This window comes from Acanthopagrus latus, chromosome 17 (genome assembly GCF_904848185.1).
Source record: "Acanthopagrus latus isolate v.2019 chromosome 17, fAcaLat1.1, whole genome shotgun sequence".
NCBI lineage: Eukaryota > Metazoa > Chordata > Actinopteri > Spariformes > Sparidae > Acanthopagrus > Acanthopagrus latus.
Genome location: NC_051055.1, coordinates 2,390,818 through 2,534,996, shown reverse-complemented (window position 1 = coordinate 2,534,996; position 144,179 = coordinate 2,390,818). Strand labels below are relative to the sequence as shown.

The following is a 144,179-nucleotide window of genomic DNA, read 5'->3' as shown; positions in this document are numbered from 1 at the left end:
GTAGCTGTTCTTATTCTACAGGTGTGTGAAGACCGAGTGATATTAGGGTAACTGTATAGTTAAGTAATGATGACTGTAGTGAAGATCGTGTTTCAACTTGTGGGTCTGATTCCAATGAATGTATTCCCTGAAGGTTTGCCATCACATCAAAGGAAAGAGAATGACACATTCATGCCAGTCAAAGCAACCTTAATCAGACTCTTTGTTAAGCTGCCAAACTTTGGCAGGGCTGTTGGTAGTCGGCTACTGAACAAGACTGACTTTACGCACCTGTCACAGGTGACTGCTGATAGGTCTTCTTCACTGATGTGATATGATTTGATGCAGGACATGAGTCCTTTGCACTGATGGGAAAAGTATTCAGCCCCTTTTCTTGAAGCAAGAATAGACACATTTTCAAATTCCCCCCTGTGTTTCCCTGTGGTATTACTGTTGTCATTGCTGTCACGAGGACAGCGTTAGCGGAATGGTTGCTGCTTACGATCTGGCAACTGACCAAAGCAAAAAACCTGATCTCCCGATCTCAGCGCTATGTAAAGACAAAGTGAATACCTGGTTGTATTAATTCATAAGCAGGCAGCCTTTGTTACTTAAAGATCTAGTAGAAAGAATGCCGGATGTGAACCATCTTGAGCATCAGTGGTATGAGGAAACACATATCAATGGGATAACAGACTTTGACACAACACCGGAGCACTCTTCATCAAGTGAATGCCCATCTGTCCACATTTGTTTTACCTGTGTTCTCCATACAGGGCAGCCTCCTCACTCTGATATCTCTCCGATAAAACATGTGTATAGGCCCTGGTTGTGCATGTGTGTGCATTCCAGGTCTGTGAATATGAAGAGAAAACAATAACAGTGTGGTGAAAACTGAACTTCCTTGTCAAGGGATTCATGATGTCACGGTGTACCAGAACCATTTTTTCCTGCTCTTGTTCCGTGTTGGGGTTCAATAAGACCTATTTCCATGAAAATGAGTTGTTTCTTCCTTCTTCTTCTTCTTCTTCTTCTTCTTCTTCTTCTTCTTCTTCTTCTTCTTCTTCTTCTTCTTCTTCTTTGTGATTAGCTGGATATAAACCAGGTATGAAAAGCTTTTGGTCTTGAGATATTTGTATGAACAGTATTTAAGCAAAAAGGATTTCAACCAGACATTAAGAAGAGATTAAATGCTGCTGCCCCCTATTTGTTTCAAGCAAGTGGTTAGGAATTACAAACAGAGAGGAGAAAGAATGTCATTCTGAGTAGTTTTTCCTCCAGCCAGTGCCTTGGTATTTGATCTATTTCCAGGTGAATATGTTAATCGCAGACTTATGAGTCAGACTTTTCTGCCCCAGAGTCAGACACTGGTTGTGCTGTGTTTTTATCTTCAGAAAAATACGTGGGCTTGTTGAGTTTTCCGAGGAGCTTGGTTGAACTCCAGTCACTCTAACGATGTAAGAATGAAACCAGGTTCTAATGATCTGCCCTGGAGCTGGCTCTTACAAACTGTCGTCCAGGTTAATGAATTTGGAGTAAGCTTGTGTGGGCTGCTGGTTTCCAGGGTAGCATGATGATGTCAAGGCTAGGTGGAATATTACGTTGCCCTTAAATTACTGTGTAGTAAGTTGATTAAACACACATTAATGTGGGATGGTACTGCAAGTAAGAGCTGGCAGTGGATGTTATGCATCCAAATATGCATGTGTGTTTCTAAATAAAGTAGCAATGAACTCAGTTATAACAAACTAAACTGATTCCCAACCAAAAACATATAGTCTATGTCATTGGCTGTTTATTAAATACAGTATGTTTCCCCACATGTGTTTTTTGTTTTTTTAAACTTATGTAATAGAAAGTTGCTGCATGTCTTTAATGCATTTTGGTATAAGTCGTTTGTTTTGACAATAAAAAAAAACATTGCAGGTGAGGATGAACTTCAGTATTGAATCCAGTGTCTACCTGCTGACACTGTCACACAGAGAAATCAGGAGCTTGGGTGTGGCTGCTTATTTGCATGAAAACTGGTGTGAACTACCTCCGGCAGGAGCAGTCACAGTCATTGGTTGCACTGATAAAGCTGATGCAACAAACTGACATCAGGTCACTGTCTGTCTATCTATCTATCTATCTATCTATCTATCTATCTATCTATCTATCTATCTATCTATCTATCTATCTATCTATCTGTCTATCTATCTATCTATCTGTCTATCTATCTATCTATCTATCTATCTATCTATCTATCTATCTATCTATCTATCTATCTATCTATCTATCTATCTATCTATCTGTCTATCTATCTAGATTTTATGCAACCACCTGACGTAATGTTGTGTTGGTATGGTTAACTTACTGTTATGCAAGGAGTGGTTATAGTGTTTGTTAGGTTATTAATGTAATGTCCTCCATAGTGAGAGGATTAGTGTTAGATGAATGATGACTGTGTGTGTGATGGTGTGTGTTTGTGTGAGTGATCCGACCTAAAGTGTCGGTGGATTTGTAATGTGAGTTCACTGAATAAGGACACCGTGCACTCGGTGACACTCTATCAGCGTGCTCCAAAGAGGCGGAGGAGTCTATGTTTAACCTCCTAGCTTAATATAGCTGTGAGTATGCCCTCACCTGGAGCTGCCAAGGAGCAGCAGTCACAAGACCTCACAGGTTCCTGCCCTCAAGCCTCAGCCGTGGCTCTAGTACAACACGGCTTGAGTCAGGTGACCAGCTCTTTAAATAGTGAAACTGCAAAGGTTCAGTACAGTGTAATTACTTATCTACACGTACAAGACAAAGACAGAAAAGTAACACTATTAAATTGACACACTATGAAGCACACTTTTGACAAAGAACAATAACTGCAGTGGTGTAAAAAAGGGGATTTGTGGATTTGAAGGTTGACAGTTCAAGTGTGTGTGTGTACTGTGAGTGGAAAAAAGATAGTAATAATAATAGTAATAGTAATAATAATGATAATAATAGTAATAATGATAGTATTCTTTTTTTAAAAAAGTCTTCTATGGGGTAGTCTGCTGGAGCAGCAGCAGGCAAGAGCTTGATAAACTTATCAAGAAGGCCAGCTCCATCTCTTGACCCAGTCTTCCAGTGCAGGTGGTGGGAGAGAGCAGGATAACGGATCAGCTGTCATCGCTGCTGGTGAATGATTCCCACCCCCTGCAGGTCAGCTCCTTCAGCGATAGACTGATACATCCCATGTGTGTGAAGGAGAGGTATCACAGGTCCAAGTGTGTGAAGGAGAGGTATCACAGGTCCAAGTGTGTGAAGGAGAGGTATCACAGGTCCAAGTGTGTGAAGGAGAGGTATCACAGGTCCAAGTGTGTGAAGGAGAGGTATCACAGGTCCAAGTGTGTGAAGGAGAGGTATCACAGGTCCTTCCTTGCTGCTGCTGTCAGACTTTACATCCAGCACTGCTCATAAGAGACCTCATGTGCGCTGTGCAATACAACTATACACAACTCATTTCTTATTTTTGGTTTGCACTATCTGGTCATTTTTTTAAATACCCATATGTATTATTTGTAAATACAAATTATTAATACAAACACACTGTTAACAATTATAATTTTATTTTTTTAATGTTGTACAATATCATGTTTATATTCAAGTCTATTGTATTTCTTACTTTTAATTATATTGTTTATGTTTTACTATTGTTATTATTTTTTCAACATTTCAACACATTTCCCTGTATGTGGGACAATAACGGAATATGGATACTGACTCTGATTCTGAAGTACTAATGCCACACTGTACTGAATGAAAAGTATGTAAGTATTATCAGTAGAGAGACTTTCCCCGTCCCCTGATGTTTGTGGAATAATGTTCCTAATGCATTCAAGTTTGTGTGTAAAGATGTTTAAGGTTGACAGCCATGCATCATGTTCTAAAAGATCATATTGGAAGGATAGACTGGCATGCTCTATAATCATATCTTTGATTCTCCTCCTCTATCTCTTCTCACCTCCTATCCAGTCTTCCTCCTCTCCATCCTCTCCACCTCTCCATATGGTTAAGCCTCTCGGCCACTGACCCTAATTTGCCCAGTGGCCACTTATAGTATTGCAGCTTAAAATTCCCCTGCTGCTCAAAAAGCATTTTCATCTCAGAACACCATTCTAAAGACGTGTCTTTATGCCTGTTGAAAGGACACCTCGAACAGCTAACAAAGTCAGATATGACTCTGTCATGTATTTTTGATCCATGGAGCTTTCATATTTCTTCAGCGTTCCTTGAGCCCAGAAATGCAAAATTTTAAAATATGTGACATCATCTCAATGTAAAGTATAAATGACGGATGGAGGTGGGCCACATAACCAGGAGGCTTTTGGTCTGTACGCCAGGAGAGGTATTCCCATTGGATGAATCGACACCATCTTGCATTTGGTATCAAGTTCAGTATAAATCTGGAGGTTTTCCACAGCAGTTTTATCTAAGAACAGCGTGGGCAGGTGTAAAAATAAGTGAGCAACCCCCTCTGTTGGTCAAAACAAGCACAACATGAATAAGGTTTTTACTTACTTAGTTTTAATTTGTAGTGTAGCCATTACATTGGTACCACTGAGAAGACGACTAATCAGTGAAAAGCAGGAGTACCTGCTTGGACACTTGCAGAAAAGCTCACAACTCAAACTGGCAGTAGAAAAGTTTTCTGCTTCAATGTACAGTTGAAACCAGAAGCTTACATACACTATATAAAATGACACATATGCTTTTTATTCTCACTGTTTGACATGAAATTAGACAATCACTAGTCCTGTTTTGGGTCCGTTAGGATTACCAAAATTATTTCTATTTGCTAAATGCCAGAATAATGAAAGAAGGATTTTTTTTTTAGACAATTTTTTTTATTACTTTCTTCAAAGTCAGAAGTTTACATACACTAAGATTACTGTGCCTTTAAACAATTTGGGAAAGCCCAGATGATGATGTCTTTGGAAGCTTCTGATAGGTTTATTGACAACATCTGAGTTAATTACAGACACACCTGTGGATTTTAAGGCACAACTGAAACACACTGCTTCTTGGTGTAACATCATGGGAAAGTCAAAAGAAATCAGCCAAGATATCAGGAAGAGAATTGTGGACTTGCACAAGTCTGGTTCATCCTTGGGTGCAATTTCCAGATGCCTGAAGGTGCCATGTTCATCTGTTCAAACACTTATATGCAAGTATAAACACCATGGGAATGTCCAGCCGTCATACCGCTCAGGAAGGAGACGGGTTCCGTGTCCTAGAGATGAATGTGCTTTGGTCAGAAATGTGCATATAAACCCAACAACAAAAGCAAGAGACCTTGTGAAGATGTTGGCTGAAGCTGGTAAGAGTGTGTCATTATCCACAGTGAAACGAGTACTGTAGCGACATGGGCTGAAAGGCCATTCTGCCAGGAAGAAGCCATTACTCCAAAAGAAACCTAAAAAAGCCAGATTACAGTTTGCAAATGCACACAGGGACAAAGACCTTCATTTTTGGAAACATGTCCTGTGGTCTGACGAAACTAAAATCAAACTGTTTGGCCATAATGACCATTTGGAGTTTGGAGGAAAAAAGGGGAAGCTTGCAAGCCTGAGAACACCATCCCAACTGTGAAATACGGGGGTGGCAGCATCATGTTGTGGGGTTGTTGTTTGCTTTGGAAGTGATTGGTGCAATTCACAAAATAGATGGCATCATGAGGAAAGAACATTCTGTGAAAATACTGAAGCAACATCTCAAGACATAAGCCAGGAAGTTAAAGCTTGGATGCAAATGGGTCCTCCAAATGGACAATGACCCGAAGCATACAGCCAAACTGGCTACAAAGTGGCCTAAGGATAACAAAGTCAATGTTTTGCAGTGGCCATCACAAAGCCCTGATCTCAGTCCTATTGAAAATTTATGGGCAGAACTGAAAAGGCATGTGCAAGCAAGGCAGCCTACAGACTTGGCTCAGTTACACCAGTTCTGTCAGGAGGAATCTCTTTTTGTAAACTTCTGGTTTCAACTGCATATATAAAATACATGCTGATTTCACAATGTAATGGACATAGAATACTGAAACCATGTTACATTGGACCCCTATAAACCTCGATATCCTTGTACAGTTTCGTCCACCACCAGGCACGCAGCCATCAGGGAAAAGGACGGGTCCATTTCTGTTATAGGCTACATGATTGAATTAGCTCACATTCAGTTCTGTGCTGTTGTTATTTGCAATAGTGAGAAAGAAAAACTCAGACTTAGATCTGATGAGGCATATAATATCCAAGGAGTACAGCAGTAAAATCAGCAGTCATTATTAAACAAACATTGAGTACAAAAAACACCCAAAAAAGTTGACGAGATACGTGAATCGACCTGGAAGCAGCAGGAGCAGCCTGTTGTTTAATCTCATACATGTATTAATATTTCTGAAAATGAGCCAGTGTTAGACCACCATATTTCAACTGCATACCTTTGGCAAGATGCTCAAAAACAGTGTATGAACTTGTTAATTATTTAAATTAGTAGCAAGAGGAGGCAAAATATGGAAACATAATCCTGCCTCCTCTAATCAGGAGATCTAAAGCAGCAAGCAAAGGAGGAAGTCAGGTGACATTTTTATAAAGCAACAGTCCATGAAAGGAAAAGAGGTGTCTGTTTCCCATTTCCAATGGACAGTCAGCAAGCACATGATCCTTCCATAACCTCAGCCTCATGGCTATTATTGTAATTGTGATGGTAAACTGCTTATTTTAACCCAAACCATCATCTCTAACTAATGCTTACCAAGTCTTATTGTTGTCCAAACCTGAACTACATTGGTGTTTATTTTTGGGTTTTAACAGTTTAACGGGAAGACAAACAAATGATGATGTCCTGCTGATAGACATCCCAAATCAGTTGAATCACCTACTGACAGGGAGAAGACACACAGGAGTCATGCCGCTCTCTCCTTACTCAGATCCTCAGTAGTTGTGCAGATCATGAATAAAACAAATCAGTGGGATCACTCTCACACTGACTGTTAGTGTTCTTGGCATGAGCGCTATTATCACATGGCTAGACTGCAAGTGGCTACATCAACAGAAATGGTTTACACAGATTATGAGTATAGATTGTGTTTCATGTTTAGAGAGACAGATGCTTTCATTCCTACATGCATGAGGCAGTTTGTGCGATACATCATGTACAGCCAGTGTTATGTCACAATCCAGCATAAGTTATGTGGGGTCAGGTACTGTGCTTTTAGAAATGTAAAGAATATAGTGTGTTGAATAGGAATGTGCATGGACGGGTTTAAAAAGAGCATTGTGCAAGGGATCATTATGGAAATCCCCTACCTCAATGATAATGCTCAGTATGAGACAAAAACACTACCACATGTTAACATGCACACCATAAACAAGAACTGTCCAATTTACTCAAATGTGGATGTCTGATGTTTGACTAGAAAGTTATTCAGTACACATTGTTCGGGATTGAGGAATGTGGGGGGAGGTGGTGGTGTTTTGTGTGTGTGTGTGTGTGTGTGTGTGTGTGTGTGTGTGTGTGCATACTGTGTTAGGAGCCTGGAACGTGCTATTATAGTGACTTTAAACTTTTACATCACTACAGGCTGGACACACTGGCTGTGTGAGCAGTGTGTGAGTGGCGTTATGTCTTACTTTTCATTTAAACGGTTAGAGCAGCCAAACTGCCGCCATGAGTCGAGCTTCTCACCCACCTGTCGAGCGAGGCTCCAGTATGAAATTGAGTTGTCCTTTAAAGTGTTAAGAACTAGCCTCTGTTTTGTGTCTCTGCTTGGCAGAGTGTATCTCTGCAACTGCAAGGTCTATTTGAATAATCAAGGTTGCATGATAAGGGAACACTTGAAATATTGTTTAGATGTGTAAGTATATTTGTAACTGAGTCTGAGAAAATTAAGTTGGCACACAGCATAATCGAAAGTTTTTTTCATGGTAAAAATAGAATGAATATCCCTGATGAATGATGTATCTGCAGCTCCAGATCTCTAGCAAACCATAGCAAAGCATCTGAACATCACATCTGACAACTTTAATGCTAATAAAGTGAATCAGGACAAAATTAGGGAAGTCTCAGTACAGAGCACTGAGCCAGAATCTCCAGAATGTGCCACAAACATTTTGGTACCATCAGTGCCACTTAAAATTTCTCATGAACTAAACTATATATTTCACTTGTTAACATACTGTGGGTGCTCAAAAAATAGCCCAGCTGGGCTCCACTTGGGCTTAACAGGTTAAGGTCAGTTCGTTTATTCAGTCATGAAAACACAGAGAGTTTATTTAGTTTGTTTAGGCAGAGAAAAACAGAGTGCTCCTTTAGAGAAATGACTATTATTAAAGTGAAAGTTTCTGCAAGGAGAGCTAAAAGCAGCATATCTAGCTACACAATATGTGACACAGTACATGTCACAGACTCAGGGATACATAATGAAATTGCTTGTAATTATTTATTTACAAAGACATTCTTGGGTAATTCCTTATTTAGTAGTCCCCCTTTTTCATCTTGAAAAGTGGAAATCACAATCTTCATTTCCGGTGTAAGTTTAATCCATGTTCTAACACACCGTGACACTGCGTAGGAGCCCCCCTTCAAGAGATAAAATTTGTGGATCGCTAGCTAACATTGTTTTAGCATCCTCAGAAACAACTGCATGACAACAATACACTGCAGTAAATGGTTCCAAGTATAAATTGCCATCAAAAAGCCACAAATAATGCTCAGAACAGCACCAAACTTCAGCAACATTACAAACAGGGTCCCAGCACATATTTCAAGGCATCAAATATTTGATATCATTGCCGGATTTGTCGGAAAAAATAAACCCTGTGAGTCGATTACTGAGTGCAGTAGAGTTCCGCAGCTCACTGATGATCATCACTGCGGGACTCGACTCGCAGGGCTTCCCCACAACAAGGAGGTTTCTCAGGTGGTGAGTTTTGTTTATCTTTTCTGACAAATCCAGCAACGATATCAAATGTTTGATGCCTTGAAATATGTGCTGGGACCCTGTTGTGAGCTTTATTTGTAGCTTTTTGATGGCGATTTATACTTGGACCCATTTACTGCAATGTATTATTGTTGTGCAGTTGTTTCTGAGGATGCTAAAACAATGTTAGCTAGCGGTCCGCAAACTTTATCTCACCGGGGAGTCCTACTCGGTGTCGAGATGTGTTAGAACATGGATTAAACTTACTTACAAACTAACGTTTTGCGATGTGTTGTTCAGTATGTCTGAACTGAATCTTGAAAGTAAACGTTTCGGTTTCAGCACCCACTGCGTGGAACAATCTTCAGACTGAATTTAATTTTCTGGACATTGTACCACTGAAACACAGATAGAAAGAGATAAAATCATTGTCCTCTTCTCACAGTGCCAATAATACACACAGAAACACTATGAACAGCATAAAGCTATTAGAAAGATATTTTACTCATTCCTAGCTTAAATGTTTCGGTCTTACTATTCCAAATAGCAGAAGCAAGACTTCTGATCTGGATGTGATATGAAGTGAGAATAAACCAAAAACATGTTGTACAGTAAGAGTTGAACATTCAAAAAAAAGTCTACATATGCTGCATATGATATACTGTAACACAGCGGGATTGTTGTTACACATACACACACATCCCGGTGCCAGTGCATAGTGGCAGTGTGGTCCACCCTTGGGTGACCTCCTGGGGATGTTTATGGACCGAGGCCTGGGTCATATTCTCAGTGCAGCGTGGGAATCACACGCTCTGTGAGGTCACCATCCAGCTGACCATGGAAAACATCTCTGACGTCTGCAAACAAATTCAGGAGGGGGCATGGAAGGGTTGTTTCTCCCCTGACTCTACAACACTGGCTCATTATCACGCATCCTAAAGGGCACCACAATACATTTGAAGTTTGAGCTTGGCCTCACTAAATAAATGTATCATTCTGATTCATTCTGATGATTGATCATTCATTTATAGCGCTCTCACAATTTCTCATATTTCTCTCCACTATTTTGAAAATGTCACAGTGCATTATTGTCCTTATACCATGCTCCCTCACCAGTGAAAAACATGTGGCAATATCTAATTGATTCATTGTTTTGAAGAAATTGCACTTGGAAGAGTGTGACCGATGAGGAATGGAGCATGAAGTATCATATTTATTCTGTTCCTTGCAGTCACATGACAACTAACCGGACAAGAGTGTTTTCTGTCACCATGGAACAAACTGCTGTAACACGTCAGTTTAGGGACAGGAATCATCAACACTCACTCATGTGACTCAGAATCTATAGTTATATACTAAATATGGGCCACAAGTAGTGCTGCAGATCAATTAACAAATGTTGCAGGATGGATTTGTGATGTAATGAGAATGTTATGATTAAGGGGGACATTAAATGTACTATATATATATATATATATATATATATATATATATATATATATATCTATATATATATATATATATATATATATATATATATATATATATATATATATATATATGTTTTTTTTTTTGGTTTTTTTTGGCCTTTGGCTTTATTGGCAGGACAGTTGAAGACATGACAGGAAACAGGTTGTGGAAGTGAGGGCAAAGCCTCTGTACATGGGACGCTGCTCTACCCACTGAGCTAAATAGCGTCCCTTAAGGGAGAAATTATAGGAGGACCGAAATGCAGATACATGGCAGGAAATAGGGGAACAAAAAGCGAGCTTTGTCAACAAAGCTGAACAATGACAACAACAACAAGAGGGTAAGAAAACCAAAGCCACTGTCACTAGGGACACTGGAGAAAAGTAGCAACTAAGAGCTAAAACAAAGCAAAGTTCAAATCCAAAGAGAGACAAGAAACCAAAACCAGAAACATACCAAAACGGGAGACAGGAGCAGAATGCTTGGTGGCAACATGGGAAAGGCAGACCAAAAAGGAGTAACAGGGAAACATCACTAAGACATGAGGGAGAACAAAGGCCATATACACAGGGATGCTAATGAGGGGATTAATCAACATTTGCAAAACTTCAGATGTTAACCTGGCTACATGTTTTCCTTTTGAGGCTTATTTTAGCTTTGCAAACACAGGATATAAATAGCAATAATTAACTGGGGGGGGGTCAACCGTTTTACAGAATGTCTCTTTAATAATAGTTTTACTGGCTAAATGATTCTTTTGCAGCAACATGATTGGCTATGAGGGCAAACTGACAGGAGGTTCAGTAAATCAAGCTCTCTGTATGCATCCGTGACCCAAACTCATTTGCCTAATTAGACTCACATGCTGATGATACTATAGCATACAGCCATCTGTAGTAGTGTGCAAATACTACTAGTGTAGTATCTCTTCGGGCCTCGACACATCAGGCTGATGTTTGGCTGTCAGTGAGCATCACAAGCTGTAGCTAGTAGGGCTAAACGATTAATTGCATTTGTGATAATATCGCGATATGATAAAATGCATTTTTCTAACCGCAACTCGCGCGATTACAAGGTGGTCACGTGACGCAAGCGAAAGCGTGGAGAACTCGGCTGCATCAACTTTTCATGCTGCCACCTGTTGCGCAATGGCCTCTGGCTCAATGGAACAGTCACCACAGAGCTTAAAAAGGTGGAGTTTTTTACTATTGATATGTGGTCAAGCTGCACAGCTGAGCCTACCAGAGTCTTAGAGTCCATTTTATTGATGAAGATTTCAACCTCAGAGCTCACTGCCTGCAAACTACCTACTTCCCAGACGACCACGCAAGGGAAAATATTGCAGCCGGCCTGAGAGAGGGGCTTGTCAGCTGGGATCTCCACAAGGAGAAACACATCTGCATCATGACGGACGGACACACAAATTGTGTGTAATACACTACTTTTTATTTCTTTCAGAAAACACACTCAAAGATGACAGTGTGTCAAGGGCAACAGCACTGTGAGGAAAGCTGGTGAGGCAATTTTCCTACAGTTGGATAAAGAAGGCAGCACTGACGGAGGCACAGAGGGAGCTCAAGCTCCCTGAGCACAACCTCATAACTGAGTGCCCAACAAGATGAGGATCTAAAGAAATGATGATCGCCAGGCCAAAGCTATTTCTCAGGTATTGTCTGGTGATCGATATGCAAGCTCCCTCATCCCAACCTGGCAGGATATTGACGTGTTGGAGTGAATTCACAAGGCACTGCATCCTCCACTGGAATTTACTCATGCTCTTTCTGGAGAGGAGTATGTGAGCATCTCCTACCTCAAGCCAGTACTCCACCTTTTAGCCACATCAGTCCTGGCTGAAGATGCTGACCTGAATAAATCAATAAAAACCAAAGCCCTAGCATACCTCAATAACAAATTTGGAGACCCAAACGTCCAGGAGCTTTTGGATGTTGCCTGTTCTCTGGACCCTAGGTTCAAAATACAGCACATCAGTACTGACAACATCCCTGCTATCAAGACCCGACTGAAGACAGAGATGGTAAACTTAGCACAATGTACATATCATCGGGTAAATGATGATTATGTATTTGACAAAAACACAATTTTTCTGTAAAATCTAACAGGAAAAATAATGGCTGTCTTTTTTTTTATCTAATAGGAGAAGAGGTCTCATACTGAAACTGTTCAGATGCCTCAAAGTGCACAGCCTCTCCTTATTTGCCTGTAAAACTTGAAGATGTCGCAGAGGCAGAGGTAAACAATTAGCTGATGACTCCTGCCACTGATGGAGAAGATGATCCCTTGGCCTGGTGGAGGGTGCACAAGATCAGCTACCCACAGTGGTGCACCATGGCCTGCAAGTATCTTTGTGTACCTGCCACAAGCGCTCGCTCCAGAGCATCTTTTAGCAGAGAGGGAATATTGTGATTTGCACTCGCTAATCCTTGAAGCCAGCAAAAGTCAATTTGCTGGTTCTCTTAGCAAAAAACCTGTGAGGCACTGAGAACAAAACTGTTGGATCATTACGGCTGGCAGTGCCATACTCAGCCAACTTTAGTCTGTGTGGGGCGTTATTGTTGTGTACTTTTGTTTATAACTTTATTTACTTTGATTTAACAAAATATTTTAGAAATAGGAGAGGCAAATTCTATGTTTCAGTTGTGTGAAATGTTACTGACCTGGGAGCAGTAAGATACAAATAATTTTTTTTTTTCTTAAGACTGCACACAGTGTTGTGTTGGTCATATTTAAATCATTCATTATGTTTTGTTGGGAAAAAAGTGGATAAAAAAAATTTAAAAAATGCATATTAAATTGCAATTGCAATATTGGGGGAAAAAATTGCAATCAAATTATTTTCCTAAATCGTTCAGCCCTAGTAGCTAGTACAGTATTTCCTCACACTGTTGGCACCAGACATCCCTTTTTGGAAGCTTTATGACTGACTCAACATGTAGAATTTGCAGCGAGTCATCTGTGAGAAATGTGTCTGATTGGCTGTTCAGGTAAATGGATCAGTATACAAGAATTAAAATGGGGGGAAAGAGTGGAAAAGCCCCTTGAGCCAAATGTTCTTCAAATGCCCTCTTTACCAGTGCCATGAAATACTTTTAAATCACAACTATTCTGCAATTCTTTCTTTTTCTAGGTTATCTATTAACAGCATCAAACCTTAACATTTGGGATCAGAAAACCTGGATGTATCTATACTAAGAGTCAAGCTAAACAACTAGTCTTTGTTGATTTTGACATTATGGTTTGTCCTGTATCTCACTGGTCCACTGAAAGCTGGTGTGAAGATCCATTAATGCCAAAAGGTCCACGTGATGGCTGGGAGACACAGTGGGGATACATCTGATACAGGAGTGACATGATTCTGTTGGCAGGGAACAGGGCAGTGACACAGGAAGCAAGAGTCTGGAATCAAAGGTCTGGCAGGCACGATATCCCCTGACCACACTTCTGACAGGCCAACAAACAAAGACTGTCAGAGGCCTTGTTTTTCCTCTGAATCCTCGCCTGGATATGTCAAGGACATTTGCTGACCAAATTTATACCCAAATCACTCACCTCTATTTCAGTCACTGATCCGGCCTCACCTGTTGTTGGGTGTCACAGTGGACCAATTGCTGTATGTGCTTTTGAATGTCACACATTTGACTGCAGCACATTTGTTTGCAGGTGTTTCTGCGCTGGCGGAGAAGGACAGAGGAGGACAGCTGACCAAACTGCTCCCCTGTATTGTGCAGTTTAGCAGCAGAGGGTGATTTGACTTGATTCAGCATGACAGCAACCCTTAACTGTTACACACCATCAAAAATTCAATAGATATGTCCGATATATATAGATCAGACATTAACAATGAGAGGGTCCACTCAGTGTCATCTAGCCCTATCTCTGATATAACTGCATATAAATGCAGTATAGATGATTAAAACTGTGTAGACTGTGCTCGTGACATTTTTTTGGAAATGGAATATAATGACTTGCTATGATTTTAGCATTTAATTGAGAGTGCAGTAGTGAACGAACAAGACAGTAGTGACAGATATAGAACTGTATTTCAACAAAAAATAGAACCTTTATTTAGTTATTTCTTAATTCAAATCTCCTGTCTCACCATCAGGATTTGTCAGGATCAAGTGTTAATAAACAGTTCAGGTTTGAAGAGTGAACTTGTTTGGAGATAAGCAGCTGTCCAGATAAATCCTGATCTTCATCTGAGCTGTTTTTAAAGTATTTATTTCAGACGCTAAACATTAAATTCTTATTCCTCTGGTTAGTTTCCCGTGTCCTGTCAAGTATAGACATAACTACAGCTGTTGGTTTTGCTGTTTATAATGACAGGATTTTTGCTGCAGTGACATAACTGTGGGCATGGAAACATTTAAAAAAACTGCAAGCAGCCTCTCTGATCACTAAAGCAGAGGGTACATATACACTTGGAGCATCATACTTGTCTGACAGTGATGCAGGGGTCAGGGTTTTTTCATACCCGCATCCAGCCAGGCTGTTAAGAGAGCAAACATGTCCCACCCAACCTGTAAGAATATGCACTGATCAGAAACCCACACATAGCCTGAACTAATGATAAAAAATAAATGAATTGTTCCAAATGGTCGAATGTATTTTTAATGGCAACAAAATAAGTGTTAAGACAGACTCTGCCTCTCTTTTTCTCTGTCTCACCCACAAAAGAACAATGCATTCTTCCCATTGTAATGGTGTGCCAGTCTACTAAGCCTTATGCTGGACTAGATAGGGTGTTGCTGTACTGTGTAGAAAAAGAGGAGTCCACAGTTTGAGGACTTCACCTTTTTCAATGCGCTTCTTGCACAGGGCCAGCTAAGCTGGAAGCATGTTCACAGGATGTGCTCGTTGCTGGAATGCACAGCACCACTTGAGACAGCGTGGAGAGGAGAGGGTGAGTGTAACAGTGATCGCTCCAGCAGACAAGGACGTTCTTCTGACAGCAGCAGCCAAGTGACTCTGCAGATGCTTTGTCACAGGTCATAACGCGACGATTACCGAGGGCAGTAGAGTTCCGCAGCTCAAGGATGAAAATGTATGATTATTACTGCATGGAAATGCAATTAAAGTTCATATGTGTCTTACCTGCCAGTTTATAACAGTTATTATCGAGAGCGGACAGGGAAAAGAACGGAATTGTGCATTGAGCTGTGCTCAATTCACAATAGCAATCTGGCTAAGCTAGTGGAGTTTTGATGCCTTGAACTATGTGCTGAGACCCTATTTGTACTGTTGTTGAAGTTTGGTGCTGTTCTGACCATTATTTGTGGCGTTTTGATGGCAGTTTCTTGCTGGAGGCATATACCGCAGTGTATTGTTATGACGCGGTCATTTCTGAGGTTGCTAAAACAACATAAATTAGTGGTCTACTAACTTGATCTCTCGAGGGGGAGTCTAACTCTGTGTCACAGTGTGTTAGACCATGAATTAAACTTGGAATATCCCTTTAATGATGAAATATTTAATCAAAAGCTAGTGCAACCGGTAAATGGCATGGCCATGGCAAAAACTTAAAATTTGCATGTAGGGGGCACTATGAGGTCATGTTGGTGTGCCAACATGACCTCATATTGCCCCCTACAGTTTTGAAAGGAAGTGGCCCTTAACATTCTAAACTTCAAAAAATAATTTAAAGTCCCCCGTGTCTTGAATTTTTTTCAGCATCTCCACTGAATTGTTGCAAAAACTTTGGTGCACTACAACCTATGGCCAATTCAGAAGTCTGTCAGTTTTCATTATTCAAAATATGAAAAATCAATAAATATCTATGTTTTCCACAGACACGGACCTTGTCGAGATCATAGTTCTTGTGTTCAGATCGGTCAAATAACATGTCACACTGACAATATCTTGCTGTAATATGCACTGTTTGCACAACAGTTTTTATTACATTACATTTTTAAACAAATGTCTCCAAAAGATCTGGCAATACAACTGAATTCTGCAGAGTGATATGTGATTTTCTTCAGAATTTCTTCCCTAACATTTAAATTCGTAGGCTATTCCTTTGGCTTTCCTACTTCTTGGTGCTAACGCCCAGTTGGGTTGCAGGTTAATAAAATGGATGAAGACTCTCTGCACTCAGCAATGGGAAATCAGTATTGTGCCCACATTTTTAAACACACAAGACTCCAGTAAGAAGAGGGGAAACAGATTCTGTCTTTACATTTATGACTCTGCTCAAGAGCAGCCAAAGTGAATGCACAATCTTTATCGGATGTTGATAACAGGGCTGCAGAAAACCTTCTCTGCCACTATCCAGTCATCTCTGGATGCATCACCACCTAGTACAGTAACCCAGCGATACAGGGACCAAGTGGAGGCTCACCTAGGAGGGTGCTAACCAGCTAGCTCTGGTGTTCACCTCCATCTTCAACCTGTCTCTGGCCCATTCGACCATCCCCACCTGTTTCAAGTCGTCCACTATTGTCGCCGTACCCAAGAAGACCAACCCAGCCTGCTTAAATGACTATCGCCCTGTAGCTCTCACATCTGTGGTGATGAAGTGCTTTGAGGTGCCATCCCACCCTCCGGAAATAGGAACTATGCACGTTTGCTGTTCATTGATTTCAGCTTGGCGTTTAACATCATAGTTCCCCTCAGACTGGTTGCTAAGCTCAGGGACCTGGGGCTGAGCTCTTCACTCTGCTCCTGGGTCTTGAATTGCACCTCAAGCACCTGCACCTTCAACACTGGCGCCCCCCAAGGCTGTGTCCTGAGCCCCCTGCACTACTCCACGTATACCCATGATTGTACAGCCACAACCAGCACCAACACCACCGTGAAATTTGCGGAGGACACAGTACCGATTGGCCTGATCTCCAACAAGATGGAGCCAGCTTATTTGGAAGAGGTGGAGTTGCTGACATCATGATACAAGATCAACAACCGAGACCTGAACGTCACCAAGACCAAGGAGATGTTGGTAGATTTCAGGAGGGAGAAACAGAGGTCCCATAACACACCACCCAAGATCAACAGGACCCCAGTATAGAAGGTGGGCAGCTATAGGTACCTCAGAGTTCATATCTCTGAGGACCTAATATGGACAACCCACCTCACTGGTGAAGAAGGCTAGACAGAGCCTGTATCATCTTAAATGTCTGAGGTCTCCACAGGGCAGCAGAAAACCTTCTTCTCTGCCTCTATCCAGTCTGCCATCTCTGAAAGCATCACTGCCTGGTACGGCAACTGCAGCACCCAGGACCAGAATTCTCTCCATATAGTGATCCAATATGCTGAGTGCATCACTAGAACTGCAGGTCCAGAGCAACCAGGTTTATGACGGACATTCACCATCCCAACCATGAACTGCTTGTGAAGCTGCCTTCTGGCAAGCGGCTATGTAATGTCATGGCCAGGACTAAGCATCTGAGGAGAAGCTTCTTCCCTTCTCATTCGGACAATAAAGTCTCACAAACCGACATAGCACACACTCAGCACACACCATATATCACACACGTGCATACCCATCCTGGAAACTGTCCTCTTTATGTGTGTGTGTGTGTGTATTTAAATTAAATCTGTTCAGTATTTTTTTTTCTCTTTCTCTCACTATTTCATTTTATGTATTGTCTATTCAGTATTTTCTGGTTGCACTACTTTTTTTTGCAAAGTCATCGGAGTGGTTGCAATTTCATTTCACTGCTGCTATAATTGCATGTGATAATTAAACCTTTGAATCTTGAATCTTGAATTTATCTGTGTGGTTGTTGTTGCTGTGTAAATTCTTCTGGATTTAGATTTTAAAAATCCAAGACTGGAATTGTGGGAGGTTATCAACAATCACATGACAAGACAGCCCGACCAGAAATTCCACCAGCATGTCCAGATTCCCACTGCGATTGATTTGCGATCAACCTCCAGTTTACTATGGACTATCATTTCATCAATTGCAATTAAATATTTCAATTGATTGACAGCCCTAATATATATGATTTATTTATAATTTTCTATGGAGGTTTAGTGTCTGTCTTTATTGCTTGATAACTACCTGTGCGTTTGTGTGTGTGTGTGTGCGTGTGTGTGCGTGTGTGTGTGGGGGGGGGGGTTCTACAGCTATCACTGGCAGAACACTTTTTGAGACCTTTGGATATTTTTTGAAAGTGAGGACATTTTGACCGGTCCTAACATTAGGTACGTCCCCTTTCAACTGGAAATGGTCATGTAGGCAGTGACTGGTTGGCCTGTGGCCTAACGTGAGGTCAGGGACATTCTGTCTCACAAATCAAACATGCTTCATTTCCCTGTTATTACAGGCTATTAGTGGCTCAGGCGAAGAGATGTCACATTTGTTGCCAGGGACAGCAGGAAGATAGATGCGCATCTCATGTTGATCCAGCCGGACTAATGCCTCCCATTAACTTTGAGCCCTGTTTGTTCCACAGGAGAGCACTGCCAGAGTACACAGAGATGTAGCAACAGGCAGAGCAGAGAGCTTTACTAAAATGGAAAAGGAGTATCAGATTTAATCCTGGGAAACAAGAGCATGGAATTAATACCCATTGTTTTAGGGTCCTCTTTAGAGGCACTCATTTTAAAATAAATGTGGATCATTTGTCTTTGGAAGAAGCTTGATTGTATTCAGAACATAGCTTTTCTTGTACAGCAATAGTATGAATGTGAGAAGATCCCTATCTTCCAAAAAATGTTTCTAGGAGCAGGAGGACTTTTTTGCTTGTTGTGGAATTCCCAATAAGACAAAAACTGTTTGCACAATGGGATGTGGAGATTAAATAACACTAATAGGTGCAATCATCTGAAACAGTTTTTGCATCATTGCATCAAAGCGAGGAGTGTGGTATCTTCCCATGGTGTTTATCATCCCCAACAGCCAGACCAGATAAGTGTTGTGTTCTACTCCAGTGCTAAACATAGATGTTTATCTGCATCGCCAAAATCCATTGTAATGTATTGTAATTCTCTTGTAAGGGAAGTGATGTGGGAAAAGAAAACACGCTCAAGGATAACTGTAAGAAATGAAGTCTAATGACACACACACACCCTCATTGCCAGTTATTGCTAGCTATCTTGTAGCTAATGTCTGGTAAGGTATTCTGGCTGTTTGGGGCAAACAAACCTACAGCGGCATACTCACACATACGATACTTTGATCAAACTCACGCAAATAAAAATGGGTCAAAATGGGCTTCTCTTTAATGTTCAAACTCAGTAGCTTGTTAGTCTTTGCCATCGTACGTTAGGACTGGCAGACTGGAAGCATTCAAGCTCATTGCTCCCCTGAGATGGCCGCGAAAAACACTAAAAAGAAATCTCTCTATGGAGTCATCACCACAGGCATTTCATTTTGTAGAGTCAAGCATATAGTTTAGAGCTGTGTTTCCCACATTGAACACAATTTCCCCTGTAATATTTCTGTTTTTATACTTTGTTTGAATTGTGGTTTTTGTATTTGTATTACAACAAGCAAATGAACAGAATCAGAAAGAAATCTGCAGACAGTTTAGGGTTATCGTGGGTATGATAACAATAATAATAATAATAATAATAATAATAATAATAATAATAATAATAATAATAATAATAATAATAATAATAATAATTTCCCAAATAAATAACAGTGAAATTCAATATCTGAGATGCTTATAGATCGGATCTCTGTTACTACATCCATCCAGTGGGCAGAGATATTAGGACAGTCCCAAAAAATGGGATGGTGACCTGCCAACATTCTCCAGCAATGGCCATATTCGGATTTGTTCCTATAGGATTTTTTTTTTATCATGGGGTTGATGAAAAACCTCAAGTATTTTCCCAGGTGCATTCCAGGTGTCCCACAAATATTTATTCATTTTCAGTCATTTGAACGTTAGCTTCCGTCTCCCATCCTGATTTTATATACATTGTGGAAAGGCCTCTTTCCAGTTGAAAAGAGGAATAAATCCTGGAGACAAGTTTTCTGTTAATTTACCTTTAAATGCATCAATGGATACCCCAATCAGACTCATCCCTGTCTCTCCAATAGTTTGAATATTATTATCGAAGCCTCCTGTAATATTTCTGTGTCTAGGTCTTTTACCCCACTTCGCTTGAACATATTCGGTATCTTCGCTTTTCTGCTTCTGAATACCTTACTGCAGTTTAAACATTGTTTTTTGTGTTTATAAGCTTCGATTTGGACATTCATCAATGCATCACCCACAAATTCTGGTTTTATCTTTTTCTCAGAGTTTTGATTTATATTTGATTTAGAGTAAATGGATCTTAAATTCAAAAACTTGGTACTGAATATTAACATTTAATGAAAATTCCCCTCATTTTGCTCAGACCTCAGACGATCAGATGATTATTGAAATGTGGAAAATGAAATAAATACATGACTGTCTTTGTAAAGACCTGAAGCAGTGGTTTAACATGTTTTGTATAGTCTAATCACTGACAGGGTCGAAACCAGTGGATGGTAGCAAAAATAAATATACACAATATGTGAAACTATATATATATAAACTATAAATACATGTTCTGGTTCTTCAAAGGGAATGAAAGTAATTTCTCATTTTTCTTGTTTTCACCTGTTTTGTTTCAGTATTCTGAGAAACAAAATGGGATCCAGTGTATCCAGTGAGTCCAGTTCATCTTGCAAGATGAAACCTGTCCAGCTCTCCAGCGGATATGAGGTCCTGAAAGTTCTGAGAGAGGGCTACTTTCAGCATCGCCGCTCCCGCCATGCGCATCACACACTGTGCATATGGCACCAAGTGCTGAGGGGGCACCAAAAAAAAGCCTAATAAAAATCATCATAGTCATAATACCGTATTGACCCAAATATAGGACAAGGTTTTTTTCGATGAAAATAATGTGAAAAAGTGGGGTCGTCTTATAACTGGGGTCTAACCATTAGCACATGCTAATAGTTGTCTGGGGTCGATACACGACCGCAATGGTAGAGGGCACCAGCTTATTGTAGAGACGTCACTGACACTGTGGCAGGGGTTATCTGTCAATCACAGCAGAAGTGACAGGAGATGAAAATGGAGAGGCGCAGTGATTGTACAGAGCAAAGTGGATCAAAAGTGGGGCAAGTTAACAGACAGACATCTGAGGCGGAGCTATGATGCTAACTTTACAATAATGGTGGTCAATGCAGCAGATGTGTCAAACAACTCTCAGGTAGCCAAGAAATATGGCGTTACAGAGTTCGACGTTCAACGTTCGAAGATAGCGGGTCCAAAAGTCCGTCTGAAAAACACTAACAGTAAGAGAAAAGCTTATCGTGGTCCTCAAAGCGGCTGCTTCCAAGAGACTGACAGGAGGGTATGTGAGTTTGTTAGTGAGAAACGAAACAAAGGTATTCCCATTAATCATTAGAATTTCTTTAAACAAAGTCAGTTTTGGTTATCAGAGTCTATTTCTTGAGATTAGTCTTGAAATGAGGGGTCGTCTTATAATCAGAGTCGTCCCATATTCGGGTCAATATGGTAATTATAATGCCGATATTATTTCTGTATAGACATATTAGGCACTTTTTGGGCATGTATATCCCAAAACAGGCAGAGCAAGTGATATATTTCATTGCTCAAGAAAGTAACAAGTAACAATGGTGCCCCCTCCATAGTGTCATTAGAGAATGCATATTTTGGCGTTTGCAATGCATAACAAACCCACCACCATCTTTAGGATTGTCATTCAGTAGAATTCAGCAGAATTTAGCCTACAGTCTCTCACACAAATTAGGTGAGGTGTCAGATGTGCAGTGGGACAGAAAATGTCTCTTGATAATGTGAAGTCTGAAGAACTCAGACTTTCAGTGTTACTGCTACAGCTAGCTTAGCTACATTTGAATGTGACAGAAGCTACATGACAAAATGAACTGGAGTTTTGATTGTATTTATATCAGGATGCAAAGGCTTGGAAAATATCTGCCAGTGGGAGTAAAAAAACGTTTTGTAGCAAACAAAATGCTTTTGTAACCATAGTTAAGTTGTATTCAATTAAATGGTAAAATATTGTTTAAGATTCAGAAGTGCAGTCTTGTGTAAGGTGTATCATTTTGCTCTTATTCTTGAAGGTAAGATATAAACATAAAATGAACGATATAAAGCAAACATTATTGTTGAATTGTGTGCAATATTGCACACTCATTCTATCATGCTATTAGATTAGATTAGATTAGATTAGATTAGATTAGATTTATCAAACAGTGGATGAATAAGCAATAAAGAGGCAGAGCTTCTTGGCCGTATGCTTTCAGTTTTAAATGTTTATACTGTATTGTTTTTCAGAATACGATTCTTTGTTTGAATATTTTGTCACTTTCTATACTGATCCTTTTTCATGGTATTTCTAAATTAATGCCGGTTCAGTGCTGAGATACGTACAAGGAGGAGCACGAGGCCAAGAGGAAGATACAGACGACGAGCAACCATCTACAAGCAGTTCAGGCACACATCAACTCCAGCCGGCCAGCAGGTCTGTAGACTCCACAGCAGTACCAAGCCCTGATCAACCACCCTCAACCAGCAGTTTATGGACAGATACACAGCAGAGAACCATTGAGAGTCCATCAGCAGGTGACGATGTAGAAACCTGTGTGACCTGTTCTGTGCACTGTGTTCACAAAGTTGATTTTCCTTTTTCGTTTTATTGTTCTTAGGTGTTACACTGTGATGCTGCTATTGTGTTATTGGTATTGAGTTATATGTTTGGTAATAAAAGTTAAACTGGCAAAATCAAATGATTTTTTCTCAGGGGGGGTGGGAGTCATCAGAAAGGAATTATGCTTTTAGGGCACCAAAATGGCAACAAAAAGCACTGGCTACTTTGGACAGGTGTTGAAATTATTTGTACACTAAGCTTTAAGCATCACATTATGAAGACTTCACATGTTAAAGCATTAACTACTTGTTAAAAAACGATTCATGTCAAACTTGCCATGTGTCTCCAGGTGTCATGATTCAGTGTCTTGTTGTTCTTGTGCTTCCTGTTTAATTTTGATATTGTGCCCTCATGTGTCACATTTCGCTTTTCAGTTCCTCCTTGGGTGTTGTTCCAGTCCTTCCCTCACCTGTCCTTTTCCTTCCTCACTCCACCTGGTCCCCTTGTTAGTGTGTCTGTGTATGTAGTCTTTGTCCATGCCTTTGTCACTTCATTCCATCTTCCTCCTTGTTTCCCTGTGACGTCACCCTGTGCTCTCCAGCAGTATCTTCTCCAGTGTCTCATAAGGTCTCGCCATGGTATGTTTCTGGTTTTTGTTCATTGTGGTTTTCATTGATTTGCACTTTGCTTTTGGTTTGCACTTTGTCTCAGCCCTTTTTGTTGTCGCTTTGTCTTTTGTCCTCATGACTTGTTTTTGGTTTTCTGGATCTCTTGGGTTTTTGTATTCATTCAGCTTTATTTAATTAAAGCTCACTTTTTGTCTCCCAAATCCTGCTTTCCATGTGTGGTCTGCATTTGGGTCCTCACATTTTTTTAACCATAATCGCAACACCAGGTTTCAATGCTGAGACGGTTCAAGAAACTCAAACTCGACAAACACATCGTCTGGTTCATCGATTGTTTCAAACAGAACATGGAAAGACAGTCGTGTTTGAGGTGTTGGGTTTTAGCCGAGGTGATTACCTTGATAAGACAAGTTTTGCACCTATGCTTCTCAGTGACTGTCATCCAGCAGGTATGAACTCAACACCATCAGATGGAAAGCAAAGCACTGACCACTCTGTCAGTTTTAGGCTATGGTACATTCTTACTGGCCTTGAACTTTCAGATGGCTACAGCATTTGACACACTGAAGGTGAAGATGATCCACGGTGACGTGCACCACAACATAATGAGGGAGAATCACCAAACAGGACCAGGCTTATTGACCATAATGGTCTGTGGCAAACTACCATTCAAAGGACACCCTGAGTATGAGCTAGTAAAGGCAGTAACACATTGGCCCAAACGTTGGACATCTGAAGCACTTGGACCAGGTTAGGAACAAATATGTTCGGTGTGTTGGAAGCTTTAGGAGCCGCGTGGACGTTGTCTGCTCCAATTCAACATGCGAAGTCCTGAGGAGGTTGGCTGTCGGCCATCTGAGCCATTGGACTTGGATTGGTTGTATATCAGCGGTATGACCATTCTGATTGGCAGTGTGCAAGCGAATCAGCGCGGTGTGTGGGAGGGGCAGAATACTGTGTGCACTTTGCTTTTCTATGCACTCCGTTCCGTCATTTCCTGTTTTCATGTAGTGTCACCCGCCTATTGCATCTCGTGCAAGCGCAGAATGTAAATGCTGCTGTGGAGCTGGCAGCACGTTAAGTCTACTATAGTCAGACAATTTGTCAGTTACTCGTACTTATGTCTCTTCACTCTTGCTTCTCTAATTGGCACTTGATATAGATCCTACTTGTATGATGAGAAATTTTAAGCTGGGAATTAAAATGAACTTTAAAGAAAACAGAAAATGAGAATCCATCTTGGTCTTCTGTTCAAATAGATGAAAAAATGCCCTAAATGTACTTTGACTATGACAGAGGGAAGTAGTCTGATGTTAAGTGGTTCAAAGAACTACTGCCTCTGATTGGCTGACCCTGATATTCTTACCCAACCAATCTTACTCCTTGTGCATAAACCAAAACAACTTTCTGAAGGTCTAAGAACCAACATCCTCTTTCGAGTAATTAAGAGTTCTTAAAGAAGTAAATTCATTTTCACTATGAAAAAAAAATACAGTGCACTACCTGCTGTGCACCAAGCAGCAGACAGACAGAGCTGGAGACTAGCTGGTGAACATAGCAGAACAGGTTTTCCATAACATTGAATAGAATGGAATTGTTTGTGGTCAATGGATACATTGAAAATAGTATTTATTGATGAACCACTGAGTTATTAACTGTAGATGTATTTCATATTGTGTAACCCTAATGTAATATGCAAGTTAAACAACAGTAAACAGTATGAAAAGACTGTTTTATTGATTATTATTATCATTTTTGATAATAGACATTTAATTGATTTTAATATATATGATTGCATGCGACAAATAAACTTGATTTATTGATTTTGAGCACTGCTGGCAGCTTCTGGTGAGGAGATTAAGTAATGCCAGCAAGAACACATGGTCTCAAACTGTCACAAGGTTTGTTTGCTCATGATCCTGCAACAGCATTCTCCCCACGAATATAAGTCCGTGCTTTGCATTCTTGGGTTTGATAAAGGCCTGCTGTGCTGCTGCCAGTAAAGCCACAGAGTGTTGTTAAAGCAGTGGGCAGCTGAGAGAGGCAACACTGCACCCTGTAGTGCATCATGGTTAGGCGTAAGCTACTGTGTGGCCGAACATTTCCGTCCTTGTACAATATGAGCTCGTAATTAATATTCACATTAAATATTTTGACAATAGAATATCCTGCAGATCAACCTAACCGAGGGAATTCCCACTCCTGCAGCAAGGAGGAGAGGGAGAGTTAGCCATCTAACATCAACATTAGCCTGCTGACTCCAATTTAACTGAAGACAAAGCAATATTCCCCTCAGCTTAACTAATTTCTGTTGTGTTTATGACACCATTAATATGCTGTATGTTACATCCAATAATGTCTATACTTGAATATATTTTTTTTAAAAAAGGCAAACTGTATTTAAATGTAAGACATCACAAAGGATCTGAATCGTTAGTTTTGAGTTTATGAAAAAGTAGCTTGGTTGTAACATGTGTGCTCTTAATGTGTAAATGGGGGTCACAACAAAGCAGAAAATTAGGAAGTTTTGCAGAGGAAGGGAGTATGACTATAGAAGATATTAGAAACGTACATGATGGGTGGAGGAACTTTCAAATTAAGATGATTCATGTTATTAAAGACAAATTGGTCAGTTGTCACCTGTTTGTTTCACCTGGATGTTTCTCACTTAGCAGGTGACAAATGGGAAAGGGAGCAAGGAAGGGGCCCAGGAGCCTCTGCATTCTGAATCCATGCTTATGTCTCTTGATTTGTGAGAAACAGGGCCAGCAGACAGCAGCAGTGCTGATGCAAAGCATTTTGTCATGCGTGATCTCTATGTTGACCTCAAGCAACATGTGAATGTCCCCAAGAAATGCTAGCTAAGTCGAATCATCTAAACCAGTGGTATCACATCAACTCCAGACCATAGGAACCAACCAGTCAGTACTATAATTCTCAAAAGCACCAACTATTTTTCTGGGCTGGGCTACTACATACAAATATGGATCAAGAGATTCACCCTGAGGTGAGAACATGGAGTCTGCTTGGATCTCATAGGTTTGAGAGGGTTAGATTAGACTGGATTAGTCTTCTTCTCTTTCTTTTCTCCTTAATCTTCCTGTAAAACACAGTGTGTTTTCCCCTCAGGGTGAACTATGATATTTAAATAAAGCTTGCATTGCCTTGTCTATAACAACCGGCTGTACGCTGCTGGGGATGTGTGGATGTTGCAGTCACAGATGCCTTAATGTCCCTGTAGGTGTCTAAGATGTGTCACAGTCTCAGTTCAGCAGGCTCCCAGTGTCTCGGGGTAAAATAAGACACTGCCATAATGACAGCTATGTTGTTAAATCTAAATCGGTGGATGTGTATTTGCGTGGGCAGCATGTTTTATAACAAGGAAAGTGAAAGCTTGGTTTTGAGGAAAAAAGCCTGTTCTGTGCCAAGGGGAACCGTAATGATAGGGCCACTGGCTGGAAGATGTGAAGGCTGTCATCCACATTGCACGCCAACCTCTTGGACACAGTGAGCCTGCCAAAGACGCTTGGTCAGATAAATGTGGGCCATGTTACATTACTTTGCTGCGGCAAGCTTTTTTACATGCAATTACAGGCACACAGAATGGGTTTGCTCAGCATTAAGGAAGCTTATTTAGGTCCTGCAGAGCTCAGTTAACTGACTTCCTCTGTGTCGCTCCTCTTAGACTATTTTCAGGATGGAAATGGCCTTTTTCCAGATGGAGCGTGACAAACGACCTCATAGTAGCAGGTCTGCAGGCAGGACAAACGCAAAAGGGAGAAAATGTATTGTGCATATGCCGGCAAGGCCCATAATGTGCTGCGGTCGGAGAAACTTGTTTCCTGTGTCTTTTTTCCGTCAAGCTGAGGGATTTTTGCATCAACATGTGGCTGTAAATAGCTTCATATTCTGTCTTGATTGACATTAAAGTTCCTTTGAAATACAGCTTCTGCCTTTGTGAATTTGCTGCATCTATTCACTTGTCATATCCTATCTTTTTTAGAACTAGGCCATGATATCACGCTGTATAAGCTTGTCCTTGCAGCAGCAGGTGGCCTGATCGATCAGATGACTGGATGTTCTTTTGGGTCAGAGCGTTTCTGTTTCTATTATCGTTTCTTTAAAAACATACTGAGGACAGCCAACATTGTGTGTGTTAGAATGCTGTAGTGAGTTGTTTGCGGAAAATTATCTACCTGTTTGGCTTACAAACCTGTAAGATGATGATGATGGTTCACCATTATCCAGGTCATGGTAATTCTAAGCGCTGTATTGTAGGCAACTGGACTTGTTTCAGTTTCATGAAGAAACTGACAGCCAAAAACAAAGACAGAACAACCTCTCTGCTGTCCGGGAGGAAATCATTCCTTTTCCATTTGAGGACAACAATGTGAACATCTGGTCCAGAGAAGACAGATGCTTTGAAGGAGGAGTAAAAGAATCCATCTGTATCAAACTGGAACAACCGTCTTTGAACAGAGGAGGTGGACATCACTTATCATCCACCTACAATGCTGTACTGAGTTCTCTCCAAAGACAGTTTAACAACCATTCACACCTGGGCTCACCTAGCGTTAGCAGCCCACATGAAGGCCGGTTGGTCAACGGCCCACAAGTGGCCCAACGACTCTGAAACTCAGAGCACAGACGTGTCCTTATTGACTCTGTAAGGACACTCCCACACAGAGTTTAAAGGCCTGCAACTCCCCTCCAGCTAGTTAGAACTAAAGAAGCCTCTTGGATGAGAGCTGAAACTTCTTCAAGGAACTGAAACAAGAAACTAAGACATTTGGTAATACTTCACTGCAAGTTGGAAAAAAAAAAAAACACTTCCAAAGTATTTCTTTCCAAGGACAGCACAGGAAATTAAATCATTGACAGGTTCTTGTGACAGACAGAAATGTGACATTGATAGGCAGCACCAAACACTCCTGTGTTTAGGCAGACATTGATAGGCACTGAAAAGAAGTCCCAAAATATAGCAGAATAGTTCATTCTGCCTGTCGCAATAGACGTGGATAGTGGAGTCTTTGATGAAAAATTTGCAGAAAAAATAAAATGCATCCCCTGAGTAACTACACTGTTTCCCCCAAAAATGTGAGGTATCAGAAAACCCTGAGGAGCGGCATATTCCAAGACTAAAGACAGCAGGAGTTTTACCAATTCAGCTCGATGAGAGCATGAGTGTCTCCAATTGCACAACTTTATCGCTTTACATAACTTACGTGTGGGAAAATTAATTCGTGATGGACTGGACTGGTTGTGTTGCTTGACTGTTACTACTGGTATCACTGGTGAACAAATGTTTGGTGTACTGAATAATATATGGTTATTTTACATGGGCTGGACAGGGACAATTGTAAAAGCATAACAAGTTGACGGGGCCGTGAAAATGACAGGCAGCAGCAGCAGAGTTGAGAAAAGAAAGAAGGAAAAGACATGGAAAGGTCATTGTGTGGAATCATTGTTAGTGTCATTGTTGTTTTATTGACAGGCATTGGCATGCGAAGGAATACCTCCTGAACTTTACAATGTTCAGATGTGCACTGACATGGTGGTGGAACACATGCACTTTGTGTGTCATACAGAAGTGTGCTGTTTCTTCAAAGGCACAGTATGAGGTCAAACACTCCGTGGTGGTCAATCAGTTTTAACACCTTTCTCATTTGAAACATTTAATCCAGTGTGCATGGTTAAAAATGTGTTGTACTTCACTCCTCTTCGCTCTGTCTGCAGCCACGTCAGGTTTCTCCTGTTTTCACAGAGGGCTAGAATGGGATCATGGTGCCGTCGATCACACTCTCTCATGACTCTGCTGAAATGCTTTGGTTATTTTGGTTCTAGTTTTCATACCATGTGCAAGTCACCGCACTGTGGGTGGAGGCCTCGTCAGTGTATGGTCAGTCTGACACTCTCCCTAAATGAGACACACCTCTTTTTCCATGTCCTTATGTGACCCAATGACCTCACACAACAGACACACACACGCACACAAACACACACACACAGTTGGACATTTTCACTTGCTCTTTCACGATGTAATACACACCCACTGACCTCTAAGCAGTTGTCCATGTCAGTCCTTTTTTATCCAGAGCTCACTTAAGTTAACGAAGAAAAAAAAATAAAAAAAACTCCTATGTGTATTTATGATTTGACCCTCGACATTGTTTGACATTGTTTGAAGTGTAGAAGTAATCGCTCTGGTAACTCAGCGAACTAAGCCTGGCGACTTTGATGAAAAAACATGGTCCTCCAAGGAAAAGTCTTTGTTCGTTGTGCTATTTATGCGCTGCACAACCAGCACCCTGAACACTTTGTTTGGCTCAGCTCTGTTCTGACCCTGACCCTGAAATCAGGTCTTTTTTAGCATACCAGCAATGTTACCTTTATATATAATGATGTATGATTTGTTGTGTTCAGCTGCATAACACAGACAACCCTGTTGGCGTGTGGAGAATACTCCACATACTATATTAGCACTGGTCAAGCCTACTCTTGCACTTGTTAAACCTCATTATAGCTTCACTGCTCTCTCTGGTAGTATATGTGTGTTACTGCAGCTGAGCTGTTAATTAATGGACATAGATTAAGCGTCAGGCAGCATCAAGCTAAGTGTGTCAATGCTGCTCTGTGTACGCAGGCTGTGACAGTAAGCCCAGAACGCCTCCTTCTGGTTAACACAACTAGTACAGGACAGAGTCAGTGCGGAGGGCAGTACATTTAGAGATCAGAGGTAGTATAGCATACAGGCTATATGTGTATGTTACAGTCCCAGTGTGTTTGTGTTGTGTTCTGCACTGTGCTTTTACTCAGGTGTCGCCCTCTTTCTCCCCTCCTCCTTGCTTCTGTGTGGAGGTCCACACCTGATCCTACTCACCACTTAGGCCGGCTGATATAAGGTGCTGCTGGTGCCAGTGGACCGGGGCGGCTGTGTTTTTTTTTTTTTACAGTCTAAATGATCAACAATGGAGTGACTTGGACACTTGTAGGTTATTAAAGTACTTTATAAATGAATTGTACACCCTCCATTTGACTCTTCTTGCTTCCATAACTTCTATAAGATTCAGCTAACATTCGCTGTTTGATCATCTCTTAAAGTGTCACCATTTAAGATGCACTATTGTGTGTTTGGAACATTTTCATCAGAGTGTAAGCATCTTATAAGTCACTGCACATTTCCGTTCTAGCTTCAATGAAGTGCCCTGATGTGTTGACCCAGGCTATGATCAGTGCCGTGCACACACACACACACACACACTCAGTAGTATAATCACTACTGATGTTACACTTGAGTGAAACAGAGTCGATTACTCACCATGGTCAACCTCAGCTGCAGAAGTCAGAATGTGGATAGCAACACGATCGGGTTGACCGCTATCACCGCTGAAATACCGCAGAGGGGGAAAACGTTGTCACTGCCAGTGCTCCACGAAGTAATTGACAGGGATTATGTCAAAACCTGCAAGGCCCTTCCAGAAAAAGGTCCACTCCAAGCTGCTCCCTGTAACAAATAAAAATCAGAGAGTGAGGAGCGCACACACCTGCACCACAATACAGTTAATATAGTTAAAATATATAAATTATATATATATATATATATATATATATATATATAAATTTGACCTGGGCATGAGGAAATGACACAGACAAGAGTCTGTGTCTGTTTAAAAGTCATAAGACTTTGACTTTTACCTTGAGCTTGGCTCTGTTATTTTTAATGATATGGTTACAGAGATGGTCAATCTTAATCTGAATCCATGGTACTTTAAACTATACTTGAATTAAATTTAGTCTGCAAAGAGAATTGAAGTATATACATGTTATTGCATAAATCAATATACCTAATAGACCTTGGCAGAGACTGTGGGATGATGTGTCCTTTTTTTCTTGGAATATAAGAGAAATGTGTCTGCATGGCATTATGGAGGTAGTGAGGATTTGAATTTGATCTTGCAGATAAATGATTGATAAACAGGAATACAAGCACTGCTTTGAGATGGCTTAGGTTGTTTGTTTTGCCCAATTTTTTTTTGGAATTTCCATTTTTTTTCCTCATTTACATTGTCGTTACAATTCAGCCAACAACATCAATGAATACTTGTCAAATTTTTCATCTCAACAGACTGACACTGCCATCCAGATTCAAAACGAAACTTGAAGAGGAAGAACCTTAACTGCTTTCAACCCTTCAACCCCGCTTATCAATTACCGCTCAAAATGGGCATGACTGACAGTTTCAGACAAGTTTATCAACGATACACCCACTGCCCAATTTTACCACAGTAAAGATGGTGTCAGGTGTTGTTAATATAAAGGCTGCCTTTAATTCACTGTTGGGCTGGAGAGAAAGGATTTCTGTCATCCTCATTTGATTGTCTCACTGGTGGCTGTCAGCCTCCAGTAGTGATGCCAATGCTCGTGGCACAGATTGGTGTTTTCTGTTACAAGAAGACAAAGAAATCTAATCACCACCTCCCCTTTCCTGGTCCCCTGAATCTATATCCCTGATGCTAAAGCGAGGTATAGCCTTCTTAGAAAGGGAGATGACCTTTTGCTGCCTCATTTGATATCAGCCTGTCTGCTGCCCTTTAAGCCATAGAGGAGAGATGTGCTGATCACATTTCAAGTGAACTTATAGCTGCTGCTGCCTTGTGGTGAGTGGCTCATGTAGCTTAGGCCATAGTGTGAGACCCTCTGGCTTAAACTGTCCCTGAGACTGTCACATTTGATACCCCTCTTTTCTTTTTAAATTTCAGTATAAAAATTAGCTGTTTGTAAGCTCCTTGTGAACCATTTCCTTGTTGAGTACAAACACGTCCAGTGTGAGAATAGCTAAGTGGGACACTGAATTTATAACACATTACTACTTTCATTTGACTAAGATTCCAACACTGTCAACATCTCACTGCACTGGGTTGCTGTCCAACCCATTTTGGCCATTCTGACCTTTATTTGGGTTCGATAACTGTCATCTGGAGGGTGTTGCCTTTTAGTTTCGTCGTATTTGCCTCCATGCAGGCTCCTCACCAATATCACAGGTATTTAATGAGATAATCAGATAATTGTTCACTGCAGAGCCTCAGTGTCCTGGGCCAAATCTCTTTTAGGCAAGCAGGACCATGTAAGGTAGCCAGAAACCTCTTCTGTGTGTCCTAAGAACATTATGGGTTATTCAAATCAAAGTTGGAAACTAGTTTTCACACAATATCAACTTTACAGTTTCATGCACAGAATTCAACAGCATAAAGCCACTATGGTATCAAACATTGTTATCTAGCACGTCTTTTTTCAGTAGCTAAAACAACAGGCTTACAAATAAACCCTTAAAAACTCTTGAACCATCTTTTCTTCATTTTCCTGATACCAGTGGAGAGTGTGGACTGTTAATTATTTTAGCTGTGAATGACAAGGATTGTAACAGACATGTTGCTGTGAGGGAAGTTTATTTGAAAATCAGCAGCTGAAAGGACATTTACTTCACGCCAACAACATGTCTGTTACAATCCTTACGAAACCAAACTATATTGCAATATACAAGAATTTATATTGCAATACATTAGAAAATATATTTCAATATAAGATAAAACTGCTCTTATATTTGAAGAAATATAGCAATATATGGATGGAAAACCTATTGCTATATATTGATGCAAACAAAACTGTATCACATTATTGCATTTTTATTGAAACAAAGTATTTTTTGAGTTAAGCAAGCTCGTGCATATGTCATTATAATTAATTTACATTATATAGCCATATGGATGGACCATGCATGGCTGTGTATTGATTAATATGTTGTAAAATGTAGAGTGTTATAAATTAATTTGTCATTAACAGCAGCAAAAAATGACAACATTTTTTTCTTTGAGTCCACTTTTCATTCCTCCACATGACATTTCATCCTCAACAGTTTATTCCTACAAATGACATTTCATCCTCAAGATTTTATTCCTCCACTTCACATTTCAGTCCTCCGCACTGGGACGTGGAAGTATACATGCATATACCTGCATGTGGCAGACCCTAACCCTCATCCTAACATACAAATCCTGTTGAATTTAATCACATCAAAAACCTGTTTCCTGCCCTGTAACACTCTTTTCAAGCCAACTACATTTTCTAAATTTAGCACTGAAATGTGTGATTTGTCTTACTGTCTTCCAACAGCAAGTAATCAAGTCTCCCTACCACAATGTAATAGCACACAGTGATTGTGTGTCCATTATCCAACAAAACAGTGAAGCTGTTCCTTTTCATTACTCTAGTGAACTGCTCTGAGTAATACATCAAAAAGCCACAAATAATGCTCAGAACAGCACCAAACTTCAGCAACATTACAGACAGGGTCCCAGCACATATTTCGAGGCATCAAACATTTGATATCGTTGCAGGATTTGTAGGAAAAGATAAACAAAACTCACCTCTCCAGCTGCAGGCTGGTTGTGGGGAAGCCCTGTGAGTCGATTACCGAGTGCAGTAGAGTTCTGCAGCTCAGTGGTGATCATTACTGTGGGACTCTACTGCACTCGGTAATCGACTCACAGGGCCTCCCCACAACAAGGAGGCTTCTTGGGTGGTGAGTTTTGTTTATCTTTTCAGACAAATCCAGCAACAATATCAAATGCAAAAATATTTTGCTTAAGTTATTGTAAATGGTAAAGGGTAACAAACACTTTAGTACTGAAATGTATGCAACTAATAGAGAAACCGATGGATGAATAAAACACTTTAACAGCTTTGATATTCTTTTAAATATAAAGCAATTTCTCTTTGTAGTTAGAATAAATCAAACATTTTATCAGCATTAAAACTGATCCCCTGTAGTACCTTAAAAATCTCAGCACCAATTCACCTGCCATAGGTAGATGCTTGGCTACAGCAAAGTACAGTTGCTCTCACTGACAACAATACTTCCTGGAAAACTTAAAGTGGATACAGTAGTATAACCTCTGTGCTCTAAAAGCCCCTTGGAGAACCTTGGTTCCTTGAGAAGCCACTTCTGATTTCAGATTGAACTATTCACAGGTAACTGAGGAGTGAGGACTAGGCACACAAGAAAAATATTACCAGTATTGGGATCCACCTCATCTTTACTTTTACAACAATCAGATGCTAACATTGTGGATGTCTTTCTTATTTTAACTTTTATTGATGCAGTTGTTCAGCAACACCCAGGGGCAAAGATTCCAGACATATGGACAGCCATAAACAAAAGGATCTGTGAGTTAAGCAACCAGGAGGAGAAAAAGACCAAGGACAACTGAAGGACTGGCCATCAGAACGGGTCTGGATGTTAGCATGTGTCCATAACACTGCACTAAAGGATTGTTGTCCTGTTTTTTCCACTGAGGAGATGTTCTATTTTTGTTGCACTGATGACTGTTTTATTATAATGGACAGTCCTATTGGAAATGTTTTATGAGTGTTTTTCTTAATTTTTTGCTGTGTTGCCATCGATTGGATCACATAACAACATAATATCTAAACAAAGATTTTATTGCCTGGAACTATGATATGGCTGCTGCTTCAGATGGAACCATGGAGGCATGCCTTTCATTCTGTGTGTTCTCAAGTAAATGTCCTTTCAGCTGCTGCTTTTGAAATAAACTGCATTCAGTTAATGTAAACTATATTGATGCATTATTTAATATATTATATTTTAAAATATATGACAGACATTGCACATGACATTATTTTATATTTATAATCTATACAATAATAATTATGTGTATACTATATGATGTAAATCCATATATTTTTCAACATATTTAAGACATGTTCACATAGATCTGATTATATTATCTTGTACATTGGTATTGGTATTTATCTCATATAACTGTATTTACAATGTCTCTTCCAATATATAATCTAGTATCTGATGTGGGACATATTTCAATAGATACATAACAATATAATGTATAGTATGTATTTATTCAATATATGACAATATATGAATACACATGAAATATAATGTCAGATAATATATTGAGAGATATATTTTTGTTGCGTAAGGGTATGCTTGATAAATATGTTCCTTTTAAGCTTTTGTGATATAGTGCAGTGATAAAGTGTTACTGACCTCAACTGTAACCAGTGTGGTGTCCTGTTTTGCACAGGGAAGGCAGAGACAGGAGATCTTTATATACAGAATTCATCTCTCTCTTTAATCCTTCATATATACAATTGTACATCTGCCATTTACATTACAACCCAGGTCCATAAAGCAACCACTGGAAAATCATAACATCTAAAGGTCTAATCTAATACAGGAAGAGTCTTAGTTAAATCTAGAAAGGGCAGCAGGTAGGAGTTGGATTTCTTGTAGTCAGACCCACTGAGAGCATTCCTTGGCTTGTTTCATCACAGATCAAACACTACTGACGAGAGGCATCTCATGATTCTTACAGAAATTTCCCCGGTGTGGCAGATTTTAAACATGACCAATAATTCAACACCACTTGACCTGTTATGAGAGAACACAAGTCTTGCGTAATTCATGGTAGAACTCAGTGGGAGAAGGTGTTCCCTCTTTAAAGAGGCACTCTCCCACCATCTGGCTTCCATCTATGTTGACTCATATTTCAAAGACTCCCCTGCAGCCAAGTGGTCAGTAGGGCCCTGAGGACAATTAAAAGACAAAGACATGCAATATGTCCCCACTCTGAGTATGGAACATGCACTGCAGCTTTACTGAAACTAGAAGTGCACAGATTAACCGACACATACGCAACAAACTCAATCCATCAAAGAAGACTCGAGGTCCTAATAGAATCTCCCCTCAGCTTCGATGGGCTATTGAACCAGAAAAACCAATTGTTAACCAGAAGTTAATGCATGTTGATTGGCAGTTGACCGAACCACTGTGAGGCATATGGAGGGGGGAGCACTTTTTTTTTTTTTTAACTCAATACATATTATTATATAATTCAAAATGAAATGTTGATATAAGTCAGAGGCCACCAATAGGTTGACCACGGTCCGACGCTGTCCCATCCAGACCTATAACCAATACATTACTGAGAATTATTCAATTTTAATGGAGCTGATCACAGTTGGATCAGCTGTCAGTCAGCTTTAACAGCTGTGCAGACCTCAGATGAATTCATTCCAAATTGCTATTATCTATATATAATTAAATGATAACATAAACTGAATCTAAAACTGCATCATCATGCAGTCAGACATTGTGAGGTTCCAGACCTTCACTTGAGAACATTTTCTCTAGCTGGACCTGTTTGAATTTTAATTGAATACCCCGGATATGGATTATTCAGGGGGAAAAAAATCTCTGTTTTAGGCTGGAAGGAGGGGTCCCACTACTCCCTGAGCAACTTGCTAAACACTGCCCACAGGAAACCCACAGGAGCACGGGGAGAACATAAAGAACATGCAAACTCCAAACAGAGCAGTGCTCACCACTGTGCCACAAGGGCTCCTAACTGTGTGTGTTCTGTCATACATTGTTTAATGGACTAATGAACTGACCAGTTAGAGTAAGTGCGATACAGATTTCACTGAGCAGATGGATTAGTTATTATTTTAGCTTTTGAAATTATACTAAAATCACATAGTACCACCACTCCTGTGGTTGGTGCATTTGCTATCAACCACAAACTGTACCAGAGTTTTTAAGTGCCTTTGTAAGAAGTCTCAGTAATAATGAGTCTCCCATGATTGTCATGCTTGTCAAAATACAACCAGAAATACTTACATAAAGTGATGCATCGCAGCTAGTGTGGAGCAGCTGAAATCATTGGTCCATTCAAATGAAGACTAGATTATTAATAAAGCAATGACTGTGATACTTTGCTCATGTAAGGACACAAATTAATGACATCACTGGCCTCTTACTCTGGGGTGGCTGTGCTTGAGTTATGTCTAGTTAAGCGTGTAACAGGGTTGTGCAACCTTATTGCTTACATAATAGGTCATTTAAACTGGTTAATTGGTTTGGTTGTACGTGCCGGCAGTCAAGTCCAGAGTGTTAGTTTGTGTCAGTGGGTTTCCAGGGCGAGGGGCTGAGAAAGAGGCTCATTAAACCCAGAAATGTCAGGCTCATCTCGTGAAACACCAGCAGCGTTCACCTTCCTCAGCTGATTACTTACTTCAGAGATGTAATTTGTAAGAACTGGCCAGAATTCAATGATAGTTCTGAGGTAAAACTGTAGCATATACACTTATGGCTGCTCAGTATACTGGACTGTAGCTATCTTTGGCTGTTGCAACAAGCTACAATTAGCAAGTAGCTCAGCTAGCTGTTGAGCTGTGTGGCCCTATCTAACAGAAGTCTGGCCACACCACAACCACAGTTTGTGTCCCATGTGGCAGTATAGTTTAGTTTTATGGCTTTTTACCACAAGATTTAGTGTCTTTATTGTTTTCCATGTATTTAAAAGAACATTTCCATTATTTCCAATATTTATGTTTAGTAAGGCTTAGGCATTAAAATGACTTCGGTTTGGATTTACATGAATAAGTCAGAGTTTACTTTTTGTTAGAATGTCCCAAACTGTAATGGCACCCCAGTGGGCTGTTGACCCAATGTGGGCCGGTCCGGCCTGCTATGTTTTGTTTTTTCCGCCTGACAGTGCTGTCAATCAATCACTACATGAACCAGGGTGGGGCCAGGGTAGGACCTCGATGGGCGGGCGGGACGGGCTGCTGCTGAGCCAGTAGTAATGTTAGTGAGTAGTAGTAGTGACTGTCTGAGTCCACAACTTGAAAATGGATAAGAGGAAGAAATGCCTGGGTGGTGCTGAGAAACAGCGATTAAAAAAGTTGAAGTCTCTGGGGTTGGAGGCTTCTAAATGTGTAAAGTTGACAGACCTTTTCGGTGCCAGGACCACCAACCCGCCAGCAGCCACAGGTGCTGCTGCACCGGGAGATGAGGGAGGAGGACCTAATGATGATAAGTGAGTGGAGGCCGACATGGTAAGTAACATTAGCCTGGGGCTGGCTAGGCTAAATATTTGAGACATGTCCAAAACAAAATACAAAACTTTTTACATTGAATGTGGTGTGTCCTAACTAACTGCATACTGATGAATGCAGCTGCCGCTAATGCTAACGTAGATCCTCAGGGACTGAAGCTGTTATTTTTCTAACTTTGACAATCTAACATGTGACAGCATGTTAACCCAGAGTTGAAGGGCTCTGACTGTTGGTAGTTGTGGTTGATTTTGTTCAAATATGCCAAATTGTGATATTATGGGTTTTTATTGTTCAGATGATTTAGCTAAGCTAGCTAACAGATAACTAGCTAACTAGCTAACGTCAGCTCTCTTGTTTCCATAGCAACAGCAAACATTCAATGTGGACATTCATGTGGACTAATGAGCTGTAAATAGAGATGCAGAATCAAGCTGAGATACTTTGAATTTTAGCACAAGTAAACCTATAGGAAATAAGTTTAATTCCCAATATTTACCATTTAATTTATTGTAATCTTTTATTTCATTTATTGTTTACTGAGGTGATAACTATAGTTTTCAATAGTTTTCAAATGGCTGTGTATAGTGCTGTCTTGAGCATTTTCAGATCACAAAGATCTGGCTTTTTTGCATTGGAAAACACTGGTAAAGTGTCCTAATGAAAACACGTCAAAGCCATTTGACTATCTTGTTCATAAATGATGGTGTCAGTCCTTTTTTTATGACACACACTTTCATTGATATGAATACTTGGTTTTGAGGAATGACCTCTATTTTGAGCGTGTGACATGCTTTTGCTTTTGTTGATTGCTATAGCTGTCAATTTTAGTCCTTGAGTTCATAGCTACATGCTTTATTTGTTAACTGCTATCAAGGAATATGACTCTCCTTTGTAGTATGTGTGAGAGAAGACACCGCAAGATTTGTGGACTTCTGTGTGGTGTCCACTGACAATGTAGTGGGCTGGTCCGGACAGAAAATGCCAGGGCTAAATTTTTGTCCCAGTCCGTAATAATAATAATAATAATAATAATAATAATAATAATAATAATAATAATAATAATACATTTGATTTATATAGCACCTTTCAGGGTACCCAAGGACACTTAACAAAGTGAAACAAACAAAACAAAGAACCGTGTCAGTCCGCATGGAGGAAATGGCACCGTTCGTATGAACAAACTTGAACAAGCCAGGGGAGACCACAGCAGCAGAGGAGAGCGACCAAGCAGCCAGGGGGTGAATCACCCTAAGGCTGTGGTGGAGGATGGACCAATGGAGCAACGATGGACAGCCCACAGAGTATTGAGTATGTTGGTTTGAAAGTTAGCATTTCTAGGCTAACAGCTGATCAGCGGAGAAAGGTGAGTCCATGGAGCCAATTGGCGTGCAGCCTTCAGAGTTAGTAGCACAGCCCCACAGCTTGTAGGGACAACTTGGCTTTCTTTCTTCAACAGAAAAAAGAAGAAAAAAAAAGCAGTTTTGCTACAAATTCAGAGACAGGTCAGGTTTTTAAGTTTCAACAAAAATGTTTATTTGTAACCTTCAGGAGGAAACTACCTACAAACGCATGGGGTGTGGAGGATAACGACATCAGCAATGAATACAGTGTATGGATGAGTGAGATGTGTGTGTGTGTTTTGCATGCCAGAAAAACACCAAGACGAACCTAGAACCTGCAATGGTGTGGAGCCTAGGAGAGAGAAGGAGGCAAAGTGACCAAGCTGGTATTTGTAGCCTTGGTAGAGGCCACGCCGGGTGTCAGCACCTTGCCTTAACGACCTTCCCTGACTGCCAGCTCCTGCAGGAAGTGATCAGCTGCATCATGGTTAAAGCGTCAAATTAGCCTTAATTAATATTTTGCTTGATAATACAGCTGCAGTAAGTACCTGCATCCAACCTGTTTCATAATAGTTTTTCTTTATGTTTATTTTGTTTTGTGCTAACCCCTTATCAAGTATGAGGAGGAGTGAATTTGGCTGTGAAAATCCAATACAGGGCACAGAGTCAGTGAGGTTGTCACAGAACACCAAGTTTATTGAATACAAACTTCAAACCTGCAAGATTTTGGGCTCATTTGAGGGCACCCGAATCAAACTATAAATACTGCACTAAATATACAAAAATATAAATGCAACATTTGTTTGTTGCTCCTGTTTCTCTCACAAGTTTAAGTAAACAATTTTATGAAGTTTTTTCTTTTGTATGCACACAAAATAATTACTTCTTTCAGACGTTGAGCACACATTTGTTAAAATCCAATAAGATAAGCCGCCCGCCTGACAGGTGTGGCAAATCATGATGCTGATTGAACAGGACTCAGGCACAGGTGTTCCCTGCCAGCATGGGCAGGGAACTTCCCATGTTGCATGGGATGCTGGTGACCAGGTTCATCAGCAACATCACCAGCAAGACTATACTGGTAGGCCATCATAATTAATGGGACCTTGCTGGTGGACCAGCTTTATCATGCTGGCCAGCACTAACCAGCATATGCCAGGATAGACCAGCATGGAAATCGTGCTGGTCTATGCTGTTTTTTTCCAGCAGGGAAATCCCCCCGTCTTTTATATCTCGCATTTTCAAGGCATATTTCTTTGAGGGCGCAGTTTTCATTTGTCAGAACCTCAATTTGTTTCTGCATTTTTCCTATATTCTCCTTGTTCTCCTCGACTGCTTTTGAATTGGCCTCTACGCGGATTCAAAGATTTTGAGCCGCTTGTCCTGCTCGTCAAATCTCATGAGAACTGCTTGAATAGATTCGAAAATACTTGTATTGGTCACCTCCATTTCTTTTTCTTTCGTGCTGTTCTTCTTGATTTTCTTTGGGTTCGGACTCAGTAGTGGCATGCGTTCAATAGTAGTCCCTTTTTGTATCTACATCTTTTCTATCATGTCTTCATCGCATGCCTCTTGCGGAGCTGACATGTTATAAATGTGGTCCAGCATGCTAATATTTTTAGTGTTAACCATTAACCTTTTTCATTTGGTGCAAAGTTTGAAATTTTCCAAAACTTGTTGGGTTGGTTTTCCGTGTTTTCTTAACTTGTTGGTGCTTTCAAATGCCAAAATTAGGACTTTGTTTTTTTATTACTGTAACTCCTTGTTTTTACACTTCTTGTAATTTACTCTATAGCAATTGTAAGTTAACACTCCCTTACTTGTAAAATCTTTTCCCAAATGTTCGGGGTAACAGACTATGACACTTCTGGCATAATTTCTGGTAAAGATGTCCTTTAAGGACCTGTTACTCTCACAGTAGCTCCAGGTTAAAACACATCTGTCTCATTGTCAAACTGTCAACATTATTATCTGGACAATTCTGTTATCCATGTAGAAGTGCGGGGTAGTAAATGAAGAAAACATTATACTAAAGGTGAGAGAGGGATTGGAAAATGACACTGTCAAACCACCAAGTCATCAAAAGTAAATCATATAATTTCATCATGCATTAAATGTTTAATCCATATAGTACCACATTACTGAGAATATAGATGTTCTAGAAATGCAGTGTGTGTGTGTGTGTGTGTGTGTTTGCTCAAGGTGTTTCATTCAACAGGTGAAATTATTTCTGTGTTTCTCTGATTGAACACTTGAGGCAGCTTCTGTGTTTATAGGTGGAGCTGTTGTGTCCATATATGTGCTGAAGGTCAAACACAGCGTTTAGTAAGAATGTCAGTATACAGTAAGTGCGACGGTATGAAACTTGAAAAAAATGTATTCAATGTCATTAATATTCTTTACCATGGTGGCATGGTACCATCAGCTGACATCACTTTGTTACTGATTACTGCACAGCAATGAACCATTTTCATTTCAATTACTTAAAACTGGTTCAGTGCTTTGCTCCCCTCTTCATTACTTTTGAGGAACATAATCCGATTATTTCATTTTATGTCGACTAAAATGAAAATTAACAACAGCCTTTTTTTTTCCCTGCTGTTAATTTCCAGATGAAACGTAGACAGATCCTCAGCTTCATATCTCCATAGCCTGTGGAAGTGAATTTACAATATTTCAATATTAATTGTGACAAAACAAGGTACTCACAGGGACTAATTATCATTATTTGAATTTTGTGGTGGCCTTTTTCGTAGTGTCTCTGTGCTTGTGTGTTTTACAAAGGTAATCTGGAGAGGCTGGGCGTGGTTGTCCTGATTGGCATGGAGCTGCTGACTCTCACACACTATAAGCACATTTGTTTCATCAGTGCCTGGTTAAGAACCCTGGTGTCCACCTTGCTCGCTGCCAGATTATTTTGTCAACCAGACGTGGTACATGGTCACTCAGCTAAACTTGTAGCTTCTCTTGTTATCTAGTGTTTTTTGGATAGTCACCAATCTTGCCATCTCTCCCTCCTTGCCAGTGAGAGAAGAACTTCTCTGGATCTAGCTTATGCCACACCACATTCTGGGTCCTACTAAACATCCACTTTCGTGCATAACACTAACATCACAAACAAGAGCAACAATAAGGGAATGCTTTATTCATGTTAAGTAAAAGCAACCTCTGAACAATTTAATGCAGTACAAAAAATAAAGTACAAACATTAAAATAATATCTGTACAACAATATGTCAAGATCAAGATGACATGGTTTCACTCAGCCTTTAGCACTTTAATTCATAACAAGTTACGATGGCCAGGTTTAGGTTTGTGGAACATGAATTGTGAGGCCTTCTTGTGCTGGTCAAACAGTGTATCAGACTGCCTGGGCTTTTGTTGTGGTATGATGTACCACATGACAACACCGGAGGGATTGATGGAGACTGTGAACACTGTGGTAGCGTTCAGCCCCGTCACTGTCGAGCTAGTAAACACGTCATAGGCCTGAAAGCAAAGGAAGAGCATCGTCAAAGTGACATTTGTTAAATTGAGCCACATTTACCAAATCATGCCTTCATCTTGTGTCCTTATCAGACATAAACATATATAATGGAGTCAGGATATTTTACATAATCCCCTTGTATGTGTTATGCCATGTTTAAGTTAACTGTTATAAACTTAAAAAAGGCATAACGCATACAAAGGCACCATTACACTGAAACAGTGAACTCACTTGGAATTTATAAATGATCAATTTTTTCATATAAATGCACATTGGGTAACATATAATATGATACCAAAATAGCAGGGACAGGCTTGATGAAATCATCTCTACCCACAGCTATCTAGCAGTACTTTTTTAGATTGTAGTACATGCAACCAGAGAATATTTGACTTGATAAATTAAGCCAAAACAATTAAAGTCTTAGAAAAACTGTTGTCGATGGACTAATCTGTTAATGGTTTCAATGCATAGAGCCAACCACAGGGTAAGATATTGGGGTTGTACACACCTCATAGCTGCCAGCATCATAGTTGAGTTTAGCCAGAGAGGTGTGGTACAGGTAGGGCATGTCTGTCCGTCGACTCAGGAACACAAGGGTGCTGGCTGAATTAGACAGCGGCCTCCAGTAGACCTCAATTTGACTCTTCTCCTGTGCGACAATATGCATGCACACAGGCACACACACACACACACACAAACAAAGCAAAACATGAGCTTGTTCTTTAAAGACACAGCTTTGATTTGTATAGTGCTCAACAAATCCCAATACTTCCTCTGGCCTCACTGTTGAAATTCAGCACCATTCACATTAGTGTACTGTTGTGTATGTTAAGCCTTGTTTGTTCACTGTGAATAAAACTATGTCTGAAATATGTGAAGAAAACCTGCAACAGGCGTCTTCCCTGGATACCCATGGGGTCCTGGTTGATGGCAATAGCCATTTTGTTCTGCAGTATGGCCCTCGCACTGTTGGCCAGGTTTCGAAGATCATTAGACATGATGAGAGGCGCAGCCATGATGGCCCACAGAGCCATCTGAGAGCGAGCTTGGTCCACACTGAGACCGAAGTTCCCAATGATGAGCTGGGGGGAGATGAGTGAACAGATAAGAGACAATAATGGAATCAGTATTCTACAATGAATTTATAGTAAGACACATGTGAGCGGGGGGTGGAAGGTTCCTTAAAATTAGTGTCCATACAGCACCTGATCATCCGTGAAAGCAAACATTCTGTTGTTTCAGACTCATCCAGCACTGTCTTCATGCTGGAGAGTATGCTTTGTGTCAGTGGAAGCCCCAAACATTGAAAATGTTGTGAAATGTAAAGGCAAAATTTGCAGTATATGTCAGCTGCTGTTGGTAAATGTACCATTCAGTGTTAGCAGCAGTGAAGGCTTACCTCTACACTGCCTATATTTGTTCACACTGAACCAGGCAGCATCAACATAAACCCGCTCCAGTGTGTCATTTCATACAGCATGCTGGAGTTGAGGAACCAAAAGAGACGTGGTGGTACACATCAATGTTGAGATGTGGGGGGGGTTTGTTAACACGTTTCCACCCGTTAAACTAAACATGTGTCCACCGACTGTTTATAATCATATGGATGCTGTTGTAATGTGTTGTGATTGAGGTCCTGATCCACCATGCATTGTGGAAAGTGACAAAGTTAAGTTTTTTGCTCAAAATCACATGATTACATGATGACCATCCTGGAGAAGGATGCAGTTTTCTGGAGGAAGTTCACTGAGGACTCGGTCAGGAGGGCTGACCTTCACACTGACTTATGGTGAGTTACAGTTTTAATGTCACAAAATCACCGCCAGTGACAGCAGAAGCCATCTGGCATTTCAGTGACTCTCTTTTATGGTGACTTGTCTGCTGAAAGTTGTTGATGTATTGAACAATATTTCACACACGTGTATTCCAAGTGTGTACAATGAGAATGACAAATAAAGAACTTGAACTTGATATGATGTCTGTATAAATATTAAGATTTGTTTCATTTGGGGAGTCTGAACCCAGACAAACCTAATATGATAATACTATAAAGGACGCCTGTTAATTAAGGTTCTTTAAACTTTTTTTTACATGGACAGCTGTTAGAGTTCTGATTTTTCTCTGTTGTGTCATATTTTAAAGTAAAGAATTAGTGATGTTGTCCAATCAATCACACCATGTCGGGGTCATTCCAGCGTCCAGGCCCTGCAGCTGGCTGCAGATCATCCTGGTTGTTGGAGAACCACTCAATGATGCCTTGCACACTGTCCCATGAGTCCTGGATGTCATAGTAATTCCTCCACAAGTGACAAATATCCCCCAGCAGAGAGTAATTTACCTGGTAGGACCACAGAAAGAGACTTTAAGGGGGCTAGCAAAAATATTACAATATGAACACTCATAGAGACACGCCACAGCTAAAAATCTTCATCACCACAAGCCGTTCTGTCTGTAAGTACAAAGTGCTTTTTTCAAGAAATTTCAAATTTTAGTGCAGTGACTGCCTTTATTCAGGCTTTCTTTCGAAATATGGGCACAGTTCGGCCAACAGCTTGGTTTATCAGTGTTGTAGTGATGACACTCACATTAGGTGGAAGTCCTCCTAAGTAGACAGGCCAACTGCATGAGTAAACAATAGGTCTGCCTGTAGCATTTAAAGCCTTGGACATCAGAGGATATCCTGTGTGACAAAGAAAAACACTTTGGTTGGTTAGTTTGGGCTTCTTTTAGTTTTAGGCTTTTATCATACTTCAGTAGGTTGGTAGATGTTCTTACCCTGCATTTGTTCTACAGGATTTGAGTAACAACCATCAAACTTCAGATAGTCAACCCCCCAGCTAGCAAAGGTCTGGGCATCGATTTCTATTTTATCCAAGGTGGTTCCAGGGAATCCCATACATGTGTGAGTGCCCATGTCTGCATAGATGCCCAGCTTCAGTCCACGGTCATGGATATACCGCGCCAGTTTTGTGATGCCCCCTGGGAACCTGGAGGGAGACAAGCATGCACAAGCTGGTATCACTGTGTTGGTGTAGTTTCTGTAAGACCAGAATGAATGTTGCTCCAGGACTGGAAAATCAGCACATGGAACAAGTTATCCTGTTAGGCCAGTGTTTGAAATTTTTAAAAGGGTCTTTTTTAACAAAACATGTTTTACTAAAGCTAACAAAGCATTTTAGTTATTTAAACATAACCTAACTGCAAAAGAAAATAGAAAAATAATGAACCACACAGGCCCCATGTTCATGCAAAAAAAAAAACAATTTTTGGTTTTGCTGTACTAGATACATGTCAGGGTAGGCTTCAGCCGACATCGATCCAGATGGTTTGCAATGCTTACCATAAAGCTTTACACATCTTTCCATGAATGTGCATGAATCATCGCAAACTCAGAGTGGCTCAATCTACTTTTTGGGATTTTTGAAAGTACAGCTTTACTTCAGGTGGTCACCAGCACAAATGATTTAAAAAGTCTCTACTGCCGTGATGTGATGACCAATAACTGCACAGTGGTGAATGCTGACAGAACACAGACATGATGAATCTGCAAGGGGGAGGGAAGAAGACCAACCTGGAGGGTTCAGGCTGCAGCCTCCCTTGTTCATCTCTTAGTCTTGACATCCAGCAGTCGTCTATGATTATATACTCATAGCCCAGCTCCCTCCAGCCGTCCTCAGCCAGCCGGTCAGCCATGTCTCTGAACAGACCCTCACTGTGGACAGGATGGACAAAGAAAAGGTGGACCGAGTTTGTCAGTCGAGCTGGAAACACAGCCATATAGTTTTTGACAAATCTGATTACCTGCATTCTTTGAATTTACAGTAAGACATTGAATATATTGAAAAGTTAAGTCATTGGCCAAGGCACAAGGTTTTTTTTGTTTGTTTCAACTCATAACAAAGACAATATTTATTCTGTTCCTAGATTCCTCCGACCGGCTCAGTTCAACATGCTTTTTATCACCACACCCATTTCCACACACTTGGTTTTTTGCCATTTCAAAATTTTGCAAAACCTAATTTTCCACCGCTGCACATACAGTACGTGATCCAATTCCCCAAATTTGCTTGTCATGGGTTATTATTTAGATGTGACAAAAAAATGTGAACAGTGATCATAAAAAATTTCAACAGAACTTGTTATCTTTAAAATAATGAGAAAATAAACTCAAGATCTTGAGCTGAAACTGAAACCAGTCAATCTTAGCTTCTGTCCAACTGTGAGCAACTCTAATAAATGTATTGGGTTTTCACCTATAGATGGCACCACAAACATCATATGGTTGTAAATCAGCCATGAGTCTGACTTATTTGAAATTTTGCACTCTTCAAGATCATTCTGCAGCAGTTTCTCCCTGAAGGACATACTCTGTAGTTCAATCGAGCAGATTATCCTATAATGCCTTGAGAGAAGGACTTTTAACAATCTCAGCCAATTTAAACACCATCGTCAAGTGAGGTAATAGCACTCAGGAAACTACTACCCTACACAGCAGCTCACTGTAACCTCATTCACAAAGTACTGCACTGTACTGTAACAAACAATCTACAAACTGGATCCGCAACACCTAAAGGAAAACATACAGTGCAACTGGTCGCTCACAAATCATCTTAACTAAGACATGCTTACTGCCACAAAGCCAACATCTACAGCACACAACAAAATACCTTGAAACTCAGTTAAGACGAGCCCCCAGTTTATGTTAGGCCCACCTCATTCCAGTGCATATCACCCTGAGAGCCAGGACACCCTTGAGTGCTTTCACCAGACACTGAAGACCATATTGTGCACTTAATGTCCAAGGTGAAATGTAAATGGTCTGATGCCTGCCAGTCACCATTTGAAAGTACAATTGGTTTTCACACCCCCTTTCTGCAGCAAAACTTCCACAGCCAGCTTCATAACTCAGGTTTTTACAGCAGAAGCAGAACTACCTCTATGTGTGGTTTCCTACCCTGACACTATGCCCTCTGTTCCCTTACCCCAGCAACTCGTGACCATATTCTTTATGTATTCTCAGTAGTTGGTGGACCCTCACTGGTTTCTACCACAGCCCCTTCTCTTGTTATAATTAAGCTTATGGTGTCTTTTCTCAAAAATATCCAGGGTAAACAAAATCAGAAAAATTTGCAAATTGATGATACCTGATGCAGTTCTCGGGGTCATCTTGACAGTCAACGTCACAACGAAAGCGTTCCCAGGCCATCCATCCCATAGGTGGAACCCTCTGCAATCCATTGTCGAGGGCAACAGCCAGTGAGATCAGGGCGAGGAGATGACTTACTGCAAAGGGCCCCATTTCTAAAAAAACAACATTTGCAAATTAAACATTTACTTATAGCTCCCATATTCAGGTTCAAACATTTATTTTGGCTGTCCATTGGGAAATCAGTACATGCTTTCATTTTCAAAAAACACATTTTACTCATTTTAATTCATCATGACTTTTTTTTAGCAGCTCTTTAATGAGAGGCCTCACCACCACTACCTCCATACCTCTTCTGATTACTGCATGACTTGAGTATCATGGCCAGATAAAAATAACAGCGACTAAGAGCCTTCAAGGAACCAAGATCCTATTTACCAAAACCCACACATACACCACAGTAATACTGTTATAAATTATATACATTTCAAATTTTTTAAGGAAAACCATTGTGGAGACGATTCAAATGAAAAGATTTACCTGGAGCTCCAGCTTGTACTCTGCCGATCTAAAGAACCTGTGTCAGTATTGTTCCTGCAGAAAGGTGACTGCCTTCTCTTCTTCCTGGATTCTTCCCTGAGCTGCATCGTCTGTCTCTTCCTGTAAGGTAAGCTGAGTGTCATGTGACTGCTCTGTGTCACGTGATGAAACAGGAAACTGGCTGAACAGGCAGTAGAGTGACAGCGGATTGCAGCAGGAAGAAGGAAAACAGACGGGGAGATGGAGATTTAAGTTGTAGTTGGCGTTAATTTTGGAAGAGGCAACAGAAGGATATCATCTCTCTATAAAAGCAAGGAATCTCTGTGTGTGTGTGTGTGTGTGTGTGTGTGTGTGTGTGTGTGTGTGTGTGTGTGTGTGTGTGCCTGCCTCAAATATCTCTGCAAATCAGGATCAGACTGACCTGAGATTTTCAACATGGCTGCTGCGTGTTTAAGGGTGTGCAACATCAGATTTGTTTGGACTACAAAGATACCGTTAATAAATGATTTCATAAATTCTTTACCAATTCTGCTAGCATTGTCAACCATAGCCACCACGGCCACATGTGCATCACTGCAGAGCTCACTTCCACAACATACCTTAAGAAACAAGCAGATTTATCAAATATTATTTGACGCCTTTAAGACTTCTAGTCAAGTTCTACTAGTATGGGTGACCACTTTTACAAAGTAATATTTAAACACTATACTTAACTCAAGTACGACTTTGAAGTCCTTTTGAACAAGAGCAGGGGCTTCTGAGGCCCTCTTTGAGACTGGAATAATGGGCTCTATAAGGCTTTATAAGAGTTTATAATTATTCTTGTCACAATGACCAAAATAACAACGCTTTCAAGAAATATGTATAGGTGCATTTGTTGAAGATGAAACACCAGGGAAAGAGTTGGATTAGGAGCATTTGGCAGAAATCTTTCTGTGACTCCTGGCTCAAAGTTAATTAACTGATTTAATTGAATTCCTCTGTATTGTACAGTTGGATTTCCTTTTATCTCACTTGTGGCTGGAGGTTCAGACACGTTTCACCGTGAAATACAAGTGTTGCCACATTCCATCAGATACTACATGTCACGTGTAGGAGATACAGCGATGAATGCATCGCCTGCCTTTCCTGTGCATGTTATCTGTAGTGCGCCAGAGAAACTGTTAACTTATAGCTCTGCTCTGACGCTGAAACTTACCGGCAGAACACAGAAATCTGTCAAGTCTAAACTAATCAAAATCTTGTGTTGACGGCGTCTATCCACACTGCCTGCATCAGCGGTACGTGTTGCTTTTCATCTTGACATCCATGTTAACAGGTTAGAGCAGCAACACAACCTGAGTGAGCAGCATGGCCAATGTGAGGCTGCACTGTACCTCCACATTTATTTTCTCACTCTTCAATCTTTCAATGAGGGTCAAGGAAAGTTACGTCTTCATCTTTATTCATCATTATCAGTGGTAGACCCCTTGTACAATGACGGGGCAGAAGCAGCGTCGTCTGTGTGGACACACAGATGTGTGTGAGCCGCAGATTAGCAACAAGCGCTGCTCAAACATGAAATGCTGTAGTTAAAAGAACAATAGGTTTAGTAGAATTAACTAGGCCAGAGACTGGATTACAAACCCTAACATGGCTAGCTTTTCATTCAGAGGGAAATTTTTGTCTTAAAAAGTACAATTGTGAGATTTGAATATTTTACACATCACAGCATCATTTACAGAATATTAGTCAGTTTATTACTAGCCGTACACACACTCACACTGTTTCATGCCAAATTCAGAACACTTTTTCATTTGTTTCAGTATTTCTTTTGTCCCTCTGTGCTCTTCTCACTGCTTTTAATCAAGCTGAGATAATTTCTTAAAAGTGATTTCATATAGGCCTGCATTTGTCTACCAGTTATAATTTAGCAACATTTGTACCGCACATCAGTACCGCACTGAAGGCATTTGTCAATAAAATACATGTGGCTCTATTGACTAGCTCGGTAAGGCTGCATCCAAATGTGTGGACATTCCCACTCTTGCAGGCTCGTGGACTTTTTAGGGCCGCTTTGCAGAAGTCCCTGAGTGCTGAGTGCTGTCTAAACTCTCAATTCATCGAGTCCACAACGGCCCTCAGACAGACTTTCTGCAGACTTCCACTGAGTCTGCTTGGGGTGCCAACTTCACCGTATTTCATTAATCTATTGCAATATGGACTTGACCTTGTAGAACTTATGATGAATGTGTACAATTACTTTATTAAAACATTTTTAGAATATGTCGGCCAGAATTAATATTCATCCATCATGATACATGAGTATGTAGAAGTGCAGACTATGTAGGCAGTTAAAATGCTTTGGATTATTGATGTCCTTTGGTCTGTCTATCATCGGTTTATATTAGCCTGTATGTAACACTGCACCTACAACTGAAGTCCTGGAGGGCTCAGTTCAAAGTCCAGAGCAGAACATTTGGATTCATTCGAACAGTTTGATTTACAAACTATGCACAATTTCCGAACAATTTCCTGGCCCTTTTCCAAACGGGATCTTTCCACATGGTTCTGTGAAACAAAAGATCAGGCTGGGTTGTTTGGTGAATGTCAATCATATTCCACCAAACACCTGCACATCCCGATGAAGCACTCTTGCTCAGAATTTGAATATTAAACTTTTATTACCTGAATATGTTTTGTTTTTTGTTTTTTTAATGTACTTATGTACTCATGTATTAGGTAATAAAGTAATACTTGCATGTTTGCATAGTGAAGTTGTATTACGTGGGAAGAGAAAACAAACAGGTTCAGATATGTCAGACAGATCATAAAAACAAAGCTCAGACATAAAAAACAAGATTTATTTCTTTTTGTTCAGACACTGGTTATGTTCTCATTTATGTAGCTGTTTTCAGCTTCAATACAAGAGCATTTACAATAATACATTTTTTGACAAACACATCACTGCATCTCATCAGCCAAAATATAGAGAAACAAGAAACAGATCAAATGACTCTAGTCGGGATCAGTCTGGTGTGATTCTATATTTTGATTTTAAATATTTAAACACCTCGCAAATGTATAGCTCAGTAATTTCCTAAAACAGCTGGTTGTATAATTTGTCAGAAATTAATCAAATGAAGAGGTTTACAGTTGTTAGGGGCTATTTTCAGCGGTGGTTTAATCTACATTTGGTATTGGTGAATATTTGGTGCAGCAGGATGATGTAAATAGGGTTGAATCACACAGTGTGACAGTGTGGCTCACTGATGATCGTTGTTGGATAAAAAATTGAACTCTATGGCACAGAGGACGGAGATATAGATAATGGACTGTACAGCGTGTGAATTTTGGTTTGTGTCCACACATTGGATCTGTTCACAGTTAACAGTAACCAAAAGTCCTACTTGAGTAAAATTTGACATAACATTCACATCCTGTTCAAACTGTTACATATTGCACCTTTCAAAGTCATCTGTGTCACAGAGATCTCTACTGAAGCTAGCATGCTAACGAGCTAGCCCGGCCTGTCTGCTCTCGTAAGACCAATCCAAGCTCCCTGTTGGGACTGCAAAGCTGCACAGCTAACTGAGCTAACTAGCGAGTGGCAGCTAGAGTTCACAGCAGTTTGTGGTTACTCTGCTGAAATGCTGCCCCCCTATTTGTTTGAATATGAGTTCAAGAGTTGGTCAAGTCTTACATGTTGCACCTTTAAAGAATCTGCAGTTAAATGCAAGTAAAATTATACCAAAATAAACATTATGGGTTAACAGCCCAGTCGACTCTGACATCTGATATTTATAAATTTTGATTATGGCAATCGTTCAGCAGAGCTATAACATATCGTTTTAAATCTGATATAATAAATATCAAATTATTTGTGCTTTTTTGGCCATGATGAGATATCATGGAAGTTATCCTATCTAATAGACACAGCTAATAAAAAGTTCAATATTTGCCTTCAAAATGTAGTGGAGTGAAGTAACAGAAAATAGAAATACTCCAGTAAAGTCAAATTCAAGTAAAATTCTTCTTGGGTTAGACTGACATTAGACTGATTTGCATTTAGCTAGTTGAATTTATTGAGTGAACTGACAGCAGTTGGCACAGTAGGTCAATGTGATATTATTGTGTGTTAAAATGGATTGGTCATAGCAAAGGCAAAGACCACCGGCACCTGCAGTCCGATGTTGACAATGTGCCATTTTCCAATCCCTAATGCTCCTATAACCAATCCTGCAATGGTTCCCAAAGTTCCTGGCCATGAGGACCACCTTCCAGCCAAAGCTGCTGCTGCACCCGCAGACACGCCTGCTGATCCCACCACCCCCAGCAATGCCCCGGCTTTTCCCCCTTCTCCCAGGACTGGGGCAAAAACCTCCACCCCAACCAGTAAACCAAGCACCACTAAAGCTGCCCCTGCTATGACCTTGACCTCTCCAGCTCCTCGTCTCACCAGTGGCCCTCCCACTGCAGCCCCCAAAGCCAGCTCACACAGTTTGGCCACAAAGAAAGCTGCACTCAAAGCTTCCAGAGAGGACTGGTGGTTCATACGAGCACTGATGTTTTCTCGGGAGTTATTCTGCCCCGCGGCTCTCATCTTCATGGCAGATGTTACAACCACCTGCCCAGCGTGTAAGGTGAGTATGGCAATGATGAATGTTGCAAACATTCCCATGCACCCAACCAACATCCAAAACTTAAAGTCAGATGATTTCAGGAGCGGATAGGCTATGACTGCAACCAATGCCAGAAGTACTACAAACACAGCCTGGTGGTCTCCATAACCAACCACCCCAAACCCTGATGTTACTATGGCAACCACTGTCATTGGTATCCCTGAAAAAGCCAAGAAGTCCACATGTTTGATCACCACGTTGTTGATCCAGTCCTGGATGGTTCTTTGCTCCATCTCTGCCTCCTCACTCTCCATCTTCTTCCTCTCCATCTCCTCTCGCTGCCTCCGCTCACTGAGCCATGGTGTTCTGGGCTCCATCCTGCTGGTGCTGCCTTCCTGCTCCAGCATCAGGATCCTCTGCTCTATCTGCACCGCCACTCTCTGTCTCTGCAGTGACTCTGTGATCTCAAACTCTTTTCTCTCCCTCTCCCAGGCTAGACTAGATTCGTGAGTGCAACAGGCCTCTGCCTGCTTCCAGAAGAGCTTAAATACAAAGTTCAGGAGCGGTTTCAGCACAGTGAATGTGCTCAGTGCCGACAGAAGGCCCATCATGCCATAATTCTTCACAATCATCTCGATAGTAAGCCCGATTGTGGCCCCGCTGAGAGTGGTCCCAAGAGCCCCAGCAAGTCCTGCTGATACCCACAAGCCAACAGAGTCTTTTTGGGATGGACAGCAGCTCCATGTGGTCACGATCACTGAAGTTACCGCTGCCGCCAGAATCACTCCAGCTACTGCGGAGGTCATCGCCGTGGTCAGTGCTGTGGCTCCAATAAGGGTCCCCAGCCCCAGAGCACCCACTGTCCTGACTTCCTCCATCACTGGCTTCAGAGGAGCGGCAGCAGTCATCATTGACAGGGTCTGGTCCACTGGGTCTTCTGTAGCTCCCAGTATGCATCCTGCCACTGCTCCCAGTGCAAACCCCATAGCTGCCTCTCTCACAGGGCTCCTACCTCCTGGAACATGACAGGAAAAAAACTACATCAGAATCATGAATTGAATTGTGTATGTGACAGTTGCTCCCTCGAGAATAGAAAATATCCCAGCATAGATATGAACAACCATGTTTGAATGGATCCTCATCAGTTGTATGCAACCAGGGGCATCGCTAGGAGGACAAAACATCCAGGGCATTAGGCCTGCAGATAGAGTGTTTTTTTTAACGGGGGTCTGGGGATTTCTCCCCCAGGAATTTAGAAAATTGGGCTGTTAAAAATGCAATTTCAACGTAGTTTGAGAAGGAAAGGAAGGCCAACCATTGGGGTCCTCATCGTCATAGTTTAATCAGAAATAAAGCAAATTTTTCCTCACTATAGGCCTACTGAGTAATGTTTACATTAAACATAGCCTGTAATAAGACCTGTGCTGTGTGTATAGGCTATTAGAGCAGGTAGATTCTACCTCTGCTTCACCTGCTTCATCTGCATTAGGCCTATAGTAGATCTTGTAGGGTATTAAGAGAAAAAAAAATCATCATTTAACAGAGACTACACACCCACGACCACAATTCCAATTTGATTTACCACAGTGGGCAAAATTAGAAATTAAATTTAGAATAATTAACACATGAATTCACAGCGGGACTGCTGAATCTGCCTGCTTTTTTTTCACGAACATGAGCTGATGGAAGTGTTACCAGGGTTTGGGGGAGATGATGTCTCACTCTCAACATCTTCTCGCAATCCCATATATGAGCATATGCCATCAGAAAAGCCAGGTCAGCTTCTTAGCAATTTGCACTGGTGACCATGTTGCATTTGTGGCTGCTGGTCATTATTTTTGCATCATTAGGCAACTATATTTGATTTTTTTTTTCTTTTAAGGCACAGAGATCCATAACTATCCCCAAAACATCCAAGGCAATAACCTCAAATGCCTAGTTCTAACGACATATCTGGCGACAACCAAACATATGGCTGACTGTGAGGCCTACTGTAGAGGTCACAGGTGGCGGGGTGGGGTGGAGTCTTCAGGGAGTAGAGGAGGAGGGGTGGCATCAGTATCGGCGGTGCGACCGGTGCAGTTGCACCGGGGCTCAGACGCCGTCAGGGGCCCATGAAGGAAGCAAAAAAAAAACAAAAAAACAGCTGTCCAGAATTGCCACAGGCCCCTGTTTTTGTGAATGAAATAGCTTTTTTTTTCGCTTTTGTTTAGGGGCACAAAAAAATATTTGCACCAAATGTTACACGACTGGTGGGAACTGTCCTTTAAAATTGGACCATATATGTGTTGAAGTTGTTGTACAGGATCTCCACGTTTAGCTCTGGCTCACCAATCAGCCTGCTGGACCACTTTACTATCTGGTAATGTGAGTTTTTGTTTTTCAAAGAGAGCCAAGCCAAGCCAGGCTGCTAGTGTGAATAATAACAGCGATTCAATAACAGCATGGTAAAAGAGGGTCATGATGGATTTGTCGATTTGGAAGCGACTCAGTTTCCTCAAACAAAACAGACGCGATGCCCTTTTTCACACACCTTAATAATATAAATATAAGGTTGGATTGTGTTAAAAGCAGAGGAAAAATCAACAAATAAAAGCCTGGCATGGGAGCCACTGTTGTCCAAATGCTTAAACGTAGAAAGTGACGTAAAGTGACTGTGGCATCCTCCACCCACCTACGGGGTGGGTGCAGAGGGTCAAGCAAATGCTCAGTTTTCCTTAATATTTCAGACCTCACCAAATTCAAATGCTTTCATTACAATTGATGTGCGTGCCACTGGTCTAAAATCATTAAGGGTTTTTGGGTGTTGGATTTGGGAACATGGAAAACCACAGCATCCTTCCAGACCTCAGGTACTTGTTGTACCCCTAAATACTTGATGTAGCATTTTACAACACGTTGTACGTAGATGTTATTGACTGATGAAGTATTATTGATTACCTTGATTATCTCTTGCATGATGAAGTGAAGGACTATCTTGTGGTTACTCTTGTGGACAAAGGTTGACGTTTTTGTATCTTAAGTGATTTAGAATAGCAGAATTCCAATTTCTCGTTCAAATCTACCCGTTTATGTCAGCATGTGACTGTCATGCAAGAGGAGCCTGCAGACAGGAATCATGGCATGACATCTCTGCTGGTTGAACCTGATCAACCAGTCTGTTGACAGTCTTTCTGTTCGCTCTCTGCATGTGACTACAGAAAAAGAGGAAAGGTCTGAATAGTTTTCATGGTATGTCCCTCCAAACGCAATAATATGTATGATTAGGGTGTAGAAAATGAAAGCAGTGAAAGCAGTCACAGAAGAAGCACTTGTTAAGAGCCAATGTTTTTTTCCTGAGTTTACACAAGCAAAGCAGGGAGCCACACATTTCAGTCATTAAGTCTAGACAGTCTTTACCCAGTTTAGTCCGTGCCATGTTGTCCTAGGATGGGTTGTAGGCTGAAGAATCCACCTCACATGGAGTGAGGCTGTCAGGCTTCTCCACACCTGTCTCAATCCACAGCAGCTTGTGAGTCATGAACTGTGGCTGAAAGTGTCTCTTTATATGCAGCCCATACAGGACACGCCCACAACCGGTTCCTCCATCACGTTTCCTCTCTCCACGAGAATTTGTCCTAATCTGGAGGATCTTCAGTGTCGCATGTGAGGCAGCACTTCTGTACACAGTATCTGTCAGTTTGTCTCTTCATTTCTCATCTACCACATTCTGTCTGCCAGACTCACAGTAAAGTGAAGTCTGTAGTCTGGTGGTGCAGCAGCAGATAGTTCTGTATCAGATGGCAGCAGGGTGAACAGACTGTGGCTGGGTGGGTGTTGTCTTTTAGTATCTTTGGGCTCTGAGCAGACATCTCACTTCACTGACATCACTGATGTACGGAGCCCTGGATGTGACATGGATGTTTTTTGTTGTTTTTTTTCCAATCTCTTCAGTGTGACCTACTATCTTGTGCGTGTGTCTTACTGTATCTCGCGCGACTTAGAATCTCACATGTGCAAGATATTAATTCATGCGCTTTTTGACGTAATTAAACAGTGCAGTTGGTTAAATGCAGGCTTATCATCGTGGATTGAGACCATCTCAGAATTTGAATTCATTAACTAATTAATAAAAGGTAATAAAGTGTCTTATTGTTATTGTGAGTAAGTAAGAGGTACATGTAATAGGTGTTTTGATGATCCACAATGAGTGTCCAGGTGTTTTAATAGCTATTATAATAGCTGTTTTAATAGCTATTATGCTATCCATGATGATGGAGGAGATGCCAAGGTATTAGTAGTTTGATTATAATTAATTTATAAAGTGACGTTGCAGCAGTGACAGGACAAATGATTATCAATGGATGCAGGTGCATATAGTATCATATTCATGTCAAAGTTGTGACAGAAATCCTGCATTTACTAAAATATCTTCAATTTTGTTAGGAGTTATCCACATCTCTGTAAAGTGTGTCTCTTCATCAACAGTGAATCTACAAAAAAGATATTGGATATTTTCTTCACTTCTTTAACAGCAGGTCCGTTTGAAATATTTCAGGGAGTAATGGAACACTGAGAAGACAACGCAAGCACAATGAGCAGTTAGATGAAGAGCTGCAGTTCTTTTCCTGCTGTTCACAGAGGTCTGTTTTATACAGCTGCTATTTGCAGCTAACAGAACAATGTTTAAGTTGTTATGGTAGAGATAAACCATGTGCATTCAGAGTGCACTGATTGGCAAATTAAATAGACTACATCAACCAGCAACTTTATACAATTACTTATTTCTGTTGCTTTTCGCTGCAGCAGGCCTGTTTTCGCTTCCATTTTTCTACGATAAAATAGTTGTAGTTTCTTTACAAAGACCATGCACAGAGTCTAAAGAATAAGACATGCTGATAACCTCTTTGACTGAGGTTTTAGTTTTTGTTGAGCCAGCTCACACGAAGAAAGCCTGGCTCTGTGGAACACTGCTTTGTCATATAATATAATATAATATAATATAATATAATATAATATAATATAATATAATATAATACAATACAATACAATACAATACAATATAATATAATATAATATAATATAATATACTGCATTTACCGGTACCAGTAACTGCAGGTGTCACTAAACCAACCAGGACTGAAATCTTGGAGTTTTCCACTGCAAACTTTCTCTTTCTATAAGTATTCTGCGAATATAAACAGTTTCAAAATTGATTTAATGAAGGACAACCACACTGTCAATTGTCAGGTGCTGGGGAAGATAGAGGAGGATATGGTGTCACTTGGTGTCACAAAAAGTGTAGACTATTCTGCCCAGTCTTAATACAAGTGCACCCAGCTATTGCCAAGACTTATAAATAGAAATAATGGCAAAATACGCCACAGTAATAAAACCATGTACTGAGGTCACATTTATTTGGGTTCCTGCTCAAATGGAAATTCTGGATAATGAGAGTGGACAAACAAACTAAGCAAGCTGTTGAAAGAGAAAACCCACAGTAGACATCAATATAAAAATCATCAGAGTCAGAGAGAAATGGCATTGTATGGCAACAACACTGGGAAGAAGATATAAGGGAATGACATTTACTTTCCGTTGAAAACACAGTGGATATTGAGAATCAGGGGGCAAATTTAACGAGGAGCAATGACGACTAGATGTGCAATGTGACCAGCACATTACGTCACCAAAAAGCATCCAACCAGTGCTTGTGAACATCGCTCTGTAGAAGCTGTAGAACATGTGTGTGTCAACCGCCACAGATAAGTCTACGGAGCAAAGAGACGAGGGACGATTTCCGATCAAGACCTGACCAGCGCAGGATTAGAGATCATACTGGAGTAAATGGGAGAGACAGCGAAACCCTCCCAGTGCCATTGGCAGGGAGTGGCACCATAGTGGCAACCTGTGGCAGCTCCTTGCACCCGGCATAAGAATAAGAATACTACAATATGTACAATATTTTACATTCACATTTATGCTATGGAACAGATATTAATATATAGTTAGATCATATTAAGAAGTGCAAAGAGAAATTATGCAAAACTTTGTACATTAAAATGTGTAAACAAGACGAGATGCCACGGACACGCCACAGGTTGCCACTGCGGTGCCACTACCTGCCAATGCCACTGGGAGGATCTCGGTGCTGTAGCAGAGGGAGATGGTAATGGTAGCGGGTTACACTGCAGGAGCTGACTGCCTCCAGAGGGGGGCAGTAACACGCTGAACCTGAGAGAAAAGTGTTGTCGCGGAACCTTCTTGTTTGGCAGTTGAGCTCTACGGAACCATTTCACTCAAACACCATGATGGCGTCTCTGATGGAAACACATGTTGATACATCTGGTGAGTGTTTCTACACACTTTATCCTTGTTCACTGCGGGAAAACACGACTGAGGTGATGGACGCAGATGTGTAATCTGGCAGAGAGAGCTGGCGTACACTCTCTAGCTGACTTTAGCAAACGCTGCTCGCTTCGGGCTGTTGTATGTGCTGTGTGCTCTGTAGCTACCTTAGCACCAGTCTTGTTCCTGTTAGCAACTTAATGTAGCCTTAATGTAGTTTTGGGTACAACAAAAAATGTTGCTTTTGAGGGTGTCGCACTAGCTAATAAACGCTGTCTGTTTCAGGACGGAGACCGTTAAGCTGTTAGCTCCAGCTAACGTACAAGAAACACATTGACTGAAGCCGTTTTAATATTCCTAACAATCAAACAGAACCATTAGAAAACAATACACCAGTCTGTATTAATCCCACGTGAATCTGGTGGAAAAAATGAATATAACCAGAAGTATTTAAATCAGTCATTTAAACAGTAAAGTGTTCTATGTCACTCTAGAGAAACATTTCAGAAAAGTTTCAGGTGAAAAGAATCCTCTGAACGTTTGAGCTGTAATGGTCCTGCTCTGTCCAGCACTGGACTTCAATAGCTTCACTGATAAGACCAATGACTACAGTCACACTTCAGAGGAAACGGCCCTGTGCGGACGCTAACCAGACCAGAACAGCCGAGGTAGGCTCATTACGTCACTGAATCTGGCTTTAGTGTCAAACTGTGGTGACGGCTGTGATGAAGTCTATGGGACATGATGGAGAAGCACACTAAAATCCAACATATCCGCATCTTCTTCTTCTCGTCTGGAGAGGAGATGGCTCCGGATAGTAACAAAACACACTTCAGAGAGGAGGTTAAAAACAGATGACGTTAATGATGTTGTTTTTTTTTTTTTAGTGCTACCTTGTTCATCCCTCAGTTTTGTTTGGGAAAGGTTTAGTTTGCAGTGCAATTAGTCTCCTCAGTGATATTGGTTGAACCTGCACCTGTTTGATCACGATACTGTTGGCCCTGTCAATCATTGGGGGTAAAGTCAGCTGTTGACCTCCTCTCTGAAGTGTGGTCTTTCATACTGTGGATGCATATCCTCATCAGAAGTCAGACGATGCTGATGTGTTGGTTTTACTGTGTTTCTCCATCATCTCCCATATTCTCCAGTACAGTTGACACCACAGTCTGGCCCCCACGCCCAAGCAAGGTTCAGTGATACAATGACCCTGACTTCTCTTTTAAAGGTGCCTTGGTCTGAACCAACAAAGACGATAAAAGAAATAGAAGCAATTCACAGTAACTGGTGACATTTGTAAGACCTGATGACAAAACAGCGGACATAATTGTGTATGCAGGTGTGTTTGTGCATGTGTTAAATATGTTCGTATTTCTTTGTGTGAATTAGGGGCTAATGAAGAGCCCCAGTTTGAGGATAACGATGACCAAAGTGATTCTGTTGGAGGGAGCAACGATGAAAGGTCAGATGATGAAGCGAGTGATGGAGGAGATGTCGAAGATGGCGACGGAGGCAGTGATGGGGAGGATGCAGATGATACAGATGGAGGAAAGAATGAAGGAGATGATGGTACTGCCAATGCTGGATGGGCAGAGGCTATGGCAAAAATCCTGGGGAAGAAAACCTCTGAGAGCAATAGCTGCATCCTGGTGAAGAACAAAGAGCTGGACAAGATAAAGGAGAAAGAGAGACAGGAGCAGCTGGAGAGAAAGAAACAGGTAATCACTGCAGTGAAGGACTCAGAGATGCACACTGAGACTTTTCTCATGTTCTTTTTTATGGGTTTCAATATGTGATTTTATGCAATTAAAATGTGGGGCTGTCATGCGTCACAGCCACAGCAAATTTTTTGGGAAACCAGTATCGAACAGATATCAAACACAAATATAAAAATGTGTTCCAGCATTACTCTGATAGAAAGGGGAAAACAAAGAAAAGACAAAACTAAATCAAATGAGAGAACAACATCTCTCTATGAAAGCAAGGAATCTCGATAAACGAGTCTGGACCGAGTCTGTTCTGGTCTGAGGAGATCCGGATACGCGGGGACATCAAAGTGGAATCGGAATCTGTGGATGTTTGTGTGTAGCTACCTGCTAGCCCACCCAAACGGCCCACCACCCGAGTCGACGGACGTGCCAGGGCATCTAAAACCAGACTCAGAATAAATAATGTCTGTCACGCTTTTTCGCGAACATTGCCGTCACGTTTGCTTTGTGTCTGGTGCAGGAAGAAACGGTACAAACTGTCTTTTTTCACAAAAGTATCTGCAAGCAGCAAGTGTTTGCAAGCAAGAAAAAATGTTCCCATTGGTTGAAAAAGGCACCACACCAACCAATCACAAAATTATATGGCAAACCACATGATTTGGTTGCTGAAGAAGTTGTGGGAGGGATGGCGGCAAAAGATTGACGGCAGCAATGACGGAGACAGAGATAGAGCTAGTGAGTTGTGAGAGTTGAGAGATTTGTGACATTTAGCGTATTTGGAGTGTATTGTTTGTGTGTTATGCAGCGTATGGTGTTTAGTGTGTAGTGAAGTTGTTTTTTTGTGTTGTGAGTCTAAACAATGAGGAGACTGCTGAATGTGGAACAGGCAGGAGAGCTGAGGAGCCCTGAGGCATTGCCTGCATTTAAATGTAAATAGTTACATATATAACTTTGTAAATTTCAAAAATATATATGAGCAACAGTTTATATTTGCATTGTAAGTAATGAAAATGTGGTTTTCAATACAGTGTTAATACAGTATGTCAAAATGAAACAATAACTGTACAGTCACACATGTGAGGTTCCGAGGGTCAGAGAGGTGTGTGTGTGTGTGTGTGTGTGTGTGAGTGTGAGTGAGTGAGTGATGGAGCTGCTATATGGACTTATTTTGGATTCAGGAGAGACAACATGTTACAAACACAGGTAGCACCTGCAATACAATTCAAAACTAACGTTAGCCAATCATTAACTGTATAGTTAATAATATGCAAACTTCAGTATTTGTTTATTTATCGCAAGTTGTATCGTCATCGTAATATTGTGCTGGCCTAGTAGGAATACATAATTCCTACGGGCAATGCAGTAGTTATAAATAAAACAGGGAAGACACTACATTAGGGAGGATGTTAATAAGAATCAGATGGGGTCAAAAGAGTATTTGTATAAGGGATATTCTATAATTATTTATATTTTGTAGAAACTGGCCAAAAAACTTCTCAGTAAAAGTTTCACCTATTCTGAAGACAGGAAGTAAACCAATTAACCAAGATGTGGCGGAAGATGTATTTGGGATTTCCACTGTTACAATATACGTCGCTAGGCATTGAGTGAAGCTGAGGCAACATGTCCCAGTTTTTCTTAGTGAAGCAGACTAGTGTAAGATTTGGAGTATGTATATCATATATGGAGATATAGCCTAAACAAATTGCGATATCATTTTCAAGCCTTATCGCCCAGCCCTAGTTAAAAATCTGTTTATTTTTCATATGCAGTCAGAAACAATTGTGAAACAACGGAGGCAGAGGGTCCAGCAGCTGAAGACCACATCTCTGTCTCTCAGCCAGGACCGGGTCCTGGTACACCTGGCTCATAAAGGGAATGGGAGACCAGGATTTATGGATCCAGAGTAAATGCAGCTTTAATTGCATATTCATTAGTGCAAAATATGAGCAGCTGAAAGAAGCTAAAGGAATAAAAGATGAGGAACAATTTGGGATTCAGTACATATAAATCTTCTTGCATAGAAGAACACTAGAGGAATGGATGCATTCAGAGGTTTGCTGGATGAAAACTTTTAGGGAGCTTAAAGTGAAGATATATCTGTTCTAATGTCCAACAGGTTGACAAGAAGCGAGTGTGGGAGATGATGTGTCGGGAGAAACCAGACAAGGTGAAGGACCGTGAGACTGAAAGAACTCTACAAAGAGTTGCGACCAGGTGTGTACATCTTTTTTTTTTTTTTTTTCCTCCAAAGCTTTGTGTAGCATTCTCAGTTACATGTGCTGATTCAAGTGTGTAATTTATGCCCAGGGGGGTGGTGCAGCTGTTCAACGCAGTGAAGAAACACCAGAAAACAATTGATGCCAAGGTGAAGGAAGTTGGTGGCTCAGAGAGGAAGAAGGCCAAGTTTCTTTCATCTGTCTCTAAGAAAGACTTCATTGATGTGCTAAGAAGGACAGAGGGAGGCAGCGAAGTCACCAGCAAGACTGAGAAGGTCACTGTAAGTTAAATGAGGTCTTGTTGTCAATGCTCCTTAATAACACTTCTAGAAAACTAGCCGAAGGAATGTTTCTACTCCTGCTAATATGATATTCACGGTCATGGAGAGCTTGATTTTTTTCATGAAATGAAATGACTGCTAAGTTATAATTTGACCCAAATGGGGTTAATCTTTTCAGGACACTGAGCGCTCACATGGTGGCACTGTTGCTTCATGAAAGTATTGATGAGAGGCGCAGAACTGGAAGCACTGACTGAACCTGTAATCTGTAGCTCAGAAATGAGCATTTGCTGTAGTGTAACATGTGCGTATGTACGCAGGCTGCAGCAGCAGAGGAGAAGCCTGCCTGGAGCGTCCTCAGAGATGACTTCATGATGGGAGGCACCATGAAGGACTGGGACAAAGAGAGTGACGCAGAGGACCCTGATACACACTCGCAGGGGCAGGTGGAGGAAAGTGATTCAGAGTGACACCATCCAGACAGGCTGAAGAGACTGTGTCCGTCCAGCTGAGGGCTTCGGGGACATTCTGGGAAACAGAAACCCTGACCTGAGGAGAACAGCTTGAGCCTCAGGAACATTCTTCCCATGTCTGGAAATGAACACATGTAGCAGATACCTTGTTCTTGATCAGTCTGTGGGCTGAACAATGAGGAGATGGAGAAAATCTGAAAATTGTCCTTTACTGATACACAGGAAAACGGCTTTATAAGCATCTCACGTTCTGATCTTTGTTGCTTAATATATTGTGCAGAGAAGGGAAAAGGCAAGGGACTGTAAGATGTCAAAAACTGGACGATCAGAAAAGGTTGTGACAGAGAAGGAGCCTGGAGGATCTCAACAAAGCTCCTGACTGTGAGGCGCAGCAGACGATGAGCTCCTGTCCTCCTTCATGGATTCTGCTTCAGTTTTGCGCCAGTTTTTTTTCTGCAAACTGTTTTAGTAATGAAAGACCTGTGATGGTTTCGACTCTGTATATAGGAATCTTTTATACAGTGCTGGTTAAATAAACAGCCAGTGCATGTGTCACCTTCAACGCTCTGTGTTCTTTTTGTGGACTGATCTTAACTGATGCTAATGTTAAGACTATCACTTCTGGATCAGTACAGACCAGCAGATCATTGGTTTAGGCCCCGACAACTGTCATTTACTAACTCTGAAGATGTTTGACAAAGAAAAGAAGATCCCGGAGTTCAACAAAAAATACAACAGCCTTCAGTGATTCAACAATAAACAACAACAGATAGAAATTCAGTTCATTACAAAGTTCTATTTCTCCAATTTATCCCAAGTGAACCCTCCTCACAAACAAATGAATAAACGGTCTCCAAAAAAGAATATAAAGCAACATGTGCATCGCTGTCAGGAGTTACCTTAGTGAGTCAGTTGAACATCTTTGTGAAAGCAAGCTTGTGTCTCCTGGTCAGGGAAACTGAAGCTCTCAGCAGTGTAGTGGTGGTTGATGAGATCGTCATAATTACAGTGACTCACAACTCTGAACATGTGGCATGTGTGAGTGTTGTATTAACAAAAAGCAAATCCAAATGTTCTGTCTAAAGCAGTAGACCAGGAGCTCCACAAGAGGTCCCAGCATACTTGGCATTGTGAAAGTGATGAATGAATGGCTACAGAGACAGGACAGCAGACGCATTTGTGCTCCATACATTTGGTCACAATGGCCGCATGGAGACGACAAAATCATATATATTTGTCACAGTGCCTGAAAAATATGTACCTTTAATTTCTGCTGTTATCTAATGTTGATTTGATAATCTTATCTCTTTAAGCCACTAAACATATTTGAATAAAAGCTGCAGATATGCAGTATGTGTATGACTGGGTTCCTTCACAATATTTTAGGAAATTAAGTGTTGATGATTTGAGGGGTTTCACAGTCTGAGGAATGAAGCTGCTCTGTAGTGTGGTGGTACAGCAGCAGATACCTCCGGATCTGTTGTCAGATGGCAGCAGGGCTCCAGTGGCGTGCTGGTGGTTTAATCACCCGCTGTAGAGCCCTCCTGTCCTGGGCTGTGATGAACCATGAAGAACCAGTGTTTGTGATGTTTCCAGTCAGGATGCTGAAGGACCATCTGTTAGCCTGCCTTGGAAAAGGCTTCAGTTCTTGCAGAAACTGTGTTTTCTTGACCAGCGTGGTCATGTGTCATGACCAAGATAAGTTCTGAGTGATGGTAATTCAAAGGAACCTGTAACTGTTCACCTGCTCCTCCCCAGCTCCTCTGATGTACACAGGGGTGTATGTCTTTGCCTCCTTCTATCTAAAATCCGGTGTGTGAAGACTGGGTGAAGAGCAGTAGCTATGTCGTAGATATAAGACTCGACACAGCAGACTTTCAGGTAAGGGGACGATGATGGCTGTTTCGAGGAAGGAGGGAACAGTCTCCTGGGAGAGTGACGTGTTGAAAATGTCAGTAGTAAGTTCAGATAGCAAGTTTTCTCACGTCCACTGTGGTTACTGACAGTGGCCGGTGGCCTGGAGGCAGAGCAGACTTCACAGCTGAGTCTTTGTTGGAGAGATGGAATGTGTTCAGCTCATCCAGCAGTGGGACCTCACATATGATGGAGGTGCTCCTGCTTTTGTAGCCTATGACATTTTGTATCACCTGCCATATATATTTTACTGCTATTGGTGTTGAAGTCTCTCTCCAGTCTCTGCCGATGTCTCCTCTTTGCCTCCTTGATGCCAGCTGTCAGTCTCGCTCTCACAAAATCATTTGTGTTTTTTTTTAGCATTTATTTTTATACCATAATAACAAGGCATATTTATCTTATAATGACATTAAATGATCAAGTTGCTGAGTGCTTATTTTTCTGTTCATTAAGCCCAATCATAATGATGATAAAAACCAAATGTGTCACATGAACCTTGTCTGGAGGGGAATTCTGGAACATTTTTTTCAGGCTGGGAAATGTAGCTGCAGTCCAAGTCATCTCCACCGGCTGGGATTTCCTGTTCAGACAGAGAGATGACCGTTTAGGACCTGCTTAAGTATCAACTTTAATATTTTAACTGTGCAGATCACTTCATTCTTGGTGCTACAATGTCTTTTGCTACATGAAACTAAGTAAATCATTAGGAGCATTTTTAGAATCGGTGCCTGTGGTCAATCAAAGCATTTTGACTCTTGGCCTTGTCGACAATTTTAGCAAATAACTCATCCTTCATTTCGTCAGTTTTCAGAGGATAGCCTTCCTTCCAGTCTTCATGGCTTGTGTATTAGCTCTGTCAGCAAGTGACCTCTCATTAACCTGGTTTGCTTTTCCTTGCTCATTTATCTTCTCTTATGGATTACAGATGGCTGTAGACCTGTCCCTGATGTGTGTTGCTTCACAAAAAGCTCTTGGCCGTTACATGGGCTTGGCGGAGGGAGTGAGGTCGGTAACTTCAGCAGTTTATTCTGGGAGCTGAGGGAGCATCCTCACGTCTTCACTGCAACCGGGAGCATTCTCAACATCTCATATCTGACACAAACGTACTCAAGTATGAAAAGTAATTTTCTGGTAATAGATGTACCTGAGTTTAAAAAAAAAGTACAAATAGCGCAGTGCCATATCTAAGTGTATTTGCTGACTCTGCTGACAACATAAGATGCCAGTCCTTTGTGTTCCTCCTGTCTGCAGCTCCAGCAGTTTTCCTTGTGTTGAGCAGGTGTTGGACTGGACACTGGGCCTCAAACACACACACACCTCACCCCGCCTGTCAGTGTGGGTGCTGATTTAATGACACCATCTGCTTCACAGCAGCCTCTGGATGCGGAGAGTTAGAGAACGGCTGTCGGGCCTGATGGATGGCCGGGTTCGGAGGGCCAGCACTGGGCCTTGGCAAATAATGAAACAAAGTGGAATTTTCTGAGGGGTATGAACGTAAATCAAGCTGCCACACAGCAGGCTCACAGTGTATGGGAGCGCACAAAGGGGAGCTTCAGTTCGGAGCAGCACATGGTGCAGTCGGCCTCGTCCAGTATCATCTGACACAGTCCAATCAGCTGACAGATGAATGGCTGAGACACCCTCAGCAGCACCCTCAGCCCCCACCCATCATAATCCAACCAGTGAGGTGGACTCCAGTCACTGTTCTTACAACTTGCAATTTGACTTGACTTGAGACATGATGACTTGAAAAACTCATGTGTTCATTTCATGTAAGGTTTGATTTTTGATCGAGAATCATGAAAAACGTTTTCATAAATCCATTTTCTTATTGTTTGATTACATGTATTCTACTTAACACTGTTGCTGGTTCCACCCCGTCTGTCACATTCTCATCTCCAGGAAAACGACATCTCTTGTTATAATCAGACATGGTTCTCACAGTGCCTCCCATCTTTTTCTCTACATTCCCTCAGGTGGCAGGACGCTTGAATGGGAAAGTTTACTAATTCAAGTCAAGAGTAGATAACAAAATACCAGGAAGAGTTAAACATGAACTGTTCATATGAGGAGAAGCTGAAACAGTTTCAAGTGTAGAGAGAAAAGATTTCTGCTGCCTGACTCTGACAGGCTTTAGGACCCTGCGTCACGACGCATTATGAGCCAATGGGCCATTAGCCGTTGCATCGCTGTCCCAATGGGCACAGTGAGCACTCCTATTCACAATAAATCGTCAAGTAACTTCAAATTGAAGGGGTCCCCTTCTCCGACACTGATGACCACAACCTCGGTTTGACGCGGCGGAGGGGGGAGCGCGCTGTAACTTTAGTCCCTTCTAAATCTCGCGGCCGCTGCTGTCAGCTTGGCACGCGTAAAAGACGAGCCATTCCCCCAACTAGATGGGGTGAGGGAAGACGTGTGAAAGTGACCTGCAGTCGCACCGAAGGCCAACTCCGCTCTTTATTGTCCTACCGGGCTACTTTGAAGGAAGACGTCTCATCGAGAAATCACGACTTTGGACAGATTTCTGATTTCGCTTGAAGGCGTCAGACTCAACTTCGCAAACGTATCCGCACCTTGGACGCCAGTACCGGGTTTGATTTTTGTTATTTATTTATTTTTTTTCAAATAAGTTTTTTTTTTTTTAATCTGTCTGGAGGATAAGAAAGCAATGAATATCGACGCGCTGAAGTTTGACTCCTAGAAACTTTGGGGCCGGTCTGAGGTGCGGCTGGAGAGCAGCGAGCCGAGCGCTCTGATGCGGTGGAGGTGTGCTCAGTCCCGCAGGCTACACGGCTGATCGTCCCGCTGACTGCAGCCCCTCCGCTCCTTAGAACCCTTTTTTTTTTTTTTTTTTTTTAAAAACTCAGCCATGTATTTCAGATGCGTCTGATCTCCGAAGGGCCACCTCTGGCAACACTCAGCCGCACCTTTACGCACTCTCTGTGCGCTCACTGTCAGCCGGCAGTAGATCCGCGCGATCCCTTCCCATCGAATAACGGCTCTCTTTTGTTTCACGACAGTTGAATGGATTTTCAGGAACACTTTACTGACAGCGGGGAAGTTGAACCGTACGATCTTGAAATAACTGTTCGGGGCCACCTGGCTCGTATGCGTAAATACTCTCGACTTTGATTCTTGTCCAAGAAATGCGTCTGCCTGGCGATATTTAAACCGCCTTTTTTTCCTGAATCTATATTATTATTATTATTATTATTATTATTATTATTATTATTATTATTATTATTATTATTATTTGAGATTTGTAGACGCTGGAGCAGAAGATGAACCTGTGTATCGTCAGTCTACTCCTCACGTTGGATTTAGCCACCGTGGCGCTCAGTTTGTCCACATGCAGCACGCTGGACATGGATCAGTTCATGAAGAAGCGCATAGAGGCCATCCGAGGACAGATCCTGAGTAAACTGAAGCTCACCAGCCCCCCGGAGGACTTCCCCGAGCCCGAGGACGTGTCCCGGGACATTGTTGCCATTTACAACAGCACCCGGGACCTGCTGCAGGAGAAGGCAAACGAGCGGGCGGCGACGTGCGAGCGGCAGCGGAGCGAGGAGGAGTATTACGCCAAAGAGGTGCACAAGATCGATATGCAGCCCTTCTACCCGTCAGAGAGTAAGTGTGTGTGTGTGTGTGTGTGTGTGTGTGTGTGTGTGTGTGTGTGTGTGTGCGCGCGCGCGCGCGCGCCAGTCCTATGTGCCCGCAGCAGTTGTGCTGGAGTTTGAAGTTTAAAGCCCGAGAGCCCCCAAAACGGCGTTTGTATGTGGTCACGTGTTGTTGTTGTTTTGTTTTTTTTGTGATCGTCTTGGAGAATCCGTCCCATCATGCTCTGCTGGATGAGTGCGGTGGAGAGGAGCCAGATAGAGTAGAGGAGCTGGAGCCGAGCTGCTCTCTCAAGACATCAACAAGTTGTCCTGTGAGTGCTGCAGAGCGCCGGGCCCTCCGGCAGCGCTGCGCTCCGCTCACATCACGCACCACTGTGTTCTACCGTCACGTTGAAAAAGAGGAGAGGATTTCAAAGGATCACAGTCATTTTAAACACTTCCATATGTCATGAACATGCCAGGTCAGCACTGTGAGGTCTCTGCCCTCTGGACGTGTCTGTGTGCTCACAGAGACTTTTTTTTTTTTTTTAAATGAACGCACAAAAAGAGACAAACAGGGAAAAACAGACGCAGAAGCAACAAGTCTTAAAAATAAGTGATGAATAAATTAAAATGATTAAATCAGAAAAGAAGATAAAATGTGTGGAGATAGTTCAGTTTAACTGTGTGTTTTATTAAAAGGGCAACATGTTCAAATTTTAGTTGAAATGTTCGAAGAGATGTTAAAATGTGGTCGACATCATGTGAATAAATAGGCGTTTTGACGCTATGTCTGTGAACTGTACTGCGGAGACGCCTGTTGAAGTCAGCATGCTATCCCTGGGCTGACCCAGTACAAAGCTCCTGTGCTAGTGTTGTAAATACTCACCCTGGGATTCCACTGGATGCACGTGCGCTGCAGAGCGGCTCTGGTACGGTTTTGCTCCGCACGGCAACCCGACGGCACCGTTTTGCGTGCAGCAAAAAAAATAAAATAAATTACAGAATCGTGTGCGACCACAGTTATGGGGATGTGTTATAAACACAACAACAACAAGTGTCTCCAACTTAATTATTAGAAGAAGAGCTTTGTATTTGTCTTTGTCTTTTTTAGGTTTTTGTGCTGGCGTCAACATGGAGTGTTTTATTCTGAAAATTAACCGGATGTTATGCTGTTGATTTTGTGCGTGACTTCCTGAATTCATCTGAATTGCTGCACCGTGCAGCTCCGGCGGTCCGGAACCTTTTGCAGCAGATACACAAGGCTTCTGTTTCTGCTGAATGACGGAGCTGTAGTGGATAAGTTACGCAGCACTGTGGAGCCAGCAGAGGTTCACACATAGACTAGACTGAAACCTATCAGCCTCACTGCTGTGGCACAGCAGAGATGGAGGGATCTGGTGGGATTTAGGGGTAACGCTCTCCAGGTCCAAACTTCTTACTGCACAGCTAACTGAGCTAACTAGCTAAGAGCCGCTACAGTTGGCAGCAGTAAGCGATTTCTTTGGTGACATGTTGCTTCCTGTTCGTTTTGAGTGTGAATCTAACAGGTGACCAATTCCTACATACTGCAGCTTCAGAAGAAAAATAACTTTCATATGGTAACTATTCCATCTGTAGTCTTCAGGTCACTGTCGCCAAGACAGATGCCTTGTATTGTGTTGTACCTCTCTATACAGCATATATTCATGTACATATGTGGAGCACTGCTCTTTCCATTTACGCAATAATCAAATTTTAGGCCTCAGAAGCTACAGAAATCCACTTATTGTGTTCGGCAGTCTATTATATATTATATGTGCAGAGTTTATTTTTTACATCTTTACAGATATTCTTTTGCTTTTAAATGAGTGATATTTTGCTATTATAAATCTCAGCTAGTTTTATAGTAGTTTAGTTCCATGTTACCCCATATGAATGATGCCCTCTGGCGGGGTTATAATCGGTGCGTTATCCCACAGTGGTATCCACATTTGTGGATTCTTCTGTATAGCTATGTAGTTTCTTCCACATATTGTACACAAATTCAATGCATGGGTGTGAAAAATATTCCCTGCAGCATTTGACCAGGTCTAACTGACTAATAGAAATGTGTGCATAGTGAAGCCTTATGTGAAAGATCTGGTGGGCTGAGCTGCATGGACTCCACAAGTTAGTGGAACATCTGCTGAGTCATGTCATCCCAGTAAGATCTGACAGTGTTCCACCAAGTGCCTTGTGATGTCACAGAGTGGCTTTCTCAATTTTCAACTGCCCCTATAAATGTTGAATTGGGTTGCGGTCAGGGGACAGTCATGACTCCATGGTCTTCTCTGGCCTTTAAGTTGTTCTTGCAAAGCTTTGATGTGTTTGGGCTCATTATCCTGCTGCATATGAATCCTTCTTCACAAAGATCAAACCAGAGTACTAAGCTTGATGTGTTGATCTTCTGATGGTGTGCCCACTTTAGGTTCAATTGATCGAGTTTGGTGGTTTTGATGTCCTTGCACTGCCCCCTAGAAACCTTTATTCTAGCTATGACGTGGCACAGACAGCCTCGCTTTTCTTAGAATAACAAATACTTAACTCTCTGAATCCTCAAGCTTTCTCATTATTTACAGGTTTAAGTGACAATATCAGAGAGTATGAGTTTTTGGCTTTGTTCACTCTGGGTAACAGGTACATTGTTTTTCCAATGCTTTTTTTGTTGATTTTGAGTTGACCCATTAAGGACCATTGAGCCCCACTGTACCTCCTCCAGCTGATCAGCTTCCAGCCAAAAAGCTGTCACTCATCTGTCTGAATTATAATGTTACTATACGGCTGTGGGGGAAACCAGGTGCAGTGGAACAAACTGGCCCTGCAAAAAAAAAACTGCTTTCTAGTGTGGGTAAACTTCACACAGAGTCCTAATATTCACTGAAGAGTTTGTTGGAGGCATTAGAACAGAAGCACATATTGTGATGGGCAGAGTGATCGTTCAGACTCTTTTTTTTCTTTATTGGTCATTTAATGAGGAGGCAGCTCTGAAAGAAGGAGGGAGTGAACTTAACATAATGTGATGTTTTTCTCTTCATATGTAGTATTAGTGCTGGTGCTGAACTTAGACATAAATAACTATGATCCAAAAATGTAATAGTTACATTGTTATCATCATCTGAATCATCAACTTGATAAAGATAATGAGTTGACCTTTGAGGTCAGAGACATCTCCCACTGACTGACCAGTAGAACTTCTTCCACAGGTCATAAGAGAGGATTTCTTTGAGAGACTTGTATTGTTGAGTAGAAATTCATTTAGGCATTCTCATATCAAAGAAACATGTCACAACACTTTCTGACTCTATCCTGGAAGTTCAAGTGACAGGCAACCAAATAAAACCCACAGTTGTGTTAAGTAAACACAATGTGTGAATATCTCTAGGTTTTGAACAGTGTTGAAAACAACTCCGCCTGAAGGAAGTAGTACACATGATGCCCAGCATGAGAAATAAAATCTTACATTCTCAAGATGTGTCAAGGATGTGATTGAAAATGTGTGTGGTGTGTTGATCTCCTACAACCAGTTGTTTCATTTTTGAAACCATGAACAGTTTTCAGTGGAAGCCCAATTTGTGTAATAATCCTTTAAGTAGAGGGCGTAGGTTCAATTCTCTGCTGACAGCTCCTGACCTTTGACCTCCCATGTGGAGGAGATGAATTTCTCCTTCAGCAGATCAAAGAAACATCAGGGGAAAGGCATGACTGTAGAAACAATAATTATATTAGATAAAGCTGCAGTGCCATTCACCCTGATATGGTTTTCTCCTTCACATCAGAAATGTAAGCACATGAACTGAAGCAAAAATAAATTAGCATGACATTGTGTATGCCCCAAGGTGTATTTTGCATTAAATGTTATGCTTGGCCCTCCCTCTTGTGTAAATACCTTAAATATGAATAGATTGGGCCTCATGCCAAGTGCAGTCAGGAAAGCATTTGCGGGGTATAAATAATACTGAGTCAACATGCAGGGAGGAAAGAGGCCAGAATTGATTCCCATTCATGTGAACTGGTGACACTGGCCAGGTCCTCACATCTGGAGACGCAGTCTGACAGGAGAGAGATCAAGCAGTTAACCCTTCAGCTCCAGTTGTGTTTATGTAGTCTCTTTCACTTGACGTGTGAGCGTGAGTTGCTGTGAAAGCAAATATTACACACGCCACACGCACCAAACAGGGTATCGGCCTTATTTGGTTGGGCGCCAGTAAGTCCGCAGAGGCAGCAGTGTTGGGCACAATGGCCCTTGAAGCTTTGCAGAAATGCTGGGCAGCGGGGTGAGAAGGGTGACGTAGTGTGGGGGTGTGTGTGTGGGAGGCGCTGGAGACGCTGTCCCAGGTCTCACAGTTGTCTATTTAAACCCAGTCAGCTGTGAGGCATTGTGTGTATGCCCTGCCTTTCACTCTCTCTATGGAAAATTCCAGCAGGAGAGACACTCAGTTGAGGGCTTTTGACGGGTGGACGGAAAGACACCCCCCCGCCAAACATGCGCATTTACTCGGCTGGGATTATCTAATTAAAAAAAAAGGTATGGTGGCAAGGTGTGCCCCTTGAGAAATATATAAACTAAGCACAAAAATTGAAGACATTAAGATATTTGTGTTTGGTAGATTATTTCTTTATTGTAACAATGTTTCTTGGCAATAAATCTTATCCTGTGGGAAAGCCTGTTTTCCTTTTAAATGGTGCCACAATTGTAAGGAACATGCATTTGTGGGATGAGCAGCAGAGCTGAGTATGTGGGTTGCGCACATGAAAACTTTGTCAGATCTTCTTTGCCAATGCCTAACCGCTTATTCTCAGTGACACTTCTGTTGAGCTTCTCGTACTCCAAGGTGCTGATAATCAGGTGCTTGATTGGCACCTGTGAGCATGAGCCCTGCTACAGGGGTCAGTTGATATCTGCTCCAAGAATTGGCATGCCACGTTTGACTGGTCTGGATAGAGTCCATGCGATGGGGGAACTTCAAGCTGTTGTTCTGCAAAACCATGTTATTTGGAGCAAGCCCTAGTACCATCTCCTAACTGACGGCCAAGTTCCATATAATGGAGTTGTCAGAGACTGGCCGTGAAGCGTCCCAAGAATATGACACCCCAAGAAGACCGTTTCCTCACCCTGTCAGCACTGAGGAACCGTAGGTAGGCCAGGTTTACAGGACAATACGGCCGATGACTTTATGCCCAGACAATGTGGAACAGACTGTACGCAGCCAGTCACTAGTATCATAGGGCTGCCAGGAGGTCTACCATGACTGAGACTCACTGTCCGGCCCATTTGTGCTGGAACCTGAATATATGGAGGAATGTTATGTTCAGCCCTGAGTCCATCTTATGCCTATGGTAGTTGGATCTTGGGGTCAAAGGGTGGAGAAGACGTAGAGAACACTATGCTGATTGCTTCACTTATGGAGAACCATCTTTTGGTGGAAGCAAATGGTGTGGTTCAGCATCTCCCTCCCTGGAAAAATGAGGTTTGTCATCATTGGAGGCAATCTCAATTCAGAACGATTCTGAGGTGAGATTCTGCAACCAGTGGCAATCCCATAATCCCACTGCCAACAGTCCTAACCTCAACCCCAACCCAACAAATGCTGGGTGAAGAATGGGATACCATCTTACAGCAGTGTGTGACCAGGCTGGTGACCAGCATGAGGAGGAGGTGCCAGGCTGTTGTGGCTGTGTATGGTTCTTCCGCATGCTACTGAGGCTCCTATTTGTCACATTAATAAATTGTTAAATTGCCAGTTTGTCTTGACTTCAACCATCCAATCCACCAAACAAGAGTTTTTCATGGGCGCAACCCACCTTCATCCTACAAATGCATGTTCCTTACAAATGTTGCACCATTTAGAATGGAAATAAACAGGCTTTCCAATGGTAAAAGATTTATTGCCAATAAGCATTGTTACAACAAAGAAATAACCTACCACACACAAATGTTCTTATTTTTTGTGCTAGGTTTCACTTCAATTTTATTTACCTCAATATTTTTTTGTATTTTATTTCATAATTACCTAAGGATTTTATTGTATATAATCTATTGTTAGGAATGTTCTATTCTATTGTTTTTGATGCATATTGTATAGTACTTTGTTGTTTCTTAGTGCCTCTATATTTGCCCTTATATTTTTATTGTATTTGTACTGAATGGACCTGCTGCTATGATTTCCCCTCAGAGATCTATCTTTACCAAAAAATAACAGGGAGAAATCCCTTTTGAACTGTCATGAATTACACATGATGTGAAGTCTCAGTTTGTCATCAACTGTCTGAAATATCAGACTGTGAAAATATCAAGTGTCATTATAAAGACTACATAGCCAACAATCTCGTCAGCGACGTCGGCACGTTGAACGCTCACCAAAAGCCGCCACTTAAACATTGTAGAGCTGCTCCTGTATATTAGCAGCTCATAGAACTGACCAACTCTCCTTTTAACATAAGCGCAGTTGTCAATATGAGAAGATTTATTGTGATTTTCATCTTTTTTACAACCTTTTATGAGCCCAGTTGGCAGCCAGATTTTACGTTGATTACAGCAAACTGACACTTTTTTGAATTGGAAAAATGATTCAAGACAAACAGAAGTCAAACAGGATCATAAATGTGTTTGGCTCATTCCATTGGCCACAAATAAGGTCCACTGTGGAAGGGGAGAAGAGGTTAGGATTTCTACTACTTCTACAGTCTGTCAAAAGAAGACTACTTCTTATGCTGCTCTTTATTGCACCAGGGGAAATGCATTATCCAGTATTTAAGCTTGGCCTACACCAGGGAGTAAAAGTCAAGATGCTTTGCACGTTGTTTTTTAAATCAGATTAATGAAGGAGCGATACAAAATCAGTGGAATGACCCTTTACTCACCTTGTTTTCCCTGAAGAATCCTCCTGTTACAGGCAATGAGCATATCCCTGACAGTACACTGTATCCTATATAGAAATAGAAAAAGCTTTCATGCAATAATCAATGCAGCTTGCACTTCAACACATTATGGACATATGTATCATCTCTCATACTAAAACATGGCTACTTTTGGTCATTAATGATAAAAAAAATAAACAGATTAATTATTCTTCACTATGTGTCATTAAAGAAGAAGGTGGTCTCAGTCGAAGATAAGAATAAGACTCCTATCACAAAATCCTCTTGTTATAGGTAACAGGCAGCATGTCCCAATGCTATGTTACTTTATACTATTTGCATTTCAACACATTGTGCAACAACTTTTTGCACATGTTTAAATGCAAGCGGTGCACAACAAAGCATGACTGAATACAGATGCAAGTCTTGGTAATCAAAGTTGCAATAGAGTTTGCAATTCGCTTCGCTCTTTCCGAGTTGGGCGGAAAATTTGACATTGCTCGATGGTCCTCTGGTTGGAAGCAGCTACAACCAACTGTTTTTCTTCCTCCTCTGGGTGGAAACATTTAATGTGGCTTCTCACGTTTGTCGTGTTTCCAAAATATTTTAGTTTAGTTAGACACAACTTGCATATGGTGTGGCTGTAATCCAGGTCCTTTTACCCTTTAACTTCATAGAAGCCAAAATGCTTCCACACGCTTGCTGTTAAAGCAGAGGCTGCCGGTTGAATGTTGCACTCAGCCATGTCATGTTTTTTGTTATGTGCACTCCATCGACTGTCCAGGTGTTGCACACAATTATGAGTTCAGCCTCTTGCGTTCCATCAACATTACGTTGTCAATTAACATTTAGAAAATTGATTTTTATCTTTTGTAAATCAATTCAGAATCATCCATGTCTGCATCACGATGCATCTAAGAATGGATTATTTCTCCCACCCCTACTAAATATGAACATGATTAATCATTCAAAGGTCCGAAAGATCAACACACACAGTGTGTATCAGTCTACTGTCTCAGTGTATACTTGCCAACCCTTAACAAACCCACAGCAGCTCATCAGGCTAGACCACAGCTCTTAACATTGTCCACTCTAAGACAAGCAGCAGGTTGATCACATTCCCTGCCTCATGGCCTTCATCTGCTGTCTGTATGATGCATCTGATGTGTGCTGACTGTTGTTTTATATGACTCTCTGAGTGTTGCCCAAACTAGCATTTTATTAATTACTTTTTTTATTTTTATTTTATATTCTTAAGAACCATCAACCAGTTTATACATTCATAGAATGTTGTGTTCCTATTCTTGTGCTTACTTTGCTTACAGAGCCTCTTTTCATTGTGCTGAACATGTCTGCTGCTGTCAGCACAGATCTTTGCTGACAAACATTTCACATATTGTGAGTTTTGGTTAGGCTGAGGAAAATGGTTTGGCTTGAATTTTGAGTTTTGGCCACACAGGGGACTTAAACCCTGGTCTCCTGGGTTTAAGTCCTGCTTTTTTTCTATTTTAAATGTCTACACTGTGTCTGCCTCAACTATCATAACAAGACCTTTGATTTAACATTGTGAAATTTCATTTTCACTCTTCTTCTGTGTGTTTTCCGTGATCATCTTCATGCAGTCAGTGTGAATTCCATGAAGCTTGCAAAAGATGTGCCGCATTTCAAGTTATAAAGAGAAACTGATGTGCATGCACATGGTGTTAAAAATCAGCATATTTTGTCAGTAAGCGTGTTCTTCGACCATGAGCCAACTTTCACACACGTGAATCCTATGCACAGCATTATACATTTACATTTACATTTAGGGCATTTAGCAGACGCTTTTATCCAAAGTGACTTACGATAAGTACATTTGTCACAAGAGTGAGACTACATTATCAATGAGGCCTCAGCTGGAACTGAGGCAACATGTTTTGGTCCAGTAGAGACAATATGACATCCATTCTGTCACTGTGCAAAGTCCACAATATGATAACACATACTCTCATGCTAAATAGATGAGACACGATCAGGAAATGAGCACGTGTCCGCGCCATTCTTTCCAAAACTGTCTGTATCTGCTTGTCCAGATGTAAACACTGCTAACAGTTTCTGAATATCTTGTGTGTTGAGGAGTTTTCCAAAAGATCTGTCAGCGCTCTGAAACACAGATAACGAAAAGTGTACAAAAGGTAAAAAAAAATAAATAAATAATAAAAAAAAACAGTGTGGGCTGGCTGACACACTGTTTCACTGTTGATGTGGCTGCACTGGAGCTGAGAGGACAGAATGTCTATGTGCTGGGGCCGGTGTGCCCTCCAGCTGATTGTGTGTCTCTGGAGAGCTATAGAGTTTCAGCTTCCTCCCTCCACACTGACCCCTCTGTGCCTGCAGTGCATAACACTGTCTACACATGTGACCTGCTCTCTGTTTCTATTTGCATGCATTTTAATGCAGCTGTGTGTCCATTTAAAACAGGAAAGAGAACTGAGCTCATTTTCATTCAGCAATTCTTGATGATGACATGTAAATGAGGATGTATCCTTATCCGTATACTACAGCAGGCATATTCAACTTCATTTGTCAGTGGACCAAATTTTAGCCAAGGGGCCTGTAAAACTCTTAATTGAAATGTGTTAAAACAATGCAATTTCTATGTTTCTCTAAAAAAAAAAAAAATTATTATATGTAGGAAAAAACCCAGGTAAAAAATAATGCACATTTTTAATCATAGAAGTAAATTGTCAGTTTAATTGTCATAAATTATAATAAAACAGCCTGGATTAAAACTTTTTTAATGAAACAAGTATTTTGTGCCTTGCAACAGACACAATGAATGAATGACCAAATAGCCAACTAAACAAAATGATTAAAGGGCCACACTGAGCCCAGGGGCTGCCAGCTGAATAGGTCTGTCATACAGTCTTATTGCCAAAGACAGCTAAATCCACTTTACTAAATAAATTCATTATATCTTGCTGCAGGGATGGTTTTAGAGCTTTTCATGGATGTTCAGTGCGTCCTTTAACCATGAAAACTAGTGGATCCACTGAAACTGACATAAACTGGAGCTATCATAGTGTAGCTGGTGTGGATATCACAGAGAATAATCTTGTTTTTTCCCCATCGCAAGCGGCAGCGCTACCTTGGGATCGCATGTTGCTGGGATTTTTCACCCGTCTTCCATCTGCTGCCTTGCTCTCCCTAGTTCCTGTGTCTGATGTCCAGTATTTGATTGCCCTCTCCAGCTAGGTTAGACTTTAACACAGCCCCTTCCCACCTGTGTAGTTCCTCAAGGCAGAATTAATGACTTTGTTTCTGTGAAACTGAAATACATAAAACATAGTCAGCCTACTTGTTATGTTTTCAAATGTTCCAGAGGATTCCTGCTACATGTTGAGGGAGTAATGTGCTACAGAAATAATGTGTTTCATTGATATATTAATTTCCGCAGTAACAAGTAATATAACGCTTTTCAAAAAGGATTTGTGATAATTTACATATTTACGTAAGTTCTTGTGTTGAGTAACATCCACCGTCAGATCTGTACAGAATCCTCACATACCATTTCCCCAAAGTGCTTGTGCTGCTAAATGAAATAAATTCAATCTGTCCAGTGTTAATAAAGACAACAACTATGACATGTTGTCTGTAGTTTATAATATTAATGTAGAGTATTTAGTCTGTCTGACAACTTAATGTCATCATCTGCCACACGTGTGTTCTATAGAAAAATAAAGTTGAGTGAACATTTAAACCAATCAGCTGTTAGTTCAGGCGACAGCCAGGTGCTCGGCCCTAAAAACTGCAGTCTGTTTAGTTTTCACCCCCTGATGCTAACATCTAATCATTCAAGTGGAATAGCATCTTTCCTTGGAAATGTAAATCTCCAACGGAGAGATGCGTCTCAAGTTTTAGTTGGTTTTTGTTAATGTGAGTACTTGCATTTGTTTTTCCCCCCTCATCTCCTGGAGAATTGTAAGCGCTACCATTTTGGAAGGCCAATCGGCTCTTTCGTGTATTTTTGCTGCCACGGTAAAATGAGCTGTTATTGGCTATCAACGAATCAATCAAACACAATGGTAGCCAATCATTTTCCCTTTTCTCTGGTGTATAGGAGTGTAGGTGGGTTCCATGGGAAGGGAAGCCTCAGCTCAGAAAAGATTTTTTCTGTCCAGTATTATCCAAGTATTCAAACATCATTACCCTCCTCATTCTATAATGCCTAGAGTAACACAAATATAATGTAAAGCACTGATCTGAAGAAGCAGTAATATTGTAACTTATCATATTCAAATGAACGTAACTAATAGTATGAAATACATTACATTTTGCCAACACTGCTGGTGACATACACATACACATAAACCTACACATCCTGTGGCCTCTGCACTTACTGCACACTGCACTCATCTGTTCCTTCACCTGCCGCTGCTTTAATCTGTGGCATCTGATTTAAACTGCTTTTTGCTGTGCAAGTGCCCCTCAGAAGACTACTAAGCCTTGTGAATATCTCAAACACCATTTAAAGAAAGGCTGTTGCAGGGAGTGAACATGGTGAGCCAAAGATTTACTGCTTATTTACAAAACAAATGTAGACCACATGTTACCCTGGTTTTATTTAGTGAAGTGAATTCAAAGGCAGTAATTAGCTCCCCATCAGGTAACAATTCACCACATTACCCACACTGAGCCTGGTTTTTAGACAGCATTTGTGTTGGAAAATCCCATGAAAAGCATACGTGAGAGTTTGCAAGCTATCCTGTTTGCACCGTGAATGTCCCCCAAGAAATCAGTGTGAACGCTCACTAAAGCAACTGAAGGGAGGTACTAGCAGTGTGAAGAGACTTCCTGTAGTGTGCAAATTGCCAGGGGCAGGAATTGTTGTTCGGCACAAGTTTCAGGTCAACCTCCAAACAGACTTTAAAAGAATCTGCAGGCAGGATGTGCCACTTTTTAATGGGAAGCAGAAAGACTGAAAGGAGTAGCCCAGTTTAAATGGACAGCTAATGCCATGTGCAAGTGTATACACTGCTGTGGCTAAGTGTGAACATTGGACTAAAGCCCTTTGTCGGAACTCCACCCCAAGATTAAAAAAGAACTAAAAAAAATCATGACTCATACATAACTTGAGGCCAAAAATAAAGGAGGGATAATGGATTGGACATGTTCTATATGATGTATTTGACATCACTATGTTGGTGTTTTTCCTAGAAGATCACAATTCATGTGAATTTGTTTAATAATTAAAACTTGGGTTCATAGCCCATTTGAAACACACTGATTAACTGTTCACTTGTTTCTTCTCACAAACATTTCTGTTTCTTTTCAGTTTTCTTTAGCTGTTAGATTTTGGCAACAAATATACCTGGTCAGGTTTATGTAACAAAAATAAGTGGTTAGGTTTGGGGAAAATAAATATATGGACAAAATACTTGAATAGATTTAGGGAACATATATACTTGGTTAGGTTTACACAAATGCAATGGATCAGGTTTACACAACAAAAATACTTGGTTAGGTTTAGGGAACAAAAACACTTTGAAAGGTTAAGGAAACAAAAACACTTTGAAAGGTTAAGGGAACAAAAATACTTGATTTAGCTTTAGGGAGCAAAAATACTCGGTCAGGTTTAGGGAACATAAATACTCGGTTAGGTTTAGACAAATAAAAGTGATTGGGTTTATGGAACAAAAATATTTTGTTAAGTTTGGGAACAAAATTACTCTGTTAACTTTAGAGAGTCGAAATACTTGGTTAGCTATAGGGAACAAAGATACTTGGTTAAGTTTTAAAAATGAATTGGTTACGTTTAGGAAAACATGGTTTGTGTTGCAATAGACATGTTATCATTACATGGCATTACATAACCATGTGTTTGAAAGGATAACTTCTCCTATGTGGCTATTTTTCCTGACTTTTTTCCAAATTGAAAAGCTACAACATTACAAAAACTTGATTGGTCAGTTTCGGTGCTAGCCCTGAAACAACATTAATTATGGTGTTCCAAGAGCAACACCAATATGGCATTCCAGGTATGCCATTTATGTGAGTCTCTACTAAGGAGTGCCACTGCTTCTCAACTGAGCACCACGTCTGTTACTGGGGGTAAATATCCTGTTATGATAACATCAGTGCCATGCAGGCAGACCCTCTGACTAAGTGAACCTGGTTGAAAATGAATGCTGCACAAATATTCTCTCATCATCTCTTCATCCATTTTAGATGTTGAACAGCTAGCTCTCAGCTTGACTAAAACTGATCAGGAATTAGTTATGGAATTGACAAAGAGACATATAAACAGAACCAGTGATGGCATTTATATCAATAAAATTTTATCAGTTCTAATCCTGAAGAGCAATGGAGTGATCTGATGTTTCCCCTCCCAGAATGAATTCCTATATATCACTACTGATCTGGTGCCAGTACTCCTTTTCTCCTGATGAAAAACATGTCAGTGTCCCGCTGTGACAGGATGTATGTAAATGATAGTGGAAGCAGAGACATTTGTTTTGAACAGTACTCTGAGAAGAAACCAGATTGGATCCATGAGTTATTTGGGGTTGACTTAAGGGACAAAAATCATATCTATATCAATCAATTTATATTTTTGTATTTTCTAGTACATACTGGGCTAAATATTCAGATGTGAGTCAAAGCTACGTGTGAGATGTCACAAGTATTTGCATTAAAACAAACTGTATATATGTAAATATGCACTGCTGTGCTGGGTCTGCTGCTCTACAATTTTTAAATCCAAACCATCTCTAAATTATTGAACTATTGTTTTTTTTCTTCCCTTTCACACCATGCACTGCACCCCTGACCTTATCTAGACATTAAACAGACTAACCCTACCAGCTCCCTTGTACAAAGTCTGTGCAATGTCTGAGCTCATGTGTAAATAGAATAGAGAATTCACAGCAATCGAGTGGGTGTGATGATGACACTTCAGACTGTCCTCTTCTTGCCTGTATATTGCTTTCTATTCTTTTGTTGATACTGTGGATACACCCAAATACATTTATTGATATCAGTGCAACAACAGGCATCATTGTGGATAAGACCTCTTTCTGCATGCTCTAACCAGACGCCACCCTACATCAAAAGTAAACATTCCACTTCCAGTTCCGGTCTGAGGTCACGTCTGACAAGGGCAACTCTGGACAATGTCGGGGCCTGAGCTCATATGAGAAAATGTCTCAGGTCTTCTTCGGCAGTGTGGACAGATACTTTGCCTCCCTCCATGATGCTGGAGGACTGGTGAGCGAGTGGTTTTGGGGTTAAATGGAGAGTGTGAGAGAGGAGAGATGTAAACACTGGCACCACTTTACAGAAGTATCGGGTTATGTCTTTTAACACAACAAACTGCATGATTTTAACCAGTATTGTCTTGTCCTGAATCTTGTTTGAAAATGAGTAGATGTCTTAAGAAGTCAATATACCGCCCACCCTTGGTTTCTAGTTCAAAGCCACAGTGTTGTGTAGTATGCTGTTCAAGGACTGGACTCTAGATTATTATTGTATTTGACAAAAAAAAAAAAAAAAAAAACCTCTCAGCCCAGGTCCACATGGCTCATTGTTAGTTTGTCTTACTAACACTTGTGTTTGTGTGTTGTGATGTGTTGAGCCCTGCAAGCATGTTGTTGAACCTGCGTGTGATGGATGGTGTTTAGTTAGTCTGGCTGAAACCTCTGGCTAATCTCTCCCACACCTCTCTAAATAAACCCAGGCGTGTGGCAGCTCATGGTTAGTGAAGGGAGTCTAGTAAAAACAGCCAAAAACATGAACTCAAACCCACATGGAGATCAGGCACCATTCAGGGGGGGATAAATGAAGTGTCAGTGTGCCCATGGCAGTATATACCATACACTGATAAACTCAAACAAATGTCGAAATCACTGGCTCATAGAATAGAATAGAATAGAATAGAATAGAATAGAATAGAATAGAATAGAATAGAATAGAATAGAACAGAATATCTTTATTGTCATTATTGTCAACAGGTAGAATGAAATTAAGTGCAGTCCTTATTCAGTGCAAAAACATCTGCTGAGGTAGTAGATACATAAATAAATACATAAATAAAAGAAACTGCTGTATGGATATTAATGCTAAAAACACATAGGAGACACACCCATACACACATTCAAAAATTGCACATAGCCCTTTGACAAAGGTAAGTGGTGAGAATTATGCTTAGGTAGCACTATTCAATGCACTTATGGCTGCTGGATAAAAAAAACTGTCTTGTAGTGTGTTTGTTCTGGTTTTCATGGACCTGTATCTCCTGCCTGATGGCAGTAGTTTGAACAGTGTGTGACTGGGGTGCGATGAGTCCTGTAGGATGGTTTTGGCTTTTTTGAGGCAGTGGGAACTTTGAAGTTCCCTCCAGAGAGGGGAGAGGGCAGCCAATGATTTTCTGTGCTGCCTCTGTGACCCCCTGGACTTTCTTCCTCTGTGCCACAGCACAGCTTGAAAACCACACACACAGAGACAGTATGACAGGATGCTCTCAACTGAGCAGCGGTAGACGGACACCAGCAGTTTTGGGGGGATGTTGTTCCTCCTGAGAACTTTCAGCAAGTAAAGTCTCTGCTGGGCCTTCTTCACTAACTCACTAGCTCATACACGGTCGCTATCAGCAGAGGGGGGGGGGGGTCGCTATCATCGGACGGGGGGAAAGACGGTCTCTACCATCGGAAGGGGGGGGGTGCTCCTCGCCATCAGGCGGGGGATGGACGGACGCTCGCTCGTCACCCTCACCCGCTACAAAGCAGCTAACATTGAAAATGAGTATGGTGGCGCTGAGCTAGCAGTATAGCAGTGCAGCGCCACCGTTCCATTGTCTGGATAGCTATAAAAAATAAAAATTATAAAAGAAAAGAATCAAGACATGGCGGCTAAATAAACAGCGATAACAAAAAGAGAAAAAAACAAAACTAAAAAAGAAGGACCCGTGGAACACTTAATATAGGCGTATTGAGTGATTCAAGATGCGTGAAGTTAGTAGATCAGATACACAAAGGACCACAAGGATCAGAGTGAGCCCTTCAATGCTTCAGCCGTAGTGAGCCACATCTTCACATTCGCTGCTGGTGCTGGTGGTCAGGATTTCATGAGGCGAGTTTGGTATTGACCCACACCTTGTCCCAGTCAAAATCCTGATCCAATCCGGGGACATCACCCCTCCATAACCTGTCTACTGGGAGCATTTTGTAGGTGGCCTAAAGCAAGTGTAAGTATAGAGTGGATACCATTCCCTCTTGCAGCTCTTTTAGTAACAATCAAGTCATGAAGTGGATGTGTAGGCAGTGGGTGCTGCCAGGGTACACCATGTGCTTTAAGAGCTGCTCTTAGCTGTAAATAGAAAAAGAAGTTAAACCATCCAAGCCGAAAATATCACCCAAAAACTGTATCCCTCCCTTTTCCCACTGAGAATAAGTGACAGGTCTCCCCCCCAATCAGTAAACCTTTATTATTAAAAATTGGAGACTGCAGGTGCCATCTGCAAGATATATCACAAATCTTTTCCACTGAGCGCCAAACCTGGATCAGATGGGTCACAATGGGGCCGCAACATAATTGACTCTGCCGTACAGAGATATTTGCAAAGAAAAAGACCATGGGTGCACCATTATTTCTTCCATCGTACACCAAGAAACTGCCATCTTGTAGTCATACCATGTGACAAGGGGCCTAAGAGTGAAGGACCAGTGGTGAAGTTTAAAGTTGGGCACCGCTAATCCCCCATCTAATCTCCTGCGCTGGACAGTGGCAGATCTAAGGTGGGGTCTCTTCCCATCCCATATGAATTTTGAAACAGCTGCATAAGCTTACACCAGTATCCAGCAGGGAGAGAGGGGGGGACCATTGAGCTGACAACATTTATTCTGGGCACTACATTCATTTTGACAATAGAAATACGTGCCTGGAGTGAGTTGGGCAGGCTGGCCCATCTTTCTAAATCACCCAAGACTTTTTTCAGTGTCTCAGTATAATTGTGCTTCAGAATACGATGCAGAGAGGAAAATAAGTCAATGCCCAGGTATTTAAAATGTGTAACCGAGGGAATGTTGGAAGGCAAAGCAGAGGTCTTAGCTGCTTCATTCAAAGGCAGCAAAGCTGATTTTGACCAGTTGATTTTGAATCCAGTGCGCCAAACTCGTCCAACATTGATAGAAGGTGGGGGCAGACTGCAACGGTTCTCCGAGAAAGACTAATATGTCGTCGGTGTAAAGTGCCAGGTGGTGGTGTGTGTTATAAACAGTTATGGGTTTAATAACCGACGATGACCAGATCATCTGCGACATGATCTAGATATAGGGAACAGAGTGGAACAAATGGTACCTGTAAGAACCATTGCAGGGGTTTGAATATAACAACTGTATCATTTTTACAAAGCTAGACTGAACTAGTCAATCCGACGAGCGTGTGCTTAACAGGCTTAACAGGCTATTGGAAGGCTCATGGCATGGGGAAATGACAGACTGTAACATGGACATGTACATAATGAACAGAAAAACGAAAATGCTGGAATACGTTTCTGTCTCCGCCAGTGAGGGAGTAAGGGCACGCTCGATGGATTGACTAGTTTGGTCTAGCTACCGGAAGACACGGATGTCAACAAACCAATATGCAGCTCCTTGCACAAACACACTGTTTTAACTACTTTTTTTATTCATTTTGAGACATACACGCTCCAGTGCTGTGTTGTAAGGTGTCTGCTGATGTTGCATAACTTTTGGGGTGAGATTACTTATAGGGTTCAGGTATGTCTATGGACACAGCAGAGACAATTAGGACATAGCCACAGATCTCGGTTTACTACACTCAAAATTTGAAGTCAAAATACTAAAAAATTGAACCTCCATGGAGCATGTTAAGACGCTGAAAACACAGTGTAAAATTCTGACCCCATGCTGTTAGCTGTCAATGCTAACTCTCGGTTCACGGAGCCCTGTAATGGTTGGACCAAATGTGTTCGCGTCTTCGGTACTGGCACGTCAAGGGTAGCTTGAGCAATAAAGCTGCATGTTTAAATCGACCGAAGCTCTCCTTTAATGATGACAGAGACATGAGACAGCACCTGCGACCATCTGAAAAAATGGACCCAGACAGACACGAATACAACTTAATCCAGTCGAGCCCCTCTCCCTTCATACAAAATAAGTAAGCACATAATCCACAATGTGAGCCGCTTCACGTTAAAACAAATAGAAAGACGAAAAAAAGAAAACAACAAAACAAAAACAAAAAAAACAAAAAAACAAATTATGTTTAAATTCCCTTAAGGAACACCGTTCCAACATAGGGACACCCTTCACTAAACGAACACCCCTCGTAAAAACTAATAGTTTTTTTTGCTAATAGTTTTAAGCATCAGATCTTAACAGTATATACTCACTGAGACTGAGAGTGTTCCCTTTTTCTAGGTAAAGGGGTTCTCAAGTTATAAGCCTTTGAATCTCAGTAGGCACTCTTGGAAACAAAGGACCCAGGCAAAATGCACAGACATACCTTTAGAAAAAAAAATTGTGAAAAATCAATTTTTTAGTCTTTTGACTTCAAATTTTGAGTGTAGCAGGTAAGGCTATGGCCTAACTGTCTCTGCTGTGTCCATAGACATACCTGAACCCTTATATCTTAGTCAGTTTATTGACATTTGAATTGGACGGAAACCAAAACCTGTGTTCCAACCTCTGTAACTCTGTGTCAGTATGTCATAGAATCACACTTACACTTCTAGAAAAAAACTTGAGGGTGTTAACCTTTCCAATGGTACCAAGCACATCACTGAGTCTCAAACTATGTGGGAGCTGTCATGCTTTTAATTTTGGTATGTCGTTTTTTAAAAAGAACCTTAAAATGGGGGTGTTCACTAAGAGGTTAAACCCCTCCCCACCCAGCTCAGCCCCACAAGAAAGCAAGAAGATGCCCTAACTATTAACCCTCCTCTATTACTTGGCTCCCTGACCAAGGTCGGAAATTGGGCAGCAATAGGATGGTAGTTGCTAGCAAGGGATTAAACCTGCATCTAGGACATCTAGGAAGATACCCAGACCTGAGACTAAACAGTCACTTAATATAAGGTCAAAAAAAGGCAGTATTATGTGCATGTTACCTTGTTTCAGCATTCATTATAACGGCCACAACTCTAACGTTTAAAGTCAGAAACAATAATTGAGTATGGAAGAGAAAGGAAAGGTCATCCACCGTGATCCGTCGTTGCATGCACCGCGCCAAAAAGCTTTGCCAGGTGTGAAGATAGTGTGTGGCGACTTCAAAGGTGAAAGAGAAAGTGACAAATTAATCAGTCCACGGAGTGCCACCTGTGAGGTGTTGTCCCGGATGTGCCAGCTGACCGCCTCGCTAGCCAGAGCCCGCAGGGGAAGCGCAAAAAGCAGTGTGGTGTGATCAACAAATTTGACGAAGGTGTTGCTTTGGTGAGGGGGGGTGCAGTCGTGGGTGTAGAGGTATAGAGCAGGGGACTCAGCATGCAGCCCTGCAGGGAGCCAGTGCTCAGGCTGAGGGCCGTGGATGTATGGGGGCCCACTCTTATGCTCTGAGTCCAGTCTGTCAGAAAGTCCTCATGTGGCACTTTTTATGACTGGCTAAACCAAGGATTCTGCATCATAGGATTTCTTTTAGGATACCCCCACCTGATGGCTTGTGGCTCCAAACATTTTACAGACCTGAAATAAAGCATCTGAGAGCATGGTTCACCTAGGACAACAGGGACTCTGCTAGTACACTGGTCCTGACAACACATCTTCATACCTAAATGACTGAATAGGCTGACGACATATTACTAACAAACACCATGCCATTGTATAGCATAAAAGTAGTTTTATTCTAATTGACAGAAGATTCGAAATGGACAGTCTGAGGGTCATGTTCTGTGGATGATCAGGTGAGGGTTGGAAAAGGGATCGATAGTAGGAGGATGAAGTTACACAGAGCTGTATTGTGGCTGGAGGAACCCAGGGGTCGAGAGTCATGCGTGGGGCATGTCTCAATGAGTATAGTGCTTTAACATGCCCCCTGTGGTTCCTACAATAGATAAGACGAATTACTCTCATGGAAGTGTTAGAGCCCCCTTCCAGTGTAATTTTGTATTTTTGTATTGTTGTGTCCTTTGCCGAATTAAGCTGTTACTAATATAGAACAATAGTAGAATTTGGGAGTCATACATAATCCTCCAATAGGGGTTAAAAAAGCATTGTGGTTCCTTAAAGAAACAGGGCAGTGAGCAGTGTGTGATTGGTCAAGCAAGAGAAGGAGGGATAGCTCCAGTGACAGCTCGTCCTTTCCACAGTGAAACTTCCATAATTAACTTTTATCTTGAAGGAGAAATGTTAATGAGCAGAGAAAGATATTCATTGGATAATGTATTTTTTCTGCCTTATAAAAACTAAATAATCAATCTCTATTTTCATGTCTGAATAAACAAACTGACCAAAAGGGGTCATACTGGAACGGTCAATATGTAGGCAGGAAAAAAGGGGGTGTTTGTGAAATTCACATCCAAACGAGTCTAGGTACACAAGCCAGTACACAGTGGATGTGGCTTGCTGGATTGTTTTTGTGTTATGTTTTGGTGCACATGTTCCCTTTCAATGGCAGCATATGCAGCTGTGTCATGGCTTCCTGTTAAATGACAACACAGTTTATACTGTTTACTTGTTTATATGTGGCGGACCCTGCCACCTTTCTAGCATCAAACTGTTCTGGGACATTGTTTCCCTCTGGGAACAGCTTGTTTATTCACTTGAGGAAAAAGTATGTATCATTGCCACATTGATATTGTAACTATTAATGTTCTGAGCTTGAATTTCCTCTCTCAGAACTATATAGTGCTCCTTTAATTTTTGGTTAAGATGAAATCAGTTGTGAGATTAATCTGATGCTTACCATATCTTGGTACCAGTCTGTGTCACGGCCTGTGTTGTAGATTGTCTGCGTCTGTCTGTCAGACTGTCGCTGGCCATCAGCAGTTGACCTGAATGCTTCACCAATCAATGCCGAACCATCTTCTGTGCTGAAACAACTGAACGCACTGCGAGCCAGGCTGAAGCGATTACAGTAATGTAGAAGCCAGGAGTTACTACTACTTTGCAGGGTTATGGCTCTAGAAAGGACGCAGTCAGATTAATCGGTGGGTCAGATGATTGATCAGAGAATGTATGTCGCAGTGCAAATCATTACCACCTGAAACACTTCAAGCTTCCCTGTACCTGCAGGCCCTTATAATGATAATAACTACTCAAAACAGCCCAAACTCAGCTGGAACACACAAATGTCATTTAACATTACTAGTCCAACCAAGCATGTTTTTCCTCCACACATTGTAGGTGCGCCATCGGTAGTTAGCCCCGCCAACTTTTCCCTGGGTAATTTCATTTTACTCACAAACCTCTCCACCGCATCAAAAATGTTCTGATTACCAGAGCCCCAATGGGGGAGGGGGCCCTTGAAAGGCCCGAAATAAAAATGCTGTTTTTACTTTATTTTTCATTTCTAAATAATTAGTGTCATAACTAACTTAAAATTGTCAGAATTAATCAGATGAGAGACTTTACTCTGTATAAAAAAAAACAGTGGAGGCTGTCTGAGGCCCGTCTCACCCCTTTACAATACATAATGGTTCAGTCCACCCCTGCAGCTGCAGGTGCAGAAGATGAGTCTCCAAACAGCTTAACGAGCTGAGTGGCTGCTGCTCATCAAGACATGTCTTTCCCCAAGAAAGCTAAATCAGGGAGCCTTAACTGAAATGAAAAGGCAGAAAGAGAAAGAAAGCAAGGAGAGGGAAGACAACTCACAGCTAACACAGTTTAAGAACAGTTAAAGTTAATGTCAGCAGTTGTAAAGATTGAAGGCAGTCAGACAGCCATGAGTCTAGCTCAGTATCAACAGCAGCAGGTTCCTCATCCTCATCTCATCCTTCATTAAGTGCTGACTGAAAGTTGTTATTTGGAGCAATATTTAGCTCCTTTCCTAGTAAGCTAGCATGACATGTTTGGTGTCAGCGTATTCATTCCAATCAAGATTTCTATGAAGCTTATGGCTCAAATAGATCTTAAATACTTAATTAATTAAAAAGTCTGTATCTGGTCAGGGCACACCTGCTCACACACCTTTAGCATGCACTGCTTCAGAAATGTGGATGCTCGGGTGATTTCTTCGGCCACAATAAAGCTAGCTTTGACTGCTGCATCACTTTTAGCAGTAGCTTTGGTGAACAAATCCTGCTGCAACTGCAGTCTGCCTTTTAATTCTTGAACAATTTTCTGTTTTTCTCTCACATACCAGTGTTCCCTGCAAGTATCCAATTCCAATTCACATTTGTTGTGTTTCTCACACTCAAAGTAGCTTCTTTCTTAACGGCAGGAACACACTGGCTCAACCGCTGAACTAATATGTTCGGTGTGTTCAGCTGCGTTGGAAGCTTTCGGAGCCACGCGGATCGGATTCTCTGATTGGTTGTGTTCCAGCTGTATGACCATTCTGATTGGCGGTGTGCTGGTGAATCAGCGGGGTGTGTGGGAGGGGCCAAATACTGTGTGCGCTTTGTTTTTTCGATGCACTCAATTCCGACATTTCCTGTTGTAATGTAGCGCCACCCGCGTATTGCATCTTGCACATGCGCAGAACATTCACACTACTGTGGAGCTGGCAGCATGTCGAAGCGGTGCGTTTAATGCAACTTTTCATGTGTGTTGTTTGAGACTCAGAACACAGGAGGTGGGGCGTGGGGGTGGGCTCTGCAGTGATTGGCTGTGGTGCACACAAATCCAGGGGGCGTGGCTATGGTGGCTATGGTTGACAACACTGGTGGAATTCGTAAATCATTTATTAAACCATTCTATATCATTCATATATCTTTATAGTCCAAACAAATCCGAGGTTGCACACCCTTCAACCACGCAGCCGCCATGTTGAAAATCTCAGGTCAGTCAGATCCTGATCTGCAGAGATATTTCAGGATCACACACACACACACACACACACACACAGAGCTCTCACAGACAAGGCTTTCTTGTTTTGATAGATAGGTGTACATTGTCTCCTGAACTCATCCTCCACAGTAAAATATAGTTTTTCTTTTGTGCATAACAGGAGTACAACTGAACCTCCCCTCTACCTACTGATATTCACATTACTGATGATTACTGATCTCCTTGTGTTCTGTTTTTGAGAAAGCACCAATAGACATCCTCATGATATTACTGCAACATCAATATGGGAGTATTTGATTAAAAATGAAGGGACATTTGACTTTTATTAAGTTCTCTTGAGAAGATTTTGCAGTGTATTGTCATACACTGGGAGAAAATAAGAAAATCTTCCTGAGCCTTGTGCTTTCTTAAGCTTGTAGGTGTCACTATGATGTATCTTGTTGTTTTCAGAGCAGTCATACAACATGCATTCATGGTGTTATTGCTGCGTTGGTGCAAACTGACTTCATGGTAACTGACCATCACATTTTAATTTCAAGTACCAACATTTAAGTTGTTTAATTTGTTTTTGTCTCAGATTCTTACTCAGGATCTGCTGTATTCAGCTGAAATCCTCTTTTCCTGTGATGGAGTGATCAGAAAGAGAGAAGGCAGCTGCAGGCAGAGCTGAAAATACCCTGAGACCTCAGGGTATTTGCCTGAGTGACGGACCTCACCACAGGGTTGTTGTTGAGAGCCCGCTTTCTGTTCACTTACGCAAGACCTGGACGCTGCTGCCATTTGAACTGCTCAGCCACTGTGGCCAAGTAGCATTGCATAACAGAAGGGAGAGAAAGAGAACGACTGAGAGTTAAATGAATAATAAGATCTCCTCCGGCACTCTCTGTATTGTTTACTGCAGCGGCACAAGTCCTGCATAAGATGATAGTGTTACCAGGAGTGCAGGAGGAAGAGGAGCAGGATGTTTGGTGCTGTGGTGCTGCTCACATGCTGGATGGGAGTTGACAGTGTTTCTGGCTGTGCCCTGCTCAGCCTGTGGTTATGCAACAGGCTAGTTGAGCAGAGCCTGCTGGAGCTGTGGTCACAACGGTGTGTGTCATTCACTGAGTAATGAAGCAATGTTTATCTGCCCTGCTGCCACTCTGCATGCGCACACACACCACAGGGTGTGTGTGTTGTCTCTGCCATGCTTTCTGATCGCCCTGTTGCCATACAGCAACAGTGGAAGTGAGTCATCCCCGCTTGCATTTGACCGCCTTTGCCATGTGGGAGGAGGCCAAGTATCTTTAATGGGTTGTCAATACACAAGTGTGCATCTGAGACCTTGACACCTCAGCCGTTGTCACATTGTTAAAAACCCACAAGAGCACAATATGCAGGCTGATATTGATAATTATTGATCATTTTTAGTCACTTTTTTTTAAGACCAGGCAAAAAAGTATTTATAAGTATAGTAATTTAATCTTTAGACACACACACACTCTCTCACACACACACACACACACACATATATAGATATATACACACACACAATTTAGAATTATAATAACACAACAATGAAAATGACAGAAGCAAAATCACACAATTAAATACAAAATACTGTCACACCTGCGAGTTGACCTGTCCTTTCTTATTCAGAACGTCCTCTTGGTCAGCACTCATTTTCTCACTCTACTGTTAAAAAACTTGGCTAGCAGCAGAGCTGGCGCAGCGGATTGTGAGCCATAGTTGCTCCAGCGGTCCTGCCAACCATGTTGGCTGTCGCGGCTGCAGTGTCTCTGGGACCCCAGTAGAGCAAACAGGCCATGTGCTGGACTAGCAGCGGCCAGAGCCAGCCAGTCCATTCAACCTAATGAGCCGGAGACACTCTGACAGTGAAGAGAAGCAGAGTAATGATGTGATGATTGACACCAAGATGAGGAGCAGAAGACCGGGACAGAGGCGGAAGCGTTCTGTGTGTTTGACGGCAGGGCTGTGGCTCGTTGGTCACTGCATCAGACCGCAAGAAAAGCAGACATTACTACAGTGAGAGTAAATAGTTTTACAGGCAGAGCACAGCTGGTCTTGTGAGAACTGTGGTCCATAGTAATCTCTCTGACGCCGCTTCTGTTGGTGTCAGTCACATGGTGATGGTGCAACCAAACTACACGCCTGTTGGCTGTCGGCTGAGTTGATCAACAGATGATAGGCTGTCAATGACCCAGGGCGTATTCACTGTGTGCTGTCAAGATTGACTAGTGATCGGAAGGTCGCTGGTTCAAATCCCAGCTCCGGGCAGGGCTGAGCTGCATGTCGAAGTGTCCTTGAGCGAGATATTGAACCCCACATTGCAGTGAGGGCCCTGCGATGAGCTGGTGACTTATCCAGGGAGCACCCTGCCCTCGCCCTGAGACAAGGCTGGGACTGGCTCCAGCAGCAACACCCCGTGACCCCATGGCAAGGGATAAGCGGTTATGGACAATGACATGACATGACACATTGACATGAAACTACAGAACATTTTATCAAACTTTTTTTCTCTGCTATCGCAAACGCATTCCTTTTGTTTTATCAGCCAGGCCTAGGCAAAGGCATACAAATCAGTCGCACTTCAAGTCCTGCATGTAAAGATTATCTAGTTGGCTCTGTAAATCGACTGACTAAATAAATCCTGCTAATCTTTCAAAGGAAGGATGGAATTAACCAAAGAGAGGATAGGATCCTGAGTTTTGTCAAAATTATAGCAGCAACCCCTCATATTGTACTTCAGTATGAAAAGGACATTAATTCTCTCATCCAAGAGTTGATCCTTCCAATGACATCAAATTCCTTTGAAAAGCAATAACAATGCTCTCCTTATTAGTGAACAATATTGTCTTTTTAGTAACACACACACACACACACACACACACACATACACTTTAAAATGTTAAGTTTAAAGTGAACGGAGACTGTGTGAGATATTAGCGCCTAAATATCGACCAACCAGAGGAGGCAGGATGAAAAGGTAGCATTTGGCCAAGGGATCTGTTTTGCCACGTAATTAAGAAGGAAACAGTCGCTCTGACTAATGTTCAACTTGTATCCAGAAAAGGAACCAAATGTATGTAAAATGTAAATGATCTCAGTAATTCTTCTTCTGTATGATATGAACCACACGGAGGATGATATTATGACATTAAAGCACTCTTGCTCCTTTGATAGGCCCACCAGGTCTCCTCACATTCCAGCTGATGGATCCTAGCTCATCTCTCTGATACACTTAAGCCATTTATCAAACACCCAAATAACCTTTGAGGTGAAATGATGATCAGTTAATTACAGTGTACGACACAGAGCAAGTTCACAGTACACATAATGCAATAAAATAAGTGCAATATATATACACAGTTCTTCCCATGAAGTTAAAAGGTGAAAAGAGAAAAAAAGCACATTGTAATGGTCTGAATCCTTGCAGTGGTTTCGGACCCAGAATGCGGTGCACATCATCCAGTCTTAAGTCAGGATATAGTTCCGTGCCTTTGACCGCCTCCACCAGTGAGCTGCCACATCCTTCCATCACCTCTGGGATGACAACCTCACAGAGGCTCTGTCGTCTGAAGCGCAAACCAGGTCTTTGACATCAAGCTACGATTTCAGTCATCTGGGCAGTGGACTCCAAGTAAGATTCCAATGTAGTCCTCCAGAGTAGCAATTCCATCTGAGTTGTTTCTGTTCTGAAGATCGTGACAGCATGTGAGGCCACATTATCAACAACTTTTTGGAGAGAGGCTTGAATTGGAACCAGGGGTGTTCAAAGTTCATGGTGTGCCTTCACGTGGCTTCCTGAAGCTTGTCTTGTGGTCAGCTGTGGTTGACTTTTTCTTGTAGTACAGTTGCAGTGGTGCTTCTTACTTAACAAAAGTGATAAAAATCTGGGTGTAGATATTTTAAAATATATATTTTTTAAAAAACTATTACAAAATAGTGCAGACATGTTGGATGACTGTTAGCATTGTCTCAACTTACAACATGCCCACCCATTACCCCTAGAAATTATGTCTATGTTTGACGTTTCTAGACCTCACAATGTTCTCCAAATGACAATGTTCAATGTCATTGTCAAGTAGTGTGTTGTATAGGAAACACAGGGTTGGAAAATAAAGCCCTTTGCTCTGTACCTCTGGATTTATCCAGAGTTCACCCAGAAGAGCTGCATGTGTGAACAGAAACATCTGCATCACTTGCCAGCTTGACACGTGTGAGTAAAGCAGACAGTCATCTGTGGGCATGTAAGTGATGTGATCTTCCTTGATGGTGCTGGTTTAATCAGCTGTAACACATACTGAAACATACACCAGGACATGTGAACATTGGCGTTTAAATAGCTCATCATCAAAGTTCTGCAAAACATCTGCCAGGAACTTTTCCCTGCTCATCCTCTCGTGCTTCCATACGGCCCGTTCACTCTGCTGATGGACACAGGCGCAAAGTACTGCAGCTTTCTTTCTGTAGCTGCTCCGTACTCTTCTGTGCCTGCCTGTGTGTTACTTTCCACTCTTTCGCTTATAATGCGTAAACTTCCAAATACATGTAGTATTGAGATCGATTGAGAACGATCGATTGAGAACAGTTATCATTATTGAGTCTGGGGGCGAGACTTGTAAAGTGTGAAATGTGCACATGTGCATGTTAGTTTATTGTCCCTCCTGGTAAAAATGTAGTTCAAATCAAAGCTGCCAACTTTAGTCTTGAGTTGGATTCAGCATTGGGGAAGCTGATGCATTTATAGGCACTCCGTACCCACCGCAGAGGTCAGGGTCAAAATAATAATGTCAAGTCAATAGTCACGGTCCATGATGACTAAACTCCCATCCTCCAGAGAACCAAGGATACATATCACCTTTATTGTTTCACACATTCATCTTTTCCTTTTCAAAACCCTGTTGCAGTTTATCAGATTACACGCAGCTTCCTCTGGAGCCACAAAAAGGCTTCATACTACTTTTTCACATATGCAGTAGTAGAGACCAAGACCTGTAAACACACTTTAATGTGGAAAATTGGAGTTTTAATAACCTCTTATTGGGAGTCTCTTGAAGGTTTCAGAGGAACAGAGAGTGTTCCTCCTGCCTGCCTGCTCTGTAGTGCAGAGGAGGGAGAGATGCTACTGACTGCTCTGCTTGGCCCCTGTCAGTGTCTTCTTTCTAGACCGTTATCACATATGAATTTGTTTATCACCCTGACAAAACGGGCCTGTGGCTTGAGAGCATGTGAAGAGCGTTAATTAAATTGATTCAGAGTGATACAAGACTTTTGAGTGTGACATTTTGAGCCTCGGCAGAGGTATGCGCTCTAGTTTCGATTGTTTTTGTTTGGGTTGGATTAGAGAATTCATGTGTTGTATCTGCAGCGTGTATATGTGTGTTTATCTGTTGCTGGGAATCGTGCCAGTTGCGACTGACAGGCTGGAGAGGATGGGCCTGTAAAATGCCGGGTATTTTTAGTTCCAGGGGATTATATGTGGAGTTGTTTTCAATTTGGTATTGGCAGGTGAGCGGCTGGGCGGAGGCGTCTGCAGGGAAGCAGACAGGCGGGAGCTCACATTCCCTCACTGCAGATCCTTTTCTTTTCCTCCCTTGCTTTTGCTTGTCCATTTTCTTACTCTCAGACTTTGCGTTTACTCTCCTACTCCTGACACCTCCCCTCCCCCTTCCCTCCTACTTTCCCCCATCCTCCGCTGTTTCCTTCATTTCCTCTTGGCTGCTGTGTGTCCACAGCCGTCTGCTCCTATCTGCTGCTCTCTTTATCATTCTTTCGTTCTTCTTCATCTGCCATGTTGCCATTACTCTCTCAATTTGTCCAGTTTCCTTTTCCATAAATCACTTCTATAATCTGGACAATGACATGATTCAGTGTCACTGGAAAGGATTCTTTATTCTGCCGCATAATACAGTTATGTATCTTATATCGTGTGTTGTTTCTTGTGCTGATTTTCTTCTCATTTTCTCACTTTTTCAAATCCTCTTGTTGTTCCCCTCACTTTTATTGTCTTTTATTTTAATTCTCTAAATAGCCTCTGTCCAGTGTCCTCTTACTGTCCAGCTGCCAAAATCCAGATAAGAGAAGATCTGAGTTTATAAGAATGCTGATAGATCATCTGAGTTGCTGTCAAATATTATTTTGCATTTAAACCAATGAGCGTAATGGGCAACAGCAAGTACCCTCATGATTTCTTTCACTCTTGGTGTCACCTCTGAGGCTACATATAGGCCGCAGGTTTTTGGCACTGGATGGAGTCTGTGGATACTATTTAGTCTAGAAAAAGGAAAAGTTCCATCTCCTCTGCAAATGGTTTTGATTTGCATTTTTAGCTGCAGTTAATTTTCTCCTGCAAAAAGATGCACGTGAAGCTGCATGTACGAAATGATCAATCACCTTCTTCAAGGAAAACATACATTATCAGTGGGTATTCTGGGCATTCTCTATGTATTTAACGGTAAATACATAGAGGATCTCCTCTACCAAGTTAAGCTCGTGTTCAGTGTTATTAAAGTCGTACTGTTGAAATGACACCTCTACATTGCATCATTCGTTCTTCTTAAGGGGCATTACCATCACCATCTCTTGAATGGACATACAAATAAATAAAAAGAACATTTCCACAGGTCAACATCTGGTTATTCTCATTATTTTCAGTGGGAAGGGTTAAACAAGCATTAATTTCCAGAGGCCTGAACTACGACCAGGATTTATAGTTAGCAGGGTAACTTCAGGGTGAGTGATCGCTGGCTCCCTTCTTAACGGGTTTCATCACCATGGTAACTGATGCTGCACACCTAACCTCCTCCAGAGCAGGTTATTTAATGGAAACACACATGTGATTATAGTCAGATCTACTCATGCTCTAGTGATGGGCCTGAGATATTATACACCTATGAATTCATGCATTAACAATGTTTCTGTCCATCCTGCATTTGGTAGCTGTGACTGTGTGTTCTCCACCTGGATTATGTGTTTAACCTCTTCCTCAATCTGTCTCATAGTTTGTTCTTCTTCTATAAAATATTTTGCTCTGCTGACAGTAGACTTGTCACTCGTGTCCAGATGTGGAAAACCTGGGTTGGAGTTTGAAAACAGTTTTGTGTCGCTGTTTATCTGTGTGCTCAGCCAAGTACTCGGCTTGGAAACTTGAGTAATGATATTCTCAACCTTTACATGGCAACATCCCATCTTTGTCTGATGGTCTTGTTTGCTCCTGTAGGTTTTACAGTGGCATTAGTGTTCAGCTGAATCTGATTCATAACTGGTTAAAAACTTCTTACATTTAAGAATGTTCAGGGCACATTGTTCAGTCACTGTTGAGTTGGAAAGGAAGTTTGAAGGCAAATATATATATATAAAAAAAAAGAAAAACTTACCACGATGATTTCATCATTGTACTCCACGTCTGTACCCAGTCACTACTGCACACATGCCCCTCTCATCAGTCATGAGAAAGAAGCGATATGTCTCATTTCTTAGCTACTCCCGTCATCAGATCCAGATAAAACACAAGTGATGGGTCTAATTCAGAGTGTTATTAAGACTTATAAAACACATCAGATGAGGAGTAAGATCTGCTGTTTTTTGTTTTGGTTCCTTTTTTGGTGTAGAAATTGTTTTACTTACACTCTTATATTCTTTTCTTCCTGTGCATGTCTTACAGAAGTGAGAAATACTCTAAAGTAGGTCAAATACTTTTCCCTCAAGTCATTCCCAACATTCCAGCCCTGTGGACCACTATTTACCCTGTTTCCATTCTGAAACGGTAAAAATGATTCTGAGGTAGTAAACAGTTGTATCCGGTAATAAATCTGAGCATAAGGGAGAACACTGTGCCAACACAGAGATAACACACTCACAAGTAAAGAATATTTCCTCTGCATTATATACAGGATTTTGTTATGTTTGTAATTGTATGTTTTGCAGAGAAGGTCTCCATGGTAACGGATATGTTTTAAATATCACGCAAAGTAGCCAATAACATCACTATATGCATGTGAGGAGAAAAAGATGAAAATGATGATGGTTTGGTTGCCAGAACCCTCTACCAGTGCTGAGGAGACATCTGCACATGTGGATTTCTTCATGCCAGTACATCTGCAAAAGCAGTCACAGCTGGATTCCGAACAATTCGGGATCACGGCACAATTATTTCTCTGCAAATGTTTTCATTTATGTACTCCCACACTGTTACCCTGTTTGTTTTTGTTTTTTTCAGTGGATAGACATGAATAATATGGTAGCCACCTGTATCATGAAAGAGAACCAACTCGAACTCAACCTGGTAAACAGCCTCAGTGGCCAAAAAGTGGAGTACTGAAGCTGCTTGAATCTTTGATAATCGACTCCAAATGAAACGGTTTTAGTTTAGTGCAGATTAGTTCTTCCTGTTTTTGAGGTCAGATGTTTGCCCACTGCAGGTGTCCCGCTCACCCCTAGCCAAGACAATAATAACCCCGTCATGTTGCAACCTTCAACTCCCTGACAGTGTGTAAAGTAGCCCTGTAAAGTTGAGGCCAGCCGCAGCTGAATCATTACATTTTTTTCCCCAGAAACCATGGAGTCCAGCTCAGAGTGGAAAGAGCAGAGAGTTTGCTCAGCTGCAACCTGTAACCAGCACATCCACAACTCAGGAAGTGTATCCGAGGTCAGTTGAGGTTGAGCTTTTATTAGGTCATGACCCGAACTCCACAAACCTGCTGAATGAAGCATCTTTTAGTCATGTCCATGAAATAAAGTGCATGTCCAGAATGGGCTGAAATCATGCATGCAAGTGAAAGTTACAGGGAGAGGAGGGGTACTGGTGTCACGATTCTCCAAATCAGCTATTAAAGTTTAAGGTGTGCACCTGAGTCTAGAGTGTGTGTGTGTGTGTGTCAAACCCCGACACAGACAAACAGCACAAGAGAGGCAGAGATCAGTCTATGGAGATGTACACTACCAAAACACGGTGTAGCAGAGTTTCTTATTAAATGACTTTGGGTACGAATTGTGAGAGTAGAGGAGAGTCTTGTGAGATTTATGCAGCAAATGGAAAATATTCCCACATTTGGTGCTTGGTGGACTCAGTCTCTGACTCGGACATTCTTAAACATTCTACTTGTACAGTAGTTGTAGAAAGTGTGACCGGAGAAAATGAGACACATTAGGTATCTGAGTGGTGTCCTGGGAGGAAAAGGGAGCTGGAATTTTCCAAAAAAATTACACTGTAATTTAAACGTATTTCTTTGAAAAGCAAATTAGTGAATTAGTCCAAATTAGTACAAATTTGTTGAAAAGGTACAAAAATCACTGGACACAAAGCTCTCGATCCGTGCCTGTCCTCTCTGCAGAGACTCTGATGAGCATGAAGGAGCAGCACAAAGAGCAAAAGGAATGAGAAAATCTTGTCATTCCAAAATCTTTAGCAGTGCAATGACCCTGGAGAGACTGACTGTCTCAAATGCAGTATATATAAACATGAGATTGCATGTCCAAGTCACTCCTACCCTGTGTCGTAAATAGCATGACACGCATATGACAAAACATGAGTTCCAATATGATAAATGTATTACGCTGCATTTATTTTGGGGCCTAATGCTACACTCCAGACAACTCAGAACTGACAAAATTCCAATCCAATCTCCTACTAATAACAATGGACAACAATAACAATGTACAATGGAACAACACTTAAAATCCCTTCTTGTAAACTCGGGGCGGATCCATCTACCTCAACTTCATGAGGTAGCAGCTGTCTGATGACACACAACAATGGCAACACCCAGGGTCAAGGGTGTATTTGTAGAGGGTTATATTTGAATCAGCTGAGTGTGACTGGAATATTTAGATTTTCAAATATAAAATGCTGTGAAATATGATGTGTAATGACATCAGGGGTTTTTTGCTGGAGCCAATCCCAGCTGTCTCTGGGTGAGGGCCGGGTACGCCCTGGACAAGTTGCCAGCTCATCGCAGGGCCCTCACCACCAAAACCATTAAAATAGGTACCTGCCCACTGTAAGCTTAGCAAACATAACATTTAAATAATGGATAATTTTAGTATTTTGGTACCTTCTGCGGGTCTCCTGGTGCTACAACAGCATACTGGGTGTCTTTTCAATCGTGTAGCAAGTATCAAATCATTATGGTTTCAGTATTGAGAATCGTGATACTAAACTTGGTATGAAAGACATGATATAGTGACTGCACTTCAAAGTTGTGTGCCAAAAATGTCTGATGTGCTTAGAGATCCCTCAAACGATGGTTACGCAGTATGATATAGTCAGAAATATTGCAGCAGGCTGGAAGCAAAATGGGGCCCTTTTGTCACTGATCAGTCAGGAATATGTTCAGAATTTCATTATCTGAAAAGATTGAAGTACCTTGGAGTCCATAGGAAGCCTGTGTGAGTATTCATTAAGCACAAGCTTCCTTCCTGAGAGCCTACAAACTCTATGACAAGTGTCTTTGTCAGCAGAAACCACTGGCTTCATGGACCTCTTCCACCCTGCACTGACAGAGATAGTACCACTCTGAGTGCCAGCTTTCTGGCTAATCTGTCATCACTACATCTTTTCCATGTGAAATGCTATGTGAAAACAGTATTAGGCAACATTTCACACGGAGAGATGAAACTGGTGAGAGTGAAACCTTTGATTAGAGCAGTCAAGGTTAAAAGTTCTCTAATTTAGGTCATTTCTAGTTAATAGAATTTCAGTAAACAATTTTGTCTTTCCCGTTATGTTCTGGAAGGACATCAGAGACCCCTGGGTGTCTCCAGCACCCAGTCTGGGAGCTACTGTCTTTTGAAGAAATCTGTATCTAAGTAGCTTTATTCACTCAGTCATTAGATAAATATTGATATTCTCATCTAACACTTGGCCAGAAAATGAAAAAAGAAACATTACCAAACATTTTGAACTGTTGCCTTAACACAAATACAGACAAACATCTGTAGCTGCCATTTCAAGGCAGGACCATCCACCTCGCTGGTTGTGTGAAAGCTACAGAGGCAGAATGAGGGGACAGTTTTGTTCTACCTGTGATCCACCATACCAAGTCTTCAGTTCCGGTTTTCCTCTCCTGATGGTGATTATGTGATGTAATTTAGAGCAAAAAACGTACCTACAGTACATTACTCTCCACAGTACATGATGGTTCTGGATCTCAACCACCATTATAATGCCGGCATGCTGTAGAGAATGACACACTGATGAGGCTTCATGCTGGCGCTGCTCGATTCAGTGTGAGCAAACCAAGGCGGCGTAGAGGCGAGCCTCGTCACCATGATATTGGGGAATCTCTGTCTGAGAAGGGCTGCTGTATCTTTGATACATTTAAAAGAGTCTTTGAAAAAAGATATTGCATTAATATATTGTTATAAGTGAATGCAAATAATGTCACATATTTTGTTCAATAAAAAGAAGGAGGACAGGACAAACTGGACAGCGTGAAAGACAGTGTTGGACCTAGAGAATTATCACCTGAATCTGCAGCTCCCCTCAGCGGTACAGAGCTTTATAGCTCATTGTTTATCCGACCTGCTAACAGCTTTGATTCGCTCTCACCGCTCTCATAGCATTGTTTGTAGCATCTCTGTTCCCAAAGAAAAAAGTGATGAACATAGCAGAGCCTTCAGCAGCTAAAGAGCCAGAGAACCACATGGCATTTGTGCATGTGGAGCAGAAGTGCTGCTTGCTTGTGAGGACGATTTTCCACTTGCAGATACTGTTCAGTGTGCTTGTATCATGTGCATGGGCCTGGTGTTAATGTGTGTGGGTTTTGAGACTAATCAGTAGTCTTTTGCCTATTTTTTGGTGCAGCCCACTCCCTTTCAAGACAAAACCAAAAAAACAACACTGGTTTGGACATCAAGTAACATGGCAATGGTAGAATCTTTGAACCTTCGACTAATTTGAGTCAGAACTTGAATTTAGAATTAGAATTAGAATTTTTTTCTCGTCAGTTGGTTTAACAGTAAGCAAACTGAGTTTATGTAGGTTTCGTTGGTTTGTCTGGAGGATTACACAAAAACTACTTTACGAATTTCTACTGAACTCATATGGAGGATGGATCTCAGCTCGGAATAGACCTCATTAAGTTTTGGTGCTGATTCAGTTAAAGTGACGGATCCAGGACAGTTTTTCTCACTTTCTTTAACATTAGCTATTTTTAGATAGAAAAGGCAGCACATTTGCTCCAAGGTAAGGGCAGCAATGTGTGGGCCTGTCTTTCTAAAACAGAGGGGTAATATTCCTCCTTTTCTAAAAGTCGTCTCTGAGGTAGGCGTAAACGTGATGAGACGTGAAGCTCGAAGTTGGGCTGTGAACAATAACAACGAATTTGTCTTCAAAATAAAAGCTTTACATTGCACCCCATTGGAGTTTAGAACTGGGTCATAAGCAGGGGGCTTTTAATTTGAAAGTAGCGACTGTTCTTAACTTGCCGCTACAGCAACAAGCGCAAACAACCAAACAGCTACAGAAATGGACTGGACAGCCTCTGTGGTCCAGCGTTTTTCAACATTTCCATTAATTTCACAGGAAATAATGCTGATGGATCCTGATGAAAAACATCAGGTGTATTCAGGTGGCTGGTATCTATGAGTGAGTACAATCTGACGCGGATCCAAGAGCTGTTTATCTTAAATTATGGTTTAGTAGTTATGGATGATTTCAAATGTTGCTTAATACTGGGCTTTGCATTTGATATTGTATTGGGCTTGACTGAATTAAGACTGTTGGGGCTTGGTGGAGGTATACGCTCGACTGTGTCCCATTGTAGTTAATAGATAGATTGATTCAGCACACAGAACAGAACTGCTGCACCCATCACTAGTATCCATGTTTTATTGTTTAAAGGGACCATCACTAATGACCTCTCTGTACTTCTTAACCTGTGTTTTGTCTACATAAGCCACTTCATTACATGATGAGTAATGAAGTGGCGGACTGCAGCTTTTCTCTGAGAGACGATATGCATGAAAGATGCATGATTTAGTGCGTATGTTTGTGTTTGTGTGTGTGTGTGTGTGTGTGTGTGTGTGTGTGTGTGTGTGTGTGTGTGTGTGTGTGTGTGTGTGTGTGTGTGTGTTTGTATGGTTGGTATGACATTGCTCACCTCACTCCCATCTTGTGAATTTGATGGAGCGATGTAGCAATGTACACACTGCCAGTTGTGGTGGATCATTTTTATGGTCAGTGGTAATGTGGGCGGACTCTGCTGTATACTGCCGTCATGCAGTGATTTGCTTACACCCCACACCCTCAACCAGCCCCTGGAATTTCCCTGTGGATCTCACTTTACTTGAATACCCAAGTGTGTATCAACAGGCACTCCACTTACTGCTCTGTCTTTGAGGACTTAAGTGTGTGATTAAACATTATACATACATAACACACAGCATTACTTTGTAGAAATCCACAAAGAATAGGCCAACAAATCAAACCTTTATTAAAGTCAAGCTCCGTTTGTGAAGGCTTTAGTTTATGGCACCCCTACTCTTGCAGATGTAAGATTGCAGTTAAACTGCCTTAAAGTGTCCAAAAATGACCACACCTATGGTATGTATTGGGGGGAAAAAAAGTGAACTGAACACATAAATTCACATCTTAATCTCAAAAGTTAATAAGCAATCTCTGCGCTCTCCTCTCATTGGTAAACAGCTCCAGGTCAGAGCAGAGTCTGATGTGAGTCAGGTGTTTATTCCTCCAGAATGACAGGAGGAATAAACAGCAATGACATTAGTGGAGCTAACAAGGCTCCACTAAATTGGGGATAAGCACAGTTACTTCACTTAAGAAAGCTCAGGATAGTTATTATAGTTATTTTGTTCCCTAAAAGCTTTTATAGTGAAGCAACAAAGTATAAAGCAGTGACACTTTCTGAAACAGACATCCAGCTCATGGTAATTGTAAGTGCTCTATTGTAGGCAACTGGACTTGTTTCAGTTCCTGAAGATGTTTCACCTCACATTCAAGAGGCTTCTGCAGTTCTAACAGGAGGTGAGGTGCAGGTTTTATAACTCTGTGTGTCTTTACAGAGTCTTTACAGGTGGTCTTCATGGATTGGTAGTGGTCACGAGAGGCGGACAGTGCAGGCTTGGCTCTCTTTTTAGCTTTCCAAAAGTGTGTGGATTTGTGAAAGTAGGCAGGCTTTGAAATTCCCTCTCTTATTTTACTTGAACTACTTCTGTTACTTTTCATGTGAACAACCATGGGCAACTCCAAGTCCTTATCACCCTATGTACTATTTATTATGTCAAAACTAGAAAGATGTAGTTCTTAGAGAGGCGCCTGGATGCAGCTAGGGCGGAGGCTGAAATGGCGCTGATGAATCAGTGATAACGAGGTGTGATTCTGCGTACTGAGGCTGGTAGCACTGCTGTGAGCTTGACCTTCCTCCTCTCCCTCCTCCAACCACTTGAATGACAGGGCAGCTCTACTGCAATCTGTTTCGTTGACTTCAGCTTTGATCGTCTCCTGATCAGCATCAATTTGCCAACCCATTCACACTTATTTAGTTTTTGTACATTTGTCAAAGCACAAAGTGGCCCTGTACCCAGGAACCCAACCACTGTGGATTGGTTACCATCTTGCCAGTAGTCATGATATGCCTGGATAAACGGATTCTGAACACCCACCATCAGACCACAGCTGGACCCCTCCCAGTTCCATACAGGGCTAAACAAAGGACAGAGGATGCTGTCACATGTCTCCTTCTCTCCCTTGTTTGGAATCACCGAACAACCTGGTTTCAGTCATTTTTCTTGACTCCAGCTCTGCCCACCTGTACACTACTGACTGTACCAGCCCTTTACATCACCCTGCAAATACTCTGATACTACTACCATATTTGGACTACTACTCAGTAAGATTAACTCGATTACAGGCAGTCAGTGCTCTTATTTCTCTACTGACACACAATGTCGACAATAAGCTCAATTTTAATCAACTAATCACTGCTATCTATCAATCCCAGCAAAAAGTGGGTAACTCAGAGCACTGTCTGCTCTCCCCACCTCCTAGAACTCAGCCTATCGTGCAATTAGTCTGATTAATCAAGTAGTTGTCAACTATAAAATTATAATTAATTATTTCTCATTTTAAGCCATTAAAAAAAATAAAAAATTATATCTGGTCTTTGATTTGGTCTGATGTGAACCAAAACAGCTTATCGATTAATCAAAGCAAATGATTGAAAAGTTAATCAATAATGAAAAAAAAACTGTTACCCCCTGAATCCCACCCGATCCATGTTTTTTCCTTCTCCAATCCACCACGGCAGCAAGGTGTCACTCTCGTCTATGTGTTTACTTCCACTGGCTCCACTGTGTTGTGTATCTGCTCCGTTGCAGTCCTCTATTTCTGCCAGATGCCAGAACACGACACAGCAATTCAGCAGAATTCAGCACAGAGCAGACAGGAGGTCACACTCCAACAACAGCAACATAACATACATTTAATATTCCTAATAAAACACTTCTTCTAATATTTCGGTTGGGAACACCAACCTTTTGTCTGTTTGTTGTTGTGTTTATATCACATAGTATAACCAAAGTTCCTTGTTGCTGTCCTCAGTCCTGTTCCCTCTGCTCTTTACCATGTCAACTATCTTCAGCATCACACATTGTGCCTCTGAAACTCATTGGCCTTCACACCAGATCACTCAGACATGACCTACAGAGCCGTCACAAGTAACACTCACAATAGCAGATGACACTGATCACGCCCTCAGTCACCACTCCACATTACTAATGTGGCTGCAGATACAGGACTTAAATGGAGAAAATGCTTGCCTCAGCAGATGTTTTGTCCATTCTGCCATAACAGCTGTTGTGAGCTCCCACTGTGACAATAAAATCTCAATTGTGAGTGAAACACTGAAAAGCAAAAAAATCAATATTGAGTACAATGATATACAATGATTGGTATGAGCAGATATCAGTCTGGGCCAAGTACTGGGTTCTTTTGTGTGTGTTCATGGGTGGCTGTTGCTCAGGGGTAGAGCCAGCATCTTGTTATCTGAAGTTCACTGGTTCGATTCCACTGTTGAAGTGTTCTTGTGGCAAGATACTGAACCCCAAATTGCTCCTGATGTGCTGGTCAGCAATTGCATGGCAGCCACCGCCATCAGTGTCTGAATGTATGAATGCGTTACTGTAAGTCACTTTGGACCAAAGCATCCGATTAATGCCCTAAAATGTAAATGTGCTTTAAGGTGAGTTTGTGTCTACCACAGTATGTGTCAGCATGGGCCTCATCTCAATACATCCAGTGTTGTGTTACAGCACAGCGGACTCATTCATGAGGCTCTGCAGCACTTTGTGTAAACAGTTTGCCTTCAGCTCTGCAGGAGCTGGAAGTGTGACTTTCTCTGTTGACGAATGGCAAGAGAACGAGCATCGTTAACCTTCCTCTGCCTCAGCCGGTCAAAATGCCAGCTTTTAGTGTTGGCCACTGATGAGCATCGGGACGAGTGGAGGGATTAAACATGCTCATGTGTGCTTGTTTGCTCAAAGAATTGCTGTAATTCATTCCGGTCACAAGCTTCCAGTAGTGTAGCGAGTACAATTTTTGATCCCTGCGCCTGTTTGCCTTTGCTGTAGGTCCTTCTGGCAGTAATTCAAAGGTGACTGCATCACTAATGTTACTATTTCAAACATGGCAACAATTCAAGTGGCTTGTGGAAGTGTTGGTTAACACACAATTCACTCTTTGATGTCAGTTTCTAGTGTGTCTGGTTGTGATCTGATATATCTGTAATTCAACTGAGAGTAAAAAATAAGAAAATAAGAAAATGATTTGTTATTTCATTATTTGTTCATGAACATGATGCAAGATGACAAATGGTTTCTGGTGTTAATGGGTTGTGCTTGAGTTTTTCTGGTGGTTGGCTAGTAAAAACAAACAGCCAGTGGCAGAAGCACTTCAGCACTATCCGACCACTCTGTTGCCTCTTGTCTGACGTGCTGCCAGCTCCACAGTAGCGTGTACATTCTGCGCTTGCGTGAGATGCAATAAGCGGGTGGTGCTAGTGTATAAAAAAGACGCTGGACAAGAGGTTTAAGCACACGACTCTCTTTACTCTCGATCAAAACAACACTTAACTATTTCAGACAAAAACAGCTGCATACTAAACATGCAGCAAGGCATTACCAAACAAACACAGATTAATGGACATAATAACAGCTAGTCTCATGCCAGTACTCCAAAACATGAAAACAAGCAATGATGGAACGGAGTGTGTAGAAAACCAATGTGCACTTAGTATTCCGCCCCTCCCACACACTGCGCTGATTCGCTAGCACACCGCCATTCAAATTATCCAGTGGCTCAGACGGCCGACAGCCAACCTCCTCAGACTTCGCTTGTTGAATCGGAGCGGACCACGTCCAAACATATTTTTTCCCGACCTCGTCTGAGTCTCCCCAAAAGCTTCAGACGTCCAGCGGTTGAGCCGGTGTGTTCCTGCCTTAACAAGCCCAGAGACGCTGCAGCTACAGAGCAACTCTGCTGAATGAGTGACACCAAGAGGAGCAGCAGAAGACCAGGAGATTGGCCGAAGAGATTGGTTCGTTCACCCGCAAAGCCACAGCTCATAAACCACTGTGAACAGAGCAATCAAGATGGCCGCAGCGTGAGTGGACATGTCTCAACCTCAAGTCTGCATGTCGCACTTATAGCAGTTTTCTAAGTTCTCCTTTATCCTGATTCATATGTTTTTGACCTGAAGTGACCCTAATAAGTTAAGCATTAAATAAGTCACTCTACACAGCTACAAGATTTGAGTATTCCTTTTGCGTCCTTGTCAAAATGGACACATCTCAGACCAAACTTTGTGGGACGCCATCAGTGTTTTAGCGCGTACATACACATGTACATACATATACACTGTGCAGTGGACACAGAAGTTTACAACAAGGCTGTAAATTCTCTCTGGCCTGAGAGAGATTTTGGTCAGTATGACGTATTATATACAGGTATTACAAGTATTACGTATTATAAACAGGTAGTTCTGAATAGGTTTGTGTAGGTGCTTCCTGGGTTAAAGAGAATACTATTACTATTGTAATGATGAGGAGGAGTGGCTGAGAGTCTGGTGATTCATCACAGGTTCACTCTTGGCTCTGACAAAGCTTAAATAAGAGGGACTTTTCTGCTCAGAGCACAGCAGTGGCATGCACAGAATTTTTGAAGGGCAGGGGCGAAAATGCATTGCGTTCTCCCCACCGAAGAGGGCACTTAAGCGTGAATTTTGGCTCCCAAGAGGGCACTTTAGCGCATATCACATTTTGCATCATTTGGGGAGCTACTAGCCACTATAGTATGCCTTTAAATAAGGAACAAACACTGAAAAATTAGCTGCAGCTAAGCCTGTGTTGGGACGCTCCAGCCTCCTTTGACATGGTAAACGATACGGAGAGAGAAGCTCTTTGGAGGCAGCCATGGTGAGACACAGCAGCAGCAGAAGTATTTCACAGGTGGCTGTCAGAATCTTGAGAGTTGGCTGAACAAACAGCCAGGAGCTGCATCGAACAGTAAATCCCTCTACTGCTGTCTATTTCTGCTGTCCAGTCACTTACATACTACAAATCCATTCAGGATGCAACTTTTTCCCATCCTGCAAATAAAAAGGATTTCCACAAGCTTGCTCAAATCTCACCATAACAAGTAGATGACATACTGTGGAGACGGGGCAAAATAAAATTTGATGAATCACTTGGTCTGGCTTTCACAGTTACCAGTTCTCAGCTGAGGACGACACAGGTCTACTGAATCAGCATTCGACCCACATTTGACCCATTTATATAAACATTAAAGTGATGCAGTAGATGTTAGCTCTCCCCCCATGTGGAGAAGCAGCATATAGCACCATCAAGGAAGCACCCATCAAGAGACCCCAGCTGTCACTTTAACATGATAGAAGAGCTAATGACTTGCATACCCAGCAAAAAAAAAAGAAAAAAGAAAAGAAAGAAAAATGCAGTCCAATGTTCATGGAGACTAAAAGTATACAAAACCAAGAAAGTTTTTCAAAGTTAAGTTAATAACATTCAAATTCTTTATGGCACTTTAAATCAGTCTTCAGTTCATACAGACAAATCACGCAGTATGCGTTTCTGAATTGTACTTTTCACTATTCTTTTTATATTATTGATATCTGCTGAAACCATTCATAATTATACAGCTTTTATTTAGACTTATTCAAGACTCACTTTTTTTGACATGTTTAAATACAAATTTAAAGTGCTGTATTGTAGGCAACTGGACTTGTTTCAGTTTTCTTGAAGGGGTTTCACTTCCCAGCCATGAGGCTTCTTCAGTTCTGACTAAAATACGTCAGATAATAACAATATTTTTTTTCTTCATGTAATCAGTGTTTATACTGGTCAGATACAGTATATTTATTATACACAATATTTAACGTATTGAAAAAATGAGTTCAGAACTATTTTCTCTCTCTCTCTCTCTCTGCCTGCCTCTGTCAGCTGGTCTCAGGCCACATGGCTGGTTGGTTGCTGTGGTTGTAAACTCGCTCTAAACAAACTGCAGTGTTTTGCTAATCCCAGGCTTCTGTCTTACATTACAGCCATCAATTTAAGACCGCTGGGCCTCCTAATTCACCGTGCCTTGAGATGCTGGAACCACACACATGGTTTCCAGTATTATGCTGAACATGTGTGTGTGTGTTCTGCAGAATTTGTTAGACATGGCAACACATATAGCTGTCACGCTAAGCATGTCACCCCAGTCCTGTGTAAGCGTCTTTCAAACACTTCCAAACACATGGTTGTAAGTAGTGTATGAGGCTGCTGCTACTGTGCATGGCGGCTGTGGTACTGGTCTAATGCCAGTGGAAATATGAAGTATTATAACTGATCTTCAAAGAGTCACCTCACAGTTATTATACATCAAGATCTGTTATTAGTTACATAGGGTTTTAATTATGTGAAAATATTTGCATAATGTGGCTGTGGAGGAGCTTTGTGGAGTCATGTGGAAAGTGTATGATCCAGTGTTTTTGGACTTTGACCCAAGCTAGGGACTGAAAGTCATACAGTTCAGCAGTGTTGTCATCATTGCTAAATATTTTGTAATATCTATCTAATATGTACGGTTTTTACCTCATATCTGTTTACTGTAATACACGCAATACCTTATTTCAGCTGGAAATCATAGATTATGTATTTACTGATAACATGTTTGTTTGCCTTTTTTCAACTATACACCTTATCCTGTGAACTCCTGTGTTGTATCTTGGGTGTAGTAAGGTGTTCCAACAGGATAATAATCCAGAGAGTCTAGCTCCACTCCCACAACATCACTGGCCTTGCGGATCAGTCGTTTACGCTTTTGGCGTCTGCTACCCTCAGCCTGCTTTCCCAGCACACAACAGCACAGAGGATAGCACTGGCCACCACAGACTCATAAAACATCCTGAGCATAGTCCGGCAGATGTTGAACGACCTCAGCCATCTCAGAAAATAGAGAAGGCTCCGTCCCTTCCCGAAGAGGCCTTTAGTGTACTTTATCCAGTCCAGTTTATTATCACCGTGGACCCCGAGGATACTTATAATCAACCACAATGTCCACACTGACCCCCTGGATAGAAACAGGGGTCAACGGAACCTTGGTCCTCCTCAGGTCCACAACCAGTTCCTTTGGTCTTTGTCACATTGAGCTGTGGATGGTTTTGCTCACACCATGTGACAAAGTTGTCCACAGAAGTCCTGTACTCATCCTCAGCACCCTCACTGATACATCCAACTATTGGTGAGTCATCCGAGAACTTCTAGAGATCCGAGAACTTCTGATGCTTACTGTAGAGGTGACAGATAGGGAGGGGGAGGTGTAGAGTCATTTGGTTGTAGTGTGTAGTGAGTCTGGAGACCAGGGGAAGATGACCATGACCGCAAGTTTCTTACTGACATGCGCAAATGAAACATCCCATTCCTCTAGTGTTTTCTGAGTTCTTCTAGCAATCAAATGACAACATCTGATAATTACATAATGAAACATTACTGTGTTGCGAAAGTGTGTGGGACCCGTCAAAAATAAGAAGAGGAAGAATGCAGGGATACGGTCTGCAGAGTGGAGGCAAAAGATGAGCGAGTGTGAAAGTCTCGCACTGAGGGGAATTTGGAAGCTTATTTCTTCTTCTTTGAAAGTCTATCATCCATGTCCATGGCAAACTGAGAGGAGGGAAGGGTTTTAGTAAGCGCAGGTTCGAGTGACGCACATCAGGCACAAGCAGAATGGTTTGTGAGTTAATGGGTTGCCAGATACCACGACACACATCCCACACGGATATCAGTACCTCAGTTCTCTTACATGTCTGTCTTCACAGTTATTAGCCTCCATATCCCTACTTATTGTCATTTGATCCAAATCTTCATCCTTGTTTCAGTGTCGGCCACTCCAGATAAGAGCATCAAGGAAACGCCTCAATGTCACATGAATGTTCAGTCTCTCACCTGTCAAGAATATCCTCCTCAATCAGTCGTTCTCTCTCCTTCTTTGTAGATGTCATCTCTCCTACACACTTCAATCCTTACTTCAGGCGACTGACATTTGATGTGTCCTCTATGGAGAAGAATGCCTCCAACCTGGTGAAGGCCGAGCTCAGGATCTTCCGTCTTCAAAACACCGGGGCCCGAGTATCTGAGCAGCGCATCGAGCTATACCAGGTACCCACATTTCCCTCTCGACTGACATGAGGAGCTGCCAGAGTTCCCTACAAATGATTCAAGAGTTATTGTTGGGAATTAGGCTCAGAGGGACTATTGCTATATTCTACACATCATTATGCAATGAAAAGATAACCTCATTTATAGAGTGTTATATGGTTAATAATTGCATTGATTAAACAGAAAAACATCTATCATATTGTGTGGCAAGGAATGAATTTCCAGGTTACAGCAGCTCCAGATATTAAACAAGATGATTACACAATCGGACACACACACACAAAAAACACTCTCCAATTCTAGTTGAAGGATACTCCACCTACATAAAATGCTATAACTAATTTAAAAAAAAATAAAATCTGAGACCACATTGCTCTTCCAAAGCACACGTAATATTGATCTGGGCACAAACAGATTTAACAGATCTGCTGTTGGAAATATTCATAAATTATTGAGGTCAACAAATGTGCTGAAACAACTGTAATGTATAAAGACACGGTTTTATGGAAATGCCTGCCTGTGCATGTCACATAGTGCACCTCCTAAAGACAAACTTTTTTAGAAAGATTTTTATTTTTATTTTTTTTTGTCTTTATTTTAGAGGCACTATGTAGTTCTGGAGAAGAAATTGAAACTCGGAATTTCAATATTTACAACATTAAGGAAGTAAAAGAGGAATTCCATACCAACTCACCGAGGGCCTCCCAATTCATGGATTCATGGATTTTCTGGATAAAAAATCAAGTTGACACCTCTGTGAATTTCATGGGACCTGACAGAATCCTACAGCTGTACTTCAGCTATTTTTTGAATGATTTTTCTTAAGTTTGACCCTCTAAGCATAATTTCTGCAGTTTAGTTATTGAATAACACTGTGTGAGACACTGTATGTGTCTCTGTATGTGTCTTCTAAACCTCACTATCACTTATTTTTCACTGGATTAGGTTGAAATTTGTCTTTAACATCCATAAATTGGAAAATATAGACTAGAGGAGATATGAATATTTGAAAATGACTCTTCGTTCTGGTAAATTTGAAGACTGTAAACATTAAATCACAACTATTTAAATGAAAGTGAGTCATCCAATGGGGTCGAATAGTCACATCATCAAAAGAGTTTGTCTGCCCTCGACCCACCATCATTAAACCTCTTGTATCGATTCTTGTCTCAACACTTGTTTGTGTCTGGGCGTCACATTTCCCATGGCAGCCCTGACAGGAGACCTCTGTGAAAGCAGCCGAAATAATGTTTTACACATTAGGCAGACGTGAGCCAACATAAGCACATGTTTCTGAAGGACAGCAGAATAACAGAGGTCTGTCCAGTATCTGGTTATGCTCTCATTGCTCCTCCCAGACCTGGCCAATCAATCAGAGAGAAAAGAGCAGGCTGCTAGACTTACACCGACTGTCTTCCTTAGCTACTGTGGTTAATGGTGTGTTTTCTGTGCTTATGTATTGAGCGCTCTGTTGTGACGCTAGGCATGATTGCCATAACCACATACCTTCTGGATGAAATTTTATCCAGACTTCCCTGTCTATAACATTGTGAGAGGCTTTTAGGAATTTTCATTAATTTGTCAGGGAATAATACATCTTTTATTCATCAACTTATTTTATACAGAGACATAACCCATTATTTGAACACAGTGACCAATATTAAATAATACAATAGAAACTTATTAATGCACTATTCCGTCCAGTAGCAGCTAAATAATCATTAATGAGTATAATTCCAACAGGCTGACAGTCACACAACACAGCAACGCTGCTGGATATCAGCTAAAGACCAATATTCAATGCAGCAACATACATACGAATCATGATTCTGGTGCTATAACTAGTGGATGGAACAGCAATGGCCCTTATTTCTGATGATTTACATAGTTGTAATATTATGTAAAGGTGTGCCTTTTTGTCATGAATGGTCTGCTTTGTGACAAACTGTACCCATGTGAGAGGCACTGAGCCAGACTCATGCTCCCGAGTTAGCTAGAGAGCCTTCTTCACCAGCCCAAGCACTCATGCACTCTCATGTCCTGAATCATTAATAAACGCTTAAACATATATTCATATTTTTTAAATTATTATTTTTGTTTCACGACTTTAACCGGACACCTGTTTTATCTATAGGTTCTAGGACACAAAGACCTGATGTCCCCAACGCAGCGGTATATTGACAGCAAGGTGGTACGAACACAAACGGAGGGAGAGTGGTTGTCATTTGATGTGACAGAGGCAGTAAGTGAGTGGCTGAATCACAGAGGTGAGTGTGTATTCCTCCCATTACTGACACACATTCTCATCATTTATGGCATGGGTTGAATGTTCTGTCACCTTATCGCTTGACTTTTTTTCTCCACAGACAGAAACAGTGGATTCAAGATCAGCCTGCACTGCCCGTGCTGCACATTCGTACCATCAAATAACTACATTATTCCCAACAAGAGTGAGGAGCTGGAGGCACGGTTTGCAGGTTATTTGATTAAATATAAAATGTCAAAGGATGTTGTCAGACACGTCTGGTCTCATTCCATATTTTCCTCTGTTGTGGAGGTCATGTTTCCATGTGTGTCTGTTGCTTTGTTTTTCTGTCAGTTGGTTGGATTGCCAACAGGATTTCACAAGAACTATTGTACCATTTTCTCAAAACTTAGACGAGGGATGGGATAGACGCAGAATAGACCCTATTTACTTTTCTTTTTTTTTAAGATTGTGTTTTCAGACATTTTCATTTTTGAAGAGGCATATTCAGGCAGATTGGTATCAATGAGAGAGCACAATATGCAGATCTGGCAAGTTTACCTTGTTATTAAGTAGTTATGGATAGTTTAAAATTTAGAGTGATACAGGGTTACCTAGTTTGATATTGAATTAGGCCTGATTGTATTAAAGAGGACTGTTGGGCCTTGGCAGTTGTATGCACTCTACTGAGTGCAGTTCTATTCAGTAGTTTTCGATAAATGTTATTAAAACAGGAGGAAATAGTACAGTGCTCAGCGTAAATGAGTACACCCCCTTTGAAAAGTACCATTTTAAATAATATCTCAGAGAACACAAAAACAGTTTCAAAAATGTTGAATATATATAAGTTTAATATAACATCTGTTAAACTTATAACATGAAATTAAGGTCAATAACATAACTTAGATTACACACTTTTCAGTTTTACTCAAATAAGGGCGATGCAAAAATGAGAACACCCCACAACAAAAACTACTAAATCTAGTACTCTGTATGGCCTCCAGGATTTTTCATGACAGCACCAAGTCTTCTAGGCATGGAATGAACAAGTTGGAAACATTTTGCTACATCAATCTTTTTCCATTCTTCAAGAATTATCTCTTTTAGAGACTGGATGCTGGATGGAGACTGATGCTCAACTTGTCTCTTCAGAATTCCCCATAGGTGTTCAGTTGGGTTCAGATCAGGAGACATACTTGGCCACTGAATCACTTTCACCCAGTTCTTCTTCAGAAATCCAACAGTGGCCTTAGATGTGTGTTTAGGATCATTGTCATGTTGGAAAAGTGCACAACGAACGAGCGAGGAGTGATGGTAGCATCTTTTCTTTCAGTACAGAGCAATACATCTGTGAATTCATGATGCCATCAATGAAACACAGCTCCCCGGCACCAGCAGCACTCATGCAACCCCACATAAGGACACTGCCACCACCATGTTTCACTGTAGGCACCATGAATTTTTTATTGTATTCCTCACCGCTGCGACGCCATACAGTTTTGAAGCCATCAGTTCCAAAAACATTTATCTTGGTCTCATCACTCTAAAGTATAGAGTCCCAGTAGTCTTCATCTTTGTCAGCATGGGCCCTGGCAAACTCTAGGCAGGCTTTTTCTCTCTCTTTTTTCTTCTCTTTTTCTTCTCCTCTGCAGTGTACGCCGTATTGTGTCACGGGAAATAGTCACCCCAGTTTGGCTTTCTACTTCCTTGGATAACTGCAGTGAATTTGCATGCCGATTTTCTTCGACCCTTCTCATCAGAAGATGCTCCTGTCGAGGTGTTAATTTCCATAGACGACCTGAACGTCTCTGTGAGATGGTTGCAGTTCCAGCTTTTTTAAGTTTTTGTACCACCTTTGCTACAGTATTCTGACTGACAAGTAAAGCTTTGCTGATCTTCGTGTAGCCTTCATCTTAGTGGTACAGAGAAATTATTTTCTTTCTCTGGTCTTGAGACATTTCCCTTCCATGTGGTGCCATTGCTAACAACAAGAAATGGGAAGGGGTTTTCTACACCCTTTTATAGTCAATTGTCTGCTGGACACCTGTGTAAAGAATAATTAGACTCATCTTTGGTTGATTATTGTTAAATTAGACATTTGTAGTCTAAAATTTAGCCTTGCTCCAGAGACTTTCAGTGGGGTGTTCTCATTTTTACATCACCCTACTTAGAGAACAAAAATTTCAGTTTTACTCAAAGTTATATTATTAACCTTACTTTCATGTTATAAATTAAACACATTATATAAAACTTAATCTTGTCAACATTTTGGAAATTGTTTTTGCGTGCATTGAGATATTGTTTAAAATATTACTTTTCAAAGGGGGTGTACTCATTTACACTGAGCACCGTGTATTTGTTAGCGACCACTATTTAGAAAAGGACTAATCCACATTTACTGATCCCGAGTATTCGGGGCAGCAGGATATTGTATGTGAGATTCAGTCAAGAAGAAAGTACTGTGTGTGTGTTGATGGTAATGAAGGGACATGAGGCTGATGTGATTCTGTTGTTTTGGAAACAATGGAGCTCTATGGCACAGAGGACTGACATAACAGGCTGTGAAACACACAATACCTGTTACACTCAGTGTTGGATTTGTCTGCATTTGAGAGTTGATAAGAAGAAAAAAAGATACCATATGATGCTTCTGTCCAGCTGATAGGTCTAAAAACAAAAGAATAGTATGAGATGGCCTCAACTGGCTTTTATTTTGAAATGCTTGTGACTGTGCTTCCTCCTGTCACAGCTGATTGTCATGAGTGATGTTTAAAGTCACAGCGTTGTCTCCCGATGTGACTGAAGCAGCAGTGAAGCTATTCCTTTAGTGTGTAAGGAACATATTAAAGGACTACAACCCGTCAATGACACAAAACACGAGGATAAATACAGAAACCTGCCAGAAATCTGTTACTGGGGTGGATGTGGATTTTAAGTATCCTTTGGGTGCTAAGCAGGCACCTCATCTCACCTTTTTCACTGATGCTCAGTGCAGAAGCACCACTGAGCTCTGGGTGGGCTAATCATCTGCTGCAGAGCTCTCTAGTCCTGGGCCGTGCACAAACCATGTCAGTGTGTGATGTTTCCAATCAGCATATTTTCTATTGCTCTTCTGTAAAATTCAGCAAGAACTTGGCATCTTGCTTCATCAAGTTATCCAAAGAAATGAAGCCACATCTGGAACATTTATACTTGGGAGGAGATGTGTCATGCCATGGTAGGTTCTCTGATCATCTGCTATCAGTAAGATATAGCTTATTGATCTCTCTGTTATGTTTCCAGGTATTGATGACAGTTTCATCCATGGCGGGGACCTAAAGGTATTCAGGAGGCGGCGGCATAGTGCCCGAGCTCCACACCTTCTCCTCATGCTGCTGCCCTCATACCGGTTGGAATCCCAGAGCCAGTCCCAGTACAAGAACCATCGGACTAAGAGAGCCCTGGACGCTGCCTACTGTTCCAGGTAATAACTGGGAATTAACTCTCTCTCTCTCACTCTCTTTACATATGTTAACCTGAAATCTTCCTCAGGTCCCAGGAATTACAATAAATCCTCCTGCTGATTGTTTTTATTCAGTGTTAACCACTGAAACATATTGGTACCATATTGATACCAGCTGTCCAGTGAGAGTGATTAGTGTTACTGTATGAACATTAATCCATGGCGAGAACTGTTTTTATGAATAGCACTGCACTGAATTGATATCAAATTTAGCAGACGTACACACTCTCCATGGAAAGCCATAGTGATGACAAGTCTCTGTGTTAAAAGCTCCAAGGTACAAGGTTAATTTAATTTCTTGCAAAATTAATGGTAAGCTCCTTTGCGCTACATAAGAGAAAAACAATACAAAACCTAACCAAACTATTTTGTGCAGTGGAATGTGGAATGATGAAATGAATATTAAATGGACTGTATGGAGCTTTTCTAGTCTTAGCAACCATTTAAAGCACTTTAGAGCACAATTCAGCATTAACCCAGTCACAAACATTCATACACTGGTGGAAGAGCCACCAGAAGTAAATTGGGGTTCAGTGTCTTGCCCAAGGACACTTCGACATGTAGACTACTGGGGCTAAGAATCGAACCACTGACCCTCTGACTGGTGGATGACACCCGATTAGGAGTCTGGGGAAGAGAGCTGCTCTGTAGTCTAGTGTTATGACAGCTACGATTGGGCGGTATACAGTATCCTATATTCTGCTGCGCTTTTTGCAAAGGGGTAAACTGGAATTACCCTTTAAATGAGATTACAAAAGTCTATATTGTTACCAGACTCAGAGCAGACTGGAGCTGAAACTTGGTCCCTACTTCACCATAATTCACCTCACCCCGTACCATCTTTGTAGAAACGTTCAGGACAACTGCTGTTTACGGTCACTCTACATCGATTTTAAGAAGGACTTGGGCTGGAGGTGGATCCACGAGCCAAAGGGGTACGAGGCCAACTTCTGCGCAGGGGCCTGTCCATATCTGTGGAGCGCCGACACCCAGCATTCCAAGGTACTGTATGAGGGACAGGGTCAAAGTTCACATTCAAGTCAGTTTTATTTAGGGGGCTACAGTGTACGACACCCTATGAGCCCCTAATGTCAACCTACTTTACGTTTTCATCATTGTATGGAATATTTCTGTGTTCCAGGTGTTGGGCCTGTATAACACCATCAACCCTGAAGCATCAGCCTCACCTTGCTGCGTCTCCCAGGACCTGGAGCCCCTCACTATCCTTTACTACATCGGCAAGACCCCCAAAATAGAGCAGCTCTCTAATATGAAGGTCAAGTCCTGCAAGTGCAGCTAGAACCCCTTAGAAGCCAGCACAAACACTCTCTCTCTACTTCCTTCACACACACACACACACACACACACACACACACACACACACACACACACACACACACAATGGACTTGGGCATACATACAGTTAAACTTCAACTGTAATTTTTATTACATGCACTATTATAATCACAGCATTGTTTCCACACAGCATCGTTAGGAGAGGTGTGGTGGACAGTACAGGTAGAAAACTAATGCTAGTTCAATGCGTACACAACATACAAGACCAGTGCCGTCATGATACCAGAAACTTGACTTTAATACCAGTGCTAATAACCAGAGGTAAAGTGTTGCATCGCAGTGTCGGTTGACACAGAATTCACATCAACAATTGCATGATGAACACATGATTCCAGGTCACAGTATGCCTCTGCGTTGTGTAATAGTTTACTCGGCAAAGCCAGTGTCATCACACAGCATTTTATACTCGTCAAACCGTTTTCTCCAAGACAAGAGCCAGTGCAGTTAATCTGTGCTGCACATGTCTGGGTGACATTGTTTTTACCTGACCAAACTAACCAAACTAAAGGCGGCAAGAAGAATTGATCATTGTCCTTCAGCAAGTGAAAACAATGAAATAGTGTTTCCACATATGACATTGGCACGTTTATAGTCGGCTATGTGCGCCAAATGGTTTTAAGTTCATGAATGTAGGATCCAGATCAGGATGTGATGAAATGGTTGATCAAGTGCCTCAGATGCAGTACTGGAAATGGCCACTGGTTACTGCTTTAAAAAAATATTTTACTTCATAGTTGTTGTTTTTTTAAATGTAGGCCTCAACTGATAATTCTGACAGTATAAATTGGAAGCAGATTCCATGAAAAATGAATAAATGTCAAAAATATATTTAAGGTCATTCAGAAAAGGCCCTGTTTTTATATTTTTACATACAAGTTATCTGTTTTTTGTTCTTTTTTGCTTTGCTTTATTTACTTTGTTTCTTTCAACTGCAAAGTTTAATATGTTCCTGCGTCACAATTCCTTAATAAGGAAACATTTTAATGGAAAAAAAAAGGTTGTTTTGGAAACATCCCTACTTGCTTCTGTTGCCTGCCTGTTGCATTGCACCCATCATGGTGACTGAGGTCAAGTTTGATTTAAAAAAAACAAAACAAAAAAAAAAACGAATTCATCTTTAGCAGTGGTATCAAAGTCATGCCAACGTTTTGATGATTGTGACCCCACTGCACAGGACACACACATACTACACATACATCCAAGCACACACAGTAAACACAGACATGGCTCTCGCACAGGGATGCCCTCTATAGTGTTTCCAAAGCCCTGTCAACATGTATCACCTCACACACTTGTCACATTGAGACACAAAAGTAAGGCAAACACTGGAAGTATAAGTGATAAGTGTCTATATGTGAAATAAGTCCTGAAAATAACTCAAGCCCCGCCCCTGACACCACCTCACTGCCCTCTCCCCCGCCCAACCCCTCTCCAGTATTCACAGTCACACCACACCACATCCTCATTTTGTGTTTGTCTTTGTTTGGGATCCTTTTAATTGTCTAAATCTTTCCATTATTTTGCCATGGAAGATGCTCATGGTTATGTTTTAGCACCCTCCAAATTTCAACCTAGGTAGAATGGTGGACAGTATCAACCTTGCACTGATGATATTTAACATCTACTCCATTTTATTGCCTACAAATCTTGTAAATTAAGTCATTTGAATACTCGCCTGAAGAACATCACATTGGGGCATGTAAAAGGAGAATTCTGGTCTTATTTTGTAAGTCTTTTAACAAAACATTGGAAAGCAGTACAAACCTGAAAGAGCTCCTACTTTAGAATCAGAGCCCGGCTGATAAATGTTCTGACTCCATTATTAACCACACACTCTGACTCAGCAGGACCAGCAGCGCATGTAGCACATCACAGCTGAGAAGATGGCAATACAGATAGAGTGACATGATGTCTTCACTGTAAGTTGCTAACTGGTTTGTCAGTGAAACACATGCTGAAAGTTCATAAACAATAGCTCCTTTTCAATATCAGTAAGACAGCGGTAATCCTGTCCCTGATAACAGTCGTGTCAGGCTTACAGGACATCTCAGGGCTGCGAAGTTTAACCAAAAGCTACATTTAGAGTTATATCATTTAGACTATCACTATTATCATCTGGACTTAAACATCAGTATTAATGTAATGGCTGCAGCCTGCGGGAAGGCGTTGCTGGACGGTCCAGCCGCGCCTTGAAGGTCCAACGCCCACATTCCCATTTTAGGATCCGTGTGCACAGAGTCCAACTTTCCTGCTGAGTTTTTTCTTCAAGCTCTCTCCTGTTTTGTCCAAGTCTCTGTGTATCTGTTTGTGTTTCTGTCCTGTGGTCTCTGTATGCGTATGGAGTGTGGTAGTAGTACGGAGCTACCGAGCTCCGGGGCGCCAAGCACGGAGCATTAGCCCCAGTTAGCACAACAATAGAACAGCAGTCTTTTCTCGTGACGTTCTGAGCCGGGGCTGCAGCAGCGCTCCGGTCTGCTCCCCGAGCTCTGGACCACCAGAGCACTGAACACGCATACAGAGACCGGACAATACAGGAGAGTGCTTGGAGAACAGTCAGCGAGGAAGTTGCACTACCTGCTAATTTAGGAAAATGTGTGTCTGTTACTTGGTTAACGCGGTCTGTTGTACTTTACTATGAACCACAGTAGCACAACCACAGCTTTCCCCGCATACTGGCTTGTTGAGATAACTCGCTTCGACTCAAAGGAGTCATTGTAGGAATAGTGATGTTCACATGAACTGAGTTCATAGTGGAGACAGTGAGTGTAATAATTGCATTCATGTGTCCTTTATTTCCATAACTGTCTCATACAGAATCATACAAAATGTGGTAGTAACATATTGCATCTTTTGATATAGCCTACATTGGCTTTAGGTTATGAACAAGATTTGTAAACCATATTCACAGTATATATATATATATATATATATATATATATATATATATATATATATATATATATATATATATATATATATTTATTGCAGGTGTCCTAAATGCAGCAAGTTTCGTAGAAGTCCGAAATCCCCGCTAAAAAGATGTTCATACACATAAACTTAATTACAATTTGAATGTTGCCATCATTCAGTCTCCTCCACTGTTTCCTGTCTCAAAAACAAACTACTGTCCTGTAAATCCCTGTAGCTCATAGTATCAAGCTATGCTTGAAGCTCATGCTTGTGAATTCAGTCTCCAAATCCAATCTGGCACTCTCTCTGTTCACCAGCCTTTGTAACGTTGACTTACTCCTGCTTGGAGTGACACATCATATTAATCCAGATAGATAACATGATTCATATCAAAATGAGGTGTTTGACTACTGTTTGACCTTCCGCTCCTTTTGAAAGATGTCAGGGCATTTTTCAGCTCACAATATTTTTTTAATTGGTTGTAAGTCTGTCCTGCTAAAGTTTGTTTTCTCCTCCGAGATGTGTTGGCATGACCCGCCCTACTCTGCCTCTGACTGGTCGGCTCTCTTTGCCTTTTGTTGGGTTGGTTGGATTGGTTGGATTTGAGGACTGATGATTATGATTAGGGTTAACATCAGGGTAAGATAAATACCTTAAGCAGTAAGTGTAAGTAGATGGGAAACAATAAAAAATGGGCAATTCTCACATTGTGACATGGGAAGATTACCCTCCGGCTGTGTGAAGATGCTCAACTGCATGAGTCTTGCTGTCGTGTTGATAGTCAATAACAAATCATTGAAAAACAGTAAGTTCATTGAAATAACGGTTCAGAAGTGGAACAAAGCTGCAGCATGAGTCTTACAGCCAACTTGTTAGAGAATCAATGGGTCAGAAGAGAACAGTGGAAAGTAACTAAGTACATTTACTCCACCACTGTACTTTAAGCACAGTGTGCAGGTACTTCTACATTACTTGAGTATTTCAATGGTATCTTCTGCCACTTTTTCCTCCCCACTCCACTTCACAGGGAAATATTGTACTTTTTACTCCACTGCATGTATTATTCAGCTACATCTGCTGGTTACTTTCAGATCTAAATTTTGTACATACAGTATATGATAAGTTAAAGTTAACTCAGTATACCAGCTGCCATTGCTCTCTTAAAAAGGTGTTGGTTTCAAAACTCCCATATCAGTCGGGCTCTAATAACATGGTTCTTAAAAATGCAACCTTGGAACATAAAGTTGCTCAACAGTATTCACTCTGCATGTCTGAATAAGGACAGTATATTAAAAACATAGTGTCATTGTTGATTTAACAGTTCTGTTTTAAGCAGTTTTAAATACAATTTCTCAAATATTTCTCAGTCGCTCAACAGAAGGCCAGTTGTGCTCAGACAGAGTAAAACTGCTCAGACATGTTTTTAGACTCAATAAAGTTGTAAGGATGGCATTAGCAGGCATGTGGGGGTGATTTAATGTATGAAGGACTGGCCAACATTTATTGTTGAACTTTTTTCAGATCAAGGTATAGACAGCTAGTATAGACTAGCAAGGTGACAGAAACTCTTTATATTAGAATATTAATTAAAATATTGATACAAAAACCCAGAAACATCATTGGAAAAAAAACTGCTTTACAGAAGCTGGAGAAACTAAGAGCTAGAACATGCAAACTCTACACAGAAAGGCCCCAGCTGGCTAGTAGCTTCAAACCCACGAAGCAAGTAACAAGCAATGCTGCTGTAACCAAAAGATAACCGCGGACTATGAGCCAATCTAGACGTGACTGTCCCTCCTGTCCCATTTAGCATAACCTGGTTGTGCTTCGCAGTGATTGATGTTGATGTTTCCACAGTGATGACATTTCATATGCTTAAGAATTACAGTGATGTCATCTCCAGCACTCAGCACCGCTACAAATTCAGTCCACACTAGCGCTGAGACTTTGGGTTCAGGGAAAGGAGATGCTGTCTTTAGGAATGTGATGATGGAGCAGTGTTTGGAGAAACTCTGCTGGCGATTAGTCTGCTGAAAGTTTATAGTAGGTATTAATGAACAGTAGATATGGCTTTCAAAAAATGCTTGTAGAGCCAAATGTATCACGAAAATATATCCAACCTTGAACAGAGACCTGTAGCCCAGCTGTAGTGTTATGTAGTGTCATCAGTGTGTATCTTCCTGCCATCAGAATCTTTGATTCTACCACAAACTTTAAATGCTGTCTGTGAGTCATTATCTATTTGTGTGTTTATTCAAACAAATTGCACTGATGCCGTTTTCATTTTACTATTTTCAAATTACCCGGTTTTCTTGGTTAGTCGAAGTTCCTCCCTTATTATATGAATGTTGATGTAGGTGACCTGACCCCAGCCCCCTTCAGGTGTTTAGTGCCAGTGGACTTACTGAAAAGCAGGAACAAATAGAGCTAGGCACCAAGTTTATCACGATAGAGCTGTTATTTTTTATGTGTATTTTGTTGTTGTTTTGATGATGATGATGATGATGATGATGATGATGTTATTGTGACCCGCTGTGCTGTATTGTAACACAGTATTGTTGTGGTGCTCTAGTGGTAAATAAATTATTTAAGTCTCAAGCGAGCTCAATTTTATGTGTGTTCTTTCACGTGTTGTAAAAGTAATCAAAAGTCATGAGTAAAATTAACGATATCGAGTCAGAACATTACTTTGGTAAAAGTTGTTCACACATGTAAACAGTGTTTAAGTTAGTCTTAAGTATCTGATTATACATGTGCAAGTCCAGTTACACATACAGTAGGGTCAAAATGTCTGAGACCACAAGTCAAAAGATTTCTATTTTCATTTGTTCAGAATGTTATACATTTGTTCCATTAAAAATAATAATATAAGCTCAACAGTAACTGTGTATGCTGTAACTGAGAAAAGGGGAGGACATGATACCAGATACCACTTGTATTTTTTAGTTACTATTCAAATAACAGTACCACATTTGAATCAAATACAAAATTAGAGTATTTTGACTGGAGGTCTGGACTTTTTGACCCTTGTGTATATGTTTAATCTATGTACTTAATGTACACTATGGGTTGAACAATTAATGGCCTTGCTGTTTAATGGATCTGATTTCTTAGCATTTTCCTGATGAACAGTGTGTTTTATCCCTGATTGTCAATACGATGCATTCATTTAACATTGCACTGCTTTGGTTGTGACACAGAATGTACAGTACAGTACAGTACTAAGAGTACAGTAGTAAGATTGTAGTAAAGTAAATGCAGATGTATTTAGTTACATTAGATGAATGGTTCTGTGGGATGTTTGTCTGAAGTGATATTTAATCTGACTGCTGCAGTGTGTCCTTCTGTCCCCTCTGGAAACTAATTCCTTCTCCACACGTTGAATTCTGACTGTGGAAAGCCACAAAGATTAGAGGCTCAGGTTCCCATCATTTTAGTCATGCAGTCATGCCTCATAACATGATATATGATCAAAGGAGGTTACTCTTGTAATACTCCAGACAAGAAAGGGATGCAACACTTTTGTAATGTATACATATTTAATAATAGATAACCTGATATAGATTATGTATATATTACAAACGTGCATGGTCCCCAGTGGGCACACATAATGTTAACAATGCTCAACAAAAACAGAAGGAATTATAGCTGCTGCGCAGTGATGGGTCAGGTCCAGGCTATTTTTGGGCTAATTTAGGCAATTCTGAGCAACAAACAGGAGAATAGGCAAGACAGTTGACAACAATGTTCATTTAGGACCACTTGAGGCTTGAACTCACAACCTCTGGAACCAAAGACTGTCATCTATCAGTCTGAGGAGATTTGAAACCACTGTTAAAAAAATTCAGTTATCAAGACTGAAATCTGAAAATACACATTTTGCAGCATGGAGATGTTGGTCATTTGTTTTTAAAAATGATTGATTTGCTCCATAATTGAATAACTGATGTTTATCTATGTAATTATTGCACTGACTCCAATTGTTCACACGAAAGAAAAATTTAAAATGCTGTGAAAAATTCAATTTTTGAGGCTCAATTTTTGATAAATCAAAGGAGGAGAGAGGAAATAGGTTTAAGAAGTTTCAGTTTTTGAAAAAAAAAAACTGAGTGATGTACTTCATAATTTTTAATAGGTTTAAATGTACAAAAGTTTCTTCATTAATGAGGCTACAGTTTGACGAAAGTTATGGTTGATTTGTTATGAATTTTCAAGGTTTTGAACTTTAGATGCTTGCTGTAGCGCCACCATCAGGACTATTGACTTGGGTTTACAGCTGAGGTAATCTGGCATGAAACTGGACCTTTGTGCAAAAGCTTGTTAGCTTTCACCAATGGTCTGGTCCAAGCTATTTGTTTTTATTTAATTTAGAGGCTTGCTGTGATGCCATCATCAGGACAATTGTCTTGTGTTTCATGTTAAGGACATGTGACATTTTGATCTGTCATTATCATCATCACCCTTGTGGGGTCTCAAATCCACAACCCCTAACACCAAGAACCAGCTCCTAGCTCACTGAGCTGATTTGCTGGAGCTGCAGTTGTCCAGGCAGATTTCTAAAATGGTCAAAATGTCAGAAATTCTGTTACCTGAACAAAAATTTGATAATACATAAATTGCATCTTGACAGCAAGTGTTTTGCTTCATAAGGGAAAATCTGATGTTTAAAAATGCCACTCTTACATTGACTCCAGTTATTCCCATGAGAGCAGAATACAAAAAATGTTCTCAGAAAGTCAGTTTTTGAGATAAAATTGTGATTGACTCTAAAATATTCACAATTTTTTTCAGGAAGATTGAAAATGTATTTAGCAAGAATTTGATAGTATATGTTTACTATACTGTTTACAGTCAAACATTTTGATGCACTGTAGGCTTAAGTTTGGTGACAATTGAGCCAAAATTATGGGAGGAGATAGTTTAACAGCTTTTGAAAAAAAACTGAGTGATGGACTTCATAATTTGTAATGAGTTTAAGGGGACTAAAGTTTCAGCAGTACTGGGGCTACAGTTTGGTGAAAGTTTCAAAACTGTAGCATGTACTGTTGATTTTGTAGGTATTTCTAAAGTTTTTAAAATTTAAACACTTATTGTGCCCCCCAGGAGGAATATTGACATGTCCTTGGAATTAAGTAAATCAGGCATGGGGCCGGACATTTCTGTAAAGTTTGGTGAGTTTTCGCCCATGGGAATTACGACTTCCTCGGAAGAAAGAAAGAAGAAGGAATTCCTAGGAATACAATAGTGTCCTGGCGGCTTAACTGCCCGGACCCTAAATATGTTAAGAAAAGCGCAGATGTGCTGTCTCTTTCTGCATGGTAAAGTCATCTGACGCACACACAGAGTATAGGCAGCATGTGCTAAAACTGTGATAGAAATGTTATTTTTCTAAAATTGAGAAATGGGACAGAAACATGTCCCAATGAGACAAGACATAAAATCAATGAGCATGGGAGACAAGTAACATGCCACTGATATGTGTGGGTTCACAGTTGTCGTAAGCAATCGTCAGGTGCCCATATGATTTTTTTTCCTGTAATCGATCAATCCTTCCAAATCTGCTCTTAAAAGTATTGTTTGAGGAAATATTTCGAAGTCCACTCTTCTTCATATCACAAAAACCTTTTTGCAGCTGCAGTGGATGTTAATAACACATTTTGACTTTCCACTTTGTTTCAACCCTAAAAATCTGACTGACTGGTGAAGCCCAAGAGGAAGATGGTGGTTTTAAGAACACAGGATGTCCTGCACTTCTTTGCTCCCCACCACTTAAGAAATAAACCTTTAGCATTTTAAAGTGACATGTATGTAGAGTGACACCACTTAAAAACCACTTAAAACTTAAGCTTGCTCAATAAAGACTAACTAATCCTAAAAATGAAAAGCCAGGTAAATCATGTTGGGGTGTGTTTAACCCTCACTGTGCCATGATGTGAAAGAGGGATGGGTGAAAAGAAACAGGAGTGAGAGCAGCATTAAGAGAGTGTTGGGGGTTGTTGTCAGCTCTGGAATGAGGTTTTCCATCATGCACAGTGTGAGGGATTAGGTGTGTGGTGGACCAGTGATAAATAAAGACTATGTGGTCCTGGCTCCCGGAGGTTTCTGTGCGGGGGAGAAGATCAGAGGAGAGCTTGGCACTAACTCCCAGTCATATCCTGGACTTTCACGAATTATAAGTCAGCATCTCAGCTGGAGACTACTTAGGTGTATCATCATCTGGGTCAGTGGTGACACGTTAGGAAAAGCAAAGTTGCACAATTACACACACAATTGCTGACCTGGGGTGTAGAAAGAATGTAGTCAGATGATCTATAAGCCCTGTTAGTCAGCATGATGAGATGATTGTTGGAAACAGTAACGTTTATGTACACAACGTAAAGTGAAACTCTTGCCAAAAAGCAACCGAGGCTTTATTTTTGATCAAATATGAGTCAAACCTTCGTGTAAAAGCATAATTACAACGAAAGAAGCACTTTTGAGATTTACCGTAGTTTCGTTTCTGGGCAAGCTAATTTTCAGTGGGGTGCAAGGGCACTTTTACGCTAGCATTAAAATCACTATTTTTAAAACATTAAGAAGGCTCGACACAACATGAAACTGTGCTCGCAGTATCAGCAGGGTCTCTACACATGAACATGAGCAAAGGAGAACATTGTTTGTGTTTGTGGTTTTTGAGCGACTCACGGTTGCTGCGCCTCCTGCGCACCGCTATCATATGGCAGACAAAAAGTGTCGATCCCCAAGTGCAACCTAACAGGAAGGCTTGATGAGCAGTCCACCATTACTTTCCTGCCTGTTGGGTCGCACTCTGGGATCGACACTTTTTGTCTGCCATGACGGCAGCGTGCCGGAGATGCAAGCACTAACGTGAGTTGTCCAAAAACTTTCTTTTTAGTAAACTCTGTGCACACAATGTTCTCAATGCTCATGTTCATGTGTAGAGACCCTGGTGATACTACAAGCAAGGCCTTCTTAGTGCTTCTTAGTGCCCATTGCACTCCATTGAAGATCAGCTTGCCCAAAAACAAAACTACGCCAAATCTTAAAAGTGCCTCTTTCGTCGTAATTATTGCTTTTACACGAAGGTTTGACTCATAGTCAATCGCAAAAAAAGCCTCCGTTGCTTTTTGGCGAGATTTTCACTTTCATATATAGCAAACGTCAATTAGTTTTTAGACATTTTAATGCAGGAATGTTACATATTACATCCAAGGTTTAAGTTGACATAATGTAATGAAAGTTTCTAACTGTTTCATGCTAGAAAAACATATGTACACTTTTTTAGGGTATAGACATATACTTAATCACATATAGAATCAGGAAAAAAAATTGTGTAGTGCTCTTTATAAATCTGCATCCAAGTGAATGTGAACAGCAGCAACAACATGGTGATGATAATATAGCGTCATCACAGTATAGGTTCCACATCAAGTAAACACTGTCCACCAGCCTTGACTGCATGTGGGCACCGAGCATCAACACAGAGAGCCAGCCTGAGTCCCATTTTGTCCATTTCCTTTTTCGTGTGCTCAGACATTAGCTAGGAGCAGCTTCAAATCCGCGCTTGATTAGCATGGCTCTTATCCCGACACTCTTCCTCTCTTCCCTAGAATGGCGTTAGATGATTGGAAGAAGTTGTAGGCCGTGATCATCTCAAAGTTTGCCGCTTCATCTAGAATCCTTTCATCATCATTACCAGACTGTCACCTCTTGTGGAACAAAGTGGTATTACTTGCAAAGTTCAGTAGACATCTCTGCAACACAGCACACGGTACATACTCTCCTTTGACTACTCACCTCTGACATAACACCAACACTGTTAATAATGTGCCTTAATTTTTTTTGTATCTTAAACTAAACTCATTCTGGAATAGCTTGTAGCTTCACCAATGACAATTTCAATGTGCTGTAACATTTCTAACACTGGGTAAAGATCACACCAACAACGTCTCCTAAAACTCCTAATTCCATTTTAAATCTCAGCTGGGTTAATATATATAATATAACATAAAAGTGAGAAGAGAAAAATAGAACTTTGAGGTTTGTTGTATTGCTGAATTTCTTCTATGCTCAGTGTCAAGGTTTAAAAACTTGAAATGTGATCAGAGCACCATCTGTCTTGTGTATATAACCGGCACAAGTGGGCTCTGAGTGCGAGGTGAAGACCTGTTGGGTGTTGCACAGAGCCTGTGAAAGGCTCCCTGTCCACAGCCATACAGCACGCAGCCCAGTGAGAGGCCTGCGAGTGTGCAGCAGAGGACAGTGCAGGTTGAAGGGTGAAAGGGCTCACTGTCTTTAGGGAGAAAAGCGATTTAGAGATTTTGGTTACTCAGCTGCAGCTGGCGGCACACAATAACACAAAATCAGAGAGAGGTACTTCAACCGTGACATCAGCATCCAGCAATGTGCTGGCTCCCATCAGCAGAGGAAAATCTCAGAGGCTAGGCTACTGACAGAAAGTACATGTCTAACCGCGTAATGTGTGTGTGAGCCAGTGTCTTTGTATGTGTGGATGCATGCAGCCAAAGCATTCCTTTGACAGCAATTTGACCGAACTTGATACATCTCAGTCTGGTTCACTGTGCCTGCCCATCCCACCTCTGACTCCCCTTGCCCTGCATCTCATGTGGCGGCAGTAACACTGCAGTGTTGGATTGCGTTTGTAATTACACAGGAAAGCCAGCCTTCTTTGAGCTCTGGATTAGCAACTCTCTTTGTGTTTCATTCAAAAAGGGGGGCACAAAGGCAGCCAGAGGCATCGCTCACAAGTTCGGTGCAAAGTGAGGTTTTTTTTCCCTTCTTCTTTCTTTCCTCTATGCTGCCTCCCTCTAAAGTTTGACAGGCGTCTCAGAGATATCAGGAAAGAGACAGAGACAGGAATTCAGCCCGAGATATTCAATCTCTCCAGCACCAGTCTGCCTGCCTGCCTGCCTGCCTGCCTGCCTGCCTGACTCTGTCTGTCGGAAAGTTCACTTTATTATATTAAGCTCTGAGAACAAAACACTATGAGATGAAGCTCTGAAATGAGAATAAAAATGAGAATAGGGATATAACAAAACAAACCACATCAGTGTACATGAGGATGAGGAACAAAGCAATCAAATTTTCTAATAACAGCCTGTGGATCCAGTCTGTGAACTCACCAATGCATCACCGTGCTTGTGTTGTTCCCAAAGCATCGTAATTAATGTTACTTCAGGACTATCATTGAAACTAACACCTTGTGACGTCATAGCTTTGTGGTTGAGTGTGTTATAAACAGGTCTGTCACCAAAATGTGTCTGGTAATGAAATGTAAGACATAATATGTAATAAGATTTTGATCCTGTTGAATTGTGTTATCAATTAGACATTTCTCTTTTTAGTTTTTTTTTTTTTTCAACTTGATAGAGTCGCAGTTTGTCTTCAAACTAATCAAGTACAAGACTGAAAATTCTTAATTATAAAGACTACACACCCAACAGTCATGTAAGTGAAACCCATAAATCAAAACTCATAGAGCTGCTCCTGTATATTAGCAGCTCACAGAACTGACCAACTGTTCTTTCACACACCTGCAGTTGTATATAGACCAGATTTATTGTGATTTTCACCTTTTAAAATACTTCTTTCTGTGACGGCCGTGTTGGTGTTGGTGATGTATATTGAATGAGGTGATGTAGTTCACTGATAGGATTTTCACAAAAGTAGATGGTGCTTTGCTATCTTTACTGCAACTTTATTTACTTGCAAAATGATATTTTTTTAATAAACTGTCTAAATTGTGTGCTTGACACAACTCAAATGGGATAAAAAATGTATTTGTCTCTTGTACAAAACTTGACTACTGTAAAAATGTTCCCAAATTAGGTCTGTAGAGCGAGCAGCCAGCCAAGTGGCTAACATCCAGTTTAGTTCTCTGCTAACTTCAATAGGGGTAGTATAATAATCTTTGACACTTTCCATGTTATTGGGCTGAATTGATCAGATTTTCATAATGTAATTATACAGGGTCCATGCCACTCCAAATGTATCCAGTGTTTTACAGCTGCTTCTTTCACAATAGAAATTTATGGGGGGAAAAAAAGCCTTTTGGGGTAACTGTGCATCACATGATGATGTACAAGGTCTGTCCACTATGTTAAAAGGGCTTCAGAGCCTGGCAGTATTGCTGAGGGCTTGGCCAGACCCAACTCATGTGTTACACGCCACATGTACAAACGCCAGTGCCTAAACCCAAACAGTCATCAAACACATACATTTCTTTGACACTACTTTCAGTACGTATGCAGGGACTCATACTCTTTTAACCAAATACCCCCCTTGATTGCTGACCCTTGATTGTGGATGTGAGTTACAGTTGTAAAAACCTTGGTTGTTAAACCATTTTTTTTTTTTTTTTTTTTTTTTTTTTGAGTATATGGTGGGGTCTGTTATGGAGTCCAGATTTCTCTTCTCCCTTGTGAGTCAGTGCGTAACATGTGAATGTGGTGTGGGTGGTCTATGAAACAGAGGTTTAGCTCCAGGCTGAATGTGATTTAAAGTACAGTGTGTGTGTGTGTGTGTGTGTGTGTGTGTGTGTGTGTGTGTGTGTGTGTGTGTTGTCAGAGATGAGAACTAATTGAGTAACTGTAATGACATGCTAGTTCATTGGCCGAGCGCAAAACTAAATCTATATGTAAAATCCCAGTTAGGATTGTAACCGATAAAAATTAAAAGGAAATCTTAGTTGAAATTCCCACTGTGGCGAATAATCCTAGTGAAAGGTCTAACCACATCTAATAGTCTTCCTTTATGGAATCAGACCAGTCTCATCATTAATGGATAGGCACAGAAAGATTAATTCTTTGAATCCCTTCTATTTTGTGATTTATGTACAAATGAACCTCTCCATGACAATCATTTTCAATGCACACACTAATATCTATCATCATAAAAGTGTAAAAAATAATCCACATATTAAAGAAAGGTTCATATTTTGTTGTGTTGGACACACACATAGTATTTATAGATTTAAATAAAAGCGTTTGCAATTTTCATTCAGAATGTATTTAGATGTTATTACATCCATTCTGCGTTGTACATTCTCCATTCTGTGTTCCTGTGTCACTGGTAGCTGTTGGCCTGGACACTGATGGAGAAACATCAGGGCTGGTCTGCTTGGATGCCGAAGAAGAACCACTGGCAGTTGTCAGCTGGACCATCAATGGCGAAACAATGGCAGGTGTTGGTAGGGCCGCCAACAGTGAGCTTCAGCCAGCCTGACATAGAAACACTAGCAGATGTCGACAGGGCTGCCGATGTAGAAACACTGGCAGGTGTCGGCAGGGTCAGCGAAATAAGACAACAAAACCCAGGATCATGACACCTGGATTTGCACTTCTCTGATGGAGGGCATCTTTTTTAGACAACTACATAGATGTCTTTGACAAAACATTGTTAATTCTAGTTCAGACTGAGTCTGCAGTTGGCGACAGGTCAAAGGTTAAGATGAAAAGACGGCAGCACCTCAGTTTAAGTGATTTCTTTTTTATGGGGAAGAAAAGAAAGAAAGGAAATGTGACTCACTAATAATTTTGTCCAGGAGGAAAATTATATTTTACCGTTAGACTTGTTGATGTTTAGCTGATGCTATGATTCAACATCTAGCTACTACACTCTTGCTAGGTAAACATTGTTACTACTAACGTTACTAGCCAACGTTGGCTGGCGAAAATATGGTGGACTTTCCCATAACATAACGGACAAAAGCGATTTGACACTAAAAACTGTATTTAAGATGGTTGTAAAAGAACATGATTTTCTGTTAACTTGACTCATGTAACTTGAAAACGAGTAACGTGACAGATCTCCCACATCTAGAAAGGCGTTTGACTGGTGGTGGAGTTGGTAGCATCTCCTGGATATCTGTAGCTGTTTGGTTGTGTCTGCTTGTTGTTGAGTCGGCAAGCTAAAAACGGTTGCTACTTTCAAATTAAAGCCCCCTGCTGATAACCCAGTTCTAAACTCCAATGGGATGCAATGTAAAGCTGTTATTATGATGACAAATTTGTTGTCATTGTTCACAGCCCAACTTGTGCTTCATATCATCAGTTCGGTCCCGTTCTGTGCATCTAAACTGCCTGTTGTGGATTAATGAGACTAAATCAGTCCCAACCAAGTCTGTTTCTGTCTGAGGAGATCCGGAGACGCGCGGACAACAAAATGGAATCTTGGATGGTCATGTGTAGCTAGCTGCTAGCCGCCGATGCACCGGCAGGTCCAAAACTGGACTTCGGGTAAATAATGCTCGCCACGCTTTTTTGCAAACATTGCCGACACGTTTGCTTTGTGTCTGGTGTAGGACGAAATGGCAAAAACAGGCTTTTGTCACAAAAGTGTCCAAGCAGCAAGTTTGGTTGTTGAGGAACAGGAAGTTGTGGGAGGGACGGAGGCAGATGAATGACAGGTGACGACGCTCGGTGTAGAGACAGCGATAGAGACAGTGGTATTGAGAGTTGAGAGATTTGTAACATTTAGCGTGTTTCAAGTGTTTTTAGTGTGTAGTGGAGTCAGTTTTTTGAGTCAAAACAATGAGGAGATGCTGAATGTGGAGCCAGCAGTGCAGCTTTTCATTCAGCTGGAAGGAGCTCAGGCAGACCTGAGCATTGCCTGCATTTAAATGTAAATAGTTACATATAACATTGTACATTTTTAAAATATATGCACAGATTTAGCAAGCAACAATTTATGTTTGCATTATAAGTAATAAAAAATGGTTTGTTAAACATATTTGTGGTTTTCATAGTAAAACAAAAAAAAATAACTTTTTCTACTCAGATTTTATGGGTTTTTTGTGATTTTAGGTACATTGTGTTAATGCAGTATGTCAAAATAAAAACATAACTGTATAGTCACACACATGAGGTTGTGCTGAAAATAATGATACCAGGTAAATAGTTTTTAAGGTGAAATATAATGGCAAAATCAAAAATTGTATAAATTGTATTGAATATCGGATTTCACAAGAAACCTAAATATCCCTGATGTCCCACCTTCAAACGCAGCCTCATTTGGCCATCCATGAAAAAGCTACTTAACCTCCCACTTTTCTATAGGAATACATATTTCCTACGGGCACTGCACTAGTTACTTTAATACAGTTATAAAAACACAATTGTAGTGGGGAGAGAAGGAAGATAACTGGATTAAATGGAATTGTAGGATTTGAAATGTCACTAATATTGTTATAGCGTCCTGCAACAATGTCCTTTGGGAGGTGTACATAGGTGTGTCGGGGCAGGGTGGTGCTGCCATTGGGCCACTCCCCCTGTAAAAAATTAACAAATCACCTACTGCTCAGGTCCTTTACTGAGGTTCGCCCAGTGTTAGCAGCAGGAGGACGGTTAGCTCACCTCCTAGAGCCAGGTGCTGAATTGCTGGAAACTGATTTAGGGACCGTTGGTAAATTACACATAATGAGGGGAAGACACAGAGGAGATAAGCATGAAGGAAACAATACTGACACATGGGGAGACAGACAAGAAAGGAGGAATGGAACAATACAGAGGGGATAACATAGTGGAGAGAACACAGAGGGGAACACTGAAGAGACACAAAAAGGACAAGGAAATCTAAACATAAAACAAAAGACACAACACAAAGACATAGAATACATGAACCATGACAATTATTAGAATTACCTGCTTCTTATTTTACAGTAGATATTGAATTTGTCTCTTTTTTTCTGTATTAAAACAGCATTAGCCATTTTTCTCATCCTTTTAGTCTGGGTGGTATTAAAGCACTATGAAAGACTATGAAAACAGTTTTCATTGTTCCAGGTTACCTGTTGTTGCATGGAGACTTATGATAATGACACACAATAGATGCATGATTTATGTAGCTGCAAAGTGGGTGAGCTTTTGTGCAGGTGAGATGTGTTGTGATGCTCTCTTGGTTAAGCTAGCATGCTAAATACTCATTTAATTTGTCTTAAACTGCATGGAAATGTAACAGTAGATCAGGGGTATTCAATTGAAGTTCAAAGAGTTTTAGGTTGGAAAAAATCTCCCAAACCAGACCCAGACTACTATAATGTCTTACTTGCATTACGATTGCCACATACTGTATGTTGAACTTAGCAGTTGTATCAGTGTTTCTCAACACAACAAGAAATGCTTTGTCAAAATGTAATAGTCTCTCAATATTTTATCAATTAAAGGCCCAGGTCTGGAGCACATGGCACCCCGTATTAGTGACCACTGCAATATATCATTGCTGACATGTCCCTGAGATTTGTCACTGACTTGCACTGCGGTGTCAATGGGATGATAGCCTTCGTTCCACCAATTCTTCAGACCTTATGTAAATAAAGTCATGTCCATAACCCCTGGATCAGTACTTCCCCCACTATAAGAGCAGAGACAACTTCTGGGTTGTCTACCTTCCTTGCCTCACAGACCAGGTGCAGGTAGCAAACTGAAACCAGGTTAAGGTTGAAAGGGGATTTTTGCTTGCTAATCCGCCATTTTATTCATCACCTAGGTGTTCCAGGTGCCTTGTGTCCCTAAAAATGTTAGTATTTTGTTGCATTGTGTTGCTGTTTATTGCTATTGCTCAATTATCATTTGTTTATTATAACCAGAGTGATATGAATGTTGGGATTAGAATGATTCCTGTTTGATTGCCATGGTTCTAAAAGAAAAGAAACAAATCACAATATTTTGGCCAAACAAATTAGTCATACAGTTTCAAACTATAATAATCATAAGCTGAAGAAATTTCAATTGCGCTACTATTTAGCAAATTATATCAAATGTTCCTCATCATATTTAAACTTTAGAATCCAGGGATTCTCAAAGACACGTGGCCAACTCAGATGAGCACCAATGCACACTCAGTCTAGTGAAAGCCTCTATTTATAAAGTGGGAGGAACAGTGGGAGGTGCTTACATCACTATTCCACTTGGTCTACTTGTCACAAACCACTGACATGAAGGTGAACACACCTACAGTTTCTAACACTAACACTGTATTATTTTCACCAGTGAAATATCATGGAATATATTTTATTTATTTTGTGCTGGTTGGTGAATGTTAAAGCCCCTATTGTTTCCTATATCTCTGTTCACAGTTGGTTGGGTTGAGTGTTGGTTGTTGCTGGTTAAGTGTGCATACAGGCAGTAGTGTCATGGACAATGCTGGAGCTGGCCCGTATTTCTACTAATGAAGTGTGCTCAGTTGAACGTCTGATTTTGCATTAATCTAAAGCTGCCACATGAATGGCTCATATGGGTAATGTCCTTGGAAGCCTTGCAAAAGATGATGACTGAGAGGATCAAGGCTCTTATTGAGTTCATTCTGTCAACTTTCTCACAACATGCAATCTGTGCAAGTATATGAGTACATCTAATTTTTCTTAAATTGCATCCACGTTTCCCTCATTTGCTTATTTTCCGTAATTTCTAGGTTCCCTCTCACCGAGGACTTGTGGAGAGGTAAGAATACACCATGGGAGGAGAAAGGAAACACAAAAATGTGTTTTAAGAGAATTTAGAGGTCTTTTACTCTGAAGCGTCAGGTGAAGCAATGTCCCTTTCTGATGAGGACTGCATCTGATCACAGCTGGAACAGCTATCAGTCGGCTTTAACAGCCATAAGGGCGTCAGGTGAATTTCTGCCAAAAATGCCAATATATAGGTATTTTTTTGTAATACTAACTCAGAACTAATACATGTGGAGAGATTAAAATAATCAATAAAGTTAAACTGACGTACCATGCATAATTGCACAGTCCTCTTTTAACAGAGAGGTGCACTTATATTGCTTCTCATAGTGCAGGTGATGTAATGTTTTCCACTTTAATGAGATGTATTACTTCACCCACCAGAAGCCCATCTGATATTAATCACAGTGTTTAGTTTTATGATCTGGACCACCCAATCCACATATTTTCCAAGGTAAGTGTAATCAGTTCAGACATTTACCTGATTAAAGATATAAGGAATATAGTTTAGACCTACACTTGGAAATTATACTGATACATACTGATTAACCTGAATTTATGAATGGCTTAATATGAAGATCAGATTTTATTGCAGTTATCCTGTCATTATATCATCTGCTGTCTGTGCCATACATTATAACAAGTCCTGTCATTTACACCTGTTTAAAAATCTTTGAAGCTGACGGCAAACAGTTGCTGGATGATCACTGTATTATTTCAAGGATCATCTCTGGAGAAACTAACAGCTGGTTTTGTGGTTTACGTGGGTTCAGTTTCTGATATCCTGATTATTTATTTTGTGCAAACAAAGCCTCTGTTATACACTTTAAACTTCCTCTGGATTTTTGTTTATTTTTTCTTCATTAGTTATGTGTATTGTGTCATGCTAAGGCACAGGAACTGTTTGAACTTGTAGAATGCATTTATTTATTCATAATTTCCCTGAACTCATTGATATGCTGATTGAGAAATTATCATTTATCAACCCACAATGTGATAATTATTTCGTTTGAACATTGAAAACTATCGTTAAATGTTCACGGGAAACTGAAATGATGTAACTTATCAAACCCAATGCTCAATAATGAAGCTTCACATGTTTAAACAGACCATGAAAAGAAAAATGTGTGTAATAAATGCATAAATTTGACTGAAACTAAATATAAAACTTGATGGTGACACACTTGACTTTGATCTGTTATCCGTCTTCACTCTGGTATGAAATTCCGCCCTGCTCCCCTGAAGGTTGGCATGAAATTTCCTCACAGAGGAACCACACTGGTGAACCCATCCCACAGGGTAACAACAGATACAACATTGACGACTGAGGAGCTGTCTGGGAAGGTAGGACAGCGAGGGGCACGTGGAGGCCCCCTTGGTTGCTAGAACAATGATTTGTTGCCACTCATCAGAGACAAGTACAGACAGCACCACTGCAGTGTACTAGATAAGTCACCAGGCTGGATTGAGGTCACTTTGCAATCTCTCAGTTGTTAAGGGACTGACTGACCTCTTTGAGGGGAGTTCACATCAAAAGTGCAGCAAACAGGGCTGCCACCAGTCAGTCCCGGAAAAGTTGCAGTTGCTGTGAACATCATCCTGATATATTGAGAAAATTTTCCCAGCAGAATTGTTTTCGAAATTGCTAATTTGCAAAGTAATGTAAACAGTGATAGGAAGTAAAGTATACTTGGGGCATCTTGGGGTGGTCATTGAGGAGGTTACTGGAGAATCTGCTATGGGTTTATGATGTGGTACTTAGCAGAACTAGTGTGACAAAACACTTTCAAGGCTTTAGAGACGTTGAATAAGTGGGTGAAGCAAGATCAGATCTGAAACTGACCAGATAAGTTCATCGGGCCAGGGTGGAATGATGGGACTTGGGCAGTTCGCTCCTGGTCAGATCTCAGCCAAGAACAAAGCAAATAAACCAGAACTGGCCCAAATCTGGGTCACAATTCTGGTGGGCTGGATCTGGCCCAGATCTGGGTTTATGTTTTTAGTTCAGGGTTATTTGGTTCACTCTTACACTCATCTGGCCATGCGCACTGCCAAAGTTTCATCATCCACATGGTATGTCGGCCTGATGAATTTTGCTGGGATTAGTGTCCTGCTACCATGGAAAATGCCAGTTCCGGGTACATGACTAGACATGTGGGGAGTCACACCCATAATGCAAGATACCATAAGGGCTAGGAATAAGACGGATATGGGATAAAATTTAACCAAATAATTGTCCTTGGGATGCAGGTTGTTCCATTGTACCAAATACAATAATCTACAAAAATGTTGTAAGGAGCTAATGATGGGATGCCAAATAAAGTTTGGAGTGTATTCCTCAGCAGAGGACAGAGAATACAGTGTAAGGAGAGAAAGGAGCTGTGGAAAAACAGAGTGTGTTGGGGAATATGACATGGCTGAATGGAAACTCCACAAAGCTGTCTCTCCTGCTCACGTGCTTCAGCTTCACCAATACATAGTTCATCACTGCTCTGCTGCTCTGTGTGTGTGTGTGTGCGTGTGTGAGCCAGATTCCCCATGCATTTTACACTCCACCCAGTGGGAAAATTTTGATGACATTTCTGACTTTGTAACATTGTTGAAGACTTTTGGAAAATGTTGATTGAAAAAAATATGAATTACTGATGACTGGCCAAAATGTCCTCACTTTCCAAAAATGTCCTCAATCTGTAGATTAAAATCATGTTCCGGTCCTCACTATGCAAGATTTACAAGCACACAATCGCTCACACACACACACACACACACACACATACACACACACACTTCTTGCCTATTTTCCAAGCAAATGACTTCGCCAGGGTTCCTGGATGCCTGCTCAAACATCTGGGCTGTTGTAGCTCAGGACTCAGGACGCAGTCATAGTCCTGCACATAGTATTATGTTTTACACTGTCACATGACAGGGCTGGGAATTTCCCAGAGTTTTATGGGTTTTCTTCTTTCTTTTCTTTTTTGGTGGGGGTTGAGAGATGGCGGCAGAGTGGCTAAGCTTTGCCTGCTCAGCATTAGTGGCCAGGCCTTGCTCAGGTGTGCTCCCATGACCCTTTATAATCCTCCCAGTGATCTGTATAATGTATGATGCTTCCTTTGCAGATTTAGCAGTGACGTTATCTTTCCACCCTTGTGTGAAATCAGCCCATTGACCAGCTTTATGCTTCCATGAATAATATTAAAGAAAAAGAAAGGAAATGAATAAGCACATTAGAGTTAATTAAGAACTTGTCATGCACTGTTCCAATTAATATTCTCTTTAAAATACAGATTTTACCAAGGGGATCACCTGGATTCATTGAATTATTTTAGTGGTTCACATTTATATGTTTTTTAAGGCATTTTGATTGATCATTGACAAAATGATTGTGCTGCACTCAACAATCACACATTGGTTTGCCTTCTGTGGCTTTAAATAGCAACTGAATAGCCGCTCAAACACTACAGGTCAGAAAGAAACCCAGCCCATCTCTCATCACTTATAGTCAGTAGGAGTTTCTTCAGCTGTGACCTCTTTCATCAGGTGCATTTTATATTGATGTCTACTTCAAGCACACCACCAGAAAGCGAGGCCACAGAGGAAGGGGCAGTGGTTGATGTTGGTTATTTGAGGTACAATTAACAAATCAACACAGCATTCTACTGTGTTTTATGGAGATCTGGCTGTTGGACAGGATACCAGAAAATGAGGGGATTTCAAAACACATGATGGACAGAAACCCAGGAAGGACTGGCAAAGAATTGAGAGAAGGAGTTTGCCCTCATTTAAAAGATAAGTTATGTCATCCTGGTCATGTTACAGTGAAGGACAGAGTTTGTGACCTGAACACTGAGTTCCTTACCTAACTATTTGCCCAGGGAGCTCTTATATGAGTGGTCTATATTAGTATAATAGCAATAATAAACTAGAACTGCAAGCGGTTATGAACGGGGGCCAAGCCCACCCATGCGACTGGGACCCCGCGTACCCGCAGTTTGCCCCAAAGGATGATGGGCTCGGGCAAAAGTGAGGACACAGGCCAAAGTCTGAGCCGTG

General features: G+C 41.1%; 4 protein-coding genes and 1 long non-coding RNA gene across 8 annotated transcripts; 2 read left to right on the top strand and 3 right to left on the bottom strand.

Moving 5' to 3' along the window:
* Nucleotides 1-42,988: 42,988 nt before the first annotated feature.
* Nucleotides 42,989-49,165, bottom strand: LOC119005321 (alpha-N-acetylgalactosaminidase-like). Its single transcript, XM_037072839.1, has 9 exons — nucleotides 49,039-49,165; nucleotides 48,497-48,653; nucleotides 46,924-47,064; nucleotides 46,128-46,339; nucleotides 45,938-46,032; nucleotides 45,529-45,690; nucleotides 44,237-44,434; nucleotides 43,861-44,001; nucleotides 42,989-43,351 (listed from the first exon to the last, which is right to left on the bottom strand). Exons 2-9 carry the CDS (start codon nucleotides 48,649-48,651, stop codon nucleotides 43,145-43,147), a joined length of 1,311 nt encoding a protein of 436 aa, XP_036928734.1. The 5' UTR covers nucleotides 48,652-48,653; nucleotides 49,039-49,165; the 3' UTR covers nucleotides 42,989-43,144.
* Nucleotides 49,166-51,873: 2,708 nt separating this feature from the next.
* On the bottom strand, nucleotides 51,874-57,124 carry LOC119006199. Its single transcript, XM_037074659.1, has 2 exons — nucleotides 57,039-57,124; nucleotides 51,874-54,654 (listed from the first exon to the last, which is right to left on the bottom strand). The coding sequence occupies exons 1-2, from the start codon at nucleotides 57,055-57,057 to the stop codon at nucleotides 53,156-53,158; spliced, it is 1,518 nt and encodes a 505-aa protein (XP_036930554.1). The 5' UTR covers nucleotides 57,058-57,124; the 3' UTR covers nucleotides 51,874-53,155.
* A 2,685-nt stretch (nucleotides 57,125-59,809) lies between these two features.
* On the top strand, nucleotides 59,810-65,207 carry rrp15 (ribosomal RNA processing 15 homolog). 2 transcript variants are annotated; one of them, XM_037075821.1, is made up of 5 exons: nucleotides 59,810-59,966; nucleotides 61,353-61,681; nucleotides 63,792-63,889; nucleotides 63,983-64,166; nucleotides 64,493-65,207. In XM_037075821.1, the coding sequence occupies exons 1-5, from the start codon at nucleotides 59,927-59,929 to the stop codon at nucleotides 64,640-64,642; spliced, it is 801 nt and encodes a 266-aa protein (XP_036931716.1). In that variant the 5' UTR covers nucleotides 59,810-59,926; the 3' UTR covers nucleotides 64,643-65,207. The 2 variants fall into 2 exon arrangements, with proteins under 2 accessions (XP_036931716.1, XP_036931715.1); XM_037075820.1 differs by having other exon boundaries at nucleotides 63,983-64,172.
* A 3,550-nt stretch (nucleotides 65,208-68,757) lies between these two features.
* Nucleotides 68,758-127,259, top strand: tgfb2 (transforming growth factor, beta 2). The gene is made up of 7 exons (XM_037075739.1): nucleotides 68,758-70,189; nucleotides 114,487-114,650; nucleotides 116,785-116,917; nucleotides 117,017-117,127; nucleotides 120,178-120,358; nucleotides 121,246-121,399; nucleotides 121,539-127,259. Exons 1-7 carry the CDS (start codon nucleotides 69,844-69,846, stop codon nucleotides 121,695-121,697), a joined length of 1,248 nt encoding a protein of 415 aa, XP_036931634.1. The 5' UTR covers nucleotides 68,758-69,843; the 3' UTR covers nucleotides 121,698-127,259.
* On the bottom strand, nucleotides 89,854-92,420 carry LOC119006721. 3 transcript variants are annotated; one of them, XR_005070874.1, is made up of 3 exons: nucleotides 92,329-92,420; nucleotides 90,934-91,150; nucleotides 89,854-90,072 (listed from the first exon to the last, which is right to left on the bottom strand). It is a non-coding gene; the product is annotated as an uncharacterized LOC119006721 (long non-coding RNA). The 3 variants fall into 3 exon arrangements; XR_005070872.1 differs by lacking the exon at nucleotides 92,329-92,420 and adding an exon at nucleotides 91,257-91,398; XR_005070873.1 differs by lacking the exon at nucleotides 92,329-92,420 and adding an exon at nucleotides 91,231-91,358.
* Nucleotides 127,260-144,179: the final 16,920 nt, after the last annotated feature.

Bases quoted from the DNA above. Each gene is read 5' to 3' on its own strand.
- LOC119005321 (XM_037072839.1), bottom strand. From the start codon at position 48,651: ATGGGGCCCTTTGCAGTAAGTCATCTCCTCGCCCTGATCTCACTGGCT. The intron at 47,065-48,496 runs GTATCATCAATT...TCCTGTCCACAG, and splicing joins GACCCCGAGAACTGCATCAG to TGAGGGTCTGTTCAGAGACA. The intron at 44,002-44,236 runs GTTTTCTTCACA...ATTGTCGCACAG, and splicing joins AGGGAAGACGCCTGTTGCAG to GAGAAGAGTCAAATTGAGGT.
- rrp15 (XM_037075820.1), top strand. From the start codon at position 59,927: ATGATGGCGTCTCTGATGGAAACACATGTTGATACATCTG. The intron at 59,967-61,352 runs GTGAGTGTTTCT...TGTGTGAATTAG, and splicing joins AACACATGTTGATACATCTG to GGGCTAATGAAGAGCCCCAG. The intron at 63,890-63,982 runs GTGTGTACATCT...ATTTATGCCCAG, and splicing joins CTACAAAGAGTTGCGACCAG to GGGGGTGGTGCAGCTGTTCA.
- tgfb2 (XM_037075739.1), top strand. From the start codon at position 69,844: ATGAACCTGTGTATCGTCAGTCTACTCCTCACGTTGGATTTAGCCACC. The intron at 114,651-116,784 runs GTACCCACATTT...TTTTATCTATAG, and splicing joins AGCGCATCGAGCTATACCAG to GTTCTAGGACACAAAGACCT. The intron at 116,918-117,016 runs GTGAGTGTGTAT...TTTTCTCCACAG, and splicing joins TGAGTGGCTGAATCACAGAG to ACAGAAACAGTGGATTCAAG.